The sequence below is a fragment of the Geotrypetes seraphini genome, chromosome 6, assembly GCF_902459505.1.
Source record: "Geotrypetes seraphini chromosome 6, aGeoSer1.1, whole genome shotgun sequence".
NCBI classification, from domain to species: Eukaryota; Metazoa; Chordata; class Amphibia; order Gymnophiona; family Dermophiidae; genus Geotrypetes; species Geotrypetes seraphini.
In genome coordinates, this window is record NC_047089.1 from 217,489,140 (window position 1) to 217,633,318 (window position 144,179).

General features: G+C 44.3%; 1 protein-coding gene across 1 annotated transcript; it reads right to left on the reverse strand.

Annotated features, from left to right (window-relative positions):
* Positions 1–33,974: 33,974 nt before the first annotated feature.
* Positions 33,975–119,974, reverse strand: LOC117363128. The gene is made up of 2 exons (XM_033950445.1): positions 114,855–119,974; positions 33,975–34,344 (listed from the first exon to the last, which is right to left on the reverse strand). Exons 1-2 carry the CDS (start codon positions 119,641–119,643, stop codon positions 34,325–34,327), a joined length of 4,809 nt encoding a protein of 1,602 aa, XP_033806336.1. The 5' UTR covers positions 119,644–119,974; the 3' UTR covers positions 33,975–34,324.
* Between the last annotated feature and the right edge of the window lie 24,205 nt (positions 119,975–144,179).

The following is a 144,179-nucleotide window of genomic DNA, read 5'->3' on the forward strand; positions in this document are numbered from 1 at the left end:
TAGAGACTTACAAGATCATGAAGGGCATAGAGAAAGTGGAGAGGGACAGATTCTTCAAACTTTCAAAAACTACAAGAACGAGAGGCCATTCGGAAAAATTAAGAGGGGACAGATTCAGAAGCAATGCTAGGAAGTTCTTCTTCACCCAAAGGGTGGTGGACTCTTGGAATGAGCTTTCAGAGGGTGTGACAGAACAGAGTACGGAATTGGGGTTCAAGAAGGGATTGGATGATTTCCTGAAGGAAAAGGGGATAGAGGAGTATAGATAGAGGATTACTATAAAGGTCCTAGACCTGATGGGCCACCGCGTGAGCGGACTGCTGGGCATGATGGACCTCTGGTCTGACCCAGCAGAGGCACTGCTTATGTTCTTATGGATATGCAAAAATAAACATAGCTCCCAATTCTTTGGTTTCTTGGCTAGGAAAAGTTTCCTTCTTTCCTGCGTCTCCTTATTAACATCAGGGTATATCCATACCTGATGTCCCAGAAAAAGAATCTGAGCATTCCGGAAGTATAATCTCATTATCGCATTCAAGTCCTGCTGAAAAATGAATGACACAAGTAGAGTAGCTCTTTCCTCTATATGCTAGACCGTTTCCTCTAATATTGCAGATATAGTCCTCAAATCCATAGAATCCTGTTTCTGAATTTCCTGATTAACACACTTGGTTCACTCCCGTATTTTTTAATAGGTGTAGATAAATAATACATTTTATTTAAAGGTGGAATACATTCAGGGGCAAACTCCAACACTTGAATCAGATATTTACAAAATAATTCCATTGAGGAAACTTCTGGTAATCTTGGGAAATTCAAAATGCTTATGTAATGATTCAAAATGTTGTGTGATCGTGGCACCGAGGTACCCCCCACTTCAAAACCAGCATGCATCCAAAAAGAGGGAGAAAAAGCCTCAGACTAATGTAGTAGAATAGAACCAAAAGGTACAAATCAAAACTGCTTTTGATACTTTCACTGGCAAAAAACTCCCTCACAGAAACAGCTCAGGTTTAGAAAAGGCCAAAGTCACCCGGAGGCACATTCAAAGACTTAGCTGACAAAAGACAACTTGAGCTCCTCGTATAATTTGTAAACACATTGAAAATTCAAAATGCGCAAATTAAGTCACCTATTGAAGTTCTCGAGTTGTTCAATTTTCCTATGAACAAGAGTTTTATCTTTAATTAAGTTCTCAGTTACTGTTTTCAAAGTGGTAATATCTTGATCAGCTTTTGTAAATTTAGCTTCATTCTCTGATTTTATTTCTTCAATAACTTTTGATAAAGAGTCTACTTTTCCTACCAGCAAAGTTGTTTCTTCCACAGATTTTGGTAATGTTCCATCCAGTCTCCTGAGCATTCCCCAGATATCTGACAGGGTTACCTCCAATGGAGCTGAAATCAATGTCCCAGCCACATTTACTCTTTCCTTCATGGCCAGATCTTCGCCCCTCTGCAGAGTTACCACATCGGTAAAGAGGTCAATCTGGCGTTCCATCGTTGTATGTGCCGGACATGGAGGAACAATAGGTTCCGGGAGCGAGAGAGAAATTTCCGGCGTGGGTGTAGCGGCCAGGTCCCGAGCCACTGACACCAACAGGTCCTGCCCCCCGGCTTGAAAAGGAGTTCTAGCTGCGAACTCACGAGTAGTTTGGCACAAGGGAGTCGAAGCGTCCGCTGGTGAGGGTCCAGTCCAGGCTGCGCCCTTGCGCTTAGAATGTGGCATTGCTCAATAACATCCAGGAGAAACCGGTAAGAGAAGAAATGCAACAGCACTCTCAAGCCGCGCAACTAGTCACGCCGCCATCTTGGACTGCCCCCTCCCATCTTGGTATTGCAATTCTTAATATGATATCTATGTAGGTTGATTCTGGCCTTTAGAGGAAGAAAGCAATTCCAAATCATCTAATTAACCAGTTTCAATTTTGTTTGGTTTTTATTTGGGGGGGGGGGGTCTAATTTTTTTGTCACAGAGTCAGTGTGAATCATTGGATTCTCCCTAAGTAAGCATGCAGCTGGGAGGCATGAACTGTGTTAATTGTGCTTGTCATTGGACATCCTTGCTAAACAGACGTATCCCTGGAGGACTGCAGAGCAGATATTGGCCTTGCTGGTCCCAGGGTGGGTTGAAGAGAAGTACATAAGAATTGCCGCTGCTGGGTCAGACCAGTGGTCCATTGTGCCCAGCAGTCCACTCACCAAATGTACCAGACCCTCAAGTCTCGGTGTCACATTTGGAGGCTATGATCCAGACCATCTTGGATCGCCAGTTTGGTAATATGCTTGCCAAACATACTCCTGCCTTGACTCTGCTTCCTGGTACTGGCTAGGTGAATAGAGCATAGACCCTACGTTTTGCAAGACGAGCAAAACATTTGCAAAATCGGCACCTCGGAAACAGAGTTTGACTCAATTTACGAGCGCCACCCCCCGCGATCCGGCATCCCCCCAGCGATCCGCCATCCCCCCTCTCGCATTGTCGTTTCCCCCCCTGCAATCCTACATCCCCCCCCCCGAGCACCGAAACAACATCCCTTACCCCGATTGGGCATCGCACTAGCACCAACACACAGGACATGTTGGTGCCGGTGCCCAAAGATACTCCCTCTTGCCTGTACTGGGCTGGATTGGGCCTTGAGCATTTGTGCATGCTCAAGGCCTTCTGGTCTCGCTCTCTCCGAGATTCAGAATCAGATGGCTAGGTTGGTGGGCAGTAGTGAATGGGGTTATGGACTGAAGGCTATATCAAAACGTTATGCTTTCATTCTGCTTTTAAACAAGGGGCTTGGCGGACAAACTCAGGCAGTTTATTCCAGGCATAGGGGGCAGCTAGATGAAAGGAACGAAGTTTGGAATTGGCAGTGGAGGAGAAGGGTACAGCTAAGAGCAGCTTATCTGAGTTCTCTGGGAGGTGTATAAGGAGAGAGGAGAGATATTGAGGGGCAGCAGAAAGAACCCACTTGTAGGTCAGCAATAGGAGCTTGAACTGTATGCGAAGGCGGACAGGGAGCCAGTGAAGTGATTAGCTGGGCATATGGTTGGGCAGCCTTGCTGAGTAGTGGGCAAACCTGGAGATCTGCAGACATGGTCCCATGGTGGTTTGGTGCTTGTTGGCTCAGGGACTGTTGCACTTTTATAGAGGTTCATAATCTTGCCAGATGTTAGTTTTAAATGAAAGCTGCAGGCAAAATGATACCAGTCAAGCATTGACTGGAGTTATTGACTGATCATCCCTTTTTTTGGTGTCAGGTCAAAAGCGCGCCGGGACAAAGGCGCGCGCAGACAATTGAGCGCAGCGCGGAGGCACGCACCGCACAAAATTACTGTTTTTACGGCACCGACGGGGGGGAGGGTGTGGGGGGGAACCCCCCCACTTTACTTAATAGAGATCGTGCCGTGTTGTGGAGGCGTTGTGTGGGGTGTGGGGGGTTGTAACCCCCCACATTTTACTGAAAACTACACTTTTTCCCTGTTTTTAGGGAAAAAGTTACTGAAAACTTCACTTTTTCCCTAAAAACAGGGAAAAAGTGAAGTTTTCAGTAAAATGTGGAGGGTTACAACCCCCCAAACCCCCCACAACGCCGGCGTGATCTCTATTAAGTAAACTGGGGGGGGGGGGGCTCCCCAACAAAATCCCCCGTCGGAGCCCCTGAAAACTGTAATTTTCTTCGGTGCGCGCCTCCGTCTTGCGCTCAGTTGTTGGCGCGCGCCTTTGTCTTTCGCCGACTTGTCTATGAACCCTTTTTTTGCTTGTGTGTCAAGGTCAGGGTCAAGGTCAAGGTTCTGACCTGGGGTGAGGTTATGAGTGCAGGTACCAGGAGCATGTAGACACCAACCCAGCATCCCTCCCAGGTGATCAGCGCAGCACCGGAATGCAGCAGCCAGGGAGGTTAGGTGTTAATTAAAAAAGAGTTTAATTACTACAGTATCTCCTGCCAGAAATGATGTAAATCCTGAGGGATACGGAGCTGGAGGTGACACTGGATGTATTATCATCTCAATGGCAGAAAAGGTGGCAGACAGACGCTATGAAAGCAGAATGTGAACACCCCCCTCCCCCAATTCCCGCTATATTTGCACAAACAGGTGGCTATTACTCAGTTATCCTCCCCCGAGTTCCACAGTGATCATGATTCCGTGCAGACTTCCCCCGTTCATTTCTGCACACAGACTCGCTCGTTCGTGCTTGCCTATTGCCCTGGCTGCCTCCCAGCAGTGCTGAGCGTACCCTCCCCTCCAACACATCATGGACACATATTGGCCACACTTCACTCGCTCGGCGTCCTCTGACTTATTTCCCCCCCTGGAGCTAATATTTCTCTGTGAATGGAGGGGGTCGGCCGTGCTCCTTTAGCATTCTCATGGCACTCACATTTCTCTCCCTCGGAATGAAAGATCATTTGAACTCTGAATCGCATTAGCATGACATTTTTCTACCAAATTACCTCTGGCTGCAGCAGTCGGCTGTTTGTGAGGAAACAAGAGGCCTTTTAATTCGTTGGGTCAAGCAACCTATTGGATACCAGCGCTGGCAGATGCCAAAACTGTACTTCATTCTGCCCTGTGACAGAAAATTCTCCTTTGCAGGATTTTATTCCCAGATCAAGCCCCTTTTTGGGATAAAATACCAATTACTCCAAACTCTCCTTACCTTCATATGTATTTCTGTATATTTTGTACCCCATTTTTTATTAATATGTACAGCGCTTAGAAAGTTTTATAAGCGTTTTTATCAAATTTTAAATAAACTTGATTATATGGGATATTGTTATGTGTGCTGTGAGATCCTTTTGTGAAAGCAATGGATGTAAGGGGGACAAATTGAGACATCCGGGTTTTACTTGCATTGAAAGCAATAGAAATATGGAGGACAGATTGAGACATCTAGGTTTTACTTCCATTAATGGAAGTAAAACCCAGATGTCTCAATCCATCCTTCTTTTTCTGGAGCCATATGGTAACTCTACTCCTTAGGGAGCTCACTATCTCCTCATAGACGAGGTTTGCCTGCTTATGGTGCTGGTGGTTGGGGAGGAGGATGAGGAAAGGACAAAGGGTAAGGAAGTTATAATGGCAAAGGGGAAGGAACCAATTCTCCACAACATTTTGGGAAGGGGGTATCCCTCATGCCCATCACCTATTATGCTGATATTGCCGGCTGCCCAAAGATTGAAATTGCAGTGCTGGAGCCAGGAAGAGGTAGTTGAGGTCAGGGGAGGCTGGAGAGAGAAAGTCTGTGCTGGGAGGGTGGAGGGGGTTGAGAGCACCTGCTGGAGAGGGGATGGGGATGGAAGAAGGGAGAGGGAGAGGGAGAGAAAGAAAGAAGCACCCACAGGAGGGGGGGGGGGTTGGAAGAAGAGAAATAGAAACACCCATGGGGGAGGAATAAGGGGAAAACAGAGAAAGAAGAACCTAAAGGAGGGGGGAGGGTGTTGGAAGGAGAGAGAGAGATAGATGAACACGTGAAGGAGTTTTTTAGGGAGGGAGAGAGAGACAGAAGCACTAAAAGGGTACAAAGGATAGGAATGGGGACCAAGGAAATGGGTGAAAGGAGGGATTGTGTGAATGCGGCTGGGGTGGGGTGGGGTAGTGCTGGGCTTTGGGGCAGGGCATGACAGGGCTATGGGTGGAGTATGAGAGGGACAGGGCTGGGGTCATGTGCCCTCTTTTTTTTTATTTTCAGAAATATGATAATCCTAATATAAACAAGTCTAAAATTTTAAAAAGGGGTTAACAAATTCCCCCCCTCATCCCAATCCTCATTCCCGCAATACAAAAACAACAGTCATAGGATGAAGTGCAATCCACCCAGCCAAATGAGCTATCCTTATGTTCTTATGTATTGCGAAAGACATGGGGCAAGGCACTGCTTGCCATGGAATGTTGCTACCTGAATTGGCCACCATGAGAACGGGATACTGGGCTTGATGGTCCTTTGGTCTGATCCAGTAAGGCTATTCTTATAAAACCCTAGAGCTAGGGTTACCAGATTTTCTCGAAGGAAAATCTGGACCCATGGCCACGCCCCCAGGCCCGTCCAGTTCCACCCTGTTCCACCTGTCACATCCCGTTCCATCCCCCATCCCCACCCCTGACCGCATCCGTGCATGTACGGACACAACACAAGGACGTCAACGTGCTGAATCTGCGCATGCGCGGATGCCCCTGCCCGACGCAATTTTGACGGGAAACTTTTCAAAACCCGGACAAAGTGTTGGGTTTTGAAAAGTTGTCCGGACTCCCCGGAAGTGTCCTCGAAAAGGAGGTCATGTGCCGACTGACCTCAGGAAGGAAACCTGTGCAAAGTGCATATTTAAAAAAACAAGCATGCAAACCTGAATACCAGCTGGTGAATACCATCCTTTAACTTATTCTAAAGCGTTGGAGCAGTGCTGTGCATATGAAGAGAGAATTTTCAGAGCCCTCGTAGGGTGCGCTGCCTTCTGGGCCTAGAATGGAGAGATACCAGCTTGTGAGATTGTCAGGCCATATAAACACTGCACTACTTAACCATAGCACTGGGATCTGCCCTCGGCTTTGGGCAAGAGGATTTTCGCCAACTGAAACCAGGTGTAACTCCTAATGTTCTTAAGGGAATGACCCACCTAAGTACCTCCCATTGTTACACCCCCCCCCTTTGCAGCAAGTCGGTGAAGCTGCTCGCGCTGGGAAAGTTTTTTTTTAATTGTAATATTTATATTCCGCATATCCTACAATTCTGTGCGAATTACAAATTATTCAGGTACTCAAGCATTTTTCCCTATCTGTGCCGGTGGGCTCACACTCTGTTTAATGTACCTGGGGCACTGGGGGATTAAGTGACTTGCCCAGGGTCACAAGGAGCAGTGCGGGATTTGAACTCACCACCCCAGGGTGCTGGGGCTGTAGTTCTAACCACTGGGGGATGGGGTGTACTCGGCAGGGGGGGGAAGGAGCAGGGGGATGGGGGAGGGGGATGGGCGCCACTGCTCTGGGCGCCTCTCACCTTCATTACGCCACTCGTGCTATCCTTTAAATGGGCGTATAAGTGTGTGTTTGCACAGATCTGCTGTTTCTTCCCCGTTTCGATGCCCTGCATCCATTAGAACTCTGTTTGTATCTATTAGGTACCGTATATATAATTCACCCTAACCCCCTAACCCCCCCCCCCCAACTTTAGTACAAGATTCCTACAGTAAGAAGGTGATAGAAGGATTTGGGGGGGGGAGGGGAAATTAGGAATCCTGGGTCTCACAGTTTTACTTGAGTTCTGTCTATTTTAATTCACACTTTCTGTAACCTTTTAAAAATGCCCTCTGGTCTCATCCCTCCCCAGGAATTATTGTACCTATCCAGGATGGCAGGAGTGAACAGAACAGAATTCGGTATTAACATGTTGGTTGTAGGTTTCCTGAAGAGTGAGTTTAAGCTTTCCTTTATCATAAAGGTGCATTTTTAGATGTGTTTTAAACAAGGTAGTTGTTTTGGTTTTGTTTTTCTGTTTGAAGGGATACTAATAAACCTTTTCTTGAAGACTAACAGCCCATATATGTGTGTAGCTGGTTGGATATGGCACTCTTCAAAAAGACTCACTTCACTCTCATATTTAACACTATTGATGGAAACTTCCGGAGGGGGCACCATGTTAATATGGAGCAGCAATGAAAAACAGAGGCTGCTGGCAATTTATAAACTAATCAATTTATCGAGGCAAGAGCTTTCTAAGATCAAAAGTCTACTTCATCAGACGCATGAAATGAACTCTGGTCTTCAAAAGCCTCAATAACTACAAAGCAGGGGTTCTCAACTCAGTCCCTCATGATACACCCAGCCAGTTTAGTATAGTTACTTACCTGTAACATAGGTTTGGACAGCATGATAGTCAGCTCCCATTTGCGGATAAGCTCTCCAATAGCTCAGAGATGGTTTTTTTTTTCCTCTCTCTCTGAGCATGTGCAGTGCCCGGGGCCCCACTGGGCATGCCCGAGCACTACCCATTTCTTCCTGCTTCCCCCTAATCCCCGCTGTAGAAAATCCGACCGATGGGAATGGGCTGAGACTAAAGACTGGGATTAGGGGGAAGCAGGAGGAAATGGATAGTGTTCGAGCATGCCCGGTGGGGCTTCGGGCACTGCACATGCTCAGAGAGAGAGAGAGAGAGAGAGAGAGAGAAAATAATATCTCTAAGCCAGTGTTTTTCAACCTTTTTTGGGCAAAGGCACACTTGTTTCATGAAAAAAATCACGAGGCACACCACCATTAGAAAATGTTAAAAAATTTAACTCTGTGCCTATATTGACTATATATTTATTTATTTATTTATTTATTTGGATTTTTATCCCGTCCTCCCAGTAGCTCAGAACGGTCTACAAATGAACATACACAGTGGAGAGTAACTAGACAAATAAGTAATACAACAGGTTTAGTGATTGGATTTATAGATTTTGGAGAGAATTAAATACAGGGAGAGTATAGCAGAAAGAGAGAGGGGGGAAATACAGTAGTTTAGTTTAAGGAAAGTTATATGCGTTTAGGTACAATTTGTTAGTGGAGAGAGTAAGAGAGGGTTATACTGGAGTTTGGGAAGGTGATAGGAGAGTGGAGGAGTGAGGCGTAAGGGGGGGAAATATAAAGTAATTCTCTTGAATAGGAATCAAATAAACACAAAGAAAGTATTTTATAATTACTTTATTATGAAATATTAAGTAAACAGAATAGTGAAAAATTATAAAATACTTTATTCAGTGCGAAACCTGGGCCTGTTTGGCTGAACACAAAGCTGATATTCTGGCTGGAATCGAAGAAAGACACACACGTAGCTCTTCGTCAACAGCTCTCAGTCTCTCTCTGTATTTGGTTTTTATAGCATACAAAAATAGACAAATATACCCTCCATCCTTTTTATTAAACCACAATAGCAGTTTTTAGCGCAGGGAGCTGCGCTGAATGCCCAGCGCTGCTCTTGACGCTCATAGGCTCCCTGCGCTAAAAACCACTATTGCGGTTTAGTAAAAGTTGACCATATTGTAAAATATAGACAGCAGATATAAATTCAGAACTGTGCATAGTAAGTGAAGGGAAGTTTTCATCTCTGGGAATTTACCCAGTTAACTATTAAGTTATTTGGGCAAATTCCTTTGAAAACTGTGGTAATACTGCCTCCACTTTGCTAAATTTAAAATAAAATCATTTTTCCTACCTTGTCTGGTGATTTCTGGTTGCACTTTCTTCTTCTGACTGTGCATCCAATCTTTCTTCCCTTCTATCAGCCTGTATGCTTTCTCTCCTCCACACCTCATTCCCTCCCCCAACTTTTTCTTCCTCTCTCCCTGACCTTTCTTTCTTTTTTTCTGTTTCTCTTCTTTCCTTCTGTTTCCCTGCCTGCCCCCTTTCTTTCTTTCTCCCTGCCGTTCCCCAAGCCACTGCCACTGCCGCTGCCATCGGGGAACAGGACCCACCAATGGATAACAGGCCCCAAAGCCGACGCCGACGCATGCTCTCCCTGACGTCAATTCTGCAATCGGAGAGGAAGTTCCGCCCAGCCAGGCAGCGATTGGCTGGCCTGAACTTCCTCTCCGACTGCAGAATTGACGTCGGGGAGAAGAAGACTTATCGGCTCGATAGATTAGATCGCCAAGACAAATTGAGTCCTGGGTGATCGACTCACTTTGCCTTGGCGAGCTACTGGCGCCCCTGCCTCGGGTCCCCTGTCAGCTCCGGGCCCCTGAATGCAGGACTGGTAGTACTGCCCTGATGGCGGCCCTGCGGCACACCAGGCAACATCTCGCGGCACACTAGTGTGCCGCGGAACAGCGGTTGAAAAACACTGCTCTAAGCTATTGGAGAGCTTATCTGCAAATGGGAGCTGATGGGGACATCACCCATGTGTGGCTGATTCATCCTGCTTGTTCTAGGACAGGGGTGTCCAATGTCGGTCCTCGAGGACCACAATCCAGTTGGGTTTTCAGGATTTCCCCAATGAATATGCATTGAAAGCAGTGCATGCACATAGATCTCATGCATATTCATTGGGGAAATCCTGAAAACCCGACTGGATTGCGGCCCTCGAGGACCGACATTGGACACCCCTGTCCTAGGAGAACCAGGATTATGCATGTGATAACCCTTGCATGCACTAACTTCATTGTATGCAAATCTATCTTGTACATATTCAATGGCCCCTGGCTCCACCCTGTTCTGCCCCCAGTCCTGCCTTGTTCTGGCACCCCTCCCAACCCCAGCTCCACACAAACCTCATCTCCTCTGGAAACCGGAATGGCTAGGTGTGTCACAAGGACTGGGTTGAGAACCACTGATATAAGGTACCCTCAGCCTCAATCATTTGTAACAGTGCTTCTCAACTCAGCCCTTCAGGCACACCTATTCCCATCAGGTTTTCAGGATAGCCACAATGAATATGCATGAGATAGATTTGCATGCACTGTCCTTTCTAAATCGCACTAATAACATATTTATTAAGGATATCCAGAAAACCTGATGGGATTAGATGTGCTTCAAAGGACTGAGTTGAGAAGCACTGATTTACAAAATAATTCACATACATTCCCTTTTATTCATACTACAACCTCACCAAAATCTTTAAAATACCATTCACCTACCAGTAAACTAAGCATGACTCGAGCAGGGACCCAGGGTTCAGCACAACTGGTAGGTGAATGGTGTTTTAAAGATCTTGGCAAGGTTTTAGTATGAATGAAAGGAAATGCATGTGGATTATTTTGTATTGTAGGTGAAGTTGTGATGTTGGTGAGCCTTACAAACACAGCTCCTGAAGACGCCAGGTGGCGAAACACAGAGCTGAATGCTTTATGAACTGAAGAACAGAGAGAGGCCTGCCGATTGTGTTTAAGAAACTGTGATTTTCTTCTGCTAGACTGTTGTGCAACCCTCAGTTTGAAGCCTCTCTGACTAGATGATCATGGACTAATGGACTCATGAACTAACCAAGATCCAGTTTTGGATAAAAGTAATCACAATGACTGTAATATGTGTGTGAAAGTTGGGAAGTGAATGGGAGTATGAGTGATGGGGATTGGGTTCACTGACTAAATTATTCTGATAAAACCACATGTACGGATCGCCGGACTCGATGAACCATGGGTCTGATCCGGTGATGGCAGTTCTTATGTTCTTATGATATTTATTAATAAATTAGGTATTGGTAAGTTGTAAAAGTACTGTAATGAAATGAACTGTGGGAGATAAGATTAAAATTGAATTGATTCAGATAATACTTGTTTGTATTAAATATTTAATAGCTGGTTTTAAGAATTTGAGTTAATGAATATACATGAGAGAGATTTGTGTCCTGGGGGACCCCCAGCCAGTCAGGTTTTCAAGATATCCCTAATGAATATGCATGAGAGGGATTTGCATAACTGTCACTTCCATTATATGCAAATCTCTCTCATGTATATTCATTAGGGATATCTTGAAAACCTGACTGGCTGGGGGTCCCCCAGGACAGGGTTGGGAACCACTGAACTAAGGGAAACAGGTTTAATTCCCATTGTAGCACTTTGTGAATCTTAAACCTCTGTTGACCCAAGTACAAAATAAGTACTGTTCTTTTATATAATATGTAAACTGCTTTGATTGTAATTACAGAAAAGTGGTATAACAAATCCCATCCCTTTCCCACATTGTAGTTTTCCTTATGGAATGCAGACACTAGAGGGCACTGCTCCTCCATATAATGCAAAGGGACTTCAAATGCTTTTAAGTCATGGGAGAGAAGAATCCTGATCTATCTTTTGGGTTTAGTACCATAAGAGAGAGACCACAAATGCTACATTGAGAATATGGGACGGAGGGTGCAGTCCCTAACCAGTCTTTATTCTGCAGGAATGCTGGAATACAGATTTTCTGCGAGTGCTCAACCTATGGACTTTATTATTTTGGATTTAGCTGACATCTTGCAGTAATTGAGTTACATCAGGTGCACTGGGGATTTCCCCCATCCCTAGAGGTCTTGTCTAAGTTTGTACCTGTGACAGCGAAGAGTTAAGAGACTTGCCCGAGATCACAAGGAGCAGCAGCAGCAGCAGGATTTGAACTTGGTTTCCAGGTGCTCTAACCACTTGGCTTCTCCTTCCTTGAAAGACGGTAAAACGTGCAATGGCTGGGGAGATTCCGTCATGTATAAAATAAACTGGGATAGACTTGCCCTCCAGACTTGCCTGTTTGACCCAACAGCCTGCTGGGTTGTTAGGATATCCACAATGACTATGCATGAGGTACATTGGAGACTCAGCATATGTAACTGGTTTACCTGAGTATACAAGGGTGTGCCCCGCGATATCTGATGGACAGTGTATTTCCTTACATTGGATTGCAAAAGCTGCGCTGTGCAACACAACATGACCGGGCGATTCCATCAAGAAAAGAGCTGAGCCTGCAGGCTGTGAGAGTGGGGGCGTTTTCATGTTGTGGTCCAGAAGAGTGGAATAGGCTCCCGTCTTGCGTTAAACATCGAAAAAATGTGGATGCCTTTAAGAAATTGTTGAAAAGACATCTGTTTAGTTGTAAGACACACACAGTATGAGATGTTGGTCGTTGAAAACATATTAGGTTGCTTGAGATTGATTTTTGGTATAGGAGAAGCGATTGGTGCTGCTATTATTGTCAGGCTGGTATTTTATTTTGATTTTATGTTGAATGTGATGTATATTTTAATTTTTTTGTAAGATGTTTGAAATGTTTGTGAAGTACTGTTATGTGTGTTGTTGTACTTCGCCTTGTAAAAGGCGGATTATAAATAGAAAAAAAAAAGTCTAAAAAGTGGCCTAAATGAGTACTTGGATGATTAAAAAGCCTGATCGTCCAAATACCCATAATCAAAGCTGGTTTTAGACGTATCTAAAACCAGCTTAGGCCTTTCCCCTGCCTCTAAACGCACAGATAGAAAAGAGGCGTTTTTAGAGGAGGGGAAAGGGCGGGCAGTGGGCCGACCTAGACCTAGGGGTGCAGCAGGTATAATCAAAACTTTAGGCAAGTTGCCTAGTCAGCACTTATACGTTTTGACTTAGACCAAGTCAAAACAGGTATAAGTGCCGAAAAGAGACCGCTGAGCTGATCGTGGCTGCTGCGATCAGCTCAGTGGCCCCAGTAACCTGCCTACCCCCTACAGCAATGATCATGGCAGGAGAGATGGCTCATCTCCCCTGCCGCGATCCACCCTTCCCCCCCTCCCCGACAATGATCAGGGCAGGAGGGAGCCCAAGCCCTCCTGCCCCGGGCACCCCTGAACTACCCTACAGGATCGGGGCAGGAGGGAGCCCAAACCCTCCTGCCCTGGGCACCTCCGAACTCCCCGACAGGATCAGGCAGGAGGGAGCCCAAGCCCTCCTGCCCTCGATGCAAGGGCCCCCCCTGCTGACCTGCGACCCCCCCCCCACTGACCCCATAACTCCCCCTCCCCGTACCTTCAATTACATTGGTCGGACGGACAGGTGCCAAGCTCGTCTGTTGAATGGCTGGACTTAGGACCTGATTGGCCCAGGTGGCTCAAATCCCGCCCACAGGTGGGGCCTGAGACACCTGGGCCAACCGGAATAAGCCCAGTAGGCTTAGGCCCCTCCTGTGGGAGCCCTTGCGTCGAGGGCAGGAGGGCTTGGGCTCCCTCCTGCCCGGTCCTGTTGGGGAGTTCGGGGGTGTCCGGATCAGGAGGGCGTGGGCTCCCTCCTGTCCCGATGTCGTCGGTGGGGAGGGAGGGGGGTGTGTGGATTCTGTAACCGGTATTGGTTTTGACAGACACCGGTTACAGAATCCAGCTTTTAGGCGAAGGACTGGCTCCTCCTTCGCCTAAAAGTCCTTGTTTTGGACATTTGGGGTTCAGGCTTTTTTTAGGTTGATTATATGGTATAAGTTTAGATGTAGTGGTGGTCTGGGTGTTTAAACAGCTGAACGTAGAGGCAGGCCATTATCAAAAAAAACCTCCTTTTGGATGTTTTTTTTGATAATGGACATTTTCCCTGCTTCTACTTTCAACGTTTAAGGCCTTAGGCCAAAAGGGGACTTAGATGTTTTTTTTATTATGCCCCTCCACATCTATTTCAAGCATAATCATTGCAGATATCCTGAAAACCCAGTGGACTGCGAGATTTTTGGATCAGGTTTGAGAATCCCTGGGTTATTTAAACATATAGGCCCCTGCTAACATATTAGTTCCCTGTGTTTCCTATGTATGCTTCCATCTCTGGTCACGATGAGCCCGTAGTGCTGGTGATACTTATGGACTGGGCTTGCTTTGACCAGGGTTGTACCAAATTCCATTATCCAAACTTGATTCCTGTAGAAAGATAACGACAACAGCCCTAGATCTGAATAGCTGCGGCAGCATTGCCACTATGCTTCCATCTGAATCTGCCTTGGCCATCCCACAGTTGCTCTGGAGGAAGTAGCAGCAAACAAAGTGAAAACTGAGAGTAGGGCCAACCTGTCTGTGGGCTCTTACAGGCACCGCTGCGCCCTGGCTCTTGCACGGGTTGTCATACGAACGGAAGACTTAGACAGGAGGAAACTATGGAAACTCTGCGGCCCTATTCATCCAACATTTCTCAATAGCATGGTCTACTTCCCGCAGAACCCTCAACCGGATGTTACTTAATCTCCCATCCACTAAAGATCTTCACTATAAACGAGTTTTCTACTCCATGCTTACCTTCCTAGGAGTCAAAACTTGGAATGGCCTTACAGAAAAGACCAGAACTGAACCTGGCCACATCATCTTCCAAAGAAAACTGAAAACTCATCTGTTTGATACTTAATCTCCTTTACCCTTTCTTCCCTCCTCTCTCCCCTCTTTTTCTCTCCCCTTCCTCTCCCTCTTACCTATTCACCTCCTCTCTCTCTCCCCTCTTACCTCTCTTTATAGTCGCCTTGAGCCTGTATAGGTATGAGTGACGCACAAATATTAGATTAGATTAGAAAGGGGAGGGCACCACAGGCCCTGCACTTAATTATAACTTTGAACTTGCTGCTTCTGCTGTTGGAGGGGCCAAGGGAAAGTTGGCCAACCTAAAGGTGAGATGGAGGCCAAGGGAAGGATCTGAGCAGAAGTAGGAAAATGGGGAGTTTAGAGGATGCCCCCTCTGTGCCTGTGAGAGTTTGAAATGTAAATATGAGAATGAAAGGAAGATAAAGGGAGACAGGTGTGAGAGCATAAGTGTGTGTGAAAAAGAGACAGCGTGAACCTATGTGTGTGTTCATGCGTGCATACATGTGTAAGCACACGCCACATATACTGCCTTTCTTGACATCAGCGCTTAGACAGAAGAATCACTCCCATCCTCGGTGATATAATTTGTGACTTCTGGAAGCTCTTGTCGAGCTCCCAGGAAGGCGTAGTCGTCCAGTGAGGCCGTACCTCACCTTGTGACAGGCCAGCAGTGCCGCACATCGCATCTGAACTTCCAAGTTCATGCTATATGACAGCAAATCTTAGCAGCTGCCAGAGCACGAGGGGAGAGTTGGTAAATAATAGTCCGAAGGGTAGAAATCATAAACCAGGGCAGATAAGTGTGACCACAAGCAGTAAAACTTCCGCTTGATTCTGCTCCGCTGACTTTCCAAACCTGTGCAGGATATCTACAATAAATATGCAGGAGATAAATTTGCATACACAGAGACCCACAGTGGCTGCAAATTACCTCACGCATATTCATGGTGAATATCTGAGCAGCTTCTTCTGCTGCTGTGCATGCAGGCCTTCTCAGCTCTTTGTGTCTTCAGCACAGGCTCACATTACATTATATTTAATTTCTAGACCGCAGAAACCTCTCAGCTCGATGCAGTTTTCAAAGCCAAGAGACTGTACAACCTCAATGACCTACAGAGCGACCCTGACCATTATCGCTATGAATTTCCGAAAAAGCTCACAAATAAAGTTGATTTTAATAATTTTCTAAAATGTATATACGACAGCGCAAACAAATTGCGGAACTCCTTATCCCAACTGGCTGCCTGATAGGCAAACAGTCGTCGTAAGAACTTCGTATAAATGCAACCCAGTGCCTTCTTTGATTTTACACCCTGTTCCTTTCAGTGAGCAGAATGAGGTCTTGTTTCCCTTAGTAAAATTCTAATTACTGTGCAAATGCTTCACACACGGGTAAAGATCTAGAACAATTGCTTACGCCTACTACTTACGGGGAATTTAGGAAACACCTAAAAACATATCTGTTCCTGAAATATCTAAACAGCAAAATGAAAGAACCCTTTAAATGATAGCCAATACTATCCTAGGAAAAGCACCATTTTAAAGGTTGTTCCCTTCCATTGAGTGACTGTTTTGTCAGACTTACCATCCAAGGATTTAGGTGTTTCAGCCAATTCTTTAGTGGTGCTTTTCCTGAAATATCTAGGCAGGTGACCTGCACAACTCTTTCCCTAGAGCTGTTAATCACTAGCTTTTAACTCTGTTATGTTCACTCATCATGTACTATTTTTTAATCATTGTAAACCTCATAGAACTTCATGGTCCTGTGGTATATAAACTGTTGTTATTATTATTATTATAAATTAAAGACTGACACATATTCTGCTGACTTGGCCTTGTTAGTTTCACATAGCCTGACCTAAAGGGGGGATTACCTCCCACTTTTTTATATCCAGTCCGCTGCATAAGGGCAAGCACTGCTGCTAACATCACAGGGAAGTGATTAACTGACAATTCGGTGACGGGACAATCGCACGCCAGACACCAGCGCGCCGACAATCGAGCGCTGACAATTCGGCGCAAGACACAAGCGTGTTGCCGGAAAACTTAGTTTTACAGAGCTCCGACGGGGGGTGTGGGGTGGAACCCCCACACTTTACTGCATACTGTTCGCGCTGCCGTTGGGGGGGTGAGGGGTACAACCCCCCACATTATAGAGAAAATGGAACTTTTCCCGAAAAATTGGAAAAAGTTCCGTTTTCTCTATAATGGAGGGTACTAACCCCCCCAACCCCCTCCAACAGCAGCGCAAACACTATGCAGTAAAGTGTGTGTGTGTGTGGGGAGGGGGTTTCCCCATTCACACCCTGATTCGGAGCTCTTTAAAACTAAGTTTTCCCATGGCGTGCTGGTGTCTTGCGCTGAATTGTCTGCCCTCCATTGTCGGCGCGCTGGTGTCTCGCGCGCGACTATGAACCGACAATTCTCTCTGAACTGTTATTTCATTCTTTTTCATAATTTTTTGTCTTTATGGGTATGTTTTGATTAAGTGTAGGGTTGCAAGACATCTGGGAAAACCTGGACATGTCCTCTTTTTAGAGGATTGTCCGGGCACTCGGAGGGATTTCCAAAACGCAGCAGTTTGTCCGGGTTTTGGAAGTCCTGAAAGCATGTGTGGCCGACATCGTGATGATGTCATATTCATGCGCGCATGTGTGTGATGTTATTGCATCGATGTCTGCTTCAAAATGCGGCTATCGTGTGGGGGTGGGGCTGAGAGAGGAACAGAGTGGAGCCAGAGGCAGAATGGGGCGGGGCTTGGGGCAGAAAGGGGTGTCCTGGGGGAGACCAGGTATCCTCTTTTTTCAAAGAGGAAATCTGGCAACCCTAATTAAGTAAGAATCTACCTCCAGTAACTCAATTGCCTTAATCTAGATCAGTGGTCTTTATTAATTTGTAAACTGGGCTACTTTAGATTCTAATGAGCCAAAGGAGCGCTGTTAAATATTTTCCCATGTAGAGCCACGATACTACTGACAGTGTATCAAACTTCAAACTTTACGGTGGGGGTGGGGAGGGGGAAGGTATTCTCAAGGTTATGAGTATTTCCAAATGCATGCTCTTTCCCCATCCATTTTCTCCTTTCTATCTGAGCTTGGGTAGAGAGGCAGCATAGCAGAAAAACCAAACAAAACAGAAAGAGAATGGGGACCGCCATTGGCTACTGGGCCTTGCATTGAAGAACACTGTTCTAGATTAAGAAAACAACTGATACTATTATGGGGTTGATCTTTAAGGTGCTTTTTGCTTTAAATCCTGAATATTTAGGAAAGAGACTGAGCAGAGATGTTGTTCAATATCAAAGAAGGGACCCAGGGCTGGATCCTCTACAACCGCCATTAAAATCCTGTGGGTGGCTGCGGTGCCAGTAAATTATCTGATTTGAAAAAGGCATCTGCTGTAATCCCATCTGATCAGTCAATGGAGAAAGTGACTGACACATGTCCAAAGCTGGCAGAGGAAGCCCGAACTGCTGAGTGACAAGGGAAGCCCTGAAGTAGCTTCCTGCCACTCAGCTGTTTGGGGCAAGAAGAGTAGGCTGGGTTTTTTTTTAATGTGCACAGTTGTTTGTGTGTTACATACGCACATTTTCTATGCCCATTAAAAAAAAAAAAATAAAAAAAAGTTGTGCCAGAAACCCTCCAATGATGGCCACCTCCTCCATCAGAACTTAAAAAAAAAAATTGGCAGGAAGGATGCCCACTCGCTTCCACTCTGAATCTTAGGCTCCTTCCAGTGCATCCCAGAATGCACCGGCTCCTAATGCCCTGATTGGCCCAGGAGCCTAAGGCCCCTCCTATGGGAGGGGACTTAGGCGACTGAAGAAATCAGAATTTTAGGTCCCTTCCAAGATGCACTGGGAAGAGGAAGGCCTGCCATTTTGAAGAGACAGACCTGCTGGCAGGAGGGAGTGGACATCCCATCTGCTCATTGTATTATTAAGGTATGGGGGGGGCAGGTTGAGGGGGGCATCTAGGTGGGTGAGTCAGGAGGGAATGGGCATCCTTCCTGATGATCTTCATGGGTGGGTCTGAGGGGTCTGGGTGGCCAAGGCAGGAGGGAGGGGGCATCCCTTTAGCTTTGCCAATTTTTTTAAAGTTTGGTGGTGGGGGAGGGGGTTGTCATTGGGGGCAGGTTTCCTGGTACAACGTTTTAAACATTTTTTTTTAATGGGGACACTTCTCCTCCTGTTCCCGCACTTCTCCTGCATCAATAACCCCTACCGGCGTAGAAATAGGCTCAGGGCCGCAGCTGGAGGGCTTCCCCGCATGCGATGTCGACGTCAATGTGCGATGTCGATGTGATGACATCACACATGTGCGTGATATCATCGCATCAATGTCTGCACACTTTCAGATGCCCTCTAGCCGCAGCACCGAGTTTAAACTGCCACGGCGTCAAAAAGTTTGCGGGACACTGATCTAGAGGCTAGTGGTGGCTACAGAGAAGTGTTTCACGGAGAACCATAACTGGGATGTAGTTATACTGGGCTATAATCTATTCAAGGAGGATAGAGGAGGACAAAAGGGAGGAGGCGTGGTGCTTTATTTATTGCAGGCAGAACTGCAGGACTTATGGGCTAAGGAAGAGCCACTGTGGGCCAGTCTGGAAAGATGGAATGGAACACATTTTAAGTTGATGTGATATACAGGCCTCCTTCCCAGGTATAGTAGTAGATTAAGTGAAGTAGAAGGGTGGAGGGGATGAGAAGCAGAATATTTTTGGTCAGAATACAGCTATCAGACTTATTTCAAAAGCTAAAAAATTTGACCATATAACTCCTCTTCTTAAGGAAGCCCACTGGCTTCCAGTAGCCCACAGAATAACGTACAAACTTTGTTTGCTCACATTTAAATCTCTTCTGTTTAATACTCCGGCCTTTATTCATAAATTATTAATCCCTTATTCCTCCAATAGAACCCTAAGATCAGACCAACAGCATTTACTAATGATTCCCTCGTTAAAAATAATAAATACGCGCTGTCAGTATATTTTCTCAGTGACAGCTCCCCAAACTTGGAATTCTCTCCCCATCTATTTACGTGAAGAAATCAATCTAGACAAATTTAAAAATAAACTGAAAACTTTCTTATTTAACGATGCTTTTGTAATCTAATACCATTGGTTCCTTTTAATCAATATTCAACAAAATTTTGGACCTAACTGTCTTTTTTCCTCACATTCAACTATTTTTCATCCCATCCTTTTGTGTTTTCCATTTTTGGCTTCCCACTCTGCTCAATTACATTGTAACTTCTTCCCCTACCTTCCTTTTGTTTCCAGTTTGTCTAGTTATCGTCTGTGTCTAGTCAGTTTTTAATTGTTTTAAAATTTCTTTTATTCTGTAACTTTTATCCATGTGTAAATCGCCTTGAATATTGACAAGGCGATTAATCAAATAAATATTAAACTTGAAACTTGAAACTTGATGGCTTCCACCTGGTGGAATTAACTACTGCTGAACATTCATCTGAAGACAGATGAGAATAATTTAGAAAGATGCTTAAGACATGGTTGTTCCTGGCATGAAGGTATTGGTTCAAATTAACAGGTTGCAAAGGAAGAGGGAGGCTTTGATTTGTCACAGTGGGGCTCATGAGGATATATGGGAGATTTAGACTCTCTTTGAGCAGTGACCGTGTACAGCGCTGGGTGCGTTTGGTAGCGCTTTAGAAATAATAAATAGTACAGTAATAGTAACAAGGATTGTAATCTCGTTTTTGTTTTATTATATGTGGTATATTATGATTTTATGGGATATTTAATTATAAACTGCTTTGATGAAATAATCTAGCAATTGTTGTACTTGTAGACTGTATACAAGTTTTAAAATAAATGTAATGATTGTGCCCAAGAAAAGATTCAGGTGTTAATCCCATCCTGCTCACCAGAATGCAAAAGAGGAAAGATGATAAGTTTGAAAATGCAACCTGAAATCAGCATGGCCTCATTTTATTAAATAATTGTTACAAATGCATTTTTTGTAACCTATCACCAAGCATTTAAAATTGATTTTTTAATGGCATAAAAGAATGTGCCAGATCTATAGCTTTCCCATAGGAATGCTAACTGGAATGTACCATATCTATGCTTCTTGTGTGACACATGAGCCTAAAGTGAAGCCAAGAGGGGCTTTTCAGCACCCAGTGAGGTGCTTGCTATCATATCCAGATAGGGACCCTAATTCTGGGCATCTACCATGTTTCCCAAAAAAATAAGACAGTGTATTATATTAATTTTGGGTCCAAAAAATGCATTAGGGCTTATTTTGGGGGATATCTTATTTTTTTTCATGTACAATTGTCTCTCCTCCAACCCAATTCTGCTTCTTTCCTTTCTCCCCCTCCCCATGTGCAGCATCTTTTCCTCCCCAGTCATCCATCCCCTTGTTCAGCAGAGCCCCATTGACCCCCCCCCCACTGTGAGACTGACATACTTCTGCTCCGAGACCTCCAAAAACAGCAGCAATGTCGGCGAATCGAGCAGCACTAGTGTCAGGGATGGAGTCGGGGGAGTGTCTGGGACATTTGGGGGAGGGGGCTTCGGGGGTCGATCTTAACTAGGGCTTATTTTTGGGGTAAGGCTTATATTAGGAGCATCTTTAAAAATCATGCTAGGGCTTATTTTCGGGATAGGTCTTATTTTCAGGGAAAACCTGATAGTGAACCTGCAAAAGGGCATTTTTTTCTGACATGAGAGTGACTGCTTCTAATGCAGTGCCAACAACTGATATACAATATGAAGCCCTCAGTAACAACTATGCTTTTGAGAAGATGCCAGGCCCTGATTCTATAAATGGCGCCCAAATTCTAGGCACTGAGGGGCGCAATTGTCAATCATCCGCTAGGCACCATTTACAGAACTATGCCTAGAAGCTAGTGCAGGGGTGGGAAACGAGGGTCGGAATCCAGTCGGGTTTTCAGGATTTCCCCAGTCAACAAGCGTGAGATCTATTTGCATGCACTGCCTCTCATTGTATGCAAATGGATCTCATGCCTATTCATTGGGGAAATCCTAAAAACCCGACTGGATTCCGGCCCTCATTGCCCACCCCTGAGCTAGTGGCATAGAGAGGGTGAGAGGCGTCCAGGGTAGTGGTGTCCCTCCCCTGCCTTCATCTCCACCCCACCCCTGCTCCTTCCCCGATCCTGCCTGCAGAGCATGCACCCCCTTCCCTTCCCCCGTACCTCTAGTTGAAGTTGTTGCTCGCAGTGGTCAACAATGTGCTCCTCGTGACCCCGTTGGCTCTCCCTCTGACATCACTTCCTATGTACGGCACCTGGAAGTGACGTCAGCTGGAGAGCCGGCGGGGTCACGAAGAGCATATTGTTGACTGCAACTAGAGGTATGGGGGAAGGGAAGGGGCGAGTGTGTGAAGGGGAGGAATGGGATGAAGCAGGGGGTGTGTGGAGAGGAGGAGGGGTGCCGGCACCCCCGTCACCATGGTGCCCAGGGTGGTCTGCCCCCTCAACCCCCCTTTACTACGCCACTGCTAGAAGCAACTAAGTGGTCTTAGGTGCCGGTAGGCATTGAAACCTTAAGTGTACTCCCATTAAAGTCAGGGTAATTTTTGACATAAATAAGTGTGCCTAAGTTAAGCCTACGGTGCCTAAGTCAAACCACACCCAAAATCTATTCAGGATCTGCCCATAACCACGCCTACTTTCTGGGAGGTGCCTCAGATTATGACACCTACTCCAAGGTGGTAGGCGTCTACTGAGTTAGGCTCCTGTTTTAAATTGTTTTTTAATGACGCTTTTTAATTAACAGCGCTGATTAAACCAAATTGAATAATTATGTTTCTGTTTTATTAACATTTGATATACCGCTTAAGTATATTACAGATCTAAGTGGTTTACAATAAAATACAGGTACTTAGAACTAAGGTAATTAAGTTGGTTGCCTAGAGGTATGCTGATCTAGGCACCTGACTCCAGTCGCTGCTTATAGAATCTAGGCCAAAATACCTATATTCTCCTTGTAGTCACCCTTCATATGTTCACTGTGAGTGCAATGGTAATGTATGGGGCAATTACTCAATGAGCGGATGGGCTGATTCCATTCTCCTGCTCTCAGCTCTTTAACGTTTCTCTTAGTTGTCTAATTATTTGCCTGGAATTAAGGATTGGATCGATTTCCTGATTTTCCATCTAAAGATGACGTACTTGTACCACACTCAGACTGCCTCTAGTCCTGACCTTCTTTTCCATCTTCTTTCTTGAGCCACCTGATGGATTGGGGAGAAGAGTCAAGGACGTTCTTGCATTCTTCAGTGTCAACCTCTCACAAAAGATGTTATTTAAAGGTGCCATCTTATCCAAAGGTTTATCTTTCCTCCATCATGAGTTGCTGAAGGGCGCAGTTCTGGAATGAATTTTCTGCCAAATTACATTTCGAGAAGGATTTGATGGCTTTCCAAAAAAGATTGAAAGCACATCTGTTTCATATTGCATTTCAGTGGATTTTATTGCTTTTATCAGACTCACATATTGTATTGCTACATGTGAATGTCTGTAAATGTTTGCTATTTCTTAATTATGCATGTTTTCTTTGTCTGCTGCTTTGTCATTTATGATAGGTGGGCTATAGATATAATAAATGAAAAAACATATCCTGAAAATTATCTCAGGAATTCTGCACCGAAGGCAAAGCACCCTAAACCCAGTTTTCCGCAGAATCTCAAAACTAGACCCAGCAGTGAAATTTCAGATACCAGTAACTGTACGATGTACTTGCAAATTTTATATAACGTATGCTAAAATGCAAACATATCTTTTACTTTACAAGACTCATTTGTAGACATTTCATATGTGGCCAAATCATTTCTTTTGCTCTTTTTTGGGAGTAAATAATAATAATTCTACTATTAACATTTACTACTCGTTCATACAGCCAGCCAGAGTTTATTGATAGACTGCTTACTCCTTATCACCTCGCTAAATCTCTTCGTTCCATATCACAAAACCTTTTAGTTGTACCGTTTCTGAAATTAATTAATACGTTGAGATCTAATAATTTTGCTGTCACTGCACCCACCCTATGGAATTTATTGCCCAGTCACTTACGTGTGGAAACCTCGATAAAGCAGTTTAAAGCAAAACTCAAAACATTTTTATTTGAGGATGCTTTTGGATAAAATTGTCCTTTTTAGGACTAAACTAACTACAGCCCCTTTCCCTACCTGTTGTTTTATCCCTAAGTGTGCTTTATCTTAAATTATTGTAGTTCAGTCCTACTTTCCCATTTGTGTCCAGTTAGGATATGTGTTTATGTTTAAGTCTACTAACTTGATACTGTATTGCACAATATTTTAACACTAATTGGTTTTGTTTCTTTTAAAGATTACTTTTTTATTATTGCTGTACACCGCTTAGAAATTTGAATAAGCGGTATAAAATTTTTTTAATAAATTTGAAACTTGATTTAGTAATTATTGTTAGAAAGGCTTGAGATAGACAGAGAATAGGAGGAGCTGGGGAGGAATGGGGAAAGATTATGTCCACGTTTCTTTGAATTCAAACATAGTCTTTGTCTCCACCACCTCTAACAGGACAATATTCCATGCATCTGCACCCTTTCTGTAAAAAAATATTTCCTTAGATTACTCTTGAGCCTATCACCTCTTAACTTCATCCTATGCCCTCATTCCGGAGCTTCCATTCAAATGAAAGAGACTTGCCTCATGCACTTTTATTTAAATGTTGCTATCATATCTCTCTTCTCCCGCATTTCTTCCAAGTCTTTAAGTCTGTCTCTATATGCCTTATGACGAAGACCACTGACCATTTTAGTAGCCTTCCTCTGGACTGACTCCATCCTGTTTATATCTTTTTGAAGGTGTGGCCTCCAGAATTGCACACAATATTCTAAATGAGGTCTCACCAGAGTCTTATATAGGGGCATCAATACCTCCTTTTCCCCACTGGCCATACCTCTCCCTATGCACCCTAGCTTTCACTGTCATCTTTTCAACCTGTTTGGCCACCTTAAGATCATCACATACTATTACACCCAAGTCCCGATTCTCTTTCATACACAAAGGTTTTTCACTTCCTAAACTGTACCTTAGGTTTCTGCAGTCCAAATGCATAACCTTGCAATTTTTAGCACTAAATCTTAGCTGCCAAATTTCAAACCATTCAGTAATGTCTTCAGTGCCTGAGAAACCAAAAACTGTTTGAGAGAACGTATCCTCCTGAGATCTACAAAAGACAATATAGCTGTTATAGAAATATCAGATGCAAAGAGAAGCTTATTGCCTCATACAACATTGATTTTTTTGCATAGTAGGCTGAAGAAGGAAGGCCCTTTTCCTAGAGCTCCAGAGAACCAGGTATTTCTGTGTTATGAATCAGTTATCAATCCAGGCTGCAGTCTTTTCCAACTTATGTTCAAGTTTGTTGGAAAGTCATATCCCATCTATTTTGCATCACAATAAGTTGAATATCATCTGCAGAAAAATAGGCACTGAGTCTTGGATCACAGTGGCTAGAGAGACAGTAAATATATTAAACAGGGCTGGGGTGGGCATAGATTTCTGTGAAACACCATATGGCAAAGGATAGGTTGTAGAAGCTAGATCATTATAGACACCTGGTATATTATCTTAGGAAAAATAAGATTGAAACTAATTTATTTATTTAATTACTGGGCTCTATTAACCACACTTATAAATAGATTTACCCAAGGTGGTATACAGCAGGCACATTTTAACATAAAACTTACATTTTTGTTAACAGCGTAACAATAGTAAAATGACCAAATATAACATAATAAATTAGGTAAACTTGAAATCATCAATTGTACCTTGATAATGGAACTATACTAAACTATTCTCCATAAACTGTACTGTAAGTCGCCTTGAACCTCTGTAGGCATAGCGTGCCTCATAAATCCCAGATTAGATTAGATATATTCAAATTTAACAGCACTGAGATTCAAATAACAGAGATATAATACGATGTCAACATAATATTTATGTAATATTTTAATTGTAAAATATCCTTGATTTTAATTTATTTGTGTATATTTCTTATGTTAAAATTCAATAAAATATTTTTAAAAAATGAAATCAACATAATATTTATGAAGTGCTTAATAAGCACGTGTAATAACACTCATATAACATAGATATGACGCTAATGCTTTTCTATAGTACAGTTTACCATACAGCTGAGGGGCCAAGTACAGATTTATAGATGAGGACAAGATGGGTGGCTAAACTCAAGGCAAGTTCTTTGTACATTTAAACAAGATATAAGGAAGTGATCTATGACACACTGTGCGTAGCAAGTTTTTAATGTTGTTCCTGCAATGCCAGTCTGCTTTAGTCTTGATAGAATTAAAGGGTGGTGCTGCTGATTAATTTCTGTTAATGTTTGTGAATAATGCACAGACATTAGTGGCAATTTAAATTATTAAGACCATTAATGCTGAGATGAGAGGTGATGGGAGTGCAGGTACCTCCCTCCTAAAACACCTCCCTTAGAGCAGCCCCTCCTGAACATGCTTCCCAAGAACATTTGCCCTCCCCTGTAGATCCCCCACCCCTTGTAGACCCCTGGTGCCTACCTTATATATGCTCTGGTGGTCTAGGGTAGGACAGACAGGAGCAATTTGCCATTGCTCCTACCTGTGCTGGCTCTGGGTTCAAAATGTCAACTGCAATCTGGTGATAGTTTTGTGGTTCAACTGCTACCTAGGAAGTCTACATGAGTTGGGGGAATCTTTGGGAGGGGGTGGCTGATTTGGGGAGGATATATGGGAGTGGGGGGTTTCTGGGAGGGACACTTTGGTAAGTGGATTCTTGGAGGAGGCTTCAAGAAAGAGATGAATACTTTGTGGGGGGCTCCAGGAGGGGTTGAATGTTTTGGGGGGTCTTCAGAAGCGGGGTTCTTTTTAAGGGGGCTTTTCAGGAGGGGGATGTTCTTGGATGGTACTTTAGGAGAGAGGCAGATACTCTTGGGGAGGGGCTTCAGGAGTAGTGATTGCACTTGGGGAGGGGCTTTGGGGATCCTTAAGTGATTTGAGGGATAATTGGCATAACTATCTCCCCCTCCCATATTCTGCTCACTAACTGTCACTGTTTAACTGTTATCCAGGGAGCAATTAAACATGCAATTAACTACAATCAAAATCTTTTATAGGGTGATTAATTGTGATTAAAAGTTTTGATTGAACAACAGTTGTAAAAAGGAGGGAATCAACTTCCATAAACACAACACTTAAATCCAACTGGATTATAAGGAAACAATCTAATCTTTTTTGTACTGTATCACATAGGTGAAAACAGTTATTAACATTCTAGAAATTTATAATCTGTTCTGCAACTGATTTGTCTAGGAGTTTTGTCGTAAAAGGAATATTTGAATTTGGGTAACAGTCTTCCACCTCGACACATCCTGTGATGTATTTAAATGTCTCAATCATGTCCCCCCTTTCCCTGCATTCCTCTAGAGTGTAGAGCTGCAATTTGTTTAGTCTTTCTTCGTATGAGAGACCCTTGAGCCCGGAGATCATCCTAGTGGCCATCCGCTGAACCGACTCAACTCTAAGCACGTCTTTACGGTAATGTGGCCTCCAGAATTGCACACAGTATTCCAGATGAGGTCTCACCATGGTTCTGTACAGTGGCATTATGACTTCAGGTTTACGGCTGACGAAGCTTCTATTGATACATCCCATCATTTGCCTTGCCTTGGCTGAGGCCTTCTCTACTTGTTTGGCAGCCTTCATGTCTGCACTGATGATTACTCCCAAGTCTCGTTCTTCTGAAGTCCTAGCTAGTGTTTCTCCATTTAAGGTGTAAGTTTTGCATGGAGCCCAGCTGCCATGTCGAGGACCAGTTTTCCAACGTAAGCAGATCCTGCGTCATACTATCCTGCAGATTGCTTCCACTTACTATATTACATAGTTTGGCGTCATCGGCGAATAGTGTTACTTTACCCTGAAGCCCTCGGGTCAAGTCCCTTATGAATATGTTAAAAAGGAATGGACCCAGGACTGAGCCCTGTGGCACTCCGCTAGTCACCTCCGATGTCTCAGAGAGGGTGCCGTTGACCACCACCCTCTGAAGTCTTCTACTCAGCCAATCATTGACCCATGCAATAAGTGTCTCACCTAACCCCATCGATTTCATCTTGCTTAATAGTCTGCGGTGTGGGACGCTATCAAAAGCTTTACTGAAATCCAAGTACACTATGTCCAGAGACTCTCCCGAGTCTAGCTTTCCTGTTGCCCAATCAAAGAAGCTGATGAGATTGGATTGGCATGACCTACCCTTAGTGAATCCATGTTGACTGGGATCCCTTAGATTCCCCTCATCCAAAATCTTGTCTAATTTACCTTTAAGTAGTGTTTCCACTATTGATGTGAGACTCACTGGTCTGTAGTTCGCAGCCTCTGCTCTGTAACCCTTTTTGTGCAGAGGAACAACGTTAGCTGTTTTCCAGTCCAGGGGGACTCTCCCCGTACTTAGGGAGAGATTGAAGAGCATGGCTAACGGTTCCGCCAGGACATCACACAGCTCTCTGAGCACTCTTGGGTGCAATTTGTCTGGTCCCATGGCTTTGCTCACCTTGAGTCTTGACAGTTCGCTGTAAACATCAGCTGGTGTGAACTCAAAATTCTGAAATGGGTCTTCTGTGCTTGGTATTGCTTCCAGCTGCGGCCCGTGCCCTGGTGCCTCGCAGGTAAAGACTGAGCAGAAGTAATCATTCAGTAGTTTGGCTTTATCGGAATCTGTTTCCACATAATTCCCGTCCGGTGTTCTAAGGCGTACTATCCCGTTTGTGTTTTTTTTCCTGTCACTAATATATCTGAAGAAGGATTTGTCTCCTTTCTTAATGTTCTTTGCTAGAGTTTCTTCCACTTGAAGTTTGGCCTCTCTGACTGCTGTTTTGACCGCTGTAGACCTTGTCCTGTATTCAATGTTAGCTTCTTTTTCCCCCGTGCGTTTGTATGAAAGAAATGCTCTTTTCTTCTCCTTGACGAGGTGCGAGACCTCATCAGTAAACCATTGGGGTTTCTTTTTCCTTTGTTGTTTATTTATTGATTATATGTAGCGGATAGTTGCCTCATGTAGGGTCGATTTCAGGGTTGACCACATAGCTTCCACATTATCAGTTACTTCTTGAACCTGCAGCATCTGATGGATGAAATCTCCCATGCGTGCAAAGTCAGTGCCCCGGAAATTGAGTACCCTCGTTTTTGTTTGTGATCTAGGGAAGCCCTTTCTAAGGGAAGTGGAATGTGAATCGGTGAAAGAGGCTTAAGACCATTTTCCAGGGGAAGAACATGGACGTTGTTATAGTGATATTCAAAGAAAGCACATTTTCATTTAGCCATTGACAAATTTTGATTAGTTTCTGGTTGATGTGACATATCTCCTCTTCTGAACTAGAGTTTAACAGATGAAGAAGTTGAAAATTGTCAGTGTAGGTGAAGACAGTAAACCCGATTGATTGGCTAAGCATAAGTAATGGGGCCATAAAGATATTAAATAGTAAGGGGGACAGAATTGAACCATGTGGGATGCCATAGTTGTTTGCATAAGAATTAGAAATTGAGTTATTAAAAATAACCTTGGATGATCATTCAGAAAGGTAAGCTTGGAACTATCGCAATACTTGGTCGCTGAACCCTATGGACTCAAGTCTATTTAATAGGAGGTGGTGGTCTATAGTGTCAAAGGCTGACGATAGGTCCAGAGAGATAAAGAGAACAGATTGGTGATGATCTAAAAAGTAAAGAATAGAAGACGTTAGATCGATCATAGAATGTTCTGTGGAGTGATTCTTGCAAAAAGCCTGTTTGAGATGTAGTGCTTTAGTTTTCTCTACAAACTCTGTTAGTTGATTAAACACCACTTTTTCTGTCAATTTTGCTAAAAAAAAAAAAAAAAAGGATGTTTGCGATGGGGGTGATAGTTTGAACAGTCTTTATGATCTGCCTTATGGTCTTTAATGAGTGGGCATATATGTAATTCTATCCAGGTTTTTGGTAATGTCCCAGTAATTAAACTGTCTGTAATGATTTTGTGTAAAAGGGGGCATAAGCAGCGTTTTATTATGAATGGTGGCGTTGGGTCAGCACTGGATCCTTTCATGTTTACCATTTGTAGGAGATGTTGTATGTCATTTATCGAAGGCAAGAAGAAGCGAAAACATTTGGATAGAGGAAAGAGCAGCCATGTTCAGTCAACTCGCCTATCTGGGATTCTTCCCTTCAGGCATGTCAAGAAAAAGCAGGGCAACCTCCATCATTGGCCATATACCCCTTATCAAATAAAGTTCTCCTGTTGTATTGTAGAAGCAGAAATAATTCCCAGAGGCTCTTGCCTCAACAGTTTCCAGGCTCCAAATGGTGCCTCAGATCCTCTAGCACAGGGTGTCAAAGTCCCTTCTCGAGGGCCGCAATCCAGTCGGGTTTTCAGGATTTCCCCAATGAATATGCATGAGATCTATTAGCATACAATGAAAGCAGTGTATGCAAATAGATCTCATGCATATTCATTGGGGAAATCCTGAAAACCCGACTGGATTGTGGCCCTCGAGGAGGGACTTTGACACCCCTGCCCTAGCAGTACTATCTAGATTGTCAGAGGTACCATTTAGAACCTGGGGTGCTGATGGGACAGGATTGCTCTTGCCCCCTACTAGACACTAGGAAAACACCCGGACAAAGTGCTGGGTTTTGAAAAGTCGTCCGGACCATCTGGACATGTCCTCTAAAAATATGACACGTCCGGGTAAATCCAGACGTCTGATAACCCTACCCAAACCACACCCACTTGGCATCTCTGCATGATATGGATCTCCAGATTTGAAATCACCATTTACACCAGTATGTTATCTCCACATGTTAATGTGTGTATTTATACCTGGAGATGCTTCTAAAATAGCCTCTGTAATAAACTCAGGTAGATAACATTGCAATAATCAAAGCCTGTTAACACCAGCATTTGACTTCATGAGCTAAAGTCAGAAAACCGAAGAACGTATTTCAAACTATCTCACTAGCTTCAGCTTAACAAATACACTGTGAACCACTGCCTCAATTTGTGATCTCATATTTTCAATCAAGCGGCATCACAAATGTTTTGTCACCATCAATAACAATATTGGTGTAATGTTTATCATGTAGGTGCTGGGTCTCCACATCAGATCATGTTGCCTTCTTGATGTATTATCTGCTGTCAGTCACTCAAGTACAAACCACACAGGCAGCACCAAAAAGAAGCACAAAGGCCCTGATTCTACCGTAGAAAAGTTGCCCGCAGTTAGGTGCCTAGTTTAGGGTTACCAGATTTTACGATTGCAAAATCCAAACACGTTGCCCTGCCCCAGGCCCACCCAGTTCTGCCCAAGTCATGCCCTGTTCTACCCCAGCCCATCCCCCTGAACCTCTTTCCCTCAAGCTCGGAGCCGCGTTTGGATAGGGGTACCGAACATGCGCACGCATGCATGTGTGTGGCGTCACCACATTGCATCTGCAGATGCGGCCCCGAGCTTGAAGCTTTTCAAAACCTGAACAAAGTGCCGGGTTTAGAAAATCCATCTGGACGCTTGGACAGTCCCCTAGCAAGAGGACATGTCCGGGTAAATCCGGAGATCTGGTAACCCTAGCTTAGATCAGTGTACTTAGCCGACCTGGGCGCCTAACTTAATTGGTACTGATAATTGAAAATGCCATTAAAACCCAATTAAAAATCCATTGAGAAATGAATTAGCCAGTAGGCGCCCAACTCAATAGACACCTACTACTTCCATGTAGGTGTTTACACTGAGGCACATAACGGCATGTAGGCATGGTTCGGAGGGGATTTAGAGTGGAATTTGGGCTCGGATTCAGTTAGGCACTGGTATATTAAGCCAGAGTTTTCTTTGCCTAATATAAGTGCACCTAAATTGATTTAGGTGCCGTAGGTGTGATTTTACAAATGGTACCTAACTTTGATTAGCTTGTGGTAGGTGCTGCTTTTCTAGGCGCCTACTGACAATGGTGCCCCTCTTCCGACCTCTTCTCTGCCCCCCCCTGCCGCATGTGTGCCCCGCTTCCCTTCCCCCGTACTTCTGTAACATTCCTGGCCCAAGCAGCAATCCCCAACTTGCTGTCACGGCTTGTGTGGGCTCTCCCTCTGACATCACTTCCTAGGCACGGGTCCAGGAAGTGACATCATAAAAAGACCTGACACAGGCTCGATAGCAGGTTGGGGGATCGCTGCTCGCGCCAGCAACATTACACAGAAATGGGGAAGGGAAGTGGTGCGCGTGAGTGGCAGTGGCGGCTGGGGAAAAAGTGGGGGGCAGAGAGGAAGATGGGTGCCAGGCCACTATGAAAATGGTGCCTAGGGGGAACCGCCCTCCTCTTTACTGCCTATTGAGTTAAGTGTTATTTGTAGAATCTGGCCCAGAGGGCCTTCAAGTTCGGGGCAATCACACCTCAATTTATTGAAGGACTCAGCACGGGCTGTGTTTCAGCATGTCCGCCTGCATCAGGGTTTCTACATAAAATCATTCATATACCCCAGATTGACAGGTAATAAAATAGGTAAACAATGATTAAACTAAAGAAAGGTGAAAATTACACTGAGAGAAATTAACTGAGTGCAGTGAACACCCGAAAACGTCTGCAGGTGCCTCTAAATATGGGAGAATAGGCGACAAACTGCACAGTGGCATAATGCGTCCAATAATACAAATATTGTGATGTGGAAAATAAAAAAACTAGTTGAATATGAGTGAACATGAAAGCAGTTGTGTGTATTAAAAATTTAAAATAGATCGAATCTTACCGGTCACCGAAATGAAATAATTGATGAAACAAAAGCAAAAACTGCTGTGCCACTGTAATGCTTTCAGGGTTGGTAGTCCACCAGGCTGATGCAGTGTTTGCCATGTCAGAGAAATGCCTGTCACCTGGATGCATTACTTGCAGCGTCTGTGCTGCATTTGCAGTGTCTGTGGTGCCAGTGAAGTTAGTAATGCCAGTGCAACGTTTGCTGTGTCAATGCAGCATTCCTAGTGGTATCATGGCGTTTGCTCTATTAGAGCACTGTTTGCAAATGTCAAAGCAGCATTTTCAGAGTTGGTGCAGGGTTCGCACAGCTGATGCAGCCATACATGCAATGCCAGAGAAGCCTTTGGCATATCGCAGCTAGGTAGCCGCTTTAGGCCGCGGAACGCCACAGTAGGCGTGGCCAACGCCGGAAGTGGCGTTAGCCGAGCTAAAGCGGGCTACCCAGCCGCGAATCACGCCAAGATAGGCGGCTGAAATGTAGGCCCGGAAAACCCTGGCCTACATTTCAGCCGCTTATCTTTGCCGCTAGACCGCAGCAGCCCATCGCAGCAGTTGAATTTTCACACACCCCCATCAGCTGAGCGGCAGGGACTCCCCAAAGCTGTGATTTTGTAACTGGTGCCCTAAAATGATTGGCAGGCGATCGGCGGCCGCTTTTAAGGCATCCACTGACTTGGGCGTTGGTTACAGAATCCGCCCCATTGTGTATGGCGCTATTGTCAATCGTCCACTAGGCACTGTTGATACCATAGAATTGCAGTGCCGAGGTAATGTTTGCTGTGTTGGTGCAGTGCTATCTTTTTCCAATAGCAAGTTTTTTCTATCAGGGCGTTCTGTTTTTAGATGTTTCTTATTGTCTATGGTCTATTATTTATTCTAATTGTCTAAAAACTATCTCTTTCTCTCCATCTGATTCGTCACACTGAATAAGCTTAGGGCTTCTTTAGCGAGGATTAATTAAATGTGTGTTTTGCCAACAAGAACTTTCCAAACCACAAAGGGCTTTTCTTAACCACAATCAGAAATGTTAAATTGCTTAATATGCAGCCCTAGATCATTTTTCTTTACAGCTTCAGCATCTGAAAGAGATGCAAACAATAGGAACAGAGTGACACTCTGTCGTTTTGCCTCTGGGCCATCATGAGCTGCCAAGTTACCTATTCCAGGAGGGAGGCTTTTAGGCCAGTCTTGTGTTTGAACTTACATCCAAGCATGTGAAGTTTGTAGTCCATGATTAGGGTGGCTCCAGAACAAAAAGAGGATGAATTGCATTATCCGGGTTTTACTTCCTTTGAAAGCAATGGAAATAAGGACGGATAGAGACATATGAGTTATACTTCCATTGAAAGCAGCGGCAATTCTTATGTTTTTATAACATAACTTTATTCTTCTATACCGCCATAACCAAAAAGATTTCTAGGCGGTTTACACCAAAGAAAGCTGGACAATCAGCGAAATACAGAAATGATATATAAATACAAAGTGTTTCATAAAAGGATACAAAATACAAACGTAATTAAAATACAATTTTTAGTAATGATGACCTGTGTTAGGAGATGAATTTATCAAACAGCGTCAGCGTATGAGTGAATGTTAACTGTTCATATCTTGCCTGGACTCCATACTTGCTTGATACCACAGTAATCCTTTCATGCCCTTCAGTATGAACGACAGGATAGAGAGGACCTCCCTTGAGCTGATAAAGTTGTTGGAAGGCTGGGGTCTGTCACACCAAGGAGATGATTAATTTGGGCAGGATTCCAGTTCCCTGTGATCTGCAGGCGAGTAATCCTTCATTGGTTCCTCATAATGACCTTCGCCTTCCTGGGGATATCACATAAGGGAGTTACTTTTTAGCTGCTTGGAAGCTCTTACTGTTAATGACACCTGATAGCTTAAGAAGCTATTGTTAACACTGTCAGAGGCACATGGTTTGATGAGACATGACAACTATTATGAAAAGGTTATAAAAGAGATTGACAGGGGCCCCAATGCTCAGATCCTAATGTCGGCATTGGAGCCGCCTAGTGCTGGTGTTAATCTGTGTAAAATGCTCAGAGGGCTTTAGCACAGGAAACAACATGCGTGCTAAAGATAGCCCCAAAATGTATTTAAATGTAGTCAAACGGAGGTTAAGAAAGTCATTTGCTATGCCCTCCCAATGCTCAGAGAACAGCATACAAACAAACCCTGCTCTTGCTGCTGGGAACCTACTGCCAGCTCGGAGCTGGCAAAGGGAGATTTGAAGAGAGGATTTCGTATGATTTTCTGTTTAAAACCTGCCAGTTTTGATTTGTTTTGGAAGCAGAAGGAAGCCTGTGCATATGCAAGCCTTTAAGCTTCGGTACTGAGAAACAAAAGTATGTGAGTCCAAGCAAAGCACACATTGGCACCCAGTGGCATAGTGAGGTTGGGAGGCGCCTGGGGCAGTGGCACCCCACCCTCTTCTTTGCCCCTGTTCCTCCCACACCCATGCCACATGCGCGCACTTCTTCCCTTCCCCATACCTCTTTAATTTCGCTAGCATGAACAGCACCATCAACCTGACCATGGCAACCTCGGCTCTCCTTCTGACGTCACTTCCTGGTCTCATGACCAGGAAGTGACGTCAGAGGGAGAGCCAAAGCTGGTGTAAGCAGCAGGTTGGAAATGTTGTGTGTGCCGGTGAAGAGTTAAAGATATGGTGGGAAGGGAAGGCGCGTTTGCGCGATAGAGGAGGGGCGGGGAAGGAGCAGGGGCAGAGAGAAAGAGAAGTGCTAAAGCTCCCACCAGGACGGTGCCTGGGGCAATCCACCCCTGCCCCTCCCGCCTTAAAGGCTTATATTTAAGTGCACCTATTCTCTGCTTTTAAATATAAGCCTTTCGAGTGATAAAAATTGAAAAACTTATATTTAAAGGTGCAGAATAATAGTACTGATGTATGCGCACATGTGCCAGTCATGCATATCCCCATTACTTTCAGTCATACAGTGCAAATATCATTTGAATGACATTAGTTTTAAGCGTTGGGAGGCTATGTTTCTTTGCTGTTCCTGCATTATGGGGCAAGCACTGATCAGTTTATCACCAGAGTTTAGAGTATCGGGGCCATGGAAAGGAAGAAGGGGAGAAGATGACTCAGGGGGAAGAGAAGGAAGGAAGGGGCTCAGGGAGATGGCAATCAGGTGGAGGGAGGATGGAGGCTCGGGGCGGGGGGGGGGGGGGGAAGGGAGGGAGGTTCAGGAAGAAGGAAAAGGGAGAGTGAGGAAGAGCAAACGGGGAGTGAGACTTTGCTGTGACCCAGACACTAGTCCTCAGGAATGGAGGCACATATCAACCAATTCTTAAACCCATCCTGAGGGGCTAATGCAGAAAGCTACCGCAAGATCTTCTGCGTGAATATGCTGTCATGCAATGCAGGATGAGTCTGAGTTCAAATTTACCTCAGCGTGGCACACATGGCATTCAAATGAATACATATAAGGCCATGAAGTAAGCTGCACCAATGCACAAAACAAAAATGATAGCTTTTACTGTGCTAATTTTTTTCACCAGGTAGGCGTAACCTAACCTGACTTCCCTGCTGGTTAGCTTTCTGCACCAACCCCTACCTGACCCGACTGACTCTCCATCCCAAATAAAAGAAAACACACCTTCCTGGTATCTAAAGCACCCCCCACCCAGCCCCAGTATGTAGGGCTCCCCATTTGACCTCCTCAGCTATACTATTCTTTTTTTTAATCCTTGGTGTCACCCCTTGGTAGATTTAGTGGTATATCAGCCCTCCCACATCTAGAAAACAAACTTCTTGGATTCTAGTGACACCCTTCCCTCCCACCTCCTGCCCAACCTGACCTAACTTCAACATTTCAAAAAATAAAAATAGTGTCTAATGAAGATCCCCTCTCCTGACCTTTACCCAAGCCCCTCTACTCTTTACATTTTAGTGAGGAAATAGTGATGCCCACTTGCTTCTGCCTCCGGTGCAATCAAACTCAAAATGGCAGTGGCTTGCCCTACCTGGTGCATTCTGGGATGTACTGGGCAGGTTCAAGATGCCATATAAGTGATTTTTTTTTAATGACTAGATACCAAGGACTTTTTTTTATTCAACTTTGAAGACAGGCTAGGCAGGGGTAGGCCTGGGAGGAAAGAGTGCCACTAGATACCAGGGATTTTCTTGAGGTGAGGGGGTTGAAACTAGACACCAGGGTTGTTCGGGGATGGGGCAGGATGGAAAAAGAGAAATACTACAGCATGCTTGTCTGCAGGGTTTTTTTTTTGTTGTTGTTGTTATTGTTGTGGTCACCCTTCCTGTCAGTGCCTGAGTCAATCACTGTTCAGATACTGACAGAAAAGGTGACATTTTTTTTCAATGAGGTGTGAAATACTGATGCAAATTTTAACATGGCAGTAATTTCCATGGTCATCGATTAAAGCACATCTGCTATTTTTGTACAGTATTTTGCAGTACAGCTACAGCTCAACCACAAGATTTGATGCATCTACTCCTGAGTTTGGAAAAAGTGGTCTGTCCCACCAGCATGAAGTAAAAAACCAGTTCAGCCTCTCTTCTTTCCCTACATTCAAACAGGTAGTGATGTCCTTAATGGAGACAGCCTTCTACCTCTTCCTGGAGAACTGGAGCTTTAATAGCATAGGTCTATTGCTATTTTCATCATTGCCATCTGGTTTTACAGCCCTGTGGACTCAAGGAGTCAGAAACTGATTAATAGTTTTGGTAACTTTTCTCAAATAATTAGTTTCAGGATACATCTAGATGAAGATAGGTAGAAGAACACATGAATTGTGGGGGTGTGCCATCTGGTTGGTACCCTTCCCCCTGAGGAACCCATGAACATCTGGAAAATGAAATGCTCAACACAGATCACCGAGGGCACATCTCACACAGCTGGTCTGGTTGCAGGCAGCTTGCTTTCTTCAAGGAATTAAAATGCAGGAGAGAGGCATTCTTTGTGAGACTTCTTCACTTGCCATCACTTTGCATAGTTTTAGTGTTGTTTAAAGCAGCAGTAAAAGAGAGGGATAATGAACTTAACAGAATGTAGCCCAAACATTTCATTTTGGTATTTTTTTCTATCACAAGGTGCATCATACAGTCATGTGAAAAAATTAGGACACCCCATGAAATATTCAGTTCTATCTTAAGAAATGTTCACATATCGATGTCAAATCTTTTTTTAAAATTTATCTCTGGAAAAGAAAGTGATCTAATTGCAGGTAAACAACAAAACTTTTCCTTGATTTACTCATGAAACAAAAGATATCCACAAAAATGTGTATTCTAACTGAGGAATAATTAGGACACCCTACACCCTAATAGCTAGTGTTACCCCCTTTGGCTGAAATAACTGCAGTGAGATGCTTCTTGTAGCCAAAGGGGGTAACACTTGCTATTAGGGTGTAGGGTATCCTAATTTATTCCTCAGTTAGAATACGCATTTTGTGGATATCTTTTGTTTCATGAGTAAATCAAGGAGACATTGGTGTGAGGAAAGTTTGGCCCACTCCTCAATGCAAAATTCATTCAATGTGAGATGTTTCAGCCGGTTTCAAGTCATCCCACAGCATCTCAATGAGATTAAGATCAGGGCTTTGACTCGGCCACTCCAGGACTCTCCATTTCTTAGTTTTCAGCCAGTCCTTGGTAGATTTAGTGGTATGTTTTGGGTCATTGTCGTGTTGCAGGGTCCAGTTCCACTTCCGCTTTAATTTTCTTACAGGTGGTCTCACATGTTCCTGAAGCCCCCTTTGATACACGGTAGAATTCATGGTGGATTCTATGATGGTAAGATGGCCAGGTCTGGTTCCAGCAAAGTATTCCCAAACCATGACACTTCCACCTCTATGCTTCACATTTGGTATGGGGTTCTTTTCCTGGAATGCTGTATTTGGTGTACGCCAAACATATCCTCTTTTCTGGTGTCCAAATAATTCAATTTTAGACTCATCTGTCCATAGAACACTATTCCAGAAGGCCTGGTGTTTGTCTACGTTCTCTCTGGCAAACTTCAGTCTGGCCTCAATATTTCTCTTAGAGAGCAAAGGTTTCCTCCTTGCACCCCTCCCATGCAAGTTAAATTTGTGCAGTCTCTTTCTGACTGTAGAGGCATGTACTTTCACATCAACAGTAGCAAGAGCCTGCTGTAGGTTTCGTGATGACATTTTAGGGTTGTTGGAGACTTCTTTTAGCATCTTACAGTCTGCTCTGGGAGTCAACTTGCTTGGATGACCAAACCTGGGCATGTTGGTAGTTATTTGGAGAGTCCTCCACTTGTACACTATTTTCCAGACCGTGGACTGGCTAATGTCAAATTATTTTGCGATCTTTTAAAATCCATTACCAGCCTTACAATTTTCTTTCTGAAGGCCTCAGACAGCTCTTTTGATCTCACCATGATATTCATTCTCACAGCAGCAGTCATGAGCACACCAAACCAAATGTCTGAGGTTTAAGTAGGTCAAACCTCCTTCAAAATGCTGAGTAACAATGTTCTAATCATGTACACCTGATGTGATACACCAGTGTGTGATTTGAGCCACTTTAAGTGGGAGGATATGTGGGGGTGTCCTAATTTATTCCTCAGCTAGAATACACATTTTTGTGGATATCTTTTGTTTCATGAGTAAATCAAGGAAAATTTTTGTTGTTTACCTGAAATTACATCACTTTCTTCTCCAGAAATAAAAAAATGATTTGACATTGATATGTGAATATTTCAAGGGGATGTCTTAATTTTTTCATGACTGTACTGTGCAACAAGAACTAGGCTTACCATATCTGCTCCAGCTCTTCATCAGGGTATTAAGCTGGAAGGGGGGAAGGGACTGGGGCTTATACAGTATACTGCCTTTATGTAGCTATACAATCACACTCAAAGTGGTTTACATACAGGTACTTCAAGCATTTTTCCTATCTATCCTGGTGGGCTCACAATCTCTCCAATGTAACTGGGGCTGTGGAGGATTAATTGACTTACCCAGGGTCACAGGGAGCAGCGTGGGGGTTTGAACCCATAACCTCAGAGTGCTGAAGCTGGAGCTCTAACCACTCCAGACTGCAAAAAGGTTTCTCTCCATAACCTCACGAAGGAGGTCCTATGTAAAAACTGGGTATCTCCACCTTCCATACTAGTGGCTCAACACAAACTGTTCCAAAATAGAATCCTGGCTACTAGTCACACTTCAAGTGCTAATGGCGACACTCACCCAGCTATCAGCAACACAGAACAAGCATGTTGGGTATAGGGATCATCAGACTGCCACTCGGGTAGCATAACCCAAACTGGCTGCAATCCTCATTAATCCCAATTAGTAGCATCCTATGATATGCTTATTACTTTGAACTCATATTATCCTTTATAGTCGTCTACTTTGTGTTTTCTTATTATTGCTTTTTATTAACTTTTTTTCAATTTTATAAATTTTTAATATAAAAAGCAATGAACTTATCTTGCAGCACCATTTCATCCAACGTGAGCCCCGTTTCAATCCTTTCATCAGGGAGTGAAGTGCGATTATATAGTTGAGTTAACATTTAAACTTTTGCCACTTAGAATTTAAACCGCTGATGTGTGGATATGGGAGCAAGGAGATGCTGTGAAGGGATGGGTGTGCGAAGATGGGAGTGAGGAAGTGCTATGAAAGGATGGATGTTGGAAACATACCACTAAGGTTGTAGTCAAGTAGATATGAAGAGCCATTTTATGTAGAACGTTATGTTAGTATGTAGTCATAAACTTTTATTCTTTCTAAAAATGAGATTACAAGAGAACATACATACTGTACATAATGAAAATACATGCAAAATCGCAATCAACATAATCAAACCAAGTAATTCAAAATTATCAGAGAAAATAAGCCCGAGATGAGAATTTGGACATCCAGATTGGGAATTGCTAAATTCTGGCAGTATTTTACAAAAGTGAAGCAGAGGAGTAGCCTAATGGTTACAGCGGCAGGCTAAGAACTAGGGACGCCCACTTTTAAATCCCATTGCAGCTCTCTGAAGTGTTGGAGAAGTCACTCACCATAACCCTCCATTGCCTCAGATACAAAGCAAGAGTGGGAACCTTCCAGGGACAAGGAAATACCTACTGGACCTGAATGTAAAGAACCTCCAGCTGCAATTTTGAAAGGCATGAATTGAACCCTTTGACACGCAGCTCCTGATTGGTGAGGTCCGACTTTAGTGCAGGAAGAGACGGTCAGAGCATACAGCGAGTGATTTTCTTCACTCGCCGGCGCTCCGGCTGCCCTCTCCTGCATCGCCAGCTGTCCTCTCCTGGTTGGTGGTTCGCGGTCCGAAATACTGCGAATGACCGGGACTGCGAACTGCCGACCACGAATGACCGGGGGAACACTGTATATCCAAATAGAGCCACTCTGTTGGTCCCTTTCATTTTTGAACAGGATGTTAATATGATCTTGAAATTATATTTTAAAAAATTCGCAAAAATTGTTTGGAGATCAGAAAATATGGATATATCCTGATGTCACTAAGACTACTCAAGAGAGAAGAAAATTTTTCCTTTCCCTACGTCAAGAGACACTTAGGGCTCCTTTTATAAAGGTGCACTGGCATTTTTAGCGCACGTTCAGGATTAGTGCGTGCTTTAGCGTGTGCTAGCCGAAAAATTACCGCCTGCTTTAAAGGAGGCAGTAGCGGCTAACGCCTCTGGCATTTTAGTGTGTGCTAAGTGTGCACTAAAACCGCTACTGCGCCTTTGTAAAAGGAGCCCTTAAACTGGGGGCAACATTCCTATTAGCATATCCCTGTAAATGCTTGGTCAGGTACTTGGGAATTAAACACACCTTTTTCTCTCCTGACCACTTGAAGGAGTTTATAGGTATCAAAAAGATCATCAAGGAATGATTATGAGGGGCCTTTATAATATAGCAGTTGTCAAGTACCACCAAGCCTTTCTTTTTTGGAAACCATATGCACATTTACTCTCATATATTTTGATCACGCTCCCCAATATTGTGGTCTAAGAAGGGGGTTATTAGTATGATTTTAATTATATATTGTAAGAGCTGTGCTCTTAATTTTCCTTTTATGATATGTTTCTTTCCCTGTATTTCATGGAGTAAGATTATCTTGTGAAATTTATGTAAAATTATAAATAAATAATAATAATAAAAAAGTATATATCTAATCTAATCTAATCCTTAGGTTTGTATACCGCATCATCTCCATGATCGTAGAGCTCGACGCGGTTTACAGTAGGGGAAATAGGAAGGAACTACAACAGAGGGTTAGAGGTAGAAGTGTGAAGAAAATTTAGAGGATTTGGGATGCCAAGATATAAGATTTCCTTGATTCCTAAGTTGGAGGGAGACTTACATTTTTTGAGAAAAGCCAGGTTTTCAGATGTTTGCGGAAAACTTGGAGAGAGCTCAAGTTCCGAAGAGGGGAGGTAAGGTTGTTCCAGAGCTCAGTGATTTTGAAGTGGAGGAAGGTCCCTAGCTTTCCTGTGTGGGAAATGCCTTTTAGCGAGGGGAAGGATAGTTTTAATTTGTGGGAGGATCTGGTGGTATTAGGGTTTGAGGAATTCCAAGAAAGAGGGATAAAGGGAGGGAGGATACCATATAGGATTTTGAAAGTTAAACAGACGCATTTATAGTGGACCCTGGCGATTATCGGAAGCCAGTGGAGCTTGGCCAGGAATGGGGAGACATGGTCAAATTTACTTTTAGCGAAGATGAGCTTGGCCGCGGCATTCTGAATCCAAAACAACTGGTCCCGATATTTCTGTGGACCGGACCCGACATGGTCCTTGTTTCGAAGATCATATACTCCTTGTGTCTTTATAGAAATCAAATAAAGGTACTAGCCACAGAAGGTATCACTTAATTTTTGTTAGCACTTATATTTTGTATGGACCTTCGTCGACGAAGAGCAGCAGCAACTGGGTGTACATTTCCCGGGTGCCTCCTGAAGATCCATACAAAATTTAAGTGCTAACAAAAATTAAGTGATACCTTCTGTGGCTAGTACCTTTATTTGATTTCTATAAAGACACAAGGAGTATATGATCTGATTGAATTCAACAGTGGCTCTTTAATGAATGCCTTGTTTCGAAGAAACACTCCTTCCTCAGGGGTCCCTACTGGTAGTACACAGAGTATCAGAAAACCAGAATGGATAAGATAAACAAAATCGGTAGTGAATAGGCATGAAACTCTCCTGTACAATGCACTGCAATATAGCCAGTTAGTGCTGATATTCAGGATTGACGTTAGTGGTTGAAATAGGCCACACAAATAGGAGGCCTGTCTTTAACTACTAGGAACATATAACCGGTTAGTGTTAAATGTTGGCATAACCAATGGAGTCCTAGCGGCCTAAAATGAAACTGGAAATTCAGTGCTGATCACTGGATATAGTGCAAACAGAAGAGCCCCTCGCCTTGGGATCTGAACAAAACAACACGGAAAGACAAGGGGGATGTCTTTACAACCAAAAAGTCTTTAGTAGAAACAGTAGGTCCCAACAAAGGATCCCGGTTTCGGCGTGTGGAAGATGCCTTCTTCAGGGGACACTTGAGCAGTAAAAACTGCGCTCTGCTGGACGCTGTGCAGCATTAAATGTCCAGGTTCTTCACAAGCAGCAGGCTTTAACTGCACTGCATGCTGCATATTAGCCCCAGAAGGAATAAAATAAGAGGATACAACCCTAGCATGTTCCACTTTCATGTGGACACAGTGGTTTCGTGACTTCCACTTGTAGGTAGTGGTACTTTCATATTTAGCTGTCCCACTAGGTGTGCACATAAGCACAGCCAATTAATAATGAGGTCACCATTTGTAGTTTTCTTCACAAATTTATGGAAGAAAACTGTGTACGTAATGAGACAGTTGAGACTGGTGAAATCTCACTTTTTTGAACATCATTTTACATTGGTGGTCCAGATGTTGATATCACAGCTTGATTATTATAATTCTTTGTGTTTCAACTTAAACTCAAAAATGGTTAAAAAAAAAATTGCAGCTGATTCAAAATACTGAAGTGAATGGCAGCAGAGCAGGATAGTTGTGGCCGCAAGAGTTTGGCATATGCATACTGCTTCTGAAGGGCAGGAGATTCGGCAGGGACGTGAGCAACTGATCCCCAGAAGTCACTTGGTTTTGGATCGGCCTGCCTAGTCGGTATTCCTCATTTTTTTTTTTAAGTGAATCGCTGCCTGCCTACATTTGCATGCCGTCCCCCTCATTTGCATGCGTGGATTGGATCGGGCACGGATACGCTTGGGAGGAAAGTTAATGAATTGGGTCAGGGTCGCAAAGAGGTCACTAAGTGGTCGGGACATGATCGGTGGGTTTAGTAAATCTAGCCCTATGTACTTGCTGGCAGACACCAAATGCTCTTGAATCCCAGGAACAGTGATAATGGATGCCTTCCTCAAGCTCCTTCTGCCAGGGATCTGGTGTTATCTTTTGACCCCACCCTTCTTGTTTTCTTGACTGCATCATTTCAGTGGGGTGGAGGTGAGAGAGGACCCTGGTTGTACAGGCATAGATTCTAATTAGCACTTCCTTTCTCCTGTCCTGGCAGGTAGCAATCTATAATATAGAAGCATTATCAACATGACAGGGGTTGATGGCAGACACTTAATCAAGCAATTAAAGAGCTAGCACACTCCTTGGGATCAGGAGGGAATAGATGTTAATTAATGTGCACGTGTATTAAAGGCTAGATTCACTAAGCAAACCGATCAGTTTACGACCCAATTTTCTTCCGACCCGATTCACTAACCTCTGTCCCGATCATCCTCCGATCCGCACATGCAAATGAGGGGAAACGGCATTCAAATGTAGGCAGGCAACAATTCACTTTAAAAAATGAGGGACACTGACTGGGCTGACCGATCAAAAATAAGCGACTGCTGAGAAAAAGTCACTCAGGTCCTTTCCGACTGCCCTGCCTTCTACCGCCCTGCTCTCTGCTCCGATCTCCTGCTCTCTGCCTCGATCTGCTCTCTGCCCCGACTCTCCTGCCCTTCCTCGCAGTGCAAGCCCGTGGTTTTAACCCACGGGTTTAAAGCAGGTTAAAACCACTGGCTCAAAAGTTTAAAAGAATAAAACAAACAAACTGCTTTTGTAAGCATGCGCAGACCATCTACAGACAAAGAAGAAGGCCTGCGCATGCTTCAGGATCGTTCACTAGCGATCCGTGTGGTCGGAGGGGGAGCGTTCCTCCGATCACCCCCGTTTAAATACTGACCCTTTGTGGATCAGTCGGCCTGCCGCGGATCAGCCACGGATCGGGCACAATCGCCAGGTTCATGAATCTAGCCCTAAGCCCTAAGATTAAAGACAATCTCACCCAAGATGGGTGGCCACTCACATCTCTATCGCCCCTTCCCCATGTCTTGAATATTGAGAAGTAACAAAACTTTTTCCCCTACCTTGTATACCCATAATTGACAACAGCTCTCCTTCATCTTATGTGTTTGCAGGCGTGTTCGTTCCTTCTCATGCTCCGTCTGCAAAAAGCAGTCATTGCCAAACCTGACTTAGGGGGCCACCAGCTGGCTGGGTTTTCAAAATATCCACAATGAAAATGCATGTAAGACATTTGCATGCCCATGACCTCAACTGTATGCAAATCCCATTCATGCATATTCATTAGAGATATCCTGATAAACCATCTGGCTGGTGGTGGTCCCCCAGAAGTTTCTGATATAAAATATCTGCAGTCTCCCCCCCCTGCTCCTATGGATTTCCAAGCTCAATTGGAACAGGCCTTTACTGGACTACAACACCACAAGAATTTATTCTCAACTACTAGGGCATTGTTTTCATTTTGTATCCTTCGGCCTTCCCGTCTAGTCCTGTGGTTCTCATTCCAGCCCTTGGGAGACTCCCAGCTACTCAGGATATCCTCTTAAATTGGCTAACCAGCCAAGTAATGGCAATAATTGGGAGTTAATTGGCAGTAATTGGTGCCCCTTTGAATTTGTACACACACCTTGCTATGCGCTGTTCTGTACCAATGTGTGCCCAAATCTAGCCCTCTATATTTAATATAAGATAGATGTTTGTGAATTGCTGCCTTTGCTTGTGAATCTATCTCCTATGTATTCAATGTGAACATCCTAAAAACCAGACAGACTGGCTGTGTCCGAGTCTGACCCAATCACTGCAGTGACCGGTCTCAGCAGAGGCAAAGCTAGGTAAACAGACACTAGATTTTTTTTGGGGGGATGGCAGTAAATCCAGGCACTAGATTTACTTAGGGCTGCTGTTTCCCCTCATCTTTCAGCCCTTGAGATGGAAACAGGAGTTGAGAGTTAGATCTGGGCTTGGCGGCAGCAGCAACTGGAGCATTCTGAGAATGGAGGAGGAGAGGCATAGTGGTTAGAGCTGCTGCCTCGGCACCCTGAGGTTGCGGGTTTGATCCCAGCACTATTGCCCCAGGCACCGTAGTTTATGAGCCCACTGGGACAGATAGGGAAAATGCTTAGAGTACCTGACTAATGTTCAATGAAACCACCTTGGGTGAATCTCTTCATAAAGGCAGTTAATAAATCCCAATAAATTTAGAGCTTAACTAGCACGCACAATAGCCCCAACAGCTTCTGGATCTTTACAGGAACTCTATACCTGCTTCCAGACTAGAATCAAGGCTGCTCTTTTCACCCTCACCTCATCACTCTGTTGCCACACTGGATTCTTAGCCATGGACTAAGTCTCCTGGCCCTCTGCAGAACTCAATGCATTCGCACCTGAGTCTGACTAGTAGGTGTCATTGTCGTGGCTAGAACTCTTCTTCCTTCCACAAGCTTTACGCCCTGTGTCCTTAGTATCCCCAGTCCTTGCCAACCAAGTGTGCAGAAGCCAGATCTGTAAACTGAATTCAGGTCTCCCTCACAGCAATGGCATTTATCAAGGAGGTTAGGCCCAATAGGGATGGCTTTTGGGGTCTGCAACTTGTGTGGCCAAATAAAGCACAGTGCACTAGGAGGAACCATCATGTTGTTGCCACCACCCATCCCATGGCGATCCACATTATATGGATTGGGGAATAATAGTAGCAGTGTAGGGATGCTGGGTAAAAGGAGAGAGAGAGAAAGAAAGAAAAAGAGAGAGAGAGAAAGAAAGAAAAAGAGAGAAAGCAAGAGAAAAAAAGAGACAGACAGACAAAGAGAGAGAGAAAGCGAGAGAAAGAAAGACAGAGAAAGAAAGAAAGAAAAAGAGAGAAAGCAAGAGAAAGAGAGAAAAGAGAGAAAGCGAGAGAAAGAAAGAAAAGAGAGATAGAAAGAGAGAGATAGATAGAAAGAGAGACAGAGAAAGCAAGAGAAAGAAAGAAAAGAGAGTGAGAGAGGTGAATGTTGTGCCAGAGCTGTTACCACAAAGGGAGTGGCACCAATTTTAGTTTGTGCAAAGGACGCTGGTTAGTCTAGAACTGGACTTGGGACCCCTGAGCATCTCTCCTGGAGGCTGGTGGACTGATGCAGCGTTCAAGCAGCAAGGGCTGAGCTGGAATGATTCATACTGAGTATGACACTGACAAACAGAATGTGTTTGCTTCTCCTGACAATAGAACGGTTTCATTTTTCAGCTCTTGTAACAGGTGCCTTGACAGGGCCATTTCCTGCTGCACTAACATCTGACACAGTTTTACAGTAAAGGAGCATGAACATGACAAGTTGAAGAACAGTTTCTTCCTCCCTGGAATATTTTGCAACAGTAATATTTTGATGTATGCGGCTCCCGACTGCAGAAGTCATTGTGAAGGGATGGCCGTAACTCTGAGCACTTCAAGAGCAGAGGAAGACTTTCTGTGTAAAAGAAGTCTGTAAAATGACTTCTTATTGCCTCTTTCATTTTGTGTACACTACTGGGTATTTGGTGATTAGTGGCATAGTAAAGGTAGGATGTGCCTGGAGTGGTGGTGCCCCCCCCTGTGGTCCCCTGCGCTCTCCTCTCTGCACCCCCGCTCCTTCCCATCCCTCCCATTCCACATTTGTGCTCTTCCTCCCCCCGTATCTCTTAATTCTCATGCAAGGTCCTTGGTATCACTATCGATTCCTCTCTCTCCCTCAACTCCTTGGCAAAATCATGCTTTTTCAGCCTTCACATGCTGAGGAAAGCTAGATCCTACTTCAGCCAACAACACTTTGCCATCCTGTCCAATCCATCATCCTCTCCAAACTAGATTACTGCAACGCCATCTACTTAAATCTATTAAAAAAAAAGTATTCTTAGACTCCAGCTAATCCAGAATACTGCAGCCAAACTGATCTTCTCAAAACGCAAATCTGACCATGCCTCCCCTCTCCTTGCCAAACTTCACTGGCTCCCAATAATCTCCAGAATCCATTTCAAATGTTCCTGCCTGGCTTTCAAGATCATTCACGGAATCCTCCCTCCTCTTATCCCACTGTCTTTCAACTCCTCCAGTCCCGACTCCTCCAGAACTGTCCAAAAGCTTAAACTAGCCTTCCCCTCTCCACGCGGCATCCACTATGCAGGCAAACTGGGAAAATCCCTTCTCTTCAAAATCACAGGTCTTTGGAACGACCTCACCACCCCGTTGCGGAACCTGAGCTCCCTTCAGTTATTCCGCAAACAACTGAAAACCTGGCTTTTCAGCAAATTGTAACTCTATCCTTCCCCCCTTTCTCTCCCCCCTTCTACACATAAGTTCATGTAATCCTTTTTCTTCTTCTCTACCCACTATTTTAAGTTCTTGTAAACCGTGTTGAGCTCCATACTCATGGAGATGATGCGGTATATAAACTTAAGGTTTAGATTAGATTAGATTAGATTAATCTTCACCAGCACGAGTGGCTTCTGCAGCATGCTCCTTGCGCCAGCGTTGGATTTCTCTCTGATGCCACTCCGGGCCCCGTGACCCAGAAGTGATTCAGAGGAGAACCAGGCTGGCGTGAGCAACAGGCAGAAGTTGCTCATGCTAGTGAAGATAAAACAGAGGTGGGGGGGAAGGAGAGGGATGGCATGAGTGTGGGATGGTATGGCAGGGCGGGGTGGAGAGGTGCCAGTGCCCCCACGGACTTGGCGCCTGGGGCGCTCCGCACCCCTCTTACTATGCCACTGTTGGGGGGTGCCCCTAATGATCTTCTTCTTCCCCCTTGCAGAAACTTCCCAGGACTTGTGCTCTTAACCCTGGGGTGCATGCAGTCAAGGGCCTAACCAGAACATATCCCAGAGAAGCTAAGCAGTATACTGTACCTTTGGCTTTTCCAAGATCAGGCATGGAAATAAAGGAAAGATCCCATCTAATCTAGCAAAGTCCCCGTCCCTTCTCTGTTCCATTCATCCTTTTCTGAAGACAGAAATTTAGTAAAGCCAGGATCAGCCCAGGGCTTGATAATGGTGGTAGTAGCAGTGGAGGACTCTCAGATCATATTCTTCTTCTGGGCCCCACCTCAGGCTCCTGATTTATTTAAAATATTTATATCCCGCATATCACAAAAATCTAGGTGAGCTACAATATACAAGCAAATGAATTAATAGACAAGACAACATAAAATAACTGTATTCTCCAAACAAAATATAAACACTAAAATAAGAGTCTAATTCAAAATTTAAAACAAAACTAAAAATTTAAATACACAGATCACAATTTTCCCCTTTGTATATTTCCAAAAGCTTCCTGAAAAAAGTAAGCCTTCAGAGGCTTACGAAAAGATTGAAACACTGAAATCTGACGAATATTATCAGGGAGTACATTCCACATTTGTGGACCTTCTAGACTAAAGACCCTAGCGCGAATTGAGGATTTAACAACAGACTGCCATGAAGGGACTTCCAACAAATGCTGTGACTCAGACTGTAGTGTACGTGTGGGCACGTATGGCTCTACTGAGTTAGCGATTGCTTTCGACTATACATGCTGTAGGGCCTTAAACACTAACACCAGGGTCTTGAACCAAATTCTCCAAGAAAATGGAAGCCAATGTACATAAGAACATAAGAAATGCCTCTGCTGGGTCAGACCCGAGGTCCATCGCACCCAGCAGCCCGCTCACGTGGTGGCCCCAACAGGTCCAGGTCTATACCTCTCGATCCCCTTTTCCAGTAGGATATTGTCCAATCCTTTCTTAAACCCCAGTACCGTACTCTGCCCTATTACGTCCTCTGGAAGCGCATTCCAGGTGTCCACCACACGTTGGGTAAAGAAGAACTTCCTAGCATTTGTTTTGAATCTATCCCCTTTCAACTTTTCCGAATGCCCTCTTGTTCTTTTATTTTTTGAAAGTTTGAAGAATCTGTCCCTCTCTACTCTCTCTTTGCCCTTCATGATCTTGTAAGTCTCTATCATATCCCCAACTAAGTCTCCTCTTCTCCAAGGAAAAGAGTCCAAGTTTCTCCAGTCTCTCAGCGTATGAAAGGTTTTCTATCCCTTTTATCAGACGTGTCGCTCTCCTCTGAACCCTCTCGAGTAACACCATATCCTTCTTGGCCAACAAAGGAATTACATGTTCCTTATGGAGAATACCTCCAATTAGCCGAAACATAGCCTGTGTTGAGTCGTTTAGAAGATACTTATTAAAAAGTTTTTGTGCACTATTGGTTGGTGTTTTTTGTTTTTTTTAAATCACATCCACTGTTCTTGTTGCTCCTGGATATACAGACAGACAAACCATTAGGACACAGACACCATGACTTAATTCAAAACATTGATATGCTTAACCAAAAAAATGGACTAAGTCCTCTTGAACAAATCAAAATAAACAAACCAAAATAGAGGACTTATAATAATAAGAATTCTTGCTGTTCTCTTATACCGCTCTCAGAAACCCGTAATGTTCAAAACACATCAGTGTCTGGAAACCACTTGTACAGGTAAAAGGTATCTATCATTGAGCCGGTATTTTTATGTGCAAAACTACAAATGTGCAACAAGCTGTTATAAAGTGCTGAGTGAAATAAATAACTTTAAAATGTATCAAAAATTCGCACTTAACTTGTATGTGAGCTTGATTTGTAGTAAATCATTGTAGTTATCATAGAATGGCTAAACGTGTTCAACCTCTCAGCTACTTCCTTAATCACTCCCTTCCTAACCCCATCGTCCAACGGCCCCACCTCCTCTCTCGCTGGTCGCTTCCCCTTTACGTAACTGAAGAATGCCTTGAAGTTTTTCGCCTCCCTGGCCAGCCCCTCTTCGTATTCCCCTTTCGCTTTTCTAACCTCTCGGTGGCATTCCTTTTGGCATTTCCTGTGCGCCTGGTGATTTTCCTCCGTTGGGTCCTTTTTCCATCTCCAGAAGGATACTTTTTTGTCATTTATTGCCCTCTTTACTTCAGTTGACATCCAAACCGCGATGCTTGCGGTGGAGGGGTAGGCAGGTTGCTGGGGCCGCTGAGCTGATCGCAGCAGCCACGAGCAGCTCAGCGGCCCCTTTTTTGGCATTTAGACCTGGTTTGACTTCGTCTAAGTCAAAAAGGTATAAGTGCCGACTAGGCAACCTGCCTACGGTTTTGGTTATACCTGTTGTACGCCTAGGCGTAGGTCGGCCCACCTCCCGCCCACTGCCCGCCCTTTCCCCTCCTTTAAACACGCCTCTTTTCTCTCTGTGCATTTAGAGGCAGGGGAAAGGCCTAAGCTGTTTTTAGATACGTCTAAAAACCAGCTTTGGTTATGGGTACCTGGACGATCAGACTTTTTTGATCGTCCAAGTAGCCATTTAGGACACTTTTTAGACGTTTTTTTATTTTTTTATTATGAACCCCTTAATCTCTTTATTACAAGGCCTCAAGGCTGAGTTTCCAATGAAATGTGCAGATACTGTATTTTAATTTAGTCACGTAATTTTGATTCATTCACAATCTCAATTTTCATATCATCGGTGACAACTGTCACACCTGTAAATTCCAGGAATCTTCAATAATGTCTATGCTCAATTGTCTAAGCTTTTCCATTTAAACTGTCTTTAAAAAATTCCACATTTTTCATTTTCTTCTGCCCCAGTTACAGTACAATGACAGGGAGGAAGCAGGAAGTTCATCACACAATTCTTTCGCAGTTTTCTGTTGCCCCTTCTTTCCAATTGGAGACTTATGGACGTGAGGGATCGCATCACCTCCAGCAATAGTAGCTTTAATGAGAGAGTACAACTCTTCATCACTACGGATAGCCAGCTGCAAGTGCCGTAGCTTTTTAACTTTGGTGCGAGCAACCAAAACACTTATCTTTCAAAATAGCCACTCCACATGCTGGCTTTAATCAGACCTCTACCCTGATGCAGGATACGAAACATTGGCCATGTTGACAGTGGTCTGGTGGAGTGGCTGTTTTGCAAGATAAGTGTTTTGGCTTCATTCTTAAGTTTTGAGTGTTCCAATTGAATTTAAGCTTGAAATTTTGAAGATATGAACAATGAAGATATAAATAGTGGAGACAGGAGACCAATGATGATATTGGTGGCTATTAGCAATTCTTTTGAATGTCGTATATAGCCCAATACAGAGGATCTCCAAATGTCAAACACAGACGTTATTCATATAAACAATTGAATAATGTGTGCCTGGTAGTGTCTTGGAGTATTATTATTATTTACCTTGCATGAATAGTTTTTGACTCATGTAAAACTGATTTTTCAGTATTGTTGAAGGCATGTACAGGCGATCAATCTGTGTGTTAATTAGTGGAGCTACTGTAAATATCTTTTCATCTGTAAACCAGATGAAGCTGACGCTGTGCTCTGGGTACTTGGTCATAAGCTGCTTGCATCCTTTCAGGCATGTGTCTTTGTTGTGTAAAGTTAACTCTTGGGCATAACACTTTATAAGACACTTTCTAATCTAATCTAAGGCTTGGCTTTATATACCGAGTCATCATTCTAAGAAAGCTCGACTTGGTTTACAATAATTAACTTTAATTTCAGATTGTCATGAGTTATCCTGAACACATTTGTCTGGCTTATTCTTGCTTCTCTTGCTATTCGGTGAGTTGTTTCGTGTGTTTGTGGCTCAGCACAAGATCACGTACAATATCAATGTGGTCATGTGCGCAAATGAAACACGGTCATCCACGACCTGGCTTATGATCCACACTGTCCATTGCTCGGATCTTGCATAGCAGCACATCAAGGCCATTGTGGTTCCAACCCTTTTGTGGGAACTGAATAGTGGCGATAGCTGTGTAAGGGCGATAGCTGTGGTACGTTAATGGAATGGACAGTGCAAGACATGATGGTGCAGTATTTTGTGGAGTTTTTTTCTACAAAAACGCCTGCTTTTCATATGGTTCTGGGTATCTCTAGTTAGATACAAGCATATGTGTTAGTTAAGGCCACGCCCAATAGAAGTGTATGAAAAGTTGGTGAATAAAAATCTGAATATGGATGTAGCCAATGCCAGAAAAACACACTATAGATTAATATTAAGGAAAAGCATAATAATATTCTTTTTATGTACTTCACTATTAAGCCAGACCATAGAGGAAATCAGGATATACATGATACATAGAAAGATATTAAGAACTCCATCTTGAGGTAGTGACTCCATTTTGTGTTAGTGATTTTCTCTCTGTCTGTCTTTTGTTCAGGTTTTTCCTGCCTTGACTTTCATGGGCAAATTGATAACAGATGTGCTTAGGCCGGTTAGGAAGAGCATATTAGACTCCATATTCCAAACTGAGATATAACGTGTATTAAAGTATGAATGTAATATATTGTGTTGTGTGTGAATGGGGCCCCGAATGAATGATGTATGAAAGATATGTGAAAAAAATGGTGTGTACTTAATTTCTAATATTTTATATATTTTAAACCTGAAGGAACTCTAAGGAGAAATCCTGAGGCAACATCTGGAAATAGTTAGAATCAGAAATGCTGTACTAGTCTCCAGTATAGGAAGGGATCTGAGTCTGTGTGTTAGTGAAACTTGAAACTGCCAGTTTTTCAGAATAGAGAGTTGTGCGGGGACAGAAATCCCACCCGTCCCTACCTGTCCCCACCAAAGTCCCACCTGTCCCCACCCGTCCCCGTGAGGAATCCCACCCGTCCCCACCTGTCCCCGTGAGGAATCCCTCCATTACCACCCATCCCCGTGAGGAATCCCCTCCGTCCACGCCCGTCCCCGTGAGGAATCCCCTCTGTCCCCGCCCGTCCCTATAAACTTCAGAAATAGTTATTTCATTTAATTATGCTACTGAATTAAAGGCTCTGGTAGAAACCCATTTACAAATAAGCAAAAAGACTTTATTAATTTGGAAATATTAATTGGGAAGAATACATACTTTGTAAATGGGTTTCTACCAGAGCCTCTAATGTTTATAAATTTTTATCAACACATTTAATATATTACTTTATCCTGAAGCAAAAACAAACAAAAAAAGAAATAGAATTCTTTTCCTACCTTTGTTGCCTGGTTTCTGCTTTCCTCATGTTCTCATTCAATTCCTTCCATCCACTGTCTCTCTTCCCTCTGCGTCTTCCATTTGCTCTGTTACTGTGCCTTTCCCTTTCTCCCCCCTTCCAAATTGGTCTGGCACCCATCTTCTTCCCTCCGCTTCCCCCATAGTCTGGCATCTCTGTCTTCTTCCCTGCCAGCGTCTTCTCCCCACTCTCTCTTCCCCATTTCCTTTCAGCATCCTTCTCCCCCATCTTCCCCATGTTGTGTCAGCATCCTTCTCCCCCTCTGTCTTCCCCATGGCCTTTCAGCGTCCTTCTCTACCCCACCCCCGTCTTCCCCATGTCCTTTCAGCGACCTTCTCCACCCCTTTGTCTTCCCCATGTGCTTTCAGCGTCCTTCTCCACCCCTTTGTCTTCTCCATGTGCTTTCAGTGTCCTTCCCCCCCCTTCTTCCCCATGTCCTGTCAGCGTCCTTCTCCCCCTCTGTCTTCCACATGTGCTTTCAGTGTCCTTCTCCCCCTCTGTCTTCCCCATGTCCTTTCAGCGTCCTTCTCCCCCCCTCTTCCCCATGGCCTATCAGCGTCCTTCTCCACCCCTTTGTTTTTCCCATGTGCTTTCAGCGTCCTTCTCCACCCTCAGTTTTACCCATTTCCCTTAAGCGTCTTTTCCTTTCCACTCCACCTTTCCTCCCTTTCTCTCTCCCTGCCCCCTTACCTTTGTGGCGCTACCCCACCCGACCAACAACAGAACAGGCCCGGTCCGACAAACCTCCCTGCCCTTAACCACGAATCTAAATTAACTTCTTATAGCTTCTGTAAGAAGGTAATTTAGATTTGCGGCTACAGGGCAGGGAGGTTTGTCGGACCGGGGCTGTTGTCGGTCGGTTGGTCAGTCGGGGAAGCGCCACAAAAGTAAGGGGACCTGACCGGCTGTGCTGCACCCGGGGCGGACCGCCCCCCTCCCTTGGTACGCCACTCGAGCCGCGAGGCTACTCTCCTTCTCCTTACCTGCCCTGCCTGCAGCACAGAGCTGAACGGAAGTCTTCCCAACATCAGCGCTGATGTCGGAGGGAGGGAGGGCTTTGTTTCAGCCCTCCCACCCCTCCGACTTCAGCGCTGATGTCGGGAAGACTTCCTTTCGGCTCTGTGCTGCAAGCAGAGCAGGTAGGGAGAAGAAGAGCCGCGCGGCTGAGTACATCAAGCCCCGTAGGAACCCTGCGACCCTCGGAGGCGTCCCCAGGGGATCCCCGCGACCCTAGGGAGCATCCCCACGGGATTCCCGTGACCCTAGGGGCGTCCCGACGGGATCCCCGTGACACGAAGGGGGAACCTGCGGGATGCCCGCGGGTCCCGCGGGATTCCCGTCATCCCCGTTCAGCTCTCTATTTCAGAGCAGGGGGGAATATCCCTCCTCCTTTCTCTGATGCTGACAGAGACATAAACTTTTCAACATTTTTCAACAAATGCATAGATAAACGGTTTAATTTAAGTTTTGGAGAAGGGCAAAAAGAGTATTGGATATGTAATAATGGGTTTATGTATATTCAGAAATGAATGTAAACAAAAATATGATTTCTGAAACTTTTATTTCATGTTAAAAGGAAGTTCTTTGTCCAAATTTAAGGACAGCCTCTGTTAATGGATTGGCTGACAAGTAATGATGTCATGCAGGATAAAAGGTACATATTGGGGAGCAACGAATTAGTGGGTTGAGATCTTTGTCAGAAAGGCCAGCGTTTGGCAGCTGTAAAGATCTCCCGGTAATGCAACCAATCTTTTGAGGATCATTATGGCAATTAATAAATGGAAATAACTATTTTAATAAAACTTGCATCATGTGTCATTTTCCAAGTACATTTTTACACACCTAGAGCGAAACTAGCAGCTTAATTGGCACCCACACAGGTACTGCTGCTTAAAAGTGCGCTTGTGTCCAATTACCCTGCTCAGAACTCTTTCAACAATCATCGACTGCCGTAACCTTTTAACACTACCATGTTCTTTATCAGAATTAAGTCTTCTGCAGTGAAAACCATTTTGATGCAGAGACTGTTTACAAATTATTGTCTGCTTCCGCGTGTATCCCGTAGCAACAATTCATTTTCACAAGGTAGTGTTGTGGCGTGGTGGGAAATATTTACAGCACTTTACATCAACTTCATTCAGGACACAAAGCACTAAATTTCATAAGAATCAGCTGAGTTCTGAAGAAGATACCACAAAAAACATTTTGGTGTGCTTGTGTGTATGTGCTTGTGTTTTGGTTCACATTATATTTATAAAACAGCTAGCAACAGACTTCTGGGAATATTACTGATGTGCTACAACAGTGCTAAATTATTATCATTGATGTGTTGACGGGGCATCTCCTTTGGTAAATCAGTTCCTTTTTCATTGCAATTATTGTAACAGAGGTGCCTTTGATGAGTCATTTCTTTATTTTCTTTCTTTCTTTATTTAATTTTCTCTACCTTTCTCCCAAGCTAGAAAGTAGTTCTTTACCTTCCTATCAGACAGTCAGTGGAGGGAGTAGTTCAAGTCCTTGGAGTAGCAACAGCCATCATCTGCGTCCCAAGTCATCAGTATCACAATATGCTGAGCAATGGAGGAGGGCTAGCTTTAAATGTATGTGTTTTATCATATAGATGCAGTATTAGGGATGACTGATGTAGCTCTGGAGACTTCTTGTGCCATTCACTTGCTCCCATAATTAAATAAGAAGCATGCACAGGCATTATATGTCAGGTTAACATTTGCATCCCATCATACTTTTGGCTTTTTGTGCAGTGTTGTTATCTGCACAGGAACTGTTCCTAGTTGACAGATCGGCAAGGTATCGGACACTCTATAATTCACATATCTGCGCTAGATCCTTTTTGCTGTAAATGCCCCAAACTTTAATTACATCCTGTTTCACAGCTGCACTCCATTTATGGTTTATGTATCTTAATAAATGTGTTGGCTAGACTATGAACACAGTTGTTGATTTGTTAGCAGGGTTATAATGGAAGCATTTAATGCAGTCATTCTACAGAAGACATGTTTTCAGAGCAATTTTGATACAATACACAGAAAGCTATACAAACAGCTGCAGGACTGGGAAGAGAGGTCTTCATCTGAGTCCAGGTTTCACACCTGACTTCTAGTGTGCATGGCGCAACATCTGGATCCTCTCCAACTATTATAGTACTAGTCTTTAAGCCCGTTACATTAACGGGTGCTAGAATAGGTGTGTGTGCCTGTCTTTCTTTCTCTCTCTCTCCTTGGCCGCTTTCTGTCTGTCTGTCTTTCTTTCTTTCTCTCTCCTTGGCCACTTTCTGTCTGTCTGTCTTTCTGTCTCTCTCTCTCTCTCTCTCCTTGGCCGCTGTCTGTCTGTCTTTTTTTTTTTTGCTGTCTGTCTCCTTGGCCGCTGTCTGTCTTTTATTCTGTGTGTCTCCCTCTCCTTGTCTGCTGTCTATATTTTTTCCCTTTCAATCTCTCTCCCTGGCCCCCTGTCTTTCTGTGTGTGTCTCTATTTCTGTCAGTCTGTCAATGTCCCTGCCCATTTTCCCTCCTACCTGTTCTTTTTTTATCATGCGTTGTGTTGGAAAGGGCAACTGGCACACAGGAAAGTAAACCGCCTCGTAGCTCCCAACTTGCGTATGCCCCGAACACGCATGCGCCACATCGAAGTAGGTCCTGCTTCATACTGTCGGGCATGGTGCCTTTACTTACTAGTTTGGCGTCATCAGCGAATAATGTGATTTTACCTTGAAGCCCCTGTTAGGTCTCCTACAAATATGTTGAAAAGGATCGGGCCCAAGACCGAGCCCTGCGGCACTCCACTGGTCACCTCCAATGTTTTTGAAAGGGTGCCATTTACCATCACTCTCTGAAGTCTACCGTTTTGCCAATCATTGACCCATGCAGTTAATGTTTCTCCCAAACCCATTGATTTCATCTTGCTCAATAACCAGCAGTGTGGGGCACTATCAAAAGCTTTACTTAAGTCCAAGTACACGATATCTAGGGACTCCCCCACATCCAGCTTTCTCGTTACCCAGTCAAGGAAGCTAATTAGGTTGGATTGGCAGGACCTTCCCTTGGTAAATCCATGTTGGCGGGGATCCCGTAGGTTTTCCTCGTCCAGGATCGTATCTAGTTTGTGCTTAATTAGTGTTTCCATAAGTTTACTCACTATGGATGTAGTTTGCAGCCTCTGCCCTGCATCCCTTTTTGTGGAGAGGGATGACATTAGCCAGTCCAGAGGGACTCTTCCCGTATTTATGGAAAGATTGAAGAGCACGGATAACGGCTCTGCCAGGACATCACGCAACTCTCTAAGCACCCTGGGGTGTAAATTGTCTGGTCCCATGGCTTGGTACACTTTGAGTCTTGATAGTTCGCAGTAGACGCTGCAGGGTGTAAACTCGAAATTCCTGAACGGGTCTTCCGAGCTCTGCTTTGCTTGCAACTGTGGACCGGACCCCGGTGCCTCGCAGGTAAAGACTGAGCAGAAGTATTCATTTAGTAATTCTGCTTTATCAGAATCCGATTCTACATAATTCCCGTCTGCTTTCCTGAGGCGTACTATCCCATCTGTGTTCCTTTTTCTATCACTGATGTACCTGAAGAAGGATTTTTCCCCTGTCTTAATATCATTCGCTAGATTCTCTTCTATTCGAAGCTTGGCCTCTCTGACTGCCGTTTTGACAGCTTTAGACCTGGCCAGATAGTCTTCTTTTTTTGCATCTCCTTTACCTGATTGTTTGTAGGAAATAAATGCTTTTTTCTTCTTTTTAACGAGGTCTGAGATTTCTGTAGTGAACCACTGGGGTTTATTGTTTCTCTGTCGTTTGCTTACCATTTTTATATAGCGGTTTGTTGCTTCGTGTAGGATAGATTTCAGGATTGACCACATAGTCTCCACATTATCGGTTTCAGCCTGGTCTTGCAGTGCCCGACGGATGAAATCTCCCATGCATTTGAAGTCAGTGCCCCGAAAGTTAAGGACCTTTGTTGTTGTGGTTGATCTGGTGAAACCTTTCCTAAGGTTGAACCAAACCATGTTATGGTTGCTGGAGGCCAGCATATCACCTACCGAAACTTCTGATACGCTTTCTCCGTTGGTGAGTACCAGGTCCAGTATCACCTGGTCCACAGTGGGCTCCAATACCAATTGTTTGAGCCGTGCACCCTTTATGGAGGTTAACAACCTTCTGCTGCTGCTGGTTTTTGCGGAAAGTGCATTCCAATCTGCATCGGGCATATTGAAGTCCCCTAACAGTACTGTGTCCCCACGCAAAGTGATGTTTTCAATTAATTCCATATCCTTGTCTTCCTGTTGTCTTGGAGGTCTGTATACCACACCAAGATACAGACATCTTTCGTTTCCTCTAGCCAGGTTCCCACAGAGGGACTCCCCGGTGTACTTGACATCTGTGATTCTGGTAGTTTTGATGTCTTCTTTAGTGTATAGTGCTACCCCTCCTCCTAACTTGCCCTCCCTGTCTCGACGAAGTAGGTTATAATCTGGTATAACCATATCCCACCCATGTGAGTCCGTGAACCAAGTTTCAGAAATTGCCACTACGTCTAGGTCGGCGTTCATTATTTCTATCTTTAAATCCAGAATTTTTTTGCCCAAACTGTGTGCATTAACATACATAGCCCTCCATACCTTATGTTTGCTAAGTTCCTGTTTCCCGCCTGAGTTACAGTGACTCCTAAAGTATTGTTTACAGTGTGTGCACTTACCTCGGACAAACTATCTCAGACAGAAAACACTTCATGCAGACAGAAAGAATGGTCAGCCATGTACGTTAATGCCTGCAGCTTAGGCAACAAAATACTGGAACTGGAAATGAAAATGAGAAGCGCTGACCTTGATGTAGTGGCGATATCAGAAACGTGGTTCTCGGAGTCCCACGGATGGGATATGGTCATACCAGGATATAACTTACTCCGTTGCGACAGAGAAGGCAAATCAGGAGGAGAGGTAGCTCTGTACATAAGAGATGACATCAAGGTTACTAAAATCACAGACATCAAGTATACGGGAGAATCCCTCTGGGTGAACCTTGCCAGGGGCAATAACAAATGCCTGTATCTTGGTGTCGTATACAGACCACCAAAACAAAAGGAGGATGCAGACGATGAACTAATGGAAGACATTGAGACAATCACACTGCGTGGAGATTCAGTGCTGAAGGGAGACTTCAATATGCCCGATGCGGACTGGAACAAACCAGAGGCTACAACCAGCGGAAGCCTCCATGTGAGGAGCATGCCTTAAGCAGATGGATTTAGAACCCACCAGGGATCAGGCAATCCTGGACCTGTTGCTCACCAATGGAGACAGTGTCACAGAGGTATCGGTGGGTGACACCTTGGCCTCCAGCGACCATAACAAGGTGTGGTTCCACCTCAAGAAAGGTACCAGTAGTCAAATGCATCAACTAAGGTCCTACATTTTAAAGGAACTAACTTTCAGGGCATGGGGGACTATGTCTACAAAGTGCTGCAAAACCAAAGCACGACAGACAGTGTAGAGTTTCTATGGTCGGCTCTGAAATCTACCCTACAAGAAGCAACCAACATGTACATAAAAACCGTGAACAGACGATGCAGGAAAAATAGACCACAGTGGTTCTCCGTGGAGATCTCAGAACTAGTAAAGCACAAGAAGAAAGCTTTTGTTACCTACAAACAATCACAACGACCGGCAGCTGAACAAACTTATCTGGCCAAATCTAGAGAAGTTAAAAAACAAGTCAGAGAGGCCAAACTCCGGATGGAAGAAAACATAGCTAGGCAGGTAAAGAAAGGGGAGAAATCCTTTTTCAAATACGTTAGCGACAGGAAGAAGAACACAAGCAGTATTGGGTGCCTAAAGAAACCTGACGGCAACTTTACAGACTCGGACGCAGACAAAGCAAAATTACTCAATAACTACTTCTGCTCAGTCTTCACCTGCGAAGCACCAGGATACGGTCTCCAGCTAGAGACAAAGGGGAACTCGGAGGACCCATTCCGGGACATAGAATTTACTGCGTGCGACGTCTACCATGAGCTATCAAAACTAAAAATAAACAAAGCTAAGGGCCCAGATAATCTACACCCTAGAGTACTTCGAGAATTGAAAGATGTCCTGGCAGAACCGTTAGCAGAGCTCTTCAATCTTTCCCTAAGCAAAGGAAGAGTGCCCCTGGACTGGAAAACTGCCAACGTTATCCCGCTCCACAAAAAGGGATGCAGGTCAGAAGCCGAAAATTATAGACCGGTGAGTCTCACATCAATAGTGAGTAAACTCATGGAAATGTTGGTTAAAAACAGATTGGACACGATTCTGGATGATGAAAGATTAAGGGATCCCTACCAGCATGGCTTTACGAAGGGAATGTCTTGTCAATCCAATCTGATAAGCTTCTTTGACCGGGTAACAAAAAAACTGGATGGGGGGAGTCCCTGGACATTGTTTATTTAGACTTCAGTAAGGCTTCTGACAGTGTCCCACACTGCAGGTTATTGAACAAGATGAACTCGTTAGGATTAGGAGAAACACTGACAGCATGGGTAAAAGACTGGCTTAGCGGAAGACTTCAAATGGTAATGGTAAATGGTAAATGGTATTCCCTCAAAAACATCGAAAGTGACCAGTGGAGTGCCACAGGGCTCGCTCTTGGGCCCAATGCTATTTAATATCTTTGTAAGGGATCTGACTCAGGGACTTCGAGGCAAAATTACATTATTTGCCGATGACGCTAAACTATGCAACATTGTGGGCAGGGCAACAGAATCTGACAGCGCAACCAGGCCCAACACTATGGAGCAGGGCCTACTTTTACTGGAACAATGGTCCAGTACTTGGCAACTGAACTTTAATGCCAAAAAATGTAAAGTAATGCATCTTGGAAGCGGAAATCCATGCAGAACATACACCTTGAACGGTGAAAACTTATCAAGAACTACTGCAGAAAGGGACTTGGGTGTACTCATCCGGGAAGATATGAAGGCTGCCAATCAGGTGGAGAAAGCTTCAGCAAAGGCTAGACAAATGCTGGGTTGCATCAGAAGAAACATAGAAACATGAAATAGACGGCAGATAAGGGCCACGGCCCATCTAGTCTGCCCACCCCAAAGACCCTCCCCTACCTTTCTCTGTGAATAGATCTCACGTGTCTGTCCCATTTGGCCTTAAAATCAGGCACGCTGCTGGCCTCAATAACCTGAAGTGGAAGACTATTCCAGCGATCAACCACCCTTTCAGTGAAAAAGAATTTCCTGGTGTCCCCGTGCAGTTTCCCGCCCCTGATTTTCCACGGATGCCCCCTTGTTGCCGCTGGACCCTTGAAAAAGAAGATATCTTCTTCCAACTCGATGCGGCCCGTGAGATACTTGAATGTCTCGATCATGTCACCCCTCTCTCTGCATTCCTCGAGTGAGTATAGCTTTAATTTATCCAGCCGTTCCTCGTACGGGAGATCCTTGAGTCCCGAGACCATCCTGAAGCCTGAAGTCATACTGCCGTCATACAGATCCATGTTGAGACCTCACCTCGAGTGCTGTGTCCAGTTTTTGAGGCCACGCTATCAAAAGGATGTGAAGAGAATGGAGTCGATCCAGAGAATGGCCACTACAATGGTCTCAGGACTTAAAGATATACCATATGAAGAATGTCTGACCAGATTGCGCTTATATTCTCTAGAGGAGCGCAGAGAAAGGGGAGACATGATAGAAACATTCAAATACATCATGGGCCACATTGAAGTGGAGGAAGAAATCTTTTTTCTTAAGGGTCCCATAGCAACAAGAGGGCATCCGCTAAAACTTAAGGGGGGAAGATTTCATAGTGACACCAAGAAATACTTCTTCATCGAAAGGGTGATTGATCGATGGAATGGTCTTCCACGACAGGTGGTCGAGGCCAATAGCGTGCTCGACTTCAAGAGTCGATGGGACAGGCAGGTGGGGTTGCTACAGAGTTATGCTTAAAAGATGGTTTCTCAAGGGAGGGAGGGTTCTTGAGTGGGCAGACTTGTTGGGCCGCCGGACTCTATGTTTCTATGGACAAATCCAACCGCAGTATTTGCTTGGTCTCAGATTTTCCTTTGGATTATTATGCACCGACTCACGATTCTCTTCTTACCCTATGTGCTCGCTCCTTGGCAGCTTTTATGTGTCTTAACTAGTCCATTTGACTGGTTAACATTTATTGACTTCTCCTGTGTCATATTTTAGCACTAATTTCAGATCCTCTAAGCTCTCCTTGATAATAGTTTGTACTTTAATCTATCCCAGGACTTTTGCTTACTAAACTTTCTGCTCTGTATCCACTTATCCACATTCTGCTCTGCTTTTCAGCACTATACAGCCACTGCAATGCTTCAGTTTTAAAAGGGACTTTGAAAATGCTAATGTGTTTTGATATTCCCACTGGGGTTCATTTTAAAGAGACGTTTTCTGCTAATGATACATGATTTTGGTTCATGTTTTCTTGTCCAAATCCAATCCCCTGCAGTGCTTAAATTACCCAAGATGTGGAGCTACTCTGGCATCTGAGTTATGTGGAGGTTAATGGCTTTGATTGGGATCATTTGCACTTCATAAGGTTCCGCTTACAGAACAGCAGGCAATTACATGAAGAGAAAGGGCAGAATTAAAGACTCTGGACTTGGTGGGATTAACCTGCACAGAGAAAGTGATATTCTATATGCAATACAGAGCATTTATCACTCACTGAACTGCTCCATAAGCAAAGCAGAATTCCATGACTTAAGCCACAAGTTGCTGAACTAACAACCCTGCAATCCTCAATATATCAGTGGGTTTACTTATTGCCATCATAAACCTTCTCTCTTTAGGGTTGATTTAATCTCTCTCTAGTTCAAATATAATACTTTTTTTTTTGGGTGGGGGGTGACCAGCTTTTTATTTCCTAATATATAATCAGTAAGCCCTGGATTCTATATAGTTTGCCCAAAGTTGGGCTCCCAAATTTGGCCATGGACCCCATACGTGTGTGTTAACTAATTAGTCAGTTAAGAGCTAACAACCAATTATTCTCTTTAAATAGGACAAACCATTACTTAGTTACTGGGGTCAAGTCAATGTGAATCCTATAAATATGTTCTCAGCATAATACTCCCCAGTGTTTATATTATATTTTTTATACAAACTTTTTATATGCCAATATACAGTAAGATAGACTGTCAAAGAACATTTATCCCACTGTTTTACTAAACATTGTAGGGGAGCTCTTACCTCATTATTAGTTCTTTTTTTGCGGATGATACCAAGATTTGTAACAGAGTAGACACCGAGGAGGGAGTGGAAAACATGAAAAAAGATCTGCAAAAGTTAGAGGACTGGTCTAATATCTGGCAACTAAAATTCAAGGCAAAGCAGTGCAGAATAATGCATTTGGGGATTAGCAATCGGAAGAAGCCGTATGTGCTGGGAGGTAAGAGGATGATATGGATGGATGAGTGATAGTGTCTGAAGATCTAAAGGCAAAGAAACAGTGTGACAAGGTGGAGGCTGTTGTCAGAAGGATGCTATGCTGTATAGAGAGAGGCAGTGGATCTCAACAATGGCCTATGGACTTCTCTTTGAGGAAATTTCCAAGCCTTTATTAAACCCCGCTAAGCTGATTTCACCACATCCTCCGGCAACGAATTCCAGAAGTTTGTAAAAATATATATATATATATATAAGTATTGTGGAATATTATTCTGGGAACTTAATTATAGGATTCATTTGGCCATCTGCCAGGGTGCTATTCTATAATGCTGTGCACTCAAAGTATCTTGCGCACATCCTCAAAGGGAGTATAGCCAAAGTAGAGGCATGGCCAGGTCAGGGGCATTCCACATATATAGGCACAGTATTATAGAGAAGTGGTTCCCAACCCTGTCCTGGAGGACCACCAGGCCAATCGGGTTTTCAGGCTAGCCCTAATGAATATGCAAGAGAGAGATTTGCATATAATTGATGTGGCAGGCATGCAAATCTGCTCCGTGCATATTCATTAGGGCTAGCCTGAAAACCCAATTGGCCTGGTGGTCCTCCAGGACATGGTTGGGAACCACTGTTATAGAATACTGGGATTATACGTCCACATTGTGTGCCAGGATTACACAAGGTTTCAGCAGGCATAAGTCCTTGCATCTACCGATGGGCACGGGAATCTGCTCTAAGTGCTATTTTTACAAAGGGTGCTCCATCCAGAGCACCCTTGATAGAACAGTGCTTAGCATAGATTTTTTTTTTTTCCCCAACGTCTACATTTGAGTGACATTTGCTGACTCTGGTCCTCTCTGAGATTGTTCTTTTTCTGGAAAGTACTTAAGACTCATTCAAAGAAAGTCAAGGATATATTGTTTTACAGGTGTGAACTGGCAACTGAAATTCTGAAATCCAGCCCCTTGTGAGGCACACTATTCATCTAAAGATCTAGGAGCAATGTTGGAAGGCAAGTTATGGGTGGGTTTTGGGCATGCTTAGACTTGGGCGTCCTGCACCTGTAATCAAACCTTTCCCAAGATGTCCTGAACAGAACTGAGGTGATCTGAGCTAGACCTGTTTTAAAAACTAAGTGCCAAAATGATACCCAAACTGACAGGTTGACCACTGGAGGGATTGAGTAACGATTTCTCCACACTCCCCTAGTGGTCACTAACCCCCTCCCTCTCCATAAAATATAAATAAAACAGTACATACCTGTCTCTAGAACAGCAACAGCTGGTATAAGAAAGGTTAGTACAGGAGTGTCAAAGTCCCTCCTCGAGGGCTGCAATCCAGTCGGGTTTTCAGGATTTCCCCAATGAATATGCATGAGATCTATTAGCATACAATGAAAGCAGTGCATGCAAATAGATCTCATGCATATTCATTGGGGAAATCCTGAAAACCCTACTGGATTGCGGCCCTCGAGGAGGGACTTTGACACCCCTGGGTTAGTAGATCATCACACAGGTGTCTTAAGTAGCCTGGTGGATTGGCTAATGAAGGAGAGAGAAAGTGGGGAGATAACTGTACACATTAACCTATGACTGTGTCGAGTTTTAAATCATTTATTTGATACAACACATATGTTAATGAATATCAGTCCATATGACATATCCAGTTGTGAGTCCTTTCAAACTCTCTTGTATCCGACATGGCCCGTGTTTTGGCTTTAACACTGAAGCCTGCGTCAGGGGTATAGATAAATCAATCTTTGTAAACATAAATCCAGCATTTCACTTACAGAGCAGCGTAGTCGGGCCTCTTGCAAATACCAACCAATAAGCCATAGAGAGTAGGATCCAGGACCAAAAGCCTCTCTAACCACTACATTTATGGTAGAAAGTGTGAGCCCACCATAACCCACCAAATTCCCACTATACTGCCACATAAGTGCCATCTGCAGCCTTATGGGCTATTGGGGTAGTAGACAGAGGGATATGGTAGGTTTTGGGGGAGTTTTAGTGGGCTCACCATAAATTATAAGGGGGTTTGCTGAGATGGACACATGACACCCTTTGATGTTCTCAGTAGTGCCCAAGGTGCTCCATTGCTCTGTTGGCCTGTCTGTGTGGCCACTCCATTACAATGCTGGCCCCTCTCACATCCAAATGGTCTAGAATTGGATGTTTTCAATTTGGACATTTCTGTGGTTGATAATGGGGAATAAAATTAGATGTCCTAAGATTGGACTTCCTGGTGGCCAAGATGTCTAAGTAGGCAATTTTTGAAAAATATTTTTGGATATTAAGTTATTTAAAAATGGACATTTCTCCATCCCCTACTTTGGATGTGTTGCGGGAAATATCCAAGTCAGACTTAGACATCCTTTTCAAAAATGGTCCTCCACATTACCTATCTAGTCTGCCTATCCATGCCATTTACAATCCCTTCCTCTCCCTTAGAGATCCAATGTACTTGTCCTAAGCTTTCTTGAATTCAAATACAGTTTTCATTTCCACCATTTGCACCAGGAGGTCATTCCAGTTCATCCTAAGGCCATAATTGGCCCAGGCACCAAGGACTCCCTCCTATGGGAGGGGCCTTAGGCCCTTGGGCAAATCAGGGCCTTAGGCCCCTCCCTGGTGCATCCCAGGATGCACCGGGAAGGGGAAGGCCCACCATTTTGAAGAGACGGGCCTGCTGGCATAAGGGAGTGAGCATCCCTCCTGCCAGTCTTCTAAAAATGATAATGGGGGTTTAGAGGGGGGACAGCCCACTAGATCACCAGGCTTTGTATGGTGGTGGGGCTGTTGGGAGGGGGGGATGCTTGCTGCGCCCATGAAAAAAAAAACAACAACAACAGCCTCTGCTCTCTCTGCTTGCCAGTTCAGGCAGGGAGATCAGGGGCTGCTTTTTTATTTTTTTATTTTGACAAGAAGGCAGGAGGAGGAGCTGTACTAGTGATTTTTCTTTTGAGCAGTTCCTCCCCCTCCCTTTACTGGTGATTTTCTGCACATATTGTATGCTTATAATTTGTCTGCTATTGTGCTGATAATCGCCAGTAAAACAAAAAATCACTCTCACCAATGGTATTTTTTTTTAACCATGGTGTCGGATCTTAGAGAATCTGGCCCTAAGTCCAGAATAGTTCTATCCTGTGTGGGTTCCGTTACTAATTGCCAGAACAATTCTTCCTGTAGTGAAAATGAGGAGCATGCTATGCCCAAATCTGATGGTATCAGGCTTATTACACCTTTCAGCCCATATAGGTCTATTAACTGATTCCATTTTTATCAACAGAATGATCCAGTCCTGGTTTATTCCCATTACACGCAGAGACTAGTAATTCTGCTTTAGCTAAAGAAATGTAGCAATGGAGTAAAACCAAGACTGAATCAGTCTGATAGTTAAAATAAATGGAACCAGTTGGCATGTCTGAGAAGATACGACACTGCATGCATAAACTTTCTCCAAAATAATCATGACTTTGAGCTTTACAAAGTGGTTTTGTTATTTAATCTCAGCAGGCTGGCAAGTTCACTTTTTCTGTGTTCCAAGCAAAACTCGAAAGATAAATGAGATGGGTGAAAGGTGAAGTCTTAGTTTTAATGAGCTGCTCTTGGCCCATACACTGCATGGTTGTAGTTTTTCTTTACTGAATCCCTTCTTCTGACTGCAATCGTTTGTAAGGCAGCATTGCCTAACACTTTCCTATGGCACCCCTAACCAGAGCTTTTCAAATCTGTCCTGGGTACCCCACAGCCAGTCAGAATCTAAGAATATTTACAATGAATATGCATGAATTAAATTTGCTTATACTAGGTCTCCAGCATATTTAACATGGATATTCTGAGTGGATATCTTGAAAACTAGACTGGCTGTGAAATCCCCAAGACAGGTTTGTAAAACCCTAACCTAAATGCTCTGGTTATCCGAGTTTTTATAATAAATATGAGGTATAGTTGCACACACTGGAGAACCAGTGTATAAAACTTCATCTCATATATCAGTATTTTTCAACTCATTGCTGGAATATCCCCTAGACCAGGGGTAGGGAACTCCAGTCCTCGAGAGTTGTATTCCAGTCGGGTTTTCAGGATTTCCCCAATGAATATGCATGCACTGCTTTCAATGCATATTCATTGGGGAAATCCTGAAAACCTGACTGGAATACGGCTCTCGAGGACTGGAGTTCCCTACCCCTGCCCTAGACAGTCACATTTCAGTTTATCCAACATGAATATGTATGAGGTAGATTTGCATACCCTGTCATCACATTTTTGTTATAGGGTAGATATTTTGAAAACCTGACTAGCTAGGGCAGGGGTAGGCAATTCCGGTCCTCGAGAGCCGGAGCAAGGTCAGGTTTTCAGGATATCCACCATGAATATGTATGAGATGGATTTGCATGCATTGCCTCCTTGAGATGCTAATCTATCTCATGCGTATTTATTATGGATATCCTGAAAACCTGACCTAGGGGATACTCCAGAAATGGCTTGAGAAACATTGACATATACACGTATTCCTTGTTGGAATCCTGAAAGTCCCACTGGCTAGATGTGCCTCTGAGGCAGAAGTTCTCAACCCAATCCCTTGGACACATCTAGCCAGTCAGGTTTTTCTGGATACCCAAAATGAATATGTATGAGATAAATGTACATGCAATGGTGGTAACACATGTGAATTTATATCATGCATATTCATTATGGATATCCTAAAAACCTGACCAGCTAGGTGTGTCTAGAGGGCTGGGTAGAGGACTAGAAAACACTTGGTTTAGACATGGTTTCTCAAACCAGTCCTTGAGACATGCCCATCCAGTCATGTGTTCAGGATATCCACAATGAATATGCAGAAGACAGATTTGCATATGATGGAGACAGACTGGTTGTTGAGCTGGTGAACTAATAAATATACTTATTTATATATAAATATACTTATTTATTTTTCATATACCAGTACTTATGTATTATAGATAATGTGAAAAACCATAAAGCTGATTTGAACTCTGCCTTAGGACAGTACAAGGTATTAGGTGTTCTAGATCATTGTTTTTCAACCCAGTCCTGGAGTACCCCTTTCCAGACAGGTTTTCATGATATCCACAATGAATATGCATGAAATAAATTTACATATAATAGAGGTAGTGTATGCAAATCAAGTTCATGCATATTCATTGTGGATACCCTGAAAACTCTACCCAGACTAGCAAGGGGGTACTCCAGGACCGAGTTGAGAAACACTGTTCTAGGTAAACCTTCAGCCTTGTTAACACTCTCAATTTACTTTCAGGTCCCTCCTGAGATTTGGGTAATTAAACTCAGCAATTATTATCATCCCAGTAAAGCCCCTCCCAGCGTAGGCATTGGAACAGGTGGCCTCCCCCAAAATTGATGGTCAGAAGAGTAAGTTGTGGCTCTACTCCCCCACCTACCTCCTCCAGGTCACTGTAATTTTAAATCTTCGAGCAGTCGCCTTGCAGTATCAACGAGCAGGCCTGCCCCTGAACCCTTCATTCTGCAACATCCCGCCTTCATGGGAACAGGAAGTTGCTGCAGAATGAAGACTTCTGGGGCAGGCCTGCTCGTTGACGCTGTGCAGCGACTGCCCGAAGATTTAATAATACAGTGACCAGGGAAAGTAGGTGGGGAAGTCAGGAGATGGAGAGAGAGAGGTCGTGCCACAGGATCCTGCTGGGGTTAGGGTGGAGCTTTTGGACAACCTCCCCCCCCCCAACAATAAAAGTTCTGCTGCCTATGCTTCCCAGTACAATCCTGCTAAAATGCATAATTGGAAATCAGAGCTTAAATATTGAACTTTGCTTCTTACACATTTATATGCAGCGGCATAGTAAGGGGAGGACGAGGGGGGCGGTATGCCCCTGGGCGCCATCTTGCTCGGGGCGTCGGTACCCCTCTTCCTCTCCACCCCCCCCTTTCCTACTCCTGCCACGCGTGCGCTCCTCCCCTTCCCCCGTACCTTTTTTTTTTAACTTCGGCACGAGCAGCTACCAACCTCATCGGCTTCGGCGCTCTCTCTGATGTCACTTCTGGGACCCGTGCCTAGGAAATGATGTCAGAGAGAGTACCGAAGCCGATACGGGCAGTAAGTTGGTGGCTGCTCGCACCAAAGTTAAAAAGGTACGGGGAACGGGGGTGGGTGGGGGCAGGGGAGGGGCTCCACCGCCCCGGATGCCGTTCACTCTTGCTGCACCACTGTTTATATGAGTAAATATTCTATTTTTAAACATCTGCCTCCATGGGCACTTTTATACTCAGATTTTCAGCAGCAGGGTGTGCCTAGAAGATACTGGTGCTGAAATTCAGTGTATAAACAGAGCACTGGCATTTATCCAGGTACAATGAAACCAACTGGCTCAGTAATGTTCACTAGACTCTACTTGACATAAATACAGTAGAACGTATATAGAGCCCAAATTCACTTGATATAACTTTGTTTAACTCATAGACCTCAGTGGTACCACCTGTATGCCACTAAACTTTTAGATCATACAGCGTTCAGGCACCCAAGGTCGTCATCGGTCTCAATAAATATGAATTATAGATATTTTTAAATATTTTACTTTAAATAATTAAAGAGTTAAAGAAATAAAGATACTCATCTTCATCTACGCGGGTGGGGGTTGGCACTCCGACATAGATCTATGTTTCGCCCCAAAGGGCAAGGAAATCCCCCTGCAATAAACAGTAGATGTATAAACATCAGATTCAATCCTACACTTTCAAGCATAAATCATTGAAATATCTAGATAACTTTCACAAGTCATTCCTTAAATCCAGCGGCTCATGCTCCCCGCGTTCACTAATTTCACCCGGAAACATGGCCGCGTAGATGAAGATGAGTATCTTTATTTCTTTAACTCTTTAATTATTTAAAGTAAAATATTGAGACCGATGACGACCATGGGTGCCTGAACGCTGTTTGATCTAAAAGTTTAGTGGCATACAGGTGGTACTACTGAGGTCTATGAGCTAAACAAAGTTATATCAAGTGAATTTGGGCTCTATATACGTTCTACTGTATTTATCCAGGTACAGCAATAGTTAGGAATAACGGGGTGCCTTTCACTGAGCTTATTATGTTAATAAGAAGGTTGGGCTTCTAAGCATCTAGCATGCACTAATTCCTTTACCACATGCCAAGCTTTACTCACAGTTAGGAAAATGATTAACTGGATAAATACTGGCTCTGCACAGACTCTGCACCCAGACTGCCTCAGCATAACCAGATAACAGGATAGTTTTGCCAAATATCCAGTCAGACCACCTTGTACTAAGTGCCACTGGATATCCAGCTTTGCACACCAGGGTTTATGTGACGATTTAAGACTGCAGTTTTCTCAAATTTTGGCATTTAGTGATGTACAAAGGGTGGGGGTAATGGGGCGGTTCATCCCCAGAGCAGGCAGCAAGGGGGGTGCAATGAGCGGTACTGAAACTGTAACATACAGGCACAGGGCTGTCAGCTCTTCTGATCCCCTGCCTCAGAACAGGAAGTTGATATCAGAGGGGGTGGGGCCTAGCAGAGCTAACAGCTCTGTGCCTGTATGTTACGGCTCCATGACTGCTCGCTGCAACCTTTTACTGTTTGGGTTGAGGGTGATGCAACTAGAGGAGGGAGGGTGCTCCACCTCAATTGGCAACCAAGCTAGGTATGCCACTATTTGCATGTACTTTTTAGCATCCTCTTGACTTAATTTTTAGATTACCAGTACTTGTTTTCGTTAACTTGGAAAGAACTGCCTCTCAATTTCAGTAGAATGTGGCAGTACTCCCATGATGAGGACATGTCTGGAGGTCCGGACGGCACTTTGTCCGGGTTTTGAAAAGCTTGGAACAAATCACTGTTGGGCAGGAGCGTGTGACATCATCACATCGCATCTGTGCATGCATTCCTGCCTGGCAAGAGCAGGCAGCTGGGGGGGGGGGGAAGGATGGGCGGGATTGGGGGCGGTACTTGGACGTAACGGGGCACACTGTTTACAACACACTGTACTTGGGTAAAAAAGCAATTTGAAAAATTTCTGCTTTATGTGTGAATAAAAATATGTATCATTAATTGTTTGAGATAATGTGGCTGTCAGGACTTATTGCTTTGCTTTGACTGCAGCTACTCTTTACCAGCCCTCATAAATACGATACAATACAATATAACACAATCTTTATTTATATACCATCAATACCATTACTTAGTTCATAGCGGTTTGCAAACATAAGAAATGGAGCCAGTCTCCAGAATTACATCCCTTTTTAAACATTTTAAAATTATGTATCATTCTAATACGACTCGGCAGGTCTTGACAACATTTTACTGTCTGATACGCAAAAGCAGAATGCAAAAGTTTCTGGAAACCGAAGCAGAGAGTGTATTCGTAAATCATATTTAGCAGATGTCTTCTATCCTAGGTGACCACCTGCTCTGTCGGATGGTTAAAGCCAGCACTGACAGGCCCAGGGTGTACAGTAGCAGGAAGAGGCTCAGGCCCGGATTATTGAGACAGACATGGGGGAAGCCACTGCTTGCCCTGGATCGGTAGCATGTTGCTACTCTTTGGGTTTTTGCCAGGTACTAGTGACCTGGATGGGCTACTGTGCTAATGGACCATTAGTTTGACCCAGTAAGGCTATTCTTATGTTCTTATGTTCTCTAAATGGTGCCGGTTTTTAGACGCCAGTAGATGCCCAAGCTCAGTAAAAAATGCCATTTAAACCAGTGGTGCCCAACCCTGCCCTGGAGGACACCAGGCCAATCGGGTTTTTGGGATAGCCCTAATGAATATGTATAGGGCAGATTTGCATGCTTGTCACCTCCATTATATGCAGATCTCTCTCATGCATATTCATTAGAGCTATCCCAAAAACCCGACTGGCCTGGTGGTCCTCCAGGACAGGGTTGGGCACCACTGATTTAAACAATGTTTTTAACTGAGTTTCAAGGTGTCTACTGGTGCCTATAAAATTGGCACCAGAATTGCTCCTCTGTAGGCACTGTGGACTTAGGCACTGTGGACGTGGCTAACGCCAGAAGTGGAATTAGATGATCTAAAGCGCCTACAGAGGCGCAATTCACATCAAAGGTAGGCACTGGAAATGTAGGCCTGGAAAACCCTGGCCTACATTTCCGGTGCCTACCTTTGCTGGAGGCGAGATTTTGTAACCGGCGCCATCACGTGATCGGCACGCGATCGTCAGCCACTTTTGAGAGAATCTGGGCCTCAATGCTTCCTCCCCTTCTAGCATGATTGCTTGGGAGAGGAGGAAACCAAGAAGGAGACTAAGGTGAAGATGGAACAGAAAGCTTGGGATGATTGAAACATAAAATAAAATTTGTGGCAAAAAATAAAAATAGCTGGGGTAGAAGAGGAGACCATAGCAGTTACAGGAGATGGGCAAGGCTAGAGGGCCAGCTTGGGACAGTGAACGTCTGTGTACTGGGGAAAGGAGAGGAGCAGAAAAGGATTTGGGGGTCTTGCTAGAGAGAGAGAAAGTTGGAGGAAAGGAGAGGAGACTAGGGGGAGGATTCTCTAAAGTTAACTTGCCTTAACATATTTGCTAAATCAGTTCTAGCTGTTATAGCGTTCCAATAATTATCAGAACGTCCTTTTCTGAGCTTTCTCGCAGTCTCCGACTCTGCCATTCAAATGTAGTATAACGAGGTCATCAATATATAAAATGAGCACTCCAGGCAATTCTATATCATCGCTGGGTGATTTCCTAACCTCGTTGCGCCACATTTGCGGCCAAAATTTTCTGGCAGGGTCTGAGCTGTCATATCCTTACTTTCTGGTCTGATTGGCTCAGGCTTTGACAGTAAAGTAAGGCTTGACAGCTCAGACTTTCCCCCCCCCCCCCAAGCAAGTTTAAAAAAAGACCCCTGAATTGAAGGGTGGCAGAAGGGATGCCCACTCCCTCCTGCTGCCAGGGTCCCCTACCCCCTGACACCCCCCCAGACACCCCTGTACCTTTCTGATGATGACAAGCCGGCAGGTTCGCCTCTTCATAATGGCGGGCCTTCCTCTTCCCGATTAATCCTGGGATGCACTGGAGAGGAGACTAAGGCACTAATATATATTACTAAGTCCCCTCTCTGGTGCCAATCAACGCCTTAGGCCTCTCCCTGTGCATCCCAGGATGCACCAGGAAGGGAAAGGCCTGCCATTTTGAAGAGGCTGGCATGCCGGCCAGAAGGAGTAAGCATTCCACCAGCTGACCATCATCGGAAAGGTACTGGGGTATCAGGTGGATTGCCTGAGAAGGCAATGGGAGGGGGGAACGTGTTGCGGAAGGGGGAGGGAGTGGACACCTTCTGCTGGGATTGTCGAGGCCCATTGGCTATGCCAATGGCAGGAGGGAGTGGACATCCTTTCTGCTGGAAGTGTTGAAGGAGTTCTGTTGGGGCCCTGTGGCAGCGGCAGGAGGGAGCAGGCATTCCTCCTGCCAATTTTGGATCAGTGTGTTGGGGAGACCAGTAAGCGGCGGGCGAGGGTGGGTGTCGGCAGAAGGGGGGACTCTTCTTTCTGCTGTTCTCCCTGCCGGTTAATCAGCTGAGCCGGCAGGACTTGGGGAGACCTGCGGCTCAGTTGATTGGGGCAGGGAGAGCAGCTTTGAGAGGAGGAGGGAGCTGTGCTTAGTGATTGCTCTTCTGATCAATTTCTAGACACAGTTGAAACCGCTCATTACCAGCGATTTTCCACACAAATAACGCACATATAATTTGCATGCTCTTGTGCTGAGAATAACCCATAAAATAAAGGTTGCTTCCACTACGGGCACTACTTCGACTCGCCAGATTTTACTGGCAAGTTTTGAGAAATCTTCCTCTAGGATTCTTGCGGAGGGCAAGAAAGACGGAGAAAACAGCGGTGTAACATTATAGAAACTAATAGAAATATTAGGAAAAGAGTGCTGGGGGCAGGGGAGAAAGAATTAGCAAGCAGAGAGGAAGAGAAGGAAAACTGGGGATTGGTGAGAGGGAACAGAGAATTTTGAGTATTAATCATACAGGAGATGAAGATCAAGCTTGAGGAGGAGTTCGAGTTGAATTTGAGGAGAGAGAGAGAGAGCTTTGAATAGGCAAGCCCCACCCCAAGAGGTGCGAAGGGTGGCCCATCTCAAAGAGTGAGATTGAAGGCCCGTCCAGTTACATACCAGTCCCGCCCCCAATCCTGCTCTAGCCCTGCTCCCACCCCCACTCCCCACCCTCCCACTGCCTGCCCTCGTCGGGCATCTATCTGATGCGATTTCAAGGAAGTTTTTCAAAACCCAGACAAAGTGCCGGGTTTTGAAAAGCTGTCCGGGGAAATCCGGACATCTTGTAACCCTATGAAGTCTTTCGTGTGGTACATCTGGATTATATGTTTAGCATGGTGATGAAGGAACTGAGGCTTAAGGAAGGGCTGCGTACAATTCTTGAAACTTGAAACTTATTGACAAGTAATGCCTTCATGTGCAGTAAGAAATTGATTTCTGTATCATGGGTAATATCTTACATACGTTAATCTCAATTATTTCAAACACTTACCAACACTACACCTCATGCACATCTATGGATACAATTCAGCTGTATTTAAAGATCCCTCAAGAGGCAGTGTCTCATACTTTAAACCTGATCAGACACAAGTTTGCTATAAAGACAACCACCTCCACACACATCAAATCTGAAACATGTTCAAAAACCCTATCTGATGTTATGACAAACTACAATTATATTAAAGTTTTGATGTCAACTCAGGTCAACACATAATCTCTCCACTGCAAAATACTATGCGCAAACATGCAAAAACACATTCAGAATCTTACCAAACCATAACAGCGCTAATTCCCAGGACTCAAAGAGCAACAATCTTATCTGTGAAAAGGCAGCACTGTAAATATTAAACAGCATGTAAGGAAGCCATTTTACTAAGCTGCAGAAGGCGGTAACACCTTTCCAAAAGCACAAGTATTGATTACGGCTAAATAATGTATTGATTATGGTTTAATAATGTCTACACTGAAACTATCCCAGGAGATGCAAACTCTGTATTGTAACACCTTTACAGAAGCTCATGCATTGTAACACCATTACAAAGCTCATATAAACCGCTCTGAATTGACTCCCCCAGTCATTAGCAACAGTATAGAACAGGGGTGGGCAACTCCGGTCCTCGAGGGCTGGAATCCAGTCGGGTTATCAGGATTTCCCCAATGAATATGCATTGAAAGCAGTGCATGCAAATAGATCTCATGCATATTCATTGAGGAAATCCTGAAAACCAGATTGGATTCCGGCCTTCGAGGACCGGAGTTGCCCATGTCTGGTATAGAAGCTTACAGTGAACAATAATGCAGTTAAAATGGCACAACATGCGACATGCTTAGGCATCTTGTGGTAAATGCCAAGTGTGCACGTGCTAGCCACATACTAAAAATAATCAGTCTGATATCCAGCATGAGGTATCTGGCCGGGAACAGCCAATGACCGGTTATCTTGCATCTTGGTGGCTAGTGGGTCATTTTCACCATCATTTAATCAGTTATCACTGCCAAAAATGCAAGTTTAGCACACACATACACAAAAGAAACTGGCAATGTTGGGGGCGTTATTAGGGCATGGCCACTTTAGCAGTGGCGTACCAAGGGGGGGGGGGGGCGGGAGGGTAGGTCCGTCCCGGGTGCCAGCCCTGAGGGGGTGCTCCCGGCCTTGCCGTTCAGTCCCGTCCCCCCACCCCGAAGGACCGCTTGCCCCCCTGGCCTCCCCGCACCACCTATGAAGCAGCTGCAGCAGGATCGCAATGTCAGCGATCCCTGAGCTGCTTGGGCGCTGCTTCCTGCGCCGCGGTTCCGCCCCTCCTCTGATGTCAGGCAGGCAGGCTTTCAAGGGGGAGGGGGTGACAGGCAGGCAGGCAGGCCTTCAAGGGGGACAGGCCTTCAAGGGGGGGGGGACAGGCAGACCTTCAAGGGGGGAGGCAGGCCTTCAAGGGGGGGACAGGCCTTCGGGGGTGTGCAGACCTTCAAGGGGTGCATGCCTTCAAGGGGGAGGGACAGGCCTTCAAGGGGGGACAGGCCTACAAGGGGGTGGGACAGGACTTCAAGGGGGGGACAGGCCTTCAGGGGGATGCAGGCCTTCGGGGGTGCAGACCTTCAAGGGTGTGCAGGCTTTCAAGGGGAGGGGACAGGCCTTCAAGGGGGGGATAGGCAGGCAGGCCTTCAAGGGGGGGACAGGCCTACAAGGGGGGGGGGTTAGGCCTACAAGTGGGTGGGACAGGCCTTCAAGGAGGGGACAGGCCTTCAGGGGGGGAGTGCAGGCCTTTGGGGGGGGTGCAGACCTTCAAGGGGGTGCAGTCCTTCAAGGGGGGGACAGGCAGGCAGGCCTTCAAGGGGGGGGACAGGCCTACAAGGGGGTGGGACAGGCCTTCAAGGGGGGTGCAGGCCTTCAAGGGGGGACAGGCAGACCTTTAAGGGGGGACAGGCCTTTGGGGGGGACCCTGGTTTAGAAGTACATGGAGGGAAGGGGGTGTTCAAAGAGACGTGCATATGCCAAACTTTGGGGGGGGGGAAGAAATAATGGGTCTGAAAATAGAGGAGAGGGAGAGAGATGATGGACCATGGGATTTAGGAAGGGAAGGAACAGAAAGGGAGAGAAATTGGACACAAGGGATGGTGTGGAGGAGGGATAGAGATACTGGATAGGAGGGTAATTGGGAAAAGAAAGGGAGAGATGGTGGACCCTGGGGTGGTGGGGAAGGAGGGAGAGATGCCGGATGAAAGGGTAGTTAAGAAAAGGTGGATCTGTGGAGGGAGATGAAAAAAAGGAAAGATACCAGACTTCCTGGGGAGGGAAGGGAAATGGAAAGGGAGGACAGAGTTGGCAGATGGATGGTTAGCATGCAGAAAGAAGAAAGAAGGAGACCCTAGCAAGCAAGTTATCAGAAGAAAACCAGAGCCTTGGACCAACAAGATTTGAAATATAACAAGACAACAAAAGGTAGAAAAATTAATTTTATTTTCTGTTTTGTGATTACAATATGTCAGATTTGAAATGTGTATCTTGCCAGAGCTGGTGTTGGACTGCAAACGTGAGCTAGGATTTAACAGAGAGAGGAAAAGTCCTTTTTGTTTCTTTATTTTATTTACACCACAGCACCAGTGTGGTTAGGAGAAGCCAAAGGGGGTGGAAAAGCTATAAAACCCACCAGGAGTTTTGAAAAAAATCACCCAACTGGGCAGGAAAATCGAATTGAAAAACCAATTCAATAGGCTGAATCGAATCAAAATTTTTTTCCTGAATCTGGCAGCATTAGTTTGCGCTACTGTCTTAGACTTTAGGACCTGGGATTGGGGAGAGATGGAATCCTCAGTACTTTATAATGCAAGTGAAACGAGGATTTGGTCAGACTTTTGAAGGGTCTGCAGAAAAAAAATATTGTATAGGCCGGGGACATGAGACAGCAGGAAATGGGAACTTTTCTTCCTTCTATTTTTGTGAATGGAAAGGCTGAGGATGTCAGAGAGTTCAGTTAAAATATGTGCTTTATAAGAAAATATAATAATGTGTTTTATAAAGTTTATAGCATAGCTGGCCTACCCAGTGAGGTGTTCCTAGTGGTGGTGGTGGCAGCGTGTCAGTGTGTTGAGAGGAAGAGATGGTCTGGGAAATTCTGCTGAGCAAACTCCGGGCCCATTTCCATCCCCCAGTTAGTCCACTCCACTCAACTGGTTCACACACTGAGTGGGTCTTTGGGTGTTGTTTTGGAATCTCTTCCAGGGGTTTATCAGTATCTCCTTCTGGTCCAAGGAAGGAAACTTTGTTATCCTTAGCATTGACCTACAGAATATGTTTGTAACAGCGCTGCTTGTGTGGCATTAGGCTATGTAGTGATCGAAAGAAAAAAACAGACCTTTGCACATTTTTGCACTATATGGTGGGTGTATGAGGAGATTCACATTTCTTGCACAGCTAAGTCCATGTGAAGTTACCTTGTGCTGTATTTGACATCTAGCAAGGTCTCTGTTTGAAAGGAAAGATCTAAACTTAAAAATGAAGTGGCCAGAAGTTATGGTAAAAGCAGATAGTGTAGCTGGTTTTAAGAAAGATTTGGACAAATTCCTGGAGGAAAAGTCCATAATCTGTTATTAAGACATGGGGGAAGTATCTGCTTGCCCTGGATCGGTAGCATGGAATGTTGCTACTCTTTGGGTTTTGACCAGGTATTAGTGTCCTGGATTGGCTACCATGAGAATGGGCTACTGGGCATGATGGACCATTGGTCTGACCCAGTTAGGCTATTCTTATGTTATGTTCTTATCTGTAGGGGCCTTTGTTTTCACTTCTTATTTTAATGTATTTTTTTTCTGGGAACTTATCAGTGTTTTTTATAATGGGAACAAAAATGGAAGAGAATTAATGTGTGTGGGATGAGGGGGTAACTAATTTCTTCAGCTAAATAATTCAATCCACCTCAAACAGACATAGGAGAACTCACGCACCATTCACACACCCTCCAACCAAAAACGTCAAAAGAAAAAAACTGTTCGACAACCTCCTAGCCATTCGAGCTGCAACACTCGACCCCCAACTCTACAACCAATTGACATCGACCACAGACTGCAAAACCTTCAAAAAGAAATAAAAACCCTTCTATTCAAAAAACACATAAAACCGAACTAACACAATCAGAACTGTCCCAAGCATCACCTGCAACTACTCCATATGTACTTCTAATGTCATGACAATTCAGACATAATTTATGTTATGTTATGTTTGGAATATAAGAAAATTTTCACTGCCTGTTTCTATTCTGACCATTTATTCCGTTTCATGGTCATTACAAAAAATATTTTTTTACATGGGGGGGGGGGTGTCAAAAAATGATGGGCCCCGGGTGCCACATACCCTATGTACGCCACTGCACTTTAGTCTTGATATTCAGAACTTAAGCGGCCAGGCTTGAAATGGCCACCTTAAACTGGCCATGATGAATCCTCCTACATCCCCCTCCCCTTCTGTGTGCCTGTCTCACCCTGTTCCAGTGCCACTATTGCTCCTCTGTGTCCTTATTTCACCCCTTTTATAGCATTGCCTCCTGTATCCTATCTCCTCTTTTCAAGCATTGTTCCTCTGTGTTCCTATCTCACCCTTTTCCAGCATTTGCCCCTCTATGTCCCCCTATCATTTCCCCATCCAGTATTGTCTCTCTGTGTGTCTCACTGTCCATCTCCTTCCCCTCTCTTTTTGCTTCCCTCTCACCCTGGAGCCAGACACCTATCCCTATATGTCTCCCTCCCTTCCAAACTCAATAGTTTTATTGTTTCTTCCTCTCTCTCCCCTCCCATAGGGCCAGACTCCGCTCCAGCAGAATATTTCCCTCTCCATTGCTCTGCATGTTTCTAGCACTCAAAACCAAGCAGGGTCAGCACTCACAGCACTGAAATAGCCCTGCTCTCATAAAAATCAATTTAAAATGTATTCTTATTCATATTACCCCTGCCCTAAGCCCACCACGATCCTTTCTTGCCTTCAATCTGCCTGGTTGGCTTACAGCAGTGATTATGACAGGCTGCCTCTATCTAACAATGGGACCTTCCCTCTGCCACAACCCACCTATGTGGAAACAGGAAATTGCATCAGAGGAGGCTAGATGTGGTAGAGTGAAGGCTCTATTGTCAGACAGAGGCTGCTTGTCATAATCAAGATGGCTGCCCAGTAAGTTTAGAGGAACATGGGGAGAGGAAAGGGAAAAAGAGAGAAGCTGGATCTGTGGGATGGAGGAGGTACCTTAGGTTGGAGTGGCAGGCTGGGCTGGGCTATGTGGTAAACGACAAAAAAAAAAAAAAAAAAAAAAGCTTTTCTAGAGTCAGTTTTAAGGGTTTGCTGGCAGCCAGCCTGGCCATAGGAAAACCAGCCAGTTGGCAACCCTACCTATATGTAATGGAATTTGAAAAAAAGGGGTGGCTGAGACATCTGGCTATTTAACATTAAAGCTTTCATTATTGAGTGGATTTTTTTTTTTTTTTTTTTGTAATTGTTTAATAAGCAGCCACCCAAACAATGCTTCTCAAGCCACTTTCTAATTCCAAAGTGCCCTAGTGTGAGCTGTAGAATACAGGGCAGGGCGGCGGACTCTCAGGCAACATGGCTGCATAACTTCCAGGGATTAGAGAAAGTACAATAAAGGCGGCAAATAGCTGAGGCGTTAGTAATCCTCTCATCTTTATTATAAGGCAGGCGCTAGAGTATTAAAGTCACAGTCACATTGTCCCACTATAAAGCAAATAATTAAAAAAAAAAATCAATGATTCTGAAACTGTTGAGTCTTTTGGAGAGCGGAATAATTATTCTTGGCTAGTGGACTTTGCAGCCTTGCTATTATGTGACTGATTAATGCAAAAAAAAAAAAAAATCCAATCAGATCAGCTAGAAAAAGCAGGTCATGCAGGTGCGATGTTAGAATTGTCAATAGAAATGGCAGTGTTAGATGTGGCTGCTGTTCCTGCCAGGGCCACTGCACTCGCACAGGATGTTGACAGCACGAAAGAAAAAATATCAGGCAGCTGAGCGTCAACTGGCTCCAGGTTTATCTGCCGGTGTTGATCTTCTTCTAGTTTGACCCTATTGCATGAAAGGACTTCATGTCTTGCTTTTCTTAATTAGGAAATCAGTTTTCCAAGAACTTGAATACAACAGAGTACAACTAGAATTGGATCAACCCTTCAGATGAATCTGAAATCAGTTGGTCACCCTACACTCCTTCTCCCTTGCTTTCCTTAAGAATGAATGCAATTGGGGGGGGAGAGGGGGGGCCTTGAGCACATGAAGTGGATGGCAGCTTGAGACATGAGCTCCTCCAGGCACAGTGAACAATTATGGGCTCATAATCAACATAAGAATTGCCGCTGCTCGGTCAGACCAGTGGTCCATCGTGCCCAGCAGTTCGCTCACGCGTCAGCCCCCAAGTCAAAGACCAGTACCCTAACTGAGACGAGCCCTACCAGCGCACTTCTTGTTCAGCAGGAACCTGTCCAACCCTGTCTTGAATCCCTGGAGGGTGCTCTCCCCTACGACAGACTCTGGAAGAGCGTTCCAGTTTTCTACCACTCTCTGGGTGAAGAACTTCCTTACGTTCGTCCGGAATCTATCCCCTTTCAACTTTAAAGAGTGCCCTCTCGTTCTTCCTACCTTGGAGATGGTGAACAACCTGTCCTTATCCACTAAGTCTATCCCCTTCAGTACCTTGAATGCTTCGATCATGTCCCCTGTCAATCATCTTCAAAAAGTGTTTGAAATCTCTCCTTTTTATATTTCTATGATTTCCTTCCAATTTTATTCTCCTCCTTGCTTCTGTGGTATCTTAGTTAGTTAGTTAAATGCCATCGACTCGTGCTTGAGTCCTAGCGACTTGATGAATTACAGATCTAAAAAGAGATTGGTTTTGTGCTAGTCTGGTAAGGTCCTCCAGTATCACCCCCATGGTTGTTTTCAAATGTCCAGCCATCTGATTGCAGGTCATAAGCACATAAGCACATAAGCAATGCCTCTGCCGGGTCAGACCTGAGGTCCATCGTGCCCAGCAGTCCGCTCACGCGGCGGCCCAACAGGTCCAGAACCTGCGTAATAATCCTCTATCTATACCCCTCTATCCCCTTTTCCAACAGGAAATTGTCCAATCCTTTCTTAAACCCCAGTACCGTACTCATCCTCTGGAAGCGCATTCCAGGTGTCCACCACCCGCTGAGTAAAGAAAAACTTCCTAGCATTTGTTTTGAATCTATCCCCTTCTAATTTTTCCGAATGCCCTCTTGTTCTTTTATGTTTTGAAAGTTTGAAGAATCTGTCTCTCTCCACTTGCTCTATGCCCTTCATGATCTTGTAGGTCTCTATCATGCCTCCTCTGAGTCTCCGCTTTTCCAGGGAGAAGAGCTCCAGCTTCTCCAATCTTTCAGTGTATGAAAGGTTTTCCATGCCCTTAATCATTCGTGTCGCTCTCCTCTGGACCCTCTCAAGTATTGCCATATCCTTCTTAAGATGCGGTGACCAATACTGAACACAGTACTCCAGGTGCGGGCGCACCATTGCCCGATACAACGGCAGGATGACTTCTTTCGTTCTGGTCGTAATACCATTTTTAATAATACCCAACATTCTGTTCGCCTTCTTCGCGGCTGCTGCGCATTGCGCCGTTGACTTCATTGTTGTATCCACCAGTACACCCAAATCTCTTTCAAGGTTACTTCCCTCTAATACTAATCCCCCCATTTGGTAGCTGAACATCGGGTTCTTTCTCCCTATATGCATGACCTTGCATTTCCCTACATTGAATTTCATCTGCCATTTATTTGCCCACTCCTCCAGTTTGCTTAGGTCTCTTTGTAGGGCCTCACACTCTTCCGTAGTTCTGACCCTTCTACAGAGTTTAGTGTCATCCGCAAATTTTATAACTTCACATTTCGTCCCCGTTTCCAGGTCATTAATAAATACATTGAACAGCAGCGGTCCAAGTACAGACCCCTGCGGAACTCCACTCGTGACTTTTCTCCAGCCCGAGTAGTGACCCTTCACTCCAACCCTCTGTCTCCTGCCTGCCAACCAGTGTTTGACCCATCTGTGTACGTCCCCTTCCACCCTGTGGTTCCACAGCTTCCTAAGTAACCGCTCATGGAGTACCTTGTCAAAGGCCTTTTGGAAGTCAAGGTAGATGATGTCTACAGGTTCCCCTTTGTCCAAATGGCTGTTTACCCCCTCGAAGAAGTGCAGTAAGTTTGTTTGGCACGATCTTCCCTTGCAGAAGCCATGTTGGCTCGCTTTCATCAGCCCATTTTTTTCGATGTGCTCACAGATGCTGTCCTTTATCAGTGCTTCTACCATCTTGCCTGGAACCGATGTCAAACTTACCGGCCTATAGTTTCCCGGGTCTCCTCTTGACCCCTTTTTAAAGATAGGTGTAACATTTGCTATCTTCCAGTCCTCCGGTATCTCTCCAGTTTTCAAGGATAGGTTGCAAACTCGTTGGAGTATTTCCGCTATCTCATTTCTTAGTTCTTTTAGTACCCTAGGGTGGATTCCGTCTGGGCCTGATGATTTGTCGCTTTTCAATCTATCTATCTGTTGGAGGACATCCTCATGGCTCACCTCTATTGCCGACAGTTTTTCTTCTTGATCACCATGGAAGATCACGTCGGGTTCCGGTACATTGGATGTGTCCTCGCTTGTGAAGACTGACGAGAAGAATTTGTTTAACCTGTCAGCTACCTCTTTTTGCTCCTTTATCACTCCCTTTTTATCTCCATCATCCAACGGTCCTACTTCCTCCCTCGCCGGTTTCTTCCCCTTAACATATCTGAAGAATGATTTGAAGTTTTTTGCCTCCCTGGCCAGTCTCTCTTCGTATTCTCTTTTCGCTCTCCTAACCACTTGGTGACATTCTCTTTGGCCTTTCCTGTGTTCATCCCAGTTTTCCCCAGTCTGGTCCTTTTTCCATTTCCGGAATGATTTTTTTTTGTCTCCTATCGCTTTCTTCACCTCATTGTTTATCCATGCAGGGTCTTTTGTTCGGTTGTTTTTTTTGCTCCCTTTTCTAAATATGGGGAGGTACATATGTTGTGCTTCTTGCACTGTGCCCTTGAATAGAGACCAGGCTTGCTCTACAGTTTCTATTTTCCTTGAGCTGTTTCTAAGTTTTTTTCTTACCATTGCTCTCATAGCATCATAGTTCCCTTTCTTGAAGTTGAGCGTTGTCACTGTGGTTCTTTTCCCTTTTGTTGTACTTACTCCTAATTTGTACTGGATCATGTTGTGATCACTGTTTCCTATTGGCCCTACTACTTCCACTTCTTTTGCAGGTCCCCCTAATCCGTTGAGGATTAGGTCAAGAGTGGCATCTCCTCTTGTTGGTTCCTTGACAAGCTGATCCATAAAGCAGTCATTCACAGCCTCTAAGAATTCTGTTTCCCTCGCACAGTTTGAGTTTCCAATACTCCAGTTTATCCCGGGGTAGTTGAAATCTCCCATTACTGTCACATTCCTGTTGTTGCTTTCCCGCCTCAATTCTGCCACCAGATCTTTGTCGTTTGCTTCCGTTTGTCCAGGTGGACGATAGTATAGACCCAATCTTATGTCAAGGCCACCTTTTCCTGGTAATTTGACCCATAATGACTCCAGTCCTTCTGCCTTTGGTTCTATATCCACTCCGGACGAGGGAATGGTGTCTTTTATGTATAGTGCTATTCCTCCACCCTTCTTGTTGGTCCTGTCTCTTCTATAGAGTTTGTACCCTGGCAGCACTACGTCCCATTGGTTATCCTCGTTCCACCATGTTTCCGTGATTCCAATGATGTCTAGGTTTTCTTTTATGGCTATGGCTTCTAATTCTCCCATTTTGGACTTTAGGCTCCTTGCATTAGCGTACAAGCAATTTAAGTCCTGGTCTTTTCTTTTCTCTGCTGGTTTTACATGTGTTTTGCTCCCCATACCATCCCCTATTTGGGCTGTCGGTCCCTCATTTCTGTTCCCTTCTTCCTTATTTTTTGGTGTATCTTTTCTGTTCCTTTGTTCCTTATTTTTTGGTGTATCTTTTTCGTCTGCATCCTGATTTCCTGATCTCTCCTGTTCCTCTAATTTTATCTGATTGTCCTTTTTGTTGGTCAACAGCTTCTGTTGTTCGTCTCTTGCCTGTTCCCAGCATTTTTTCCCTCTCAGTATCTTCTTTGGATACTCTTGTCCGAACCGTCGACGTCAGGTCAACTATCGGCTTTCCCCTTTTTCTCAGTTTAAAGCCTGCTCAATTCCTCTCTTGACGTTGTTTGCTAGCAGTCTCGTTCCTGCCTTGCTCAGGTGTAGTCCGTCCCTCCTGAAGAGCTTGTTCTTCCCCCAAAAAGTTGTCCAGTTTCTTATAAAAAGGAATCCTTTTTCTTCGCACCATCTCCTCAACCATGCTTTTATTGCTTGTAGCTCGGACTGCCTCTTCACGTCTGCCCTCGGTACTGGCAAAATCTCTGAGAATGCTATCTTCTGTGTCCTCCGCTTCAGTTTCCTTCCCAGGATCTTGAACTGTTCAATTATCGTAGTCCTGCTGTAATTTCTCCTGTTGACATCATTTGTTCCCACGTGGATTATCACTGCTGTCTCTTCTGTTTCTGCTCCGTCTAGGATCCTCTCGACTCTGTCGGTGATGTCCTTTGTTCTTGCTCCTGGGAGACAGGTCACTAGCCGATCCTCTCTCCCTCCTGCTACGTGACTGTCCACTTCTCTCATGATTGAGTCTCCCACGACGACTGCAGATTTCCCCTTCTTCAGCTTCCTCACAGGTCTCAAGTCTGTATCCTCGGTGTGGTTTAGCTCTTCTCTTTCGGGGCACCCGCCAGTCTTCGTCGTCTCTGCTTGCACGACTCTTCCATGCGATCCTTCATCCTCGGCGTCTGTTGGCCCCTGTCTTCCATCTGTTGGCCCATGTCCTCCATCTTGTGTAGCTGTAGCTTCCTCGCTCCAGTGCTGCTGATGATCCTGCTCTTTTGCCTGCCTGTAGGCCTCCTCGATGAATCTTTCAAGCTCCCTTACTTGCTCCTCGATGTGGCTTTCTCCTGCGGGGTCCTCAGTTGTCTTGAAAGGTGCTTCTGAGATGTGGAGTCCCTCCAGCTCTTGAACCCTGCACTGCAGTCTACCAACTTCCTTCTTCAGGCTTTCCAGTTCCTGACACCGACTGCATATGTATGCCTGCCTTCCCGAGGGAAGGTAGTCATACATATGACACTCTGTGCAGTACACTGGAAAGCTCCTCCGGGTTCCTGCTGCTTCCATTTCTCTTTCTTCGGAGTCCACTAGATGTCCTCTCCCTTGTCTTATGTTCTTATGTGTGCGGGCTCTGTGCTCTCTCCTGTGTTTGGCTCTTTCCTGTCTGCTTCTTCTGCCTCTTTTTGTATTGGTGGGTCTGTTAGCCTCCCTTGGGCCTCTTTCTTGTCCCCGAAGCCTGTTTCTTTATCCTTTGCTGTCTTGTGTGTTTTCTTCTTGTGCGTGTGCTCTCCCTACATGCGTGCTCGCTTCTTCCTTACCTGGTGTTCTGAAGTCCTTGTCTGTCTTTTCTCGACCCTTCTCAAGGCCCTTCGCAAAGGCGCTCTCGCTAAGGCGAGCGCCTTTGCCGCTCGCCTTCGCCGCGCGCCGAACGGCCGCGCGCCGTTGGCTCCCTTCCTGTTAAGGGGGAGTCGGGGCGATGACGCTGCTGATGTGTAGGGGGTGGGCGGAGCTTCCTCTCGCCGCTACCCGCTCCTCTCTGCTGCCTCCTACAAAAAAAAGAAAAGAAAAACTCTTCCGGCTTCTCTCACCGGCTGTTTTCTCCCCTGCCTCCGCTGCTTCTGCTCCTCTCCTCGCGGCTGCTACAGTGGTCTTCGCGCCCTGGCTCCCTTCCTGTTAAGGGGGAGTCGGGGCGATGACGCTGCTGACGTGTAGGGGGTGGGCGGAGCTTCCTCTCGCCGCTACCCGCTCCTCTCTGCTGCCTCCTACAAAAAAAAGAAAAGAAAAACTCTTCCGGCTTCTCTCACCGGCTGTTTCTCCCCTGCCTCCGCTGCTTCTGCTCCTCTCCTCGCGGTCACCCTCTTTGTCTGGTTCCTTCAATCTTCCCAAACATGATGTCCTTTAGGCCAGGATTTTCTTAGCCTAAATGAGTGTGCCTAAGTGAAACTATGCTCAAAATCCACCCCTACACGCCTTGATGTAGATGCCTGCCTCAAAGTGGTAGGTACCTACTGGCTAATTAATTTTTTAAAATGTTTTTTAATGGCACTTTCAGTTATCAGCGCTGAATAAAACAATTAAGAAAATTAAGTTAGGTGCCCAGATCGGCTAAACGCCCCAATTTAGGTGCCAAACTTTAGGATGTCATTTATAAAATCAGGGCCCTTGTGTCGCTGCCCTGAATCTGTCTCTGGACTGCCCCCCAGTGGTAAAGATAGTGTTAAAGTTAGTGCAATTGAATATCTCTCTCAGTGGCATTTATCTGGGTACCAGGTGTTTTTACCCTTTTGTTGCTTCTCTGTCGTATCAAATGTTAAATCTTTAAGAAGTAGGGACTGTCTTTAAGCATTGTCTTTAAGCATATACCAGCATTGTTATACAAACAACTGTAATACTAAGAAATATAAGAGTAATTTTCCAACAATTAATCACCCTGCTCCATGCATATAGGCTAGTTATACCCAAGAGGATGGTTGAGATGCACTGACAAATCTCTACGTGTGGGTGTCTCAGCACCAGAGTAGCAGGGGATGCTGCAGGGCAGGAATGAGGTGCAATGGAAGAGTGTAGCTGTTTGCACTACCCTAGCCACCAGTATTTTCATCTCGTATTTTATGATTAAATCCTGTCACTGCTCACCACCATGCAAACAGGATCTGACTTCCCACGTTGAAGAAACAATAGTTATGTGCAATTCAGACCCTGGTAAAATTATAGGCTTTAGAATGAAAAAGAACAAAAGGCAGAACCCCCCCACCCCCACCCCAATCAATAGAATATTCTTAAGGTACACAACTATTGACAAAGTATAAAGTCAAATGCCTTTATGATTCAAAGACAACCCCTCCCCCTTTTTTTGTCTTCTGATTGTTTCCTTCTCAGCATCTCTATTTTCGAAATTGGATTTCTTATTTTAATGCAATTTATTTTTCCTTGGTGCTTTTCTAGAGAGAGATACAATAAACTGTTAGTCCATAAACTGACTGTCAGCCCCACAACATCCTATTGGTTCATATACTGCCTGTGCATCTTATACCCTGCCCTGCCAGCCCACACACCGAACCCAATGCCTGCTTGTTCCTAAACTGCCCTTCTACCTCCTACACTGACTATCAACTCCACAACACCCTAGGTTTAAGCTAGAAATGAATTATATTGACTGAAACATAGAAACATGCTGGTAGATAAAGACCAAAAGGCTCATCTAGTCTGCCCATCTGCAGCATCCACTATCTCCTCCTCTCCCTATTGGCTAAAGCTCTTTACACCTGCATTGTGATGTCATAGAACTTTAATAACTTAGAAACATGATGGCAGATAAAGGCCAAAAGGCTCATCCAGTCTGCCCATTCGCAGCATCTATTATCTCCTCCTCTCCTTAAGAGACATCATGTGCCTACCCCAGCTTTCTTGAATTCAGACACAGTCTTTGTCTCCACCCAGTAGAGTAGTAAGGGGGGGAGGGGCAGGGGGATGGTCCGCCCTGGGCACCATCATGGTGGGGGGTGCCAGCACCCGTCGTCCTCTCTACACCCCACTCCTTCCCCACTCAATTACCATGGACATACCCCCTTCCCTTCCCTCGTACCTCTTTAACATTTGTGGTGCGAGCAGCAATTCCAGCGTCGGCTCTTTCTCTGCCGTCGTTTCCTGGACCTGCGCCTAGGAAGTGACATCAGAGGAAGAGCCGACGCTGGTGTGAGCAGCAGTTTGGGGTTGTTGCTCGCACCGCAAATGCTAAAGAGGTATGGGGGAAAGGTAGGGGCATACGCGTGCGGAAGGAGGGGGCGAGGACAGAGAAGAGGGCAGGGGAGGGCATCACTGTCCCGAGCGCCTCTCACCCTCGCTACGCCACTGTCTCCACCACCTCTGCTGTGAGACTATTCAACGTATCTACCACCCTTTCTGTAAAAAGGTATTTCCTTAGATTAAAACCTGAGCTTATCACCTGTTAACGTCATCCTATGTCCTCTCATTCCAGTGCTTCCTTTTAAATGAGAGACTCACCTCATGTGTATTTATGACACATAGGTATTTAAACATCTCTATCATATCTCCCCTCTCCTGCATTTCCTCTAGTCTACATATTGAGGTCTGTCCCCATATGCCTTATGTCACAGACCATCAACCATTTCTCGTAGCCTTCCTCTGGACCGACTCTATCCTGTTGATATCTTTTTGAAAGTGTGGTCTCCAGAATTGTTCACAATAGTCTAAACGAGGTCTCACCAGAGTTTTATACAGGGGCATCAATACCTCCTTTTTCCTACTGGCTATTCCTCTCCCTGTGCACTCAAGCATCCTTCTAGCTTTCACCGTTGCCTTTTCAACCTTTAGCCATCTTAAAATCCAAAGAATTATAACTGAGTGGTATAAATAATCAATATACAACAGAAGTCAATACTCCACTCATATGAAGAGGTCTCAATTCAGTCAATTTCACCCCACTCTTATTGAACTAGTTATATAATCAAGTTTAGAACATTTTATTCATGCAGGAAAAGGCCTCAGAAATAAGGAGTACTACGCTTCTGGTCTCATCGACAATCACTGCCAGCGTAAATGTAATCCATGTACACATACTCCATACTCAAACAAGACAAAACTGCAGATCTGTACAAGACGCAGGCAAAATTTATTTGTGACAAAAAATAAATAAAATTTTTTTAAAACCCTTTACCAATCAGGGGACCCGACACGGTCCGTGTTTCGGACAAACCTTCGTCAGGGGTCCATGGATAAAATAGAGGGAAAAAACAAAAAGTCACAAAAAAACTGTATAGTGTCAGCAAAGTATGGGCGACATCAAGATCCGTCACTGTAATAAGCCGTCAAAAAAATAATAATAAGCCTTTTTTTGGTAAAGGGTTTTAAAAAAAATTTATTTATTTTTTGTCACAAATAAATTTTGCCTGCGTCTTGTACAGATCTGCAGTTTTGTCTTGTTTGCTCTTGGTTGTTTCTTTACTGCAGTTTAGGTTGGAACCTTTTTTTTGTTTTGTTGCACATACTCCATACTGCAATCACTGGCCAAAAACCTGCTCCGTGTGTTTTCTTTTTTTGTATTCTTTTATATTTGTGTTTTTGTTCTACTGTTTTAAATTTTTTATTAAACTTTTTCTGTAATTTTTATTAATATTTATATCTTGTAGCCAATATGTTCCACAAGGCATGTCCGAATAAAGACCACTTCAGTATTTGAAAAAAAACTAACAGGACTTTACTTATCTTTGATATTTTTAGTTTTTCTATTTTCACTCATAGATTTCGTTTATTCTGTGCCGTTTCAAACTGTCATTTTAAAATCATCACATACTATCACACCCAAGTCCCATGTATCTATCACGCACAAAAGTTCTTCACCCCCCTAAACTGAACCTCTCCCTCAGGGTTCTGCAGCCCAAATGCATGACTTTGCACTTCTTAGCATTAAATCTTACCTGCCAAATTTTAGACCATTCCTCAAGCTTTACTAGGTCCTTCCTCATGTTTTCCACACCATCAGAAGTGTCTACTCTATTGCAGATTTTGGTATCATCTGCAAAAAGGCAAATCTTCAGCAATATTGCTTACAAAAATGTTAAAAAGAATAGGCCCAAAAACTGAACCTTGAGGCACACCACTGGTAACATCCCTTTCCTCATAGCAATCTCCTTTGACCCTCTCTCGTCACTCAACCAGTTCCTGATCCAAACTGTCACTTTGGGGCCCATACCAAGGGCACTCAGGCCCCAATATTCTAAACTTACTGTTAAAATTCTGTGGGTTGTTGCAGTGCCAGTAAATTTTCCAGTTTGAAAAAGATGAGCGATGCTGCAAAAACTTTGCATGCAAATGAGCTCCACAGTGGTCCATGGAAATTCCATCTATCAGTTGTTGGAGAAAGTGACTGACAGCTGTTCGGGCTTCCCCAAACTGACTCTGCGCATGTGTCAGTCACTCTCTCTGTCGCTCTTACAGTGATTGATCGTATGGGATTCCAGCAAACCTCCGTGCAACTCATTTGCATAGAAACTTGTTGGAACATCAGTCGCTGTTCCAGAGTCGGCCAACAGCGACTCACACAGTCTTAACGACTGTATGTTGAGCATCTAGCCTTAAGTGGCCAGAACAGGTCCTTCCTGACTCAGAGGGGTGGGGCTCAGGCAGAGAGCGGTATATCTGTTTCAGTTTGGAATTCATTCAGGGAGATCCCGTGTGAGGAAAGGTCCCAGAAGGAAGAGACTTTCCAGATCTTGGGGAGCTCAGTAAGAAAGAACTTTTCCCTGACTAAGGGCGAGAGGAGCTCTGGGGAAAGAATGAAGGTAGAAAGAGCCTGTTGAGAAGAGAAGGTTCTCGGTAGTGTGGCAAAGATAAAACCTTAAAATATTGGAATGAAGACTTGTATTCAAAGAGTTAAAACAGTGTCAAAACTGTGCTAAAGAGACTTTTAGCTGACCCCCTCTTTTTGGGGTGAGGAAGTTGGTGTTTCTGTTCAGAAAAGTTTATCTGCTCCTTAACCCTGGGAAAGTAACAGGACTAGTTTACAGTGCAAATACAGTGTTCCCCCAGTCATTCGCGGTTTGCTGTTCACGGTCCTGGTCATTCGCAGATTTTCCGACCGCAAATGACCGGGCAGGAGAGGGCAGCCGAAGTGGCAGGAGAGAGCAACCGGAGCGTCGGCGAGTGAAGGAAATTACTCACGGTATACTCCGACCGCCTCTTCCTGCACTAAAGTCAGACCTCACCAATCAGGAGCTGCATGTCAAAGCTCGACCTCTTGCCCTGATCCAGTTGGGAAATGTTGGGGTGCCGCGGGGCAGGAGGGCTTGGGCTCTCCTGCCGCAATCATTGCTGTAGGGGGTAGGCAGGTTGCTGGGGCCGCTGAGCTGATTGCAACAGCTGTGATCAGCTCAGTGGCCCCTTTTTCGGCACTTATACCTGTTTTGACTTGGTCTAAGTGCCGACTAGGCAACCTGCCTAAAGTTTTGGTTATACCTGCTGCATACCTAGGTCTAGGTCGGCCCACCTCCTGCCGTTTCCCCTCCTCTAAAAACGCCTCTTTTCGCTCTATGCATTTAGAGGCAGGGGAAAGGCCTAAGCTGGTTTTAGATCAGCTTTGATTCTGGGTACTTGGACGATCAGGCTTTTTGATCGTCCAAGTACCCATTTAGGCCACTTTTTAGACATTTGTGGGTTTTTTTTTAAATTATGAGCCCCTTACTGTATTTCAATATTGTGTAGAGGTGATAATGGAGGATGGAGATGTGTCCCTTACCCCTTGTCCTTTGGTTCTATATTTGAAACAAGACAGAAAATCCAGAGATAAAATCAAGAACTATAATCCCTGGAAATCATTATATTCTAATCCAGGATGCAGGATTGGAAGACCATTGGAGACTCCAGCATCCCACAGTTGTGAATTACACCTTTTATTCACTGCCATACAACACCTATTCAAGAATCAACTTTTTTTTTTTTTTAATCTATGAGAGTCTACTAGGCCTATCTGACCATGGAGTCATTACAAATTTAATTGAATGTCAAATCAGAAATGCCCCTTCTCACCACTGGAGGCTTAATACTGGTGTCTTGTGAGAGAAAGAGTACCAACAGTTGCTAAAAGAAGCTATTGCAACATAATTTAAGGAAAATAAGAATCCTGACACATCTATTCTCACTTGGTGGGATGCCTTTAAAACAACAATCATCACCTATTCGGTAGGAAACTGAATTGAAACATGGACTAATCATACCAAGGGTGTTCAATAATTTATCTACCTCAGTAGGAAAGAAGAGTTTAAAAAAAAAAAAATTGTTTTATTATACAATATAGCCCTCTGATAGCGTCATACACTTCATCCACTTTTCCTGCAATGACTTTAACCCCTTAGAAAATAATTCTGTTTCACTTTCGAACTAGGACGTCACAGCTTCCGTAACGTCTTCATCACTTGAAAACTGCTGCCTATGGCAAGATTTCTTCAAAGCTCAGAACAGGAAATGATCCAAGGGAACCAGGTCAGGACTGTAGGGTGGATGGTTCAGCAGCTGAAACCCACATTCTCAGATGGCAGCCTGTGATTGTTGTGACATGTGCACCAGCGCAGAGTCGTGAAGAAGCAGCACGACTGCTGTGAATTTTCCTCGTCTTTTCTCCTTGATTAACTCCCACAAAGCGATCATTGTGTTGGTGTAACTCTCCTCGGTTATGATTGTCTTGTGTGGCATGAACTCCAGAAGCAAAAGTCCTTAAATATCCCAGAAGACAGCTGCCATGACTTTGCCTGCAGATTTTTCTGTCTTGAACTTTTTTGGAGTGGGGGATGACTTGTGCTTCCACTGCATTGACTACATTTTGGACTCAGGATCTATGTGATAGACCCAAGTCTTATCTCCAGTCACCAAATGATGGGGAAAAAAATCACTTGAAGGAGCATCTCCAAGTTTTTCCGACAGCACTGGAGCCTTGTGGCCTTCTGACATGGCGTCAGCATTCTTGGAACCCATCTCGCACTAACCTTGGACATGCCTAACTTTTCATGAATTATTTCCCAAACAGTACCTAGCGAGATGCCTATTTCTTCAGCTATTTGGGAAACTTTAATTTGTCTGTCTGACAAAATTAAATCCCTGAGTTTATTGCACATTTCTGTGGAAGTTGCTTCCACAGACTGTCCAGTGTGAGGGCCATCTTCAATGGATCCTGTACCCTACTTAAACTGCTTGCTCCAAAATTTTACTTTGTAGGATGATGGGGCAGATTCACTATAAACTGTAGTCATACATTCATGGATCTCCTTTGGCTTTTTCCCTTCTTTTGTGAGAAATTTTATCACTAAACGGTGCTCCAAATCTAGCAGTTTCTTATTTGATTCGCACAGACTCTTCTGACATCCTGTCTCATGGAATGTTAGAGTCACACTGAACTGAAACTTTGCACGAATAACCTTGAGACAAATAACAACATGCACAAACTTGTTTTAACATGCTTGCTACTTTCTTTCATACTCAGATAGATAAATTATTGAATGCCCCTCGTATATTAGAGGAAATATGTCCCCTACAAAAGATGCAACCAAATCCGCAAAGAGAAGGCAGATACATCTATCTAGTAGCAACATACTATGGGTATCCAACTTCTCAGGTCACCTTATAGTTCAGTAACCACAAGAACAAGGAGGAATGACAACATAGTCACAAAATTCTCTTTCAAGGAAATCAAACAGTAACATCTGATGCTGACATATTATCCTGTTTTCAGACTTATTACACGAAAGTATGTATATTATACATATATGATAGTCCCTCTGGAACAAGTCTCTCCTTTTTTTTTTTTTTTAACAAAATATACCCCATCCAATTATGTTTGATATCCTGAAAGGCATCCTAGAGGAATCCACTGTGAGGATATAATATACTGATCCATTTATGGGTTGGCCTTAAGTAGGGTACCAGATCCAGATGGATGAGGATTGAATTTTTATAGATTAGTTTTAGGAAGAGCTCATCTCATATCTTGTAACACTGTTTTAATGCCTTAGGTGTTATCTGATGCTGAAGAAATGGTCATAGCAAATTCAGGAAAAGATGACTGTATGTAAACAATTATAAAGCCATTCTGCCTGATAAATACTAGGGGAGGTTTTTAATTAATGATTTACTTGTTATAAATAAAGTCTGCCTGCATCGTGTACAAGGTCTGCAGTCTTCTGTTTTTGTTTGCTTTGGATTGTTTTTTACTGCAGACAGTTGGACCTCTGACTCCTATTTTTGGTTGTGATAAATACTAGGGGCTCATAATCGAAAGAGAAAACATCCCAGAACCGGCCTAATGTTGGCACTTGGACGATCATAAACGAAAGACGTCCAAGTACCGATAATCAAACCGGGTTTTGGACGCATTTCTAAACGACCTAAGCCTTCATAGTGCCGCTGAACAACCATAGCTAAACAGGGCGTTTCAGGAGAAATGTTGAGGGCGGGATTTAGGTGGGACATGGGCAGTTTAGACTTAGTCGTACAGCATGTATAACCGAAGTTTTACAACAGAGCCTAGACGGAACTTGGACGTTGTGACTTATACCATTAAAAACATGGTCTAAGTCACAAAACCCACATAAAATCACCAGATAAGCACTGTAAACACATAATACAGACCCCCACACACTACCCAGTGATCACCGACCCCCGAACCCCATAAAAATATTAATCACACCTTTAAAATTCAGCCTCCAGACCAACATCACCTGGCAGCCTGGCATAGGAAAGCCTGGTCGTCCTGCACAGAGGCAGCTTAAGTCGTCTTGGGGTGGGTTAGGGACCCATAGAGAGAAGGCCCCATGCCCATAAGCCCCTGTAATCACTGCATCATGTGCACTCCCCTATACACCCCCAAAACCCTTTTGTACTGGCATATAAATGGTTCCTGCAGTCATAAGGGCTATTAGAGTGGTAGATAAGTGGGTCTAGGGCAGGGGTATCCAACCTTTTGACTTCCCTGGGCCGCACTGGCCGAAAAAAATGTTTCTGGGCCTGCACAAATGCAGAAACGCTGCAGCAAGACAGAGGAGGGAGCCAGCAAAACAGTAATCACCCGGGGGCAGCAGAGGAAAACACTGTATTGCCCTTGACCAGGGCCGCACAAAATACTTCGTGGGGCTGCATGCGGCCCTCGGGCCTCAGGTTGGACACCCCTGGTCTAGGGGATTCTGGAGGTGGTTTGGGGGGCTCACTGTGACCTATATGGGAGCTGTAGTGAAATGATGACATGGCACCCTTTTTGTGAAGTTCACAGCAGTGCCCTGTAAGGTACCCCACTATTTAGGTGCCATGTCTGGGTGTTCAGTCCATCACTTTGCAGACCCCTCCCACTTCCAACAGAGCTTGTTCTAGGCGTTTTTGACTTGGACGAAAAGTTGGACGAAAATGTGGTATAAAGGTAGACAATTTAGCGGCTTGGACGATCAGATCAGCAGGACGTATAGTTAGACGATTTTCGAAACGAAAATATATTTGGACATATTTTTCGAAAATGTGTCCTAAGCTATTTTTTACTTTGGACGACTTGCGACTTGGACAAAAACGGATTTAGACGTTCCTTTCGATTATGCCCCTCTAACTGTACATTTTATTCAAATGTTCTTACCATGCACATAACTAAGGTCATACCAACCCTTAGAGGCATGGAATAGACAAGGGTTATTTTCCAAATTGACCTTCTTCTGATATAGTTATTGTTTTGTGATATCTTACATGTAGCTTAATCTCACAAAATACTGAAAGTGGTATTATGGGGGTCCTTATATTAAAGGCGCTCTAATCAATTTAGTACGCACTAAATCGGTTAAAGCATGCTAAATTGATTAGCACGCCTTAGTAAAAGGACCCCAATGTCTACTGTAGATGCCAAAAAAGGTCCTTGTAAACAGAGATGGGACAGTCTGTTCAAAATCTAGAAATATTTTGGGTGAGGCCATCACTTCATACAAATGAAATAATTTTCTACACGCCTATAGCTTGAATATTAGTTTATGGCTACTTATCCAAACCTATTTCTCTTTTTAGAGGAATAAGGCAGGCCTGTCCCCTTTTCTCTTTACTTTTTTAATCCAGCTATTGAACCATTATTGATCCATTATTACTGGCAGTCAGACTACATACAGGCTATTAGTTATTTGGGGACTGAGAGTAAAATCACAGCCTATGCAGATGATATATTGGTATTTTGAAAAGCTAATTCAATTCTAGTTTTACTTCAATTAATTAATCAATTCAGTACCTTTTTGCTATATACAATCAATTGATCTAAATCAGGAGTAATGCCACTTAACAGATATAGATTTATTTTGGACTTGGAGCAGGTTTCATTTCAGATAGCTACCAACAGTTTAAAGTATCTGGGAGATTGGTTTGCTGCTAGAATGGAAGATTTATAAGACATGTTGAAAGCCTCAATACATAGGTAAAGTAAATTACCGAAATGTGGTCACCTCTATATTTATCCTGCTGTGGAAGGCTGGAGGCAATCTATATGGCCATTCTACTAAAAATATCACCTTGATTTTCAGCCCAGAGTGGTCAGTAGTTTTAAAGCTGCTGACTAGCATGGGCTGAATTCAACCCAGATATTCAACGCAGGGACCACGTTTGGGTACTGACATTGAATATTCTGGTTGGCTGCTGATCTGGAAGCGATTCAGGTGCCACCCAACATTCACCCATACAGGTGGGTGGGCAAAGATAGGACTACCCTTTGTGTGGTTCTGTTACTGGCTTAGGCATGTGAGCATTGGCACTTAATACTTAATGCTTTATTGTTTGCCTCACACCAATCAAAGAATATAGTCGTGGCTTACCTCAGCCAGCTGCTACACACATCAGTTTGTTTTCCTAAGGCCTACCTCTGCCTTTGTCTATGGAAAACTTGAGAGATCCTTTCTCCCTCAGGGACCTCTCTAGAATAAACACAGCCTGGGTAGAAATACCTCTCCTGTGAGTCCTGCCCCTATAACTCAACACTGAGCTCCATAGCCCAGTGTGTGCTGTAGTTCCACATTTGATTAGCACCTCCTGCTGCCCAGGGGTATAATATTTGCATGGGGGAGGGGAAACCCCTTAATCTGTTATAGTAGGAGATGAGAAAAAAATTGCACTTTAGTGTTCTGAATAATCATTGGCACAAACTGGATGCATTTGTGTTAAATATGTAACATGAGATGGTATGATTATGATGTCTCCTCTTATTACCATTGCTGCATTTGTTAAATGCAGGGCAGGATTAACCAATAGGCCAAGTAGGCACGTGCCTAGGGCCCGAAATGGTCAGGGGGGCCCGATGAAGGAGGGCATCAACATTGTTTTTTTGCAAACGGCGATGGGCCCCTCCAGAATCAATCGGCAACACGGGCCTCCCCCCGATCGGCAACACGGGCCCCACCCCAATCAGCAATGCAGCCCTCCCCCATCGACAGAAAGTAAGACAAGCAAGCAACGCGGGTAAGAAAGGCAATGAGAACTGTAATAGTGCAAGCGGTGTTGCTTGCCCAAAGCTTCCCTCTGACGCAGCTTCCTGTTTCCACCTGGGCGCATGGTGGGGTGGGGCGGGGCAGGGAGCCTAGGGGCCCTCGAAGAATTAATCCTGCCCTGGTTAAATGGCTTGTGTTTTTCTTGCACTGAAACCAATAAATAACATGGAATTAAAAAAAAAAAAGGCGAAATATCTTTCAGATAGGAATAACTGGACAAGCAGTGTAGGATAACAGAGACGCCAAGGGTAAACCATCCCAAAGAGTGAGATTTACTGTGCCAAAGAGTGAGATGGAAGTGTATGTCTGGGGTACAATAAATCTAGAAAGATTTAACTGTAGTATTGTTTTGCAAATTAAAAAAAAAAGCAGCATAAAATGAGATTTGCTTTTCTAAAGTGCCTCTAAAAAGAGACAGAGTGAAAGCCATATAAAACAATTTTCAAGCCCAAGTGGCTAACAATATGTGCATAGGTTTCACAGAAAAAAAGTACTTGCAGATGAAGTGATAGGGAGGCGGTGGGGGGTGGAGCAGTGTGCACAAAAGTGTGCTCACAGTTTTTCCTACTAGTAGAAATATTTATTTATTTATTTAAGCATTTATATACCACTTATAGTCTAAGTGGTTTACAGTGTTCCCCCGGTCATTCGCGGTTCGCAGTTCTGGTCATTCGCAATATTTTTCCAACCGTGAACCACCGACCAGGAGAGGACAGCTGCAGAGGCAGGAGAGAGCAGCCAGAGCGCTGGCGAGTGAAGGAAATCACTCGCTGTATGCTCCGACCGCCTCTTCCTGCGCTAAAGTTGGGCCTTGCCAATCAGAAGCTGCTTTGACACGCAGGTATGCAAGCATTTGGATTTTTTTCTCTTAGGCTTTTCTCTCATGAAAGCAGTGATTAGAATCAAAAACACTGGCGCTGAGGCTCTGTTGAGTGAGAAAGAGAGCTCAAAGAGTGTGAGAGCCAGAAAGCCTTCAGATGAATTTGACATACAGTGGTGTAGTAAGGGGGGGGCGGACCCCAGGAACCATCTTGATGGAGTCGCCAGCACCTCTTCATGCTCCCAGTCCCCATCCCGGTAGCTCGCGCCTCCCTTCCTCATCCCCGGTACCTCTTTAAATCTTTGAGAGCATGAGCAACTACTCTGGCTTGCTGCTTATGCTGGCCTGGCTCCCTCTGAAATCACTTTTGAGTCACGGGGCCAGGAAGTGACATCAGAGGGAAAGCCATTGCTGGCATGAGCGGCAGGTTGGAGAAGATTTAAAGAGGTATGGGGGTGGGAATAGGGTTGCTAGATTTTCCTTTCGGAAAACCCGGACCCCTAGCCCTGCCTCCAGGCCCACCTAATTCCGCCCTTCTCTGCCCTAATCCCACCCCAAGCCCACCCTAGCCCCGCCCCCGCTGCCTGCTCTTGTCGAACAGGGACGCTGCTTGATGATGTCGCATGTGACGTCCGCGCATATGCGGACGTCCTCCTTCCCCGACACAGCTTTTCAAAACCCGGACAAAGTTCCGGGTTTTGAAAAGCTGTCCGGACCCCAGGACATGTCCTCAAAAGGAGGACATGTCCAGGGAAATCCAGATGTCTAGTAACCCTAGGTGGGAAGGGAGGGCACGAGTGTGGTATGGAGGCGTGGAAGGAGCAGGGGGGTGACCACCACCCTGGGCACCTCCTACCCTCACTACACCACTGGTGACATACTCCTAATGAGTGAGAGAGGAAGCTCAAAGAGTGTGAAAGCCTTCAGATGAACATGATAGACTTCGAATGAATGAAACTTTGGCACTTCTGGCCCAGTTGATCTCTGTTTTCTGTCATCTACTATGTTACTCTGATGCCCTATGGCCAGGGCTTAATTTGTATACAAAAAGTAGGAATGTGGAGCAGGGAGAGGGGTCAGGAACAAGAGGAGAAGAGGGACTGAATTAGGGAGTAGAGAGTCACTGTTATCTCTTCTTCTCCAGAAGACAGTGTAGATACAGAGAGAACTCAGGACTAGATTTCAAAACTCCGTGTTACAAACTGATGGGCTGCTGTCACAGCTGTTATTGTAGTGATTTTAAAAAAGTGAGTCATTCTCCAAACATAAGAATATAAGAACATAAGCCGTGCCTCTGCTGGGTCAGACCTGAGGTCCATCATGCCCAGCAGTCCGCTCACGCGGCGGCCCATCAGGTCCAGGACCTGTATACTAGCCCTCTATCTATACCCTTCTATCCCCTTTTCCTTCAGAAAATTGTCCAATTCCTTCTTGAACTCCAGTACTGTACCCTGTCCTCAGGGCCGCCATCAGAAATTTCTGGGCCCCTTACTGAGCAATCCTATTGGGCCCCCCACGCACCCCTTCCCCCCCCCCCCCCCCCCCCTTCTTCCATGGGCCGAATACACACATACTTTTCTGCTAATGCTCCACCTAAGCCAGTCCCGTAAAATCTTCTCACGTCCATTGGGTGATTTGGCATAGAGGAGATATTCATAAAAAGAACGTCCGTCAAGATCTTTACTCATAGACTGTGCCATTTGCTTTAAATCATCTTCCATCATTAATCCAAATTGTACAATTCTTTCTCTGTCTTTGTCCTGAATGGCATCTGGCCACATTGCTGGATCCTTCCAGTCAACAAATTTATGAGCAGGTGCGGAGAACGCATTTTTAAACAAATGTAGTTTATCCTTGTATTCCTTATGTAATTTTAATCATCTATGGATATGTTTGTATGTTTATTGTTCAAATTGTTTTATTTATTTCCCCAAATTTATTTTTGTTATACGCATTGAAAATATTTGATATTGCGTTTAAATCAAAATCTCAATAAATTTGAAACTTGAAACGAGTGCCCGTGAGATTGTGGGAGGGTTAAATACTCAAAACTTAGAAGAATACCAATTTACTTAAAGTTTTTGCTACGCCAGCTTTCTGGTATCTTTACATACAGTGGCGTATGTAGCATATGTAACACCCGGGGCCCATCATTTTTTGGCACCCCCCCATCTGTAAGAAAAACATGATTTTTAGTAACAAACCACACGTCACACATGAGTACCTAGGAAAAGGCAGCATCTTACATATTGCAGTGAGCAGTACATCAATACACCCATTGTAAAACTAAACAAGCCAGACCAGCACAGATCAATCCTACACCGTCAATCCTAACAGAAAACCATGTCTTTCGAACACATAGAACACAGAAAACACCTTCGCCTAGTATGGAATATGTCATCACAAACTAACCCCTCACTCTTTTACAAAACTGTAGTGTGGATTTTAGCCACAGTGGTAACAGCCCTGACGCTCATAGAATTCTGAGCATCAGAGCTGTTACCACCACGGCTGGCGCTAAAAAACGCTCCACAGTTTTGTGAAAGGGGGGGATAAAATAGAAATACACAGTTTCAACGCTCTAGCTCAGAGGTGCCCAAACTTTTTGAGCTTGTGAGCTACTTTAAAATGACCAAGTCAAAATGATCTACCAACAATAAAATTAAAAAACACAAAGCACACTATACGCTGAGAAAATGTTAATTATCATTCCTATTCTGAGTTTTTTTCAAAGAGGTCAAGGCAGATGACTCTATGCATTGTCATCTCAGTAACAACCATTCAAAAATAGACAAATATACCCTCCATCCTTTTTATTAAACCACAATAGCAGTTTTTAGCGCAGGGAGCTGCGCTGAATGCCCAGCGCTGCTCTTGACGCTCATAGGCTCCCTGCGCTAAAAACCACTATTGCGGTTTAGTAAAAGGGGACCATATTGTAAAATATAAACAGCAGATATAAATTCAGAACTGTGCAAGTGAAGGGAAGTTTTCATCTCTGGGAATTTACCCAGTTAACTATTAAGTTATTTGGGCAAATTCCTTTGAAAACTGTGGTAATACTGCCTCCACTTTGCTAAATTTAAAATAAAATCATTTTTCCTACCTTGTCTGGTGATTTCATGAGTCTCTGGTTGCACTTTCTTCTTCTGACTGTGCATCCAATCTTTCTTCCCTTCTATCAGCCTGTATGCTTTCTCTCCTCCACACCTCATTCCCTCCCCCAACTTTTTCTTCCTCTCTCCCTGACCTTTCTTTCTGTTTCTCTTCTTTCCTTCTGTTTCCTTGCCTGCCCCCTTTCTTTCTTTCTCCCTGCCGTTCCCCAAGCCACTGCCACTGCCATCGGGGAACAGGACCCACCAATGGATAACAGGCCCCAAAGCCGAAGCCGACGCCTGACGCATGCTCTCCCTGCTTCGGGCCGATCAGTCTTCCTCTCCCCGACGTCAATTCTGCCGTCGGAGGAAGTTCCGCCCAGCCAGGCAGCGATTGGCTGGCCCGAACTTCCTCTCCGACTGCAGAATGGACGTCGGGGAGAGGAAGACTAATCGGCCCGATAGATTAGATCGCCAAGACAAAGTGAGTCCTGGGTGATCGACTCACTTTGCCTTGGCGAGCTACTGGCGCCCCTGCCTTAGAACACTGCCTAGGACCCTGGGGGAGCCCAGGCCCCCTGTCAGCTCCGGGCCCCTGAATGCAGGACTGGTAGTACTGCCCTGATGGCGGCCCTGCCTGTCCTATCACTCCCTCAGGAAGCGCGTTCGAGGTGTTCACTACCCGTTGGGTAAAGAAGAACTTCCTAGCATTGGTTCTGAATCTGTCTCCTTTTAATTTTTCGGAATGCCCTTTCATTCTTGTAGTTGTCGAAAGTTTGAAGAATCTGTCCCTCTCTACTTTCTCTATGCCCTTCGTGATCTTATAAGTCTCTATCATATCCCCTCTAAGTCTCAGCTTCTCCAGCGAAAAAAGCCCCAGTCTCTCTAATTTTGCAGCATATGAAAGGTTTTCCATACTTTCTATCAAACGCGTCGCTCTCTTCTGAACCCTCTCGAGTATTGCCATATCCTTCTTTAGGTATGGCGACCAATATTGAACGCAGTACTCCAGATGCGGGCGCACCATCACCCAATACAACGACAGGATAACTTCTTTCGTTCTGCTTGATTATTCCTAGCATTCTATTTCCTTTCTTAACATTGTGCCGATGGCTTCATTGTCATGTCCACTATTACCCCCAAGTCCCTTTCTTGGGAACTCTCACTCAGTAACAGCCCTCCCATTGTGTAGCTGTACCTCGGGTTTCTGTTTCCTACATGTAAGACTTTGCATTTCTCTACATTGAACTTCAACTGTCATCTCGTCGCCCACTCCCCTAGTTTGTTTAGGTCCCTTTGTAAATCTTCACAGTCCTCTTTAGTCCTAGCCCAGGGGTAGGGAACTCCGGTCCTCAAGAGCCGTATTCCAGTCGGGTTTTCAGGATTTCCCCAATGAATATGCATTGAAAGCAGTGCATGCAAATAGATTTCATGCATATTCATTGGGGAAATCTTGAAAACCCGACTGGAATACGGCTCTTGAGGACCAGAGTGCCCTACCCCTGTCCTAGCCCCATTGAATAGCTTGGTGTCATCTGCAAATTTTATTACTTCGCTCTTCGTTCTCGTTTCTAGATCATTTATAAATACATTGAAAAGCAGTGGTCCAAGCACCAACCCCTGTGGAACACCACTTGTGGTCTTCCTCCAGTCCGAGTAGTGGCCCTTCACTCCTACCCTCTGCTTTTTGCCCGCCAACCAATTCCTGATCCATCTTTGTACGTCTCCTTCCACCCCATGGTTCTTTAGTTTCCGAAGTAGGCGTTCATTTGGTACCTTGTCAAAGGCTTTTTGGAAGTCTAAGTATACAATGTCTATGAGGTCCCCTTTGTCCATCCGTTTGTTAATTCCTTCGAAGAAGTGCAATAAGTTCGTCAGGCACGATCTTCCCTTGTAGAAGCCATGTTGACTTGTTTTCATAAGTTTATGCCTCGCTAGATGCTCCTCGATGCTCTCTTTCATCAGCGCTTCCGCCATTTTCCCCCGGAACCGAGGTCAGACTTACCGGTCTGTAGTTCCCCGTGTCACCTCTCGATCCCTTTTTAAAGATGGGCGTAACATTGGCTATCTTCCAATCCTCCAGGATCATGCCTGTTTTCAGGGATAGATTACAAACCTGCTGTAGTAGTTCCGCTATTTCCTCCTTTAATTCTTTCAATACTCTAGGGTTGATTCTGTCCGGGCCCAGCGATTTGTCAGATTTTAATTTTTCTATCTGCCTGTGTACGTCCTCAAGGCTTACTTCCATGGATTTTAATTTCTCTGCTTGGTCTCCTTTGAAGATTTGTTCAGGTTCCGGTATTTTGGATGTGTCTTCTTTTGTAAATACTGACGAAAAGAACATGTTTAGTCTTTCCGCCACTTTTTTTTCCTCCTTCACTACTCCCTTCCTATCTCCGTCATCTAGCGGTCCCACCTCCTCCCTAGCCGGCTGCTTCCCTTTAACATATCTGAAGAATGGTTTGAAATTTCGTGCTTCCCTGACTAGCCTCTCTTCATATTCTCTTTTTGCTTTTCTAACCACGAGATGACATTCGCCTGTTTTTGCTACAAAACAATATTTGGTTTATCCCCAAGCTACATCACCCCTCACTTTACCCTAAACCACAACTATAAGACCTCCCGCAAAATCCAACTCTTCGCCTACCCCTCCCTAAAACTATGCCACTCAAAAAAATTCCTTGACAAAACCTATGCCTTCCAAGCCGCCAAACTAAACCCTTGGCTGGCCCAAATGGTCCTCAAAGCCCACAACTACCTCGACTTCAGAAAAACACTTAAACCCCACCTATTCCGAGAGCAAGACCCTTAAAGTCCCTAATGCCCCTTCCTTCAATCCTCTTCCTCCCTCCTACCAAAACTTCTCCCCCCCGTCTCCCTCCTCTCCCCCCTTCTTCCTCCTTGTAGTTCGTAATTCTATTATCAATTTGGAATGTAACCACTTGTAACTACTTTCTCCTTGCTATTCGCAACTCTATGATCAATTTGGTATGTACCCACTTGTAACTTCTTTCTCCTTGCTGTTCGCAACTCTATGATCAATTTGGCATGTAACCTCTTGTAATTTGTTCTAACCAATGTGAACCACCTAGAACTCTTCTGGGTATGGCGGTATACAAAAATAAAGTTATTATTATTATTATTCTTTTTGATACTTCCTGTGTTCATTCATATAAATGAGGTTGGTGGAGAGTAGCGAAGATTCGCAAAATCTTCATGTGCCCATCGCTGGTGATAGCAATGGGCACTTGCGCAGAATAAATGAAACTCCCCCCCCCAAAAAAAAGAAATTGAGCCACCAAAGTCAAGTAACTCCCTACCTGAAACCCCTCCCCTGGCAATGGGATTGTGCCCAATCCCTCCTGCCGCCATGCAATCCTCCTGTGCCTCCGACGACCCCACTCCCCCTTACCTTACTTATGATGGTTGGCCAGAGGGATGCCTACTCCCCTCCAGCCAGCAGGCCCGCCTCTTCAAAATGGCAGGCCTTCCCCTCTCCGGTGCACAGGTATAAAACATAAAACACACTCCCTTATTGACAAAGAACTAACAGATAAAAAGACCTGACACGGGGCCGTGTTTCAGTAGATAAATGCCTACTTCAGGGGTCACAAATACTCTGTCGGACATATTTTGGTGTTAGGAAAGAAACAATTATGCAGAGTCAGCATCCAGTAGTAGCCAGAGAAAAGCTGTCTATTCATCTCATCTTTTAATCTGCCTGTGCTTTGTCAATAAAGGACTGCATTTTATGTCTTACATATTATACCAGTGTACTGGAAGTTCCTTGGTCCACCCCTACTTTTGTGGCTCTGTAGACCAGGCACAACCCTGGAATGCAGTAACTCCAACTCTGCAGGTCGGCATTATAGGACCAGACTCAAACATTAGGGGCTCAAATACATAAACAATTCTATTTTTTTTTCTCTCTCTCTCTCTCTTTCCCTTTCCCTCTCTCAACATCCCTTCCTGTTCCCTTCTCTCATTCTTTCTCCATCAGGGTAATTTAATGGCCCTCTGGTTGGTTGTTAACCAATCAATAGCTTTACCAGGGAAGAGTATGGATTGCTGTAAATGAGTTTAGTTCTATGAGGTGGCTCTCATAACTCACTGGCTGTGGGAGGCTCTGATGGGCTTCAGGATACAATGACTGCTTCAGGCTTTGTATTTATAAGAAGATAATATGAGAATGTGTCTGGAGAAACCTAGACTCATGCATGTTATTCTCCCTCAGGAGAACAAACTGCTTTTTAAAGTGCAGTTGGGAATAGGTTGTACCTCCCTTTAGTACTGAGTGTAATGTGTATCTGATAGCATCGGGGGATGGGGTGAGGGAGAAAGGTTATCCCAGAGGGATTGTTGGGTTCTATTCAGCTTTAGATTTCAGAATGTTACTTCTTGATGTAAAAAATATCAATCATGAAGGCAGGTTTCATGTTTACAACACTATTGCAGAACATGACACTTCTACTCATGGTGTCCTCTTATACCACTCACATGACATCTGTGTAGGGGGGAATTTGTCCCCTGTATTTTCTTCACTTTTTCTCTCCTCTCTTTTCTTCTGGCTCCTTTTCTAGCTCTCTCTCTTCCCTATGTATCCTGTCTCTCTCATGTCAGTAAGGGTCTCCTCAATCCCCAGATCCACCTGTCCAGAAATATCAGCAGAGGTTAGTTGGGTTTTGACTTACCATCTGCATAACATTTTCTTTCTGAGTTTATGGCTTCAAGAAAGAAAAATCCTTTACTGCTTCAAACCATAAATTATTTTAATCCTGTTTTTGCAGTAAAAGTCAGTTTATACTTTTTTTCAAAATCATCTTTACTGAAAATCAAAAAATGCATACCGTAATTCCACAACCCATAGCTGACAATCACTAATAATAATAATAATAATAACTTTATTTTTCTATACCGCCATAGTTAGATGACTTCAAGGCGGTTCACATCGAAAGAAGGCTGGACATTCAGCGAATTACAAATGCATGAAGGGGAATGTTATAGAAGAAAAGGGAAGTAAGGGGAGGAAAAGTAAGAGGGGTTGTAAGGGGAGGAAAGCGAGAGGGGTTGCCTGAGCGATTGCTTCGGGTTTGTAGGGGGAAAAGTGTGGTGAGCGAAGGTCGGCCTGCTTAGGTGATGAATTTGTCAAACAGAATGGTTTTGATTGATTTTCAGAATGCGTTGTAGGTCTGTTTGGTTTTGTTTATGTAGTTTCCCAGCCAGGATTGTTGTTTGTTAGCTTGGAGCATGAAGGTTCTGTCAAGGAAGGATTTGTATTTGCAGCCAGTGATTTTAGGATAGGCGAAGATGTTTTTGTTTCTGGTTGTTCGTGTGGGGTTGTGTAGAGTGAAGTGTGTTTGCAGGTAGGAAGGTGCTAGGCCCCAGATTTGTTTGAAGCAGATGCATGCAAATTTGAACTGTATTCGCGCTTCTAGAGACAATGGGGTTCATTTTTTTAAAAAACAATTGACGTCCAAAAGACAGCACAAACTAGCAGGTGGACATCCAAGGGGGCATTCTCAAAATAGACTTTCTAGACGTCTTTCTGGTCATTTTGTCTCCAGTGCATCCAAATCTTTAAGGGGTGTTTTAGAGATGTGTTTTGGGCAGGTTTAGGACTTGGATGCTCGTAAGGCATAATCAAACCTTTAACAAAAGGTCCTGGGCTTTTTTTTTTAGACATTTGGAGCTAGACCTGTTTTTTATTTTAATTAATTCTCTATTTATTCATTTTTCCAAAATTACAAAAAAGCACATTAATTACTTGAGTATAGATTTGCAATAGAAATCAAAGAAAACTAAACACTGCTCACAAAGGCAGTGTAAGGTAATTAGAAATAAAATATATATTATTTAGTCCACAAATGAAAGTAAAGATCCAAGTATTAGAATTAATATAAGGAAATATACATAAGTATACAGAACATCGATAACAAGAGCAGACCAGGAGACAATGATGTAAACCCCTCAGGAGCCTATACTTTAAACTGTAGGAGAAGCTAACGGACTACCGTATTTTCACGCATATAACGCGCGTGTTATACACGATTTTACAAACTGTGCATAACCATGCGCGTTATATGCGTGAGCGCGTTGTACAAATTTTTTTACATAGTTTCCGCCCCCCGACATCCGATTCAACACCCCGAAGGACCGCTCGCACCCCCACCCCGAAGGACCACTCGCACTCCCACCCCGAAGGACCACTCGCACCCCCACCTGACATCAGAGAAAGGGCGGGACCGCCGGAAGAGGAAGCAGCGCACGCAGAGCTCAGAGAAGGGGCAGGACCGCCGGCAGAGGAAGCAGCTGGGCTCACTGGCATCCGGAAACAACGGTAGGCAGCTTCTCCATGCGGGAGGGGGAGGGGGGAAGCTGTGGGGGTGCGAGCGGTCCTTCGGGGTGGGGGTGCGAGCGGTCCTTCGGGGTGGGGGTGTGAGCGATCCTTCGGAAAGGAGAGTCGGGGCAGGTGAAAGGAGAGTCGGGGCGGTGAGAGGAGAGTCGGGGCGGTGAGAGGAGAGTCGGGGCGGCATGAGCGGTATACGCATGTGCGCGCTATAGTAAAATTTGTATACATAAATTTCTGTTCCCCGCGCGCTATACCCGTGTGCACGTTTTACACGGGTGCGCGGTATATGGGTGAAAATACAGTAATCATTAGCTAGACCTGTTTTGAAAGCGTTTAAATGCTAAAAAAGTGCCCAAACTGACCAATTGACCACTATAGGGATTAAGGCATGACCCCCTTATTCCCCTAATGGTCACTGACCCCCTTCCACCACCCAAAGATGTGAAAAAATACCAGTATTTTCCATCCTGTATGACAGATTCACATGGCTCACATATGAGGGGGTGCTGCAAAGTTCTCAGCCCAACCAACTTCCTAAATCTAATGTTATTTTGCAACTGTAGCTGAAAAGAGTGTTATTTTAGTTTATTTCATTAGCATTTAAAAAAAAAAAAAGTGTGTGAATAGGGATTTTGGTTGTGTGCTCGGAAAGGAGAGGTCGGATTTTGGTAATATTATAGAGGAAGAAGCAATAGGCTTTAGCGGTTTGTTGGATCTGAGTGGAAAAGGAGAGAGAGGAGTCAAAGATGACCCTGAGGTTGCAAGCTGACAAGAGAGGGAGGAGGAGAATGTTGTCCACAGAAATAGAGAATGGAGGGAGTGGGGAAGTGGGTTTAGTTGGAAAGATAAGGAGCTCGGGAAAGTTGTACAAGCAGATTGAGATTCAGGCCTGGATTCCTATAGAGAGGTCTCCTGTGGAGAGGTAGATCTGTGAGTCAGCAGCATAGAGATGATATAGAAAGCCATGGACAGAGATCAATACACCAAGGGAGTGTGTATATATGGAGGAAAGGAGAGGGCCCAAGACAGAACCTTGAGGTACACCGATTGAGATTGAGATATGCAAACACTGAAAGTGCAATGGAAGAGATAGGAAGAAAATCAGGAGAGAACAGAACCCTGGAATCCCGGTGAGGACAGCGTATCGAAGAGTAGGTGATCCACAGTATCGAAGGCAGCAGACAGATCGAGGAGTGGATGAATCTGGTCAAGAACAGGTCATTAGAGTACAGGCCATTGGATCTGGTCAAGAACAGGTCATTAGAGAGTTTAGCAAGGGCAGTTTCCATAGAATGGAGTGGGCAAAAGCCTGATTGAAGTGGGTCAAGAATAACTTGAGATGAAAGGAAGTCCAGGTAATTTCAGTGAACAGTATGCTCAAGTAGCTTTGATAAGAAGGGGAGGAGGGAGATGGGGTGATATTTGGAGGGAGATGTGGGGTCTTATGAGGGTTTATTACATAAGAACATAAGAATAACCTTACTAGGTCAGACCAAAGGTTCTTCAAGCCCAGTAGCCCATTCTCATGGTGGCCAATCCAGGTCAATAATACCTGACCAAAACCCAAAGAGTAGCAACATTCCATACTACCAATCCAGGGCAAGTAGTGGCTTGCCCCATGTCTTTCTCAATAACAGATTATGTACTTTTCCTCCAGGAATTTTTCATACCCTTCTTAAAACCAGCTACGCTATCCACTCTTATCACAACCTCTGGCAAAGCATTCCATAGCTTCACTATTCTCTGAGTGAAAAAATATTTCCTTCTATTGGTTTTAAAAGTATTTCCCTGTTCCCTATCCATCTCATTACAATATCCTTATTCAACTTGATATGCCATAATTCTGCTATTCTGTATTATCATTTCACTATGCAACCTAAGCTTCTTCTCCTTGCATTGTCCCATGATCATTCCTATTTGTTTCACTGTGCAACCTAACCTCCTTCTCCTGGCATTGTCCTATGAGCAATCCTATTTGTTTCACTGTGCAACCTAACCTCCTTCTCCTGGCATTGTCCTATGAACAATCCTATTTGTTTCACTGTGCAACCTAACCTCCTTCTCCTGGCATTGTCCTATGAACAATCCTGTTTATTGATGTACTGTAATGCTATAACTGTAAAATTGTAACCCATTCTGAACTTTTTGGGGAGGACGAGATATAAAACTAACTAACTACCTAAATATTTGAAGACATCAGGAACAGTTGCAATGGAGGTTGAGAATATGACAGATAGGAGGCATGACAGGGGGAGAGATAGCACTGAGTAGGTTGGTGGAAATCAGATCAGAGGAGCAGGTAGTGGGTTTGGAGGAGGAGACAGGTGCAGTTTCCTCTTCAGTGATTTCAGAAAATGAGGAAAAAGTAGCAGGAGTTGAAGGAAAGTTGTCAGAGTGGAAAGGTGGAGGGAGGTGACCTGGTTGAGAACTCAAGGTGAATCTTGTAGAATAACTCTGCCATTGTTTGGGGGGGGGGGGGGGGGTGAAGGGGGCATTGGAGGTAGGGAAACTTTGAGTAGACAGTCGAGTGTTCAAGAGGGTTAGAGCCAAGAGATTTAGTTTGTGGTTTGGCAAGCGAGAAGGCAGATTGGAAGGATGTCAGCAGGAATTTGAAGGGTATGAAGTTGGCACGTGTGCAGGATTTAAGCCAAAGTCATTCAGCAGATTGGGCACAGGAATACAGGTAACGGATATTGGGGGTCAGCCAGGGCTGGGGTTTGGTGTGCCCTACAGGATGTTAAATGGAAAGAAAGAAAGTATTTAGAGCAGAGGAGAGAATGGTGTTGTAGGAGAGGACGGCTTCATTGACAGACTTATGTGACATAGTAGTAGAAGGGAGGGCTGAGATGGTGATGGAGATCATATCAGGGTCAATAGCCTGAATGTTCCTAAACGTATAAGTAATGATTGGTCTAGTCTGGGGGGGGGGGGGGGGTAATGAGTTGTGAAGGTTAACAGTTAATGGTCAGAGAGAGGAAGAGTTGAGGCGCAGAATTTGGTGGTAGAGCAGTTGGAGGAGAAGACACATCAAAGCAGAGGCCATTCTTGTACGTAGAGGTGATAGAGCACAGCTGGAGATTGTATGAGGATGTAAAAGGCAAGGCACTTGGAAGTATAGGAGTTAGAGGGGTCTTCAGCATGGATATTGAAGTCACCAAGGATGAGTGAGGGAAATGAGGGCTTGAGAAAGAAGAGAGGGACTTATTAGGGGGGCAGTAAATGACTGCTACTCAGAGGAGTAGAAGAGCAAATAGACAGATGGAGTGGAATTCAAAGGAGGGAGATTGAGGCAGAAAAGGGGTTCATATCTACAAGATGGCTAGAGTAACAGCCCAACACCATCTCCATGACCAACTGGACAAAGTGTATGTGAGAAAAGGTAGCCTCCATGACATAGGGACGAAGCTGAAGCAGAGTCTTCAGGGAAGATCCAGGTCTCAGTTAGTGCTAGCAGGTGGAGAGTTGGAGAGATAAAGAGGTCATGAATGAAGGTAAGTTTGTTGGAGACAGAGTGGGCATTCCATAGAGCACATGAGAAAGGCAGAAATGAAGGGGAAAGGAGAGGAACAGCGATAAGGCTGATCTAAATTGGAGTTCATTTAGTAAACCTAAGTGGGAAGATTTTAGTAAATTGTTCAATAAGTATGTGAAGTCATTTTGTTTTTGAACCCCTGTCCTCCAGCAATTATGAAGGTAGCCCCTTTGGACTTCCATCTAGATCTATTTGATTGGTTGACCCATATGCTGAAAATGGGAAATTTTCCATAATCTCAAGGACATATTATTATTCCAATACAAAAAATCCTAAAGAATTTAGCTCAATAGTCACTGATTATAGACCAATAGCATCCATCTCCTTCTTTGTAAAATTGATGGAAGGCTTGGTCTATCTTCAGTTATCAAGCTATTTGGAGCACCACTCTGTTCTGCATGATTCTCAATCTGGTTTTAGGCCTTTGTATAGCACGGAAACAGTTTGGCTTCTATTTTGGACTCTTTGCATAATCTGTTTAGTAAAGGTACTAATGCTCTGATAATGCAGTTCGACCTGAGTAGTGCATTCAATCTCGTGGATCATATAAAATTGCTAGAATGTCTAGATGCCATCAGAATTCATGATAAAGTTTCTAATTGGTTTTGATGATTATTGTCATTCTGTTTATTCTAACAACACCTATTCTAGCACTTGGAGTAACCTTTGCAGTGTCCCTCAAGGCTCCCCCACTCTCCCCTTTGCTTTTTAATCTATATTTGTCTTCTCTCAATTCTAGGTTATCCCATTTGCACCAGAATTATAATGAGACATCAATGGCATTGAACACTATAACTTATCCTGTTTAATCTACAATTAAAATCCTAGGAGTAATTCTAGATCAGAACTTGACCATGAAGAACCAGGTTGATGCCCTGGTACGGAAGGACTTCTATACTTTATGGTAATTGCACACAATTAGAGCATATTTTAGCGTTCTATCCTTCAGACTATTGGTACAATCCCTGGTGTTGAGTCAATTGGACTATTGCAATATTGTTTACTTGGCTGCCACCCAAAAATATCTATACCATTTGCGTATTATCCAGAATGCGGCAGGTATGATCACGTTACCCCTTCTTTTTGAGAACTTTATTGGCTGTCAGTGGAGGCCTGTGTGAAGTTTAAATTTGGTTGCCTGTGCTTCGAGGTGTTGTTTGGTCTTATACCTAATTACCTATTGGATTTGTTTGCATTTGTTGATTCGAAATGTCTTAGACATTGTGGTCTAACCGGCGCCTGTAGATAAGGTAGGCTCCGGTCCAAACCCACAAATACTCACACTTGACGTGCTTCCATAAAGTTGGAAGTCCTGCTGGGCTCAATGTTCATGGGTAAAGCATGAAAACAAAAATTCAAAAGAGTCAGTTTTATAGTTCATGCTACAAGTCACTTTTATTGGGGCTTATATTGGGAGCCAACTTCCATTCAGTCTGTACTCCAAGTCACCAATACAAGTTCCTCAAAACAAAACCAGAGTTGATGAAAAACAGTATGTCTCAGCTCTCATCTCCATACAGGTAAGTAACCAAAACACTTTACACAAACGTTTGTCATCAGTGGTCAATATAAATCTTCAAAACAATACTGTTATCTTCAAAAAGAAAGGCAGTTAGCAAGGTTGCTATTAGCACTGCCTGTAGTGCTGTATCCAAGCCTGAGAGTAAAATAGGCTTGGCCCCAGCCAGCTCCAGAGGAGTTGGTGGGGGAGGGGAGTAAGCGAATCCACCAAAATATCTGTTAACACAGAATGCCCAAATGGCCCCACAATCCCATCCAGTTGTACAGTGGATTCTCCCCACTCTTACTTCCTCATTCTTCAGCATTCAAACACAAAAGTAAACTTAACAGAGCAGCTTCCTTCAATTAAAGAAAAACGTTTTTTCTTTTCAAAAGTTCCCCTAAAGGGAGAAGTGCAGCACTGCTCTCTTTCTTCCCTCAAGTGTACACAGCTGCTGTGAAGCAATCCAAACAATTTGCTCACCTGAGCTGGAAGAAAAAACTCAAAAGTTTCACAAACATGTATCCTATTATTCTTCCATAGGCATACCTTCAGGACAAACTGCAGATTCCTGGCAATCCATAAATTCAAGCTCTGCTGGCTGGTTAGTCTCAGGGTCAGTATCAAACTCTAGCATTTCCACATCAGCAGAGCTATGAGGATCAGGAGCATTGTCCTGGATACCTCCTTCCTGAGCAGGCTCAGGGCAGACTGACTTCCTTCCCCTCAGAGCAGCTTCTATTACGTTCAGCCGGGCACGCCCAGTTCTCTGAGGGGGAGGGCCAGCCTGCAGCTTTTTCCTCACTCTCTCAGGAGCAGCAATCAGCTTTTGCAGCTGAGAATTGGCAGGAGAGGAGGGAGTGTTCTCAGGCTGTTCCAGGCTGTTACATTCAGCGTCTTTCACACCCTGGAGCTCAGCTACCTGAGATTTAAAGGGAAATGAACCCTCTTCCCTATTCTTTCCCTCTGGCTTGCTACATTGATCAGCCCTCCTGACAGTTGTAATGGGTTTAGACAAACCCCTGCCTGGCACAAACCGAGCTTTAAGGCTAGGGGTGTGACATACCCTCACCCTTTGCTTCTGACCCTCCCTAACCTCCAGGGGCGTATGGCTCTCCTCCTGCATCCTGGATAGGGTGTCCACGTTTGTGCTTAGTTTGCCCGGGCGATGCACCACCCTGAATCTAAATGTCTGCATGGCCAGATACCATCGTGTTAGACGGGCATTGTTGTTCCTCATGGTGTTGAGCCATTTCAGCGCCACATGGTCCGTTACCAGAGTGAACTCCCGCTCTTGCAGGTAATGCTCCAGGGTCTGCATCGCCCATTTGGCTGCCAAGCATTCCAATTCAACTGTGGCATAATTCCTTTCATTGGGATAAAGTTTGCGGCTCAGAAACAAAACCGGATGCTCCATCCCCTGGACCTCCTGGCTTAGTATTGCTCCCAACCCTGTCCCTGACGCGTCTGTCTGTAAGACCAAGGGTTTAGTAAAATCTATGGATACCAGCACCGGGTTAGTACATAAGGCTGCTTTAAGGTCCTCGATAGCCTGTCTCCCGCTATTCTCCCATCGAAGCTTGTCGGGCCTGTTTTTCTTTAACATATCTGTTAACACTGCGGCCCTTGTGGAAAATGCAGGAATGAAACGCCTATAATAGCCGAGAAGCCCCAGAAAGCCTCTCAACTGTTTTTTGGACTGGGGTAAAGGATATTCCTTCACGCATCTCACCTTATCAACAAGGGGTCTAACTTGCCCTCTCCCCACTACATACCCCAGATACTTCACTTCTTTCTGCCCTAGATAGCACTTTTTGGGATTGATTGTAAAACCCGCCTTTCTCAAGGAATCCAGAACTGCCCTTACGTGCTTCATGTGTTGCGCCCAGTCAGAGGAGAAGATAACAATATCGTCCAAGTAGGCTTCCGCATAATGGTGATGCCCACGTAGAACCTCCGTGATTCCTCTTTGACATGACGCGGCAGCACCATGAAGTCCGAAGGGCATTCTCTTAAATTGGTATAGCCCATGGGGAGTGCTGAAGGCAGTTTTAGGCCTGGCCTGGGACGTTAGAGGAATCTGCCAGTACCCTTTTGTTAGGTCCAAGGTTGAAAGGTATTGCGCCTGACCCAGCCGATCTAACAGGTCATCAACCCGGGGCATAGGGAAGGCATCAAACTGAGATACTTCATTAAGTTGCCGAAAATCGATACAGAATCTGGGGGTTCCATCAGCCTTCGGAACAATGACAATGGGGCTGCACCAGGGGCTCTGCGATGGTTCGATAACCCCTAGTGTCAGCATCTCCTCCACCAGATTCTGTACCAACTCCCTCTTCCCCTCAGTAAGCCTATAAGGTTTGACCCTCACCACTTTCCCCGGGGTGGTCACAATATCGTGAGTCACTACCTCCGTACGCCCAGGTATGGGGGAAAACACATCTTCAAACTCCTGTACTAGGGATCGTACTTGCTCCGCTTGCTCACTGGAAAGCTGGGTCCCTATATTGACCCCCTCGGCTTGATCCATATCGGCAATTTGTGGGCCCAGATCATCGTCCGGAGTCTGATCAGCCCACAGGGCTAATATTTCCCTATCCCGCCATGGCTTTAGCAAATTGATATGATAGGTCTGTATCCTGTTCTTCCCGTCCTTGACCTGATAATCCACTTGATTCAATTTTTTTACAATCGTGGCAGGTCCCTTCCATTCCGCTAGGAACTTATGGGGATCTGAGGGCACTAATATGAGCACCTTGTCTCCCACCTTTAAATGGCGTTCCTGGGTTTTCTTATCATAATAATATTTCTGTTTCTCCTGACTCCACTCTAGATTACGCTTTCCTAAGTGGGCCACTTGGCCTAGTCTCTTCCTTAACTGGGCCAAATAGGATATAACATTAGTCTCTTCTCCCTCTTGGGACCCCCAATGTTCCTTGACAATATCTAATATTCCCCGAGGAACCCTGCCAAACAGCATCTCAAAGGGACTTACCCCTAGAGAATCTTGTATTTTCTCACGTGCTGCGAACAGTACCAAGGGGATATACAAGTCCCATTCTTTTTTCTCTTGGCTCCCAACCTTCTTCAGCATTTGTTTTAACGTCTGATTAAACCGTTCCACCAACCCATTAGCCTGGGGGTGGTATGCTGAAGTTTTTAGGTGACGGATCCCAAAGCCTTGCCAGAATTTCTCCATTTCCCTCGAGAGAAAATTGCTTCCCTGATCGGTCAAGACTTCGCGAGGGAAACCCACCATGCAAAAAAGCCCCATTAATTCTTTCATGAGGGCCGCCGAGGTCGTTTTCCTCAAAGGAAAAGCCCAAGGGTACCTAGTGGCGACATCTATTATTACCAATATAAAGGTAAACCCTCGGGGAGTCCTTTCTAGTGGTCCCACAATATCAATAGCTAATCGTGTAAGGGGCTCCCCTACTTTAGGAATGGGAATAAGCGGGGCTCTGGCTGGCCTACTCAATGAAAGCTTCTGACAAGTAGAGCAGGACTTACAGAAATCTGCAACATTTCTAGATACCCCTGGCCAAAAAAATCTACGCAGTACCTGAATCTCCGTAGCTGCCGCTCCCTTATGTCCTGAGAGGGGGTGATCATGTGCTGTCTGTAAGACTACTTTTCTAAAACCCCGGGGAATCACTAGTTGTTCTCTGTTATCTCGCGGGTCTTTACCTGTCACACATCTATATAATAACCCCTGTTTTACTTTAAAATAATTCGGGTTATTCGTAGGGACAGCTGCCTGCTTCCAAAGTTCTAACAAGGATGCATCTGCTCTCTGTTCGTCAGGGAAGGTGGGAAATAGCTTCACCAGCTCCTTTGGAAGCCAAGGGATGTCCTTAGCCCCACTAGCCTGCATTAATGCTTGGCTTCTCTGACGTTTCTGCCTCTGATTTTGAGCACGGGAATGGGGATTTGGAGCCCGGGTATTCTCTTCCACCACCCCTTCCTCAAATGGAAAGATGGTCCCTAGCTTTTCCTCCTCAAGTGAGACTACAGGGCCCTGAGAGCGAGTTCCCACCAAACCTTGCTTGGGTTGGAGACATTCCTCCAGGCCTTTCCAATCCCTGCCCAGTATCAGATCATAGGGAGCACCCGGAACGATAGCAATCTTTACCTTGTATACTCTATCTGCGCTCAAGACAGTGATATCCCGGAGAGGGTATTGCACACTATCCCCATGAACGCACTTAATAGTGACCGTATCTCTCTTCTCATGTCTCTTCCCCCCAGGGAATAGATGTTGAAAACACCGGGTGGACATCATCGATTGATCGGCCCCAGTGTCAACCAAGGCCGACACCTCCCTTCCTGACACACATACTAACACCTTATATGCCTCAGGGATAATAGGGGCGTCCTTTCCCTGAGTAACTACGAGGTCCCTTAGCACCCTACAGGCCCTTTGGATATGGCCTGCTTTCCCGCAGCGGTAACACCTAAGTGCTTCTTTCTGCTGGGGTTCCTTGGCCTTAGGGAGTTCTGTGGTTCTACTTTGGAAGCCTTGTTCCCTATCAACCTTCCCCTTTCCACGCATCAGAGGCCCAGTAATACGTTCCTCCTCATAGGCACCTTGAGCATCAATATAGGCCTCTGCCACCTCGAGGGTTTGGCTTAGAGTTTTACAGCCTTGTCTTTGCACCCACCCTCGCAGGTTCTTCGGGGCGGACTGTAGAAACTGCTCCCGTATCACCTCCAACACTAATGCTCTGGGGTTCCCCAACCATGGGCCAAGCCACCGCTCTGCCAGTTTGGTTAATTTCTGTACCACTGCCTTAGGCCTTTCTTTATCCTGCATTACCGTCGCCCTAAAACGCTGACGATAATGTTCAGGCGTATACCCCAGATATTCTAATATATGATTTTTTACTGCCTGGTAGTCATTCGCCAATTCAGGGGCTAATGTCTGAAAAGCAGACAGAGTTTCTCCCGCTAAACAGGGTAGAAGCCTAACAGCCCACTGACCCTGAGGCCAACCAGCAGCAGTAGCTACCCTCTCGAATGCGACCAGGAATTCATCGGGCGCATCGGCTGGAGTTATCTTACACAGATTTACCAACGAGAGGGGGGTAGCTGCTCCTGTGGTTTGATGAATGGCACTCAGTCCTGAGTCACTACCCGTAGCTGGCGGGGGTCTTTGCAAAATTTGAGAAAGTACCTTGGTTTGCTCCCCCATTGCCAGTACCATCTCATCATGTTGACGGCGAGACAGCTCCTGGGATCTGTACCAAAGTTCTTGATTGGTTTTCAAGACAGCCTGCAAGTCCTCGCTTTGTTTCTGTCTCTCCGCTGCCAGGAACGCCATCAGTTGTTGCTGGTCCATCTTCTCACCGGCCTGAAACAGAAACAAAGAGAAAGACCAACCCAAGTGCGATACTTTTTACTGAGGTAGCCAATCTCCCTCACCCCCCCTGGTCAAGTACCTTACCAGAGAGAAAGGTGAGTCTACGCCTTTTGTTTTTAGGCCTCCTTGGCCCCCAGTCGCTTACTGCGTTTTTGTCCTCTTATCAGTGCTGAGGTCCTCCTCCGACTCAGGTTCACCACCGGTACACTTGGATTCTTCTGGTCGCGTGTTCCCTCTGTACTCCCCGTCGTAAGACTCTGGATACTGGGCACACTCGAACAGGAACCAAAACAATAAACTAAAACAACAAGCTAACACAACAAATTAGCCAAAGTCCAAAAACTTTTTTTTTTTTTCCTCCAAAAACCTTATTTTTTTTTTTTCCTCCAATAATATCAAAAAAAATTTTTTTTTCCAACAATTCTCCAAATGTTCAGCAGGAGGCGCTCTATCCCACTTCTGACACCAATTGTGGTCTAACCGGCGCCTGTAGATAAGGTAGGCTCCGGTCCAAACCCACAAATACTCACACTTGACGTGCTTCCATAAAGTTGGAAGTCCTGCTGGGCTCAATGTTCATGGGTAAAGCATGAAAACAAAAATTCAAAAGAGTCAGTTTTATAGTTCATGCTACAAGTCACTTTTATTGGGGCTTATATTGGGAGCCAACTTCCATTCAGTCTGTACTCCAAGTCACCAATACAAGTTCCTCAAAACAAAACCAGAGTTGATGAAAAACAGTATGTCTCAGCTCTCATCTCCATACAGGTAAGTAACCAAAACACTTTACACAAACGTTTGTCATCAGTGGTCAATATAAATCTTCAAAACAATACTGTTATCTTCAAAAAGAAAGGCAGTTAGCAAGGTTGCTATTAGCACTGCCTGTAGTGCTGTATCCAAGCCTGAGAGTAAAATAGGCTTGGCCCCAGCCAGCTCCAGAGGAGTTGGTGGGGGAGGGGAGTAAGCGAATCCACCAAAATATCTGTTAACACAGAATGCCCAAATGGCCCCTGAAGGTACCTTTTAGGATAAGGCCCTCCTTTAGTAGTGCAGAGACTTGAGCCAGAGACTGAAGAGATTTAAAAAGGCTTTTATTAAACAAGCATATATGCTGGACTTCTGGGCAGAACTAGCTGCATAAACAGAAGACCCTGAGGATCTCGGACACAAAAGTTATATAGTGTCCTAACCAGTTCAAACCAGTTCTAATCAGCTCTGACCAAAAGGTAACAGCAGAGAGAAAAACAAAACCATAAATCCATCCTATAATCTATACAGCAGCATCCTGTTGCCTCCTAGCCGTGCCAGGCACTAAGACAGATACATAGAACAGGCCTGCATGCATACGTGATTTCTCAGAGCAGTAAAATGGAGTCACAGGTTGCTGTTTTTAGTTTTACTACCCACTGATCTAAGATGGAGTTTTTCATATACACCGTGACCCAGGTATGTCAGCTAGCTAGGGATCCTTCATTCCCAACTTTTCTTCTGTAGGCTAGCTGACTAGCTGGGTTATGGGAGGTCAGGGCCATCTGTATCAGAGGTGGGGACTGGGTGATAGGAGGAAAGGGCCAGGACTAGGGCGGTGGTACTTTTGTCAATCGTAGTCCTAATAGTACGGTTAAGGGTTTTTAATAAACATGGTAACAGGCAAGGAAGAACACAAAATATGACAGAGAATACCAGGAAAATTATGGTGAGGGCTTTAAAGAGTCCTGGTTTGGAGGCCCAATCAGTCAGTGAGTTGAGTCCAAACATATCAGCAGAAAAACCCTTCCAAGTCTGGACAGGAACGTGAGCTAATCTGGTAATCTTGTCTATGACCTCTTCAACTACAAATCCTTCATCATCCAGTTGTAGACAGCAGTTGGAGAGATTGAATTTGCCACATACCCCTCCTTCAGCGGCCAATAGATAGTCTAAGGCCAGTCGGTTCTGATAGATGGCGGTACGCATCATAGTGTTCGCTTTGGCCAAGGCTCCCAGGGCCCTAGCTGTTTCATTGGTGATAACTTCTAAAACCGCCTGCAGTCTTATGAGGCGGTTAAGCATGTAGATTGGGGTCCGGTACCCAAACATACCATCATCAGCCCAAGTAGCAGGACCGTAGACAGCAATGATGCGCTCCGGGGGCCAAGTGTCTCCCCATTTACCAATCTCCAGGCTTCTTTCAGAACGGGCCCGTTGATCGAATACTGGGACAGCCAGATGTTCTCCTTCGGATAACGGGAGGAGGAAGAAGGCTGATTTGATAGTGCCCAGAAAACAAGTGCCAGTCCAATTTGAGGGTAGAGTGGGGTATGCCATTTTCCCACAGATCCAGTAGTATCCTTCCGGTGCAGCCCAAGGGGCAGAAGCAGGCAGGTTGAGGTAGACATTTAATGTGGTAGCATTGCCAGTAGTATTCCATCGTCTGGGTATTTTTAACTTAGGATCTCCGGTCCAATAAGTCCATCCGGGCTGAGAGGTGCTATTTTTAGTCCATAAGGATTGGCACTGCAGGTGTCCAACACGAGTGGTAAAGGATGGTCCGAGGCGCTGTATGCAGTGTTTTGCCAGAATGGAGTTTTTCAGAGGCCAGCTGGGTGCCCCCGCAGACATAACAGTTTGTCAGATTTAAGGTGGCTCCTATGGTTTCAGCGAACTGTATGAAAAGGTTGCGGGTGGTGGCAGAGGGCACAAAGTCTTGTTGGTCAAGTTTCATATGTTCATAAAAGTCGGGAAACACAATGCTGTGTTGTTCAGGGATCCGGTGTCTCTCAACGAGTTTGATGTGTAAGACAGTACCAGGGTCTGTGCCCTTACCATATATCTGTAGGCCCACAAGATAGCGAGCTTTCCGGAGGCTATCATCGAGGTTCCATTTAAACGGCTGTAGGATAGTGAAGTTAAGTGGGTTACAGTTCTGGAGGCCACAGTCAGAGGTAGTCACCCATTTTGGATAATATGGCTCGGGTGGTAGGCAGTCGGGTCATACCCCAAGTAGCCCAGGATACACATCTCCAGTAGTTACAGTAGTAGTGTTCGGAAGAACCTTCACAGTGGGACGGCTTCTGTCCCGCCAGGCACATGTATTTATCGTTGTGCATATATTCCCTCCTCCATGCTAGGGCACCACAACGTCCAAGGAAGGTGGGGTTCTTGTCCATGGCATGGCAAGCATCAAAGAGGACTGAGGCCGGGACATGGGGATTAGTGACCAGGGTTTGTTGAATCAGGGGGCCCTGATCCCAGACTGACCTGACCTCTATCCAAGTATCCCTATTAGTTGCTTTGGGGTCAAAACAGATCTGTGAATCTCCATTATTACATATAGAATATTCAACCTTGTTATATATATATACAGGGGTCACTAGTTGACCCTTACACTCATAATTAGTTTGAAATCTAATAACATTTTCCGTTTTGCCCCCATTGTCCACTAGTGCCACACAAGGGGCACACCCAGGCGTGGGAGGGGTAGGGGACATGGACAATGTTGGCAAAACGCAAATCACAAGCAGTAAATATACAACAGAGTTCATATTAAATATCTTGACAGATCTCTGGATCAGGCGTGCGTGATTACTCTTCCAGAGTGTGGGGCAGCCGTGTGATTTTCAGTTGAAGGTCAGTAGGCCCTTTTTCACAAATATACTCAGCAGCGGGCTTCACACGGCTGTAGTGAATCCAAGACTCGTGGCGGGACAATTTGACAGCTGTGGGAGAAGCAAGTAAGACAGTGAAAGGCCCTGTCCAAAGGGGTTTCAGCGGTTCAAATGGGGACAACTGATTGCGTTTACCTGGGGTACAGCGGATGCAAAATAGAACAGAAGGGATCAGTTTGGGCCATGGCAGGCGGCTTTCTTCTGCCGCTTTGCCGAGGAGGGTTTTAATAGTTCTATTGATGCGTTCAACTTGGCCAGAGCTCTGGGGGTGATAGGCCGTATGTAATTTCCAGGTGATTTGCAGAGCCCGAGAGACAGCTTGTGTGACTTGTGATATGTAGGCGGGGCCATTATCGCTGCCAATCACTAGGGGCAGGCCATAGCGAGGGATGATGTCATGGAGTAAAACCTTTACTATTTCCCTACTTTTCTCTGTGCACACTGGGTAGGCCTCTGGCCACCCAGTGTGGGAATCAATGAAAACCAGGAGGTAACGGAACCCATGGGAGGGGGGCAAGTGGGTAAAATCTGTAGAGAGGACTTGCATGGGATGTGAACCGATAGGCTGGTGGCCAGGAACGGAGGGTCTGACAGAAGAGGGGTTGTGTCGGAGGCAAATGACACAGCGGAGCAGAACATGGGAGATGAGTTGAGAGAGATTCGGGATATAGAAATTCTGTCGGAGAAGAGTGCGGAGGGCTGGGTTACCGGCATGAGAAAAATCGTGTGCACGTTGGACAACAGTGAGGGCCAGGAGTTGAGGGACGTACAGGAGGGGGGTGGATGTGTGGGAGGAAGGTATAGTAATCCATCCGGATGGGAGGGTGCAATGGCCAGATTGCTGCGTGGCCCACTTGCGCTCGGGGTCAGTGTACTGGGGGGAAAGGGAATGAAGGAAAGGTTGAGGGGAGGAAAGGGATAACAGAAGAGGGGGTGTGGGCGGACCTTGGAGGGCCGCCTGGCGAGCCGAGCGGTCAGCCAAGGCATTACCGCGGCTGATGAAATCACGGAGGCGACGGTGGGCCCGGCAGTGCATGATAGAAACTTTGGAGGGTAGCAGGATAGCATCCAAAAGGTCCAGGATGAGTTGGTGGTGTTGGATAGGGGATCCAGAGGAGGTGAGGAAGGAACGCTGGCGCCAGAGGACAGCGTGGGCGTGAACAGCTAGAAAGGCAATTTAGATAGGAAAAAAAAAACAAAAATGCAAAAAGGGAGAGAAAAATCTCCAAAAATGGCCAATGGTATAGTTGGTTTCCCCGGGGTACCCCACAAACCAAACAGATAGACAACACAAAGATTACAGGGCATAAACAAACATAGAAAACAGAAAAGGCGTGGAACTTTTCTTCCAGCTGGCAAGGATTCAGAGCTGAACTTAGATCTGCAGAGAAATGCACAGTTATACAAAAACAAACGTCCATCATAGCACGAATCATAATTGTGTGCACACAGTGGCAAAGTAAAGTGCGTTATAACACATGGCATAATAATCACATAATCATAAAAGGCATCTATTAATGGTTACTGGAACATCCGAAAGAGAAAACGTAAGAATGTGATCACTCTGGCTTGGTGCCCTGCCAATTACATTCATAAGGCAGACAGGGACGCAACTGCTAGGGTGAGCTTCAATCTTGAAAAATAAGCAAAACTTACTAGGTACAGTGTACAATGTTAAATATAGAGGTATTCTGAAGTATGGCAATGTCAATTCAAAGGGGAAAAAAAGAAACATGTTAAATGTTAAGTGCAAGGTCATTTCAAGGTTACTGAAAGCAGAACATTGTCCTCCTTCTCTGGGTAGAAAAAGGCTCATTGTAACAGGTCCAGAACAGCTCTGTATGTATGACTGCGAAGGAAAAGAAGAGACATTTTAACGTGACACCACCCCTGAGGTCACTTAGCCATGTTCCCTGCAGGCAGACCTGGAACCCTTGTCTGCCACCTGGGTCCCGCTACACTCTGAGGAGTGGGCACTGCTGCAGACTAGATGTAGCTACTTTACTCTGCACTGTCCTTACATAATAACTACCCCCTTCCTCTGGAGTTTGAGCTACCAAGTTTATTTTAAAGGTATTTCTGTTTCCAATTGTATTTAGAATCAGATTGATAATAACACTTTATACAAACATGCATGGGAAGAAAGAATTCATAAAGAACACCAGGATAAAGACACAATACGGGAAAGCAAGGGAGACTGTTAGCACAAAAGAAGTAATCTCAATCCATCCGTTATCAATAAAACTCATTCATAAATCCAAGAAAGAATCCAATTCAAATTCTACTGCATATTATTTAAAACCCTACACGGAGACAGCCCATCATACTTGAACAATCGCCTCATCCAAGCACCTAGTACCAGACACAGAAAAACGCACTCCCCATTCATACCCCCCCCCAATCAAGGAAGTCAAAAGAACAAAACTACACGACGGCCTCCTAGCCACTCGAGCCGCAAGACTGGACAACCAGATCTCCAACCTTCTGATGACCACCCCAGACTATAGGACGTTCAGAAAGGAAATAAAAACCATACTTTTCAAGAAATTCCTGAAGCAGCAATAACATCACGACCTCTTAGCAACTCTAAAACTGACATTAGACCTACCCATTACCGCACTAATAATAACAAAAGAACCTCCACTACGACCACCTTTTAATTCTTTTACAAACCACCTCACCCACAACAACACGTTAAATGTTTATAAGATCTACAACTTACCTCTCTAGCTAATCATTGTAACTCTACTTTTTTTAATTAACCTTTTGTAATCCGCCTTGAACCGCAAGGTAATGGCGGAATAGAAATCCCTAATGTAATGTAATGTAATGTAATAAAGGGAAAAAAAAAATAAAAAAATTGACCACATTACACCGCTATTGATTAAGTCCCATTGGCTACCTATTAGCCACCGAATTACTTTTAAGATATTATTCTTGGTTTTTAAAGTTCTAGCTTTCAATGAGCCTCAATTCATGTCTAAAATGATCATTCCTTATTATGCCCCTCGTTCTCTACGATCATCATCACAAGACTTATTAACTGTCCCCTCCTTAAAAATCATGGGTACAAGAAGAAATGACATGTTTTCTGTTACAGCGCCACAAACGTGGAATGCACTGCCACTTTACATCAGAAAAGAAAAAGATCTTATCTCTTTTATAAAACTCTTAAAAACTTTGTTATTTAACTTTGTACTTGTGTCTTAAAATTGTTTGTCCTCTAAAATGTGTTTTTTTTTTTTTTTTTTTAATTGTTCAGCGCTTAGAATGTTTGTATAGGCGATTCATCAAATAATAATAAAACTTGAAACTTGAACTTGAATTATCAAGCCCATGTTTAGCAAATATTTCAATTTTCAGAAAAATATGGATACTTAACCTCTATCATTGTTAGTCTTGTACTTTAAATCCCCCAACACTGGGATACAAAGGCAGGGATGTGCCAAACACAAATCCCACATGTCTGACAAACGGTTGCTTTTTTTTTTCTTTTTTTTATTACCAGCAGACACCACTTTGACAACTGCGAGAACACGTAAACTATCTGGCTCAACTTTCTTTAAATTACTCACTGTCTGTAACAAATCCACTGCACGCAACATATATCTAAAATCACAGTCCTTATTCTCGTTCATCAGTGCGAACTCACATTCTTAATTCTGTCTTGATCCACATGCATTTTACCCTGTTAAGCAACTTACACTATCCTGTCTGCAACTTTCGGCAAAACAATCATGCTGGCTTGCTTTACCAACCTTTCCCAGGTTTCCAACCTAAATGCTATTTCCATCTCCCCGGGTAATTTCTCAACATCACCAATTTCTCGTTCTCTGTGTCTTGTCAGGTGTCCCCAGAGCTTTTGTTTTTTTTTTTTTTTTTTTTAATTTGACAAGTATGACAAAAGTTGATTATATTCCAAATACTAAGCCTTTGACAACAATAAAAATAAGGATGAAGAAAACAATAAAAAATCTTAGGGTCGCCATAATCGCCAGAAAAGGCAGTTGTAAAATATTTAAGCATGATCTGAAGGGGCTCGATGGTGTTCTGACCCATATTATACAATCTATATATGCACCCAACAAAAGTTCCAATTTCCAGAAACCAGAATCCTATATACCTCTCTGTGCTTCACAACTGATTAAGAAGTTACTAGACAGAAGAGATAGAGACAGGATAGAGAAGGAATCAACTTCTCACTTACCAAGACAGGTCCGGTACCGGCACAACAAAACCAGGAGCCAGAAATCTCCACCGATTCGTTCCTTCTCGAGGTGCAATCCGTTGTCTTCGACGAGAAAACCGTTCCTGGTCAACCACCAGGTTAATGCCGGCTATTACGGGTCTCGTAGGAGGCAAGGTTTGAAATCCTCCGAGGGAGACGATCGTGCCAAACAGGCTCAAGTCTGTAGATCAAGTCCCTGTTCGGCTGCGCCAAATGAAGGTACCTTTTAGGATAAGGCCCTCCTTTAGTAGTGCAGAGACTTGAGCCAGAGACTGAAGAGATTTAAAAAGGCTTTTATTAAACAAGCATATATGCTGGACTTCTGGGCAGAACTAGCTGCATAAACAGAAGACCCTGAGGATCTCGGACACAAAAGTTATATAGTGTCCTAACCAGTTCAAACCAGTTCTAATCAGCTCTGACCAAAAGGTAACAGCAGAGAGAAAAACAAAACCATAAATCCATCCTATAATCTATACAGCAGCATCCTGTTGCCTCCTAGCCGTGCCAGGCACTAAGACAGATACATAGAACAGGCCTGCATGCATACGTGATTTCTCAGAGCAGTAAAATGGAGTCACAGGTTGCTGTTTTTAGTTTTACTACCCACTGATCTAAGATGGAGTTTTTCATATACACCGTGACCCAGGTATGTCAGCTAGCTAGGGATCCTTCAGCCCCACAATCCCATCCAGTTGTACAGTGGATTCTCCCCACTCTTACTTCCTCATTCTTCAGCATTCAAACACAAAAGTAAACTTAACAGAGCAGCTTCCTTCAATTAAAGAAAAACGTTTTTTCTTTTCAAAAGTTCCCCTAAAGGGAGAAGTGCAGCACTGCTCTCTTTCTTCCCTCAAGTGTACACAGCTGCTGTGAAGCAATCCAAACAATTTGCTCACCTGAGCTGGAAGAAAAAACTCAAAAGTTTCACAAACATGTATCCTATTATTCTTCCATAGGCATACCTTCAGGACAAACTGCAGATTCCTGGCAATCCATAAATTCAAGCTCTGCTGGCTGGTTAGTCTCAGGGTCAGTATCAAACTCTAGCATTTCCACATCAGCAGAGCTATGAGGATCAGGAGCATTGTCCTGGATACCTCCTTCCTGAGCAGGCTCAGGGCAGACTGACTTCCTTCCCCTCAGAGCAGCTTCTATTACGTTCAGCCGGGCACGCCCAGTTCTCTGAGGGGGAGGGCCAGCCTGCAGCTTTTTCCTCACTCTCTCAGGAGCAGCAATCAGCTTTTGCAGCTGAGAATTGGCAGGAGAGGAGGGAGTGTTCTCAGGCTGTTCCAGGCTGTTACATTCAGCGTCTTTCACACCCTGGAGCTCAGCTACCTGAGATTTAAAGGGAAATGAACCCTCTTCCCTATTCTTTCCCTCTGGCTTGCTACATTGATCAGCCTTCCTGACAGTTGTAATGGGTTTAGACAAACCCCTGCCTGGCACAAACCGAGCTTTAAGGCTAGGGGTGTGACAACATGCACATGCTTTCCTTGTCTTTCCATCAGTTAAAGGATGCAGGTTTAAAAAAATATCATCACCATCTCATGTCCTATTAGGCAGCATCTTGGGTCAAGCATTTGCAATCTTTACTTGTAACTTCTAGCACCTACCAACATTTCAGGAGAAACCTAAAAATGTATTTGTCTACTAGTTTCCTGGATAACTGTAACTGAAACTTTTATTAACTCTTTTGTAAACTGGATAGAACTTAATGGTATTGTGGTATAGAAACAAGTTTTAATGTTCTTATGCTATGTGTTATTTTACAATGCAGTTTGATCCGCATGAGTAGGGTGAGGACTGCCTGGGAAGATCAGGATTGGGACTGATGTCCCCAGCAGAGAGCAACACAGATGAGTGTGGGAGAGGCATGGGGGGGAACGGGGAGGGGGCTTACACCATAGTTGAGATACATACAGGTAGAGAGGAGATGGCTGAATGAGAGAAAGAAAGTGTTGAAGTTCTAGGGCTGAGAAGAGGGTAGAGGACAAAAGGGAAGGTGTGGTGAAATGGAAACATGAGTGGCATGGTGGAAGGGAGTTAAGTGATTTGAGGTGAAGAGAGAGATTGAGGAAAGACAGTATTAGGAGGAGTTGGTGCACATGGGTCATGGTGGAAGGGGAGGTAATAGGTACTAGTGTTGCCCAATTCAGGGAAAATTTTTTTGATTTGATTCGATTTGGCCTATTGAATACATTTTTCAATTTGATTTGATTCGCTTTTCCTGCCCAATTGGGCATTTGGGGTTGTTTTTTTTTTTTTCAAATGTCCCAAAGGATGTATTTTGTAGCTTTTCCACCCCCTACCTTTTCCCTCTCCAACCTCACGCCAAGTCTTTTCCTCTCTCTGTTAGGTCTTAGCTCATGCTCACTAACACCAGCTCTGGTTGGTTACACATTTCAAATCTGACATATTGTAATCACAAAATAGAAAATAAAATTATTTTTTTTCTACCTTCCACTGCCATATCCAACATTTGTTGCTTTTCCACTGTCTACCATCTCTCTCTCCCTGCCTTGTGCCCTGGGTCAAACCTCTCTATGCCCCTCCATTATGATCTGCAACATTTCTTTCTCTCTCCCCATGCATCATCTCTCCCTGCCCTCTACCCTTTGTCCAACATTTTTCCTGCTCTCTTCTCCATGCATGTCTCCCTCCCCTCCACCATATACAGGATTCCCCCCCCCACCCCTTTCTGCATTGCCAAAGGTTGTGGTAAGAGCGGATAGCATATCTGGTTTTAAGAAAGGTTTGGACAATTTCCTGGAGGAAAATATAGTCTGTTATTGAGAAAGACATTGGGGAAGCCACTGCTTGCCCTGGATCGGTAGCATGGAATGTTGCTATTCCTTGAGTTTTGGCCAGGTACTAGTGACCTGGATAGTGAGAAGGGGCTACTGGGCTTGATGAACCTTTGGTCTGACCCAGTAAGGCTATTCTTATGTCTCTTTTATCCCTTCCTCTTCTCCACCCCAACATCCACCTTCACCCCATCTTTCCTCCCCTCCCCCTGAGCAGCAACGTTCCTCCTCTTCCACCCATTCTCCTGTGTAGCAGCTTTCCATCCCTCCCACCCACCCATCCTTCTGGGCAGTTGTTTTCCATCCCTTCCTACCATCCCCATTCGAATTGGCAAATTGGGCAGCACTAGTAGGCAGTACTTTAGTGGACAATGAGATTTATCCTGGATATGGGAGAGTTTTCTAGGCCAAGGTTGGTGATACAAGTAAGATTTGTGAGGCTTCTGAGATAGTGGTGGCTAGTCTCATAGGATGAAGGTGAAAGTAGATTGGCAATATAGACTTATCAGGGAGGGTTCACATGTGAGAGTTATAGCTGTCTGTGCTATGTGTAAGGTAGGGTTAAGAAAAAGTACAGATAAATAAATCGGCTCGTGCCTGTCCCCAAAAAGAGAGAAAAGAATGAAGTCAGATATAAGCTTTATGGACTTTTTAAATGCTTGAATCAGGGATAAAGGGAGGGGCTCAGCTAGGAAATGTGCTGGTCAGAGGTAATTGATGAACCAAACATAGAAATTTTTTTTTTATTATAGTACAGCTAAAAAAAAAAACAAACAACCTACTCAGAAGAAGGTTCTTCATCCCCTGACCTAGCAGCTGGCCTGGAAACAAAAACTCTATTACTTCCTCTAATTAGCCTCACAACGACGCACAAAAATAGAAATACTTTCTGCCTATTACATGTAATTATTTCATTAGTTATGAATGTCATTTCCAGAGCACATCTAATGATGAATTATGACATTATCAGCTGGAAATGTCAAAATCAATAGAGGAACATTTTTCAGCTGAGATTATTACAATATGGTTTTAAGGTGAGTAGGAATTCGCCTTCTAAGAAGAAATGTGTCATTAGTTAAATAAAAAACAGATTCTTACCATTCTTCTGATTAAAAAGACATAATGAGCAGGAAAAAAAACAACCCATATTCTCGAAAATACCCACTTGCAAGAAGTTAATTTTAGAGCAGCATCTGTATTCAGCGGTATAAAGTCTGCAGAATTACTGAACACCTGCACTTTTAATAACAGTGAAGAATCGCCTATCTGTAACAAGCAATGTGCATGTGTAGTTCACTGGTACTAGGAGGCACTGTTTCCTCTAAGCTGGGCAGGAGCCCTCCAACTACACTGCTTCTTCCAGTGTGTGTGTTTGGGGGGGGGGTGGGGGTCTTCAATATGGTATTTCAATTTCTAGGGACAGGCAGGTTTAGAGTCCTGCAGAGCTTGCCAGTCTCTCACTATTGAAACAGTGAAATAGCACCCTCCATTAGCAGTACTGTAGAGGGCCCTTTGCAGGGCCACATTTTGGATTTGTAGGTACTTGGAAGGCCGCAGAAAAAAAATAGTTAATGTCTTATTAAAGAAATGACAGCTTTGCATGAGGTAAAACTCGTTATAGTTTATATATCTTTCCTTAATTGCTTCTGATCATTTCAGCTATACACAAGCTGAAAGCAGTGCAACAGGCAGAAAGTAAAGTTTAGATAGTTTTTCACTTTCTGCCTATTGCACTGCTTTCAGCTGTGTATAGCTGAAATCTTCGGAAGCAATTAAGGAAAGATTTATCAACTATAACGCTATCTTACATCAAGCAGTCACCGCTAGGAGAGGTGCCGAATTTCACGAGAGTTCACGAGATTACGTATACACGCACAAGCTGCCCTGCCTCCAATGGTTACCTTACGTTCTGGAACGTTGCCCGCCGCACTGCTGTCACCTCACGCAAGCACTTTCCTGCGTCTGTACTCCACATCACAATCGCGTACAGACGCAGGAAAGCGGTTGCGTGAGGTGACAGCGGTGAGGCGGGCAACGTTCCAGAACAATGGTAACATACCTAGGGCCTCAAAATAATACCTGGCAGGCCACATGCGGCCCCCCAGGCCGTGAGTTTGAGACCACAGGCTTAGAGAGAACAATGCTGGAAGAAGACAGACTTGTGGTTCTCACGTGGTGCTCACATAGGAGAATTGGGTGCACTGGGCCAAAGGATTGCTGAAATGCCGGTGGTGGCCGCTGCTGTATCAGCATGGGTCGGAGGCCACCTCAATCCATCAGTTCTGAATAACCTTTTTCACTGATTTAATAATAAGCTAAGCAGAGATAACCTGAAAATAATACAAGGAAACCGCTCACACAGGGTGATTCCCTGGTGCCATTAAGTACAAATAATGGATAGCATTTATTGAAAAGAAATCAAGACCACAGGTGGATAGAGATGGCCTGTCCTATTAGGCTGCCACATGCTTCAACTTGCCAACCTTTTGTTTCCTTTGGGTTTCATGTGCTCCTCAGTTCGGAATGATCTTGGTTCCCTCTAGAGAATGACAAGGGGACAAATTTGTCCCCGTCCCCACAGGAACTCCATTTCCCTGTCCCATCCCCATGAGTTTTGTCAATGTTTCTGTACCTATCCCTGCCCCATTCCTGTAAGCTCTGTCTTTACTGTACAAGCCTCGATCACTTATGATTTTAAAGTGTTTGAGGCTTGTGCAGATGAGGACAGAGCTTAGGCATTGGTGGAATGAGGCATTATGACATCACAGTCTGAGCTCTAGAATGTTGCTACTTATGATTTTAAAGTGTTTGAGGCTTGTGCAGATGAGGACAGAGCTTAGGCATTGGTGGAATGAGGCATTATGACATCACAGTCTGAGCTCTAGAATGTTGCTACTTAGGATTTTAAAGTGTTTGAGGCTTGTGCAGATGAATATGGAACTTACAAGAATGGGGCAGGAAAAGAACTTGCGGGGACGGGGGGGGGGTGTCTGACGGGAGGAATGACAGTCATGGAGGTTACAGACTCTGAATCCCAATGCCCATCCCTGGAGTCCCCCCAATCATAGAGGTAACAGGTTCTATATTCCTGTGCCCAGCCCTTGAACCTCCCAGTCATGCAGGTGACAGGCTGAATCACAGACAGTGTCCATCCCTGGAGTTCTCCAGTCCTAGAGATGACAGATTTTACATCCCTGAACATATTTCTCCATTCCATTGAACCTCTAAGTTATTGAAATTCAATGCTTTGATCCTTTCAATATTCCGAGCATTTTTGTTCCTTTTTTTTGCAATCATTTCATGTATCTGACAACAATTGATACCTGTTTCAGCCTTAATTATCCTCTACACCCAGAGAGGCCATGGATGGCAGTCTGATCATTTTCACCACTAGAATTTAAAAAATGTAGCAGAAATCATATGCAAATATTATCCTCTTGTCAGACTTGCAGTACAGTGCAAATGCTAAATATTCAGGCAGAAAATCCTTATTTACTTTTTTGTTGATGCAACTGGCAATTTTAATTTAGAAAAGATGTGGCATTTTATCCCATGACTCTTTGTTTACTCCCACTTCTAAGTGGTTTCTCTTATAAGGCGAGTGATGAAGCCTTTAGTGTCCTCGGGCTATGATGGTGATTAATGTTGTCCTTTGCCTTCAGAGTGACTGATGAGGGAGTGCTGGATGCACCAGAAGCACTGATAATGTGATTCTTCTGCACTCTGCCTTCTCCTCTTTATGTGTGGTCCCTGCCATGCAGGAGTTAGTGTTGATTTGATAGGGTCAATCCTTGTTATACACTCTCACTGCCCTAGTGGACAGATACCAGCACTTTGATAATGTCAATACCCGATGTGATGGCCCAAGCATGGATCTGTTATTGTTTCTCCACGGAGGAAGGAGTATACAAGAGCTATCCCTGACCTACCTAAGGTGCACTGGAGTTGTGGATCAGGAATCCAGCTGAAAAACGTGGAGCATATTTATTTATATTCCACATATCTTACAATTCAATGCGGATGACAAATTATTCAGTTACTCAAGCATTTGTCCCTATTTGTCTTGGTGGGCTCACACTCTATCTAATGTACCTGGGGCACTGGGGGACTTGCCCAGGGTCACAAGGAGCAGTGTGAAATTTGAACCCATAACCCCAGGGTGCTGTGGCTGTAGCTCAAACCACTGCACCACACACTCCCCATAGGGAGAAGCCTGGGGTAGGAAGTTAAATGCAATACAAACCCACAATACAGTGAAAACACCAGGAGCAGCTACTGTGGGCCACACAGAAAAAAAAATAAGTACTGGGTTACAAATATGCTGAAATGGTTTAAAGCCCATAAAATTATTATTGAGAGGAAGAAGAGATCTCAGCAACACAAAATTAACTGAGGTTTTTTTTTTTTTTTAAGATAATCAATGAATGATAAAGGAACTGCTTGAAGAAAGACTTTTTTTTCTTTCATTGCAGTTACCAAGGTCTCTTTATCCTCTCAATAATAATTTTTATGGGCTTTAATCCGTTTCATTGATAGGACATTAAATATCCCAGGCCCAAAGAGAAGGGGGAGGCCTAGACCAGAAAGAGGGAGATCTATTGAATATACCCATGTTAGCTGTGCACACTATGGCCCCAATTCACTAAACTCACCAATCGGATCATTGGCCAATTCTCTGGCCGATTTTTGCCGAGCAACCAATACACAACCGAGCTTACATGCAAATGATCTGATCGGACGCACGCCCTACAGCAATCTGATGGATCGCTGTAAGAGCGATTAAAACGTAAGCGCAGAGTATTCTTGTTGGCTCTTGATGCAATGTACGCATGCGCTTGTTCATCCCGCTTTACTACGTAGTTAGTGGGTGTGGTTTATTCACGCATGTCATTTATGGGTATTGAATGTGTCGGCCGCAAGGCATTGTTGTCGTAAAAGAATGCAATATAAGAATACTAGAAGAGAGCTTTCTGTTGTCTTTGGAGTTTTTGGTGTTAGCTGTTGAAACTGTAGATGGATTTGTGACTGTCACCGTTTCTTATATTTTTGTGTAGGCAGACTATGGACATGTATCAAGCAGAACTTCAACACGCATTAAACCCGCACTTGAAACACACGTGCTTGCAATGCACGTGATACAGAATGAGTTCTTGCGCATATCTAAAGTTATTGTATAGTTATTTTTAATAATTGTTTTATGTGGGATTGTAATCTCGATACTGATATTTCAGGGTAGAAGAGTCAGCAAGGATAGTGAGCGACTGGTCTTCAGCAGTTGCTCTTTTTCGGATCAGCAAACCCGATTGGTATTTCTTCTTCTGCTGTGTGATTCGATCACTGCCTACATTTCCATGGCATTCCCATTAGCATGCTCGGATCGGAGATTGGGTGAGTACTCGGAAGAGCACTTTGGACAGCAGTTTTGTGAATCGGGTCAGGAAACACGAGCGACTGCAAAACCAGTCAAACCGGTGGTTACAGGATCGGTGAGTTTAGTGAATCGGGGCCTATAACAGGACATGTTTATCCACTCCTACCCTAAGATAATATTCAACCACCTATCTGACCTCATGTGCGTCTTTGATTAAATTAGTTCCCATACCTTCTTGCTCTATCTTATCTATAAGTTCTATCATTGCTTACACCCTATGCTGTCTATTAAAATGCTTTATTGCTATTGTAATGTAGCATTCGTTGCCATGCTTTGGATTGTTATTTGAATATTTTTACTGCTGAAATTGTCTGTTTCTTAATGTTTGTCTTATTCTTGCTGAACATTGCCTTGAGTGAATTCCTTCAAAAAGACAGTAAATAAATAAATCAATCAATAAACCTGATGTTATGCCGTTTGAAGCCTACTCGAGTAAATCAGGCACAGCTTTTGTGTTTTCCTTTTCGTGCAAACTCCTCCCCCCCAACCTTTGTGTTTTTAACATGGGCTCTACTATCTGCTGCCTAAGGATTCACCAGTGTTCCAGAACACAATCCACTAGTCATGCTGTTACATGTTAAAACACTAATGTTTATTTTGGAAGAGGGGTATAGCACATTGCCATTAGTCTTACTATATCAGTGCAGTTCTAGACAGTTTAGGTAAGTCAACCTTTCCTTAGAGAGAGCTATAAAGGTGATGGATAACTTCCATCAAGCCCAATGGATACCAGAAAACTCCAAGGGATGGGACCCATTATGTAAATAGTTAGAAATACGCCACATTGAGAAAAGCATACAAAAGAGCTAAATTCATGAATAGGGACTTATTGTTTGTTCCCAGAAATAAGGACAATGAAGACAATCTAGTGACATGTATTTTACAATACTCTCCAGGCATAAATAAAGTCACCAAAATACTTAGGCGACACTGGGAAATCATGTCACTACAATCTACCTTTACTGACACTCATTTCCGGATAGCTTTTACTAGGCAAAAAAACTTGAAAGAACTTTTAAGCCCGTCAGACTTAATGAGAAGCATCAGTCCTCAAGATATTCCAACAGGTCACCGTAAATGCGATAAATGTTCCATTTGTCCAATTACTTTGGAACTTAATGACAATTTTACACATCCTTGTACAGGACAAATTTTCAAGTTAAAATATCTCACTACCTGCACTTCTTCTTATGTTGTGTATGTGTTTATATGTCCATGTCCCAAATTGTACGTAGGACAAACCACACGTTTATTTAAAACCCGTGTCATTGAACACAAGAGTTGTCTTCGCAACAATAGGGTACAAGCTCCTATGGTGACACATTGTCTAGAATATAATCATACATTTTTTGAACTGCGCTGTTGCGTGATTGATCACATTGTGGACAATTCAACTTCCAGACTTCAACGTCTGTTACGAGCTGAGCAATTTTGGATTCATACGCTTAACAGTGAGGAACCTGTTGGACTTAACATCAGATCAGACTGGAATATTGCTCTATAAGAATTTTCGATTATTAATGATTTTCTATCAGCTGTCCACATATAGAAGTAGTAAAATAAGAAATGAAAACAAAGATATAAATTAAAAATTAAAAAAGAAAAGAAAAAGAAAAAGAAAAATCTTCAAAATAAAGAAACACAAAAAAGATCATAAAATTAGGATAAGAGAAAAATAAAGAAATAAAGAATAATAACAGATAGAAAAACATAGTTGATGATAAGAAAGAACCAATATAGTATTCTTCTGAATTCCTTATATCATTTTTCCTTAGAATGAACATAACTACGTTGTGTCATTCTTTTGTAATTATCTACCAGCTGGATAATGCCGGCTTGTCATTTCCGGTGTTGACGTAGGCACACGTCATCACACCGACATGATTTAATCTGACTTGCCAATCGTGCTGCCATCTTAGGATCATTTGAGACGTAAGCGAGCGTCCACATGAAAGGTATGTAGCCGGTTTCAGTATAACAAATATAGTTACAACATTGACCGGCTTTTTCAAAGTTATTCTGATTTGAGTGTTGTCATATCTTTAAATTTAGTGAAAATGTGATCGGACTTGTTTACACCCTGAGGCAGCTTGACAGTGAAACGCTGGCCACCGTTGGTGTCCCGATCCCTAAGGAGAAAGTTAAGTCATTATCTTCTCTTATCATTCAAATCTGAAAGCAAAAGTATAAGTGAAAACAATAATTTTTAAACACATTGCTATGACCACTATAGAAGGAGGTTTTATGCCAGTGAAGTGATCGCCTGAACACCGTTATTCCACCATTGTGGAGGTGGGTGGGCCCCTGTCTGAGGCTTTTTCCTCCGTATAAACTGGTTTCTGCTTGTGTTTTTGTTTATCATATACCTTCAATTTTTTCCTTTTGGTGAAAGTGTTTTCTGTAGTAATAGTTAGAAATACGAACACTCTTCATTGGATTTTGGCCCCTATACAAGCCTTGACTTCAAATGTTTTGGTTCTTGAGAAGATGGTCACTTTGCCATAGAATGGAGGAGTGTGTGGCGCAGTGGTTGGAGCTACAGCCTCAGCACCCTGGGGTTGTGGGTTCAAACCCTGCGCTGCTCCTTGTGACCCTGGGCAAGTCACTCAGTCCTCCATAGCCCTAGGTACGTTAGATAGATTGTGAGCTCACCGGGACAGATAGGGAAAATGTTTGAGTACCTGATTGTAAAACCGCTTAGATAACCTTGATAGACGGTATATAAAAACTTGAAAATGTCCAGAAATGAGCAGAAGATAACATGATAGGCAACTTGACGACACCTCATGTTTATAGTGATCCTTTTTGAGTTGGATGGGGTTTCCCCCACACACTTTTATAAATCTGGGGAGTGTCAAGACTCTTGCCTAGAAAGGTTTGATTATGAACAGTTGGTACTTTCAACATTGAACCTATTAAATAATCTCCCTAAATGGAAGACCACTAGCCAAAGAATCATTAGTCCAGGCTGGTCCAAGTTCAGTATTGAGAGAGATTTGCAAACAATAGAAGTAGTGAACTGCGGGTGAGTATTTGAGAGTACGAGATTTCCAGCCCACTATATCAGCACGATTCCGGCTTGCCTTAACTATAAATCCAGCTGAGGAACTTAGAAGAGAGGGTGGATTCCACTGTAAGAAGCAACCCACCCCCCCCCAAAAAAAAGAAAACCAAAACAGGCTTAGAAAGAAGAAAGAGGTCTAGGCAATAAGGAAGGAGGTCTTCTGAATATGCTCATGATGAACCTGATACTATGCTGTCTGAAGCTTTCAAAGATAATCTTGGCACTGCTTGCATTTTCCTGGGTAGCAGTATGCCAGATTATACCTTGCATGGAGTAACATGAAGAATATTCTGGGTCCTTGTAGGCTGGGCTGGAAAACTCTAGTCTCTAGAAATTTGAGGGAAGTGTCAAAAGAGAGTGTAGGGAGATACTCAGGAATGGAGTGAGAGCTGGGAGATGCAGGAATAGCTTACAGTGAAGAAGACCAAACATTAGTAAGTGAGAAAGTTTCATACTTTTTTGGCCATCATTTTATTTTATTTGTAAGGGCTGCGGGCCAGATTCTATATATGGCGCCGAACAAATCAGCGCAGAAAAAAAACATGCTTAATGCCAGGCATGATTTATGGAATACGCTTAGCAGCCGGCCCCATAACTAAACTTTAGGCATGGCCATTTATGCCAATTAAAATATGTCTAAATTGTGTGCGGATCAGGCATATTCTATAGCAGTATGCATCATTTTTAGGAACACCCATAGTCTACCCATGCCCTTCCCGTGGCCACACCCCTTTTCAGATCTACGCATTAGAATTTACTCACACCACTTTATAGAATACACTAAGAAAGTAAATTATTCTTAGTGGCAAATAGTGCCGATAATTAATTGTTAGTGGCCATTTACTGGTGTCAATTGGCTCATTAAACAATTAAGTTGTGCATGCAACTTAGTCCCCATATATAGAATCTGGGGGGAGGGGTGTCTTATTGTGTACTGCCTTGCTTTCATACATATCCGGTTACCTGGGGAAGGCCCAATAAATGGGCATTTATATACATTCCTATCTGCAGGGCATTTTTGAGGGGGTAATCAGAGGAAAGGAGTTCCATTGCTTGAAAAAAAATAATCCATGGTCCCTAAGTATCATTTATTCAATTTTTTAGCCTGTACTCCCAGAACAGGTTACAAATCAGATACTCAAGCATTTTCCCTATTTGTCCCAGAGGGTGGTGGAGGATTAAGTGACTTACCCAGGGTCACAAGGAGCAGCGTTTTATATGAGCCCACCACCTCAGGAGGCTGAGGCTGTGGCTCTAACCACTAGGCCTCAGGTTCAAATAATGACATGGGGGACAAATTTTTCCCTGTCCCTGCGGGAACTCAATTTCCCCGTCCTGTCCCCGCAAGTTTTGTCGCTGTCCCATTCCTGTAAGCTCCGCCTTAACCACACGTTATGATTTTGAAGTGTTTGAGGCTTGAGCAGATGAGGACAGAGCTTGCAGGAATGGGGCAGGGACAGGAAAATGAGTTCCCGTGGGGACGGTGAATAATTTGTCCCAGTGCCATTCTCTACTCAGGTTCTGCACATTCTGTGCTGGTTGCAGGGGGCCTGGCTACTCTGGGGTAAATCCTGAAGAATGGCCTAATATTTGAGTACTGGCACCTTTTTTGCTAGAGAAAGAATGCACTGCCTAGTGCCAACCAGTTTCCCCTAGAGGATGTTAAGGAACTGTTAAGCTAGCCCCTCAGGGACCCTTTTTCTTTGTTCTGTGTGCATGGGAAAGGCTGACAGAGAATATGCTAAAGTTTTAGCTCCAGACACCAAAGACATCCTGTGTTCATGTCTCTGGAGTCATCTCTAACTAATCAGAAGGCCGGCTAATTCCTGTGTTTGAAAAAAAATGCTTTTGTGTTCTGAACCTGGGCTTAGCTATTTGCTGTCTGAGGGCTCCACTGCAACCCTAGAATTCAGTTTTTTGCTCCAACTCTGGGTCGCAGAGAGTCTAACATTTTCTAAGGGTAAAGGTTCATTGCAATAACTTCAGAGAAACAGCTGGTGATAGGTATGAAGGGCACGTCTTCAGCTAAACACCAAGGTCTTGCTTGGTGCTGTGTGTGGAAATTGAATTTGTTAATATTCAGATCCATTTTCCTCTTAGGTCCTTTGGGGTTCTCCATTTAGTGATTCAGATAACTTAATTGGCATGACAATCTTTATATACGTTGCCAAAGTAATGCAATTTTTTTTTTCTTTATACAAAGGGGCACAATGAACAAAAAACACAAAGGCTCCGATTCTATAAAAGATGCCCAAAGTTAGGCACCTAGATTGGCACCTAATTTAATTATTCAATTAGGCTTAGTTGGTGCTGATAATTGAAAATCACAATAAAATAATGATTAAAGATCAATTACCGTATATACTCGAAAATAAACCTGAGTGTAAACCCTCTTTTTTTCCTCTCTCCCTTCTGCCTCCCATGGGGTCCCCTGATGCTGGCACCGCCACAGCAGCCTCTCAAAGAGGGCAGGAGCTGGCAAACCTTTGAGCATGTGCAGATGCTCAAGGCCCCGATCCGATCCAGTGAGCACATATTTTTGTCAACGTCCACCAGGGTAGAAAATGCTGGTAAGTGAAGAGCTGATTATCGGATGTTTGGTGTGCATGTGTGTGGGGAAATGGGAATTGTTGGCTGCTGTGGTGATGGCATTGGGGGGTGGAGGGTATAGAAAGAAATCTCAGTAGCTGTGGGGAGTTGAGGTGATGGCAATGGTTGATAAGGACTGAGCATCATCTGATAAAAAAAAAAAATGTTTCCAGCACGGTATTTAATACCGTGTTGTCATAGCTTACAGCACTTGGGCCTATGTCTCTGAGATGAACATTATTCCTGGTTCACACTCCATTATCATATCTTTCATCAGAGCGGTTTTGTTGTATATGGATCATGCATTTACGTACGTGCATGGTATAGGCAGGATTGTTGGGTGGGACACAGGTCTATCGCATGCAATTGTTTTTAAGTATCTCCCTGAGTTGTTTGTGTGGCTTCTATTGACTTGTGTTCTACTGTTTGGGGTGGTCATTTCTATTATGTGTGGCATCTTGTCTGCACAGTTTATCAGCTGTCTATGTGATGCATTTTCCCACGAGGTTGGCTCTAGCTTTCTGAAATCAGATATAATAACTGGGATTCTGTTTTTGATATCGGTGTTTAGTTGCAGACATAAGAACATAAGAATTGCTGATGCTGGGTCAGACCAGTGGTCCATTGTGCCCAGCAGTCCGCTCCCGCGGCGGCCCCTAAGTCAAAGACCAGTGCCCTAACTGAGACCAGCCCTACCTGCGTACGTTCCAGTTCAGCAGGAACTTGTCTAACTTTGTAGTGAATCCCTGGAGGGTGTTTTCCCCTATAACAGCCTCCAGAAAAGTGTTCCAGTTTTCCACCACTCTGGGTGAAGAAGAACTTCCTTATGTTTGTATGGAATCTATCCCCTTTTAACTTTAGAGAGTGCCCTCTTGCTCTCTCTACCTTGGAGAGGGTGAACAACTTGTCTTTATCTACTAAGTCTATTCCCTTCATTATCTTGAATGTTTCGATCATGTTCCCTCTCAGTCTCCTAAAAGGTTCTTGGTGGCCACCAGCCATATGCAGTATAATAGTACCCACTTCATTGTAGTCGGTTTGGTATGTGACCTAGGTTGAAATGGCTAGCTGACCTGACGGTATTTTGATATCAAGAATGGATAATGTGGGTTTTGTGCGTCTTTGACAATGAGGGAAAGATGGTCAATTGGGAAGGAGTCATTGCTTAGTCTCCATATTTAAAATTGTTGGTGTTTCTTTGCTATAGTTGGAGAAACTACCTTTTCTGAATTCAGTGGGTAACTTTGGCTGGAATCGCTGGTATTTTTGGTCTATTTCCAAGCTCAGTGTTTCTTTCTACCAGTTTTCATCCTTTCTAAGTTTATCATTGGCAGCAGAACGCTGTTTGGTTTGGGGGCTCAGGAGCTCCGCCTTAGCCTGCAGCATGACCTGTCACCAGCCCCTGACTCCACCTCCTACGTCCTCCCAGCATTGTAATTTAAATCTTCAAAGCAGCCGCCACACAGCGTCAATGAGCCTAGCCCCAGAAGTAGAATAAAGGGTTCTGGGGCAGGCCTGCTCGTTAATGCTGCAGGGCAGCTGCCCTGAAGATATAAAGTACAACATCGGGAAACAGGTGGGAGGGTGGGCAGCAAGTTGACCGCCAATTTTTGGGGAGGTCATGGCCCCTATGGCCTCCCTGTTCCAATGCCGATGGAGTTATTTTATAATAAGTTACTTGAACTCAAGAAAGAGAGAGATTCCCACTTCCTTAGGAGATGAGGAGTGGCCTAGTGTTAAGAGCTGCTGCTTCTTCACCCAGAGGTTGTGGGATCAAATCCCAGTGCTGCTCATTGTGACCTTGGGCTAGTCACCCAATTTTCCATTGCCTAAGGCAGTGGTTCCCAACCCTGTCCTGGAGGAACACCAGGCCAATTGGGTTTTCAGGCTAGCCCTAATGAATATGCATGAAGCAAATTTGCATGGCTATCACTTCCATCATATGCAAATCTCTCTCATGCATATTCATTAGGGCTAGCCTGAAAACCCGATTGGCCTGGTGTTCCTCCAGGACAGGGTTGGGAATCACTGGCCTAAGGTTACCATTTTTCAGGCCACAAAAATCCGGGCACATGGAAAATCCCTTCTGCCTCAGGGGAGAAGAGGGGAAAAGAATAGGGTTAGGAAATTAGGATGAATTTCTTGAATAGTATGGTTTTGATTTCTGTGGGTATAGTTAGATAAATGTTTTTCTTGTAGAGTTTGTTTCCTCTAGGGCCAGGGGTAGGCAATTCCGGTCCTCGAGAGCCGGAGCCAGTTCAGGTTTTCAGGATATCCACAATGAATATGTATGAAATGGATCTGCATGCACTGCCTCCTTGAGATGCAAATCTATCTCATGCATATTTATTGTGGATATCCTGAAAACCTGACCTGGTTCCGGCTCTCGCGGACTGGAATTGCCTACCCCTGCTATAGGCAGATGGGGGGGGGAGGGTCTCTTTTTCCTTCATCCCCAGATATCTGGGATGAATCTTTAGTTTACTAAGCCAAAGCACATTCTTGTTTAAAGTACCTGTAGGTTTTCATAGCTCTATAGCTATTCAGTATAACAAAAAGCCAGTTTGTCTTTAGTAGCAATTAGCAGTGGAGTGTTAATTGTTTATTTAAAATGTGTAAGAAAAGGTGGCAAAAATGGCAAATAAAAAGAATATATTAATATGTCTAAGGATGGGAAGTCACATTAGTTGAAGAGGCAGTAATGAGGGGAAGATGAGAAAAGACCACTGCAAAGAACTGTCTGAAA

Excerpts from the sequence above, each read along its gene's own strand:
- LOC117363128 (XM_033950445.1), bottom strand. The coding sequence starts at position 119,643 with ATGGACCAGCAACAACTGATGGCGTTCCTGGCAGCGGAGAGACAGAAA. Across the intron at positions 34,345-114,854 it reads ATCTGCAGTTTGTCCTGAAG|GAAGGCGAAGGTCATTATGA; the intron begins GTATGCCTATGG and ends TGATATCCCCAG.